Raw genomic sequence first — 144,179 nt, forward strand, 5'->3', positions numbered from 1 at the left:
CATCCTTCTCCCCTGTGATGACATTTTCATCTTGTGAACTCTAAGTGATTCTATTGTAGATGTGCTTAATGTAGGCCTGAATTCTGTCTGATTTTTCCTATCAAGACTGAAAACTGTCAGGAACACTTCATACTTGCTTTAGGTTTTATAGTGGAGAAGAGCAGAGTAGAACTCCTTCATTCACAACACTCACAAGTAGCAAAAAAATGAAGTGACGATGTACAGTTCCCAAATCACAAGCAATGAAACAAGAAGAGTTGAATAATGCTTGAAAGGATTGAAGATTATTCTTTCTTTTTTTTTGCGTAGAATGTTTTTTGTGATAATGTTGATTTTCAATGATAATTTCCTCTTTGCTGTAATCATGAGCTGAAATCTGTAATAATTATGGACACTTTGTAATAGTTGGCACCTCTGTTTACCTAGCTTTTTCTTAAACGTTTTCAAAGAACTTGGAAATGTATTGAACATTTCCCTTAACAATTTATTCCAGTTCCTTATTCCTCATCCTATAAATGAATATTTGCCCAAATTTGTCCTCTTGAATTCCAACTTTATCTTCATATTATGATCTTTCTACTTTTAAAATCTCCGCTCAAGCTTTTTGGTCTATATGGAAGGAAACTTTGTTATGATGCTCGATGTGTGTCAACGCTCCTACAGGACTCCAGAATCGTCACTCTCAACTGGCCAGCTTGTAGCCCTGACCACAATTCCATAGAGCATGTATGGGACAAGCTATGACGAGCTGTTTGTCGAATGCTGTATGAGCTTAGGGCAGTTCTTCATGCCAAATGGAATACAATCACACAAAATGACATCGACACCATAATCACCTTAATTACCAGAATGCCAAATAGATGCAAAAGCTCATAACACCCATTATTGAGCATCCTGGGTCCTGTTAAAGTGGTTCTGTGGTGAGGAGTTCCATCATAGCAGCCTGTAGGAGTGCTATTTGGATGGTGAAATGGACGGAGCCCGTGGATCAATGTGCAAGACTTCTGATTCCATTTTTTACTTGGTTTTTGTTCTTAAAATTGTATTTTATCATTGTTGAAGGTTATAATAAGAAGTGATTAAAAGATCATAACATTATATTGCACTTACAATGTAATTTTGGTTTATCAAATATACATTTCTCGAAAAAGATAATGTGTTACACTTTTTTTGCTTGGCAGTGTAATTGCAGAGATATTGAATATTTTCTGAAAAAATGTACATTCACCAGTATGTGAAACTCCTTAATGAATTGACTGCATAATGGCAGTCATGATTGTTGTCAAGAGGAGAAATGGGAATAATTATGACACTTCACACATTTAGTTTATCAGGTAAAAGAGAAAAGCCATGAAGGAAGAATCCCCTAGGACCTGCAAATATAATAACCAACAAGATCAGAGAACTACAAGTATTGACCAATGGAGGTCAGAAAGGAAGGATGAAAGAAGGAAGCTTGCACAAGTACCGGTAAGTGCCAGGCCTGGCCCAAACGAATTTCTTACATAGGGCTGCATATGATATTGGCACCCCTACCTAGTTTTTCAAGGGTTTTGTTCTCTTAAACACAGAAAATTATCCATTATAGCATATTACAAGACTTACCATACTTGATAAATTCCATCCAGCAATATCCATGGTCGAAGTGAATGTATTCCAGTTCACTCCATCTTACTGCATCAATCATGTTTTAGATATGGTGTTACTGTACTTTCAATACTTCACATTAACTTTTAATTTATGCTAAAATGTCTAGAGTAGGTGTTTTTAACAGATACTTCCACATGTTATACTACCCATTATCCTTACACAAATTTTCCGAACCGAGATCGATAGCTGCAGTCGCTTAAGTGCGGCCAGTATCCAATATTCGGGACAGAGTGGGTTTGAACACTACTGTCAGCAGCCCTGAAGATGGCTTTTCGTTGTTTCCCATTTTCACACCAGGCACGGTCACTTCCTTCCCACTCCTAGCCTATTTATATTCCATAGTCGCCATAAGACCTATATGTGTCAGTGCAACGTAAAGCCAATTGTAAAAAATATATATATATATATATATCTGTACCTGGCTTCCTGGACTTCCTTTCAGCAAAAGCATTTTTTTATTTGAGAGAGAACCAATTTTTTGGCAACATTCCCAATTGAGATGCTTGCTTAAGCTCGCAAACAGCTCCGGTTCATTGGAGAGTACAGATATGTTTCTACAATTTTAATTTATTGAAGCTACGCTCTCCACTTTCCACCAAGATAGGTAGGCAGTTCATGGTATAGTGGGAAGTATAGTGGAAAGTGTATGATATAATAAATTACTATATTTACACAAATCTAATGTGCCATCAAATGTAATGCGCAACCCAATTTTAAAAATTAAAATCATTTTAAAAAAGTTTGTTGGCGCATCACTGGTAGGGTAAGTATATATTACACAACAATGGATGTATACATGAACTATCAAAACAACAACAATTTTTAAGTGGCCATTGTTAAGTGACACAATCATTATTTTTAAAAAACACCTAACTTGATTACCCACATGACATGCAAACAAACATACTGTAAATTACATGCTTTACTCATAATTATTCACTAATGTCATCATTACTGGTATCTTTGGAGGAGTCTACATCAGAAACAGATTCATTTCCTCTTTCCCCATCATACTCGGTGTCATTCCACAGCACATCATCTTCACTGCCAACCAGAGTATTTGAAATGCAGCATTTCTTTAATTTTTTTTATGATCATTGGTGCATTGATGCTTTTCCAGGCAGCCGAAACCCAGTGTGCAATAATTTGGGGTGCAGCACACTTAATTTTTCCTGTCAGAGTCAGTTCATGGTTTGATTCACAAAACCATTTTTCATACTGTTCCTGAACATAACCTTTGAAAGGTTGATTTATACTAATGTTCAGGAGTTTAACACAGAAGTCATTCCTCCAGGAATATAATCTTTTTTTACATCGTCAGTGAGATGACCACGATGACAAAGCATTGTTTGCAGTTTGGAAATCCCACCAGGACGGAGTTCCCATATGTTTCAGAGCCAGTCAAGCATTAAAGTCATCAGGGAACAGATTTTCACTTTTAGGAGTCAGGGGGCTTGTTTTCCACTTGAAGATTTAGAAAGGGGGGAAGTTTGCACCCATTTGCAGTGATTGCCAGCGTAACAGTTATGCACTGTTTTTTACATCCTGATGTTCTGATGGTAACTTCTTTTGTCTCCTTTTCATCAATTGTGTAATTACATGGCATATCAAACCAAATTGGCGTTTCATCAGTGTTGCCTATTTGGCCCATCAAAAAATTTTTCTCTTTCCAAAGTGTGATTACACACCGCTGAAATTCTTGAAGTTTGTTCTCAAAATCCTGCGAAAACTTTTGACATATTGTTGTATAGCATCGTAGAGATAAGCCCACCTGTTTCATAAAGCAATCAACCCATCCATGGCTAGCCTTAAAATCTTGTCTTGGTATATTAAGAACTGCAGCAACCTCTTTTGCTTTGTTTCCCATGATGTCACTAGTCATAGGTTGCCCATTCTTCCTCCTTTCACAGACTGATTCTAAAACTTTTACTGCAACATCAGAATGTCTTCCTTTGCAAGGGCCAGTGAATTTCTATCTAGCTGTGGTAGTTGCAAATAATGCCAATTTCCATTTCTTCCATAAGCGAGCATTACTCTCAGCTACACTGAATTCTTGTCCTGCCCTCCTGTCACCATACTTTTCAGCATAAAGAATTACTTTACGCTTGAAAGTAGCAACATACGATGTTCTCTGCTTGTCTTCCATTTCGTGACTACCTAATACAAAAACACACTATGCACTAATATAATGAAGTTGAGAATATTACAACAATGCATTATGATGTAAGGAACAATAAATTTCAATGATGCTGCCAGTGAACGATGAATTCAAGTTTATGCTAGAACGTAATGCGCCATAGAATCTTATGTACACCCCAAATTTTAATACGGTACTGCATATGGTAAAAAAGTGTGCATTAGATTTGAGTAAATACAGTAATTATGATATTCAATTTGCTACTGTAAAATATCGTAAAAGAGTGACTCAACTGCTGAAAATAAGGTTTGTTATAAAAATATAAATTTTTCCATGAAATACAAATGTTATTTTTCATTATGTTGGCACACTCTAAGTCAACGCCCCTTTGGCTGGCTATGTAAGTGGAATCAATGCTCGGTTCCATGGTCTTTAGACTAGTGTCACAAGTTGTCGGTCACTGAGAATTGGAATTGATTGTCTTAACAGATATGTATCACAACTTGTCCAGGGGAACACAAATACAGTACTACTGTACTTCAAAATTATGCACATAACAAAAAACACCAAATTCCAAACAAATGAACCTCCTCACTGATGCAGCCTTGATTTAAACATGTTAGATATATGTCACGGAGAGCCATATTGTCACAAGGTTCACAAAATTCAATGACTCACCCTGTATTTCATTCCTTTAAACTTCTCTGCCTCATTAAGGGCATAAGTACAGGCAAGGACACTACAATTCAAACCATTTACTATGGCAAAAGTTACATTTTCATAAAACTCTACTATAAAATTTTAAAAATTCCAAAACTAGATACATAGACAAGTTGGACTGCAAATGTTGTAACCTATTTAACAAGAATAAATCAAAATTAATAATCTTAAATTAATAGTTTTAATTAATAAAAGATTGCCTATGAATATCAGCAGTGGTAGTCCTATATGCAAATTTGGAAAGTTGTATGTTCTGAAGATTCATCATATACTTGAAGTATGAATTAATATGTACAGATATGATAAAGAATGCTTCAAAACAAACAACCTAAGTTAGAATTAAGACAATAAACCCATTTCAAGATAGGATAAAAATGAATGATTTTGGTAGGCAAGCAGACAAAACGTACACACAGATTATGATACAAAATCATTGTGTCCTTACCAGTCAGAAAGAATGAAGAATTTTGGGTGAAGAAATAAGGTAAGAAAAGAGGTTATAAAAAAAAGGAAGGATGTGAAGACATTTCCAAAAAGAATAATAGAATTTATTTAGTTAATTATTTTACATGCAATAGACATACAGTAGAAAATAAAAGCATAAAGGTACTTACATAGACTCAGAATAATAAACTGCTGGAAAAAAAAAAACATGCAACATCCTCAACTAGTGTTCAATGGCACTATGGCATAATATGTGCATATTGAGAGGTTGTTACATTATTGGTTCAGTTGTCACAGACTTCGGCGATCAGATGGCGCTCAGGAAGCCTGTCTTGTATGCACCCTGTTTTTACTCTGGAGGCAGTAACTACGCTGAGGTTAGAGGTGAACAGTGTTTGAAACATTCATTCTAGGGTACAACCATGCCCTGCCAACAAGTACGTGCTTGCCCTGTTGAACAATTGCAGCCAGTTGAACAGAGTCACATTGTGGGCCAGTGGGGAACTGGATGGATGTATCGACAGATTGCTGTACATGTTGAGCACGATGTATCGGTGGTGTTTCGTTGCTTTCAGCAGTGGTTTGTGGAACATTACCATACCTGTAGACCAGGTTCTGGACATCTGCATAGTACACACACGTCAAGCTCAACGCACTGTGCAAGCAGCAGTGGCCAACCGAACATCATCCAGGAACGAAATCCGATCACGTTGCACCTGCTGACACCAAGGACCGTCTGCTTGCAGCAGGATTATGATCACGTGTGACTCTGGCCAGGCTAACAATGATACGACGAAGCACAGCTACTCCAGTGTCATGAGTCGACTGGAGAGGAGAATGGCACTCTGTTGTCTTCAGTGACGAGAGTAGGTTCTGTCTGTATGCCAGTGATGGATGTATACGTGTACTGCGTACACCTGGTGAGCGGCCTATTCCAGAGTGCATTCACCCATGACACCCAGGTCCCACCGCAGGCTTTAATGTGTGGGGGGGGCCATCAGTTACAACTCGTGGTCAAAGTTGGTGTTTCTGCAGGGTAACAAAAGCAGTGTCAACTACATTGCACAAGTTGTTATCCCCGTGCTACTGTCATTTCTTCGACAGGAAGGTGATGTGCTTTTTCAGCAGGACAATGCGCATCCACATACAACTGCTGTGACTTAACATGCTCTACGCAGTGTACAACAACTGCTCTGGCCAGCAAGATCACCAGATCTCTTGCCAATTGAACACGTATGGGACATGATGAAGCAGGAACTTCAGCGTTCTCAGAGCCTGCAAGAACCATTGCCGAATTACATCAAAAGGTGCGAGATGCTTGGGACAATCTGTCACATGATGACATTCGGCACCTTTATGTTCATTTGCATGCACGAATACACACCTGCTCAACACAGCAATACTTCGAAATGAATGAATTTGTTATGTACTGAAATTACATACACTGTTGATAATCTTAACCATAATGATTAAAATGATTGTTTGATCCATATTGACTAGTTTGAATGCAGTACAGAAATATTTAAAATAGTTATGTTTGAATCAGCCTTGTCAATAGACTTATTAATGAAAGAACATTATTTATTCAACCAAACATGTTTCAGGAATTTAACTATTCCCTTCATCAGTGGTCAGACTGGAAAGGGGCCCAAGGGACCCAAAGTCGGCAATGGAAATTTTACAGCAGAGCTGAATAAATGTGTCTGGAGTGCAAAAATTCGCATTTCTATGTGCAGACTTCTTGTGCTGCCTATGGGGCTTCTTAACAAACTAAGATACACAGCAGTTCAAGTCTATACCACTCGATGTCCTGAAAACTTTGTACAATTTGTAAGAAAATTAGTGAAAGTTCTAACTGCATTTTTCTCGAAATTCAGTGTTCTTAATAGGAACAGTCAATAATTAATTATAATATAATAATAATTAACCTAGAACCATGAACTCTTTTTTTTTTTTTTTTTTTTTAGATGCTCAGTAACTAATGCCAACTTTAGAACCACAATAACCGAGCAAGTGGCTGCACGGCTTGGGTCATGTAGCTATCAGCTTGCATTCAGAAGATAGCGAGTTTGAACCCCATTGTCGGCAGCCCTGAAGATGGTTTTCCGTGCTTTCCCATTTTCACACCAGGCAAATGCTGGGGCTGTACCTTAATTAAGGCCACAGCCACTTTCTTCCAGCTCCTAGGCCTTTCCTATCCCATCGTCTCCATAAGACCTGTCTGTGTCAGTGCGACGTAAAGCCACTAGCAAAAAAAATCTCAAAAATGAAAAATCCGACTTTAGGTCCCTTTCCGCACAGCAGGTCACAGATTATTTTGAAACCGGGCGAGTTGGCCATGCAGTTAGGGGCATGCGGCTGTGAGCTTGCATCTGGAAGATAGTGGGTTCGAACCCCACTGTCGGCAGCCCTAAAGATGGTTTTCCGTGGTTTCCTATTTTCACACCAGGCAAATGCTGGGGCTGTACGTTAATGAAGGCCACAGCCACTTCCTTCCTACTATCAGGCCTTTTCCCATCCCATCATTGCCATAAGACCTATCTGTGTTACATCGCCCTAACACATCAAAGGTTTTTGGTGATGCAAGGATTGGAAAGGGCTAGGATTGGGAAGGAAGCAGCGATGGTCTTAATTAAGATACAGCTCCAGCATTTGCCTAGTGTGATAATGGGAATCCATCTTCAGGGCTGCTGATGGTGCGATTTGAACCCACCATCTCCTGAATGTGACTCTAACCACACAGCCAACTTGCTCAGTCTCCAAATAGTCACCACCATTATTAAGACACTTTTTATAATAGGGCACCAATTTTTGTATGCTCTTGTCCTAGAACAATGACACCTGTGATGAAAGCCATGTCCGTAATCCTTCTCTGAGACCATCATCATCACCATCATCATCGAAATGTTTCTTCAGTGAAGGAAAAAATTGGAAGATGGAAATCATTTGGTGCCAAATCAGAACTGTAAGAGAGGGGGGGACTGTTGATTGGCATACTTGATCCTGACTCAGTCCAGTGGTATTCGAAGGTGCTCAGATATGTCAGCCTTGTGTCTGTAGATTTACTGGCCCATAAAGAAACTCCTGTGGGACAAAATTCTGTCAACTCAGCATCCCCAAAAACAATAAAATGTAGTTGGGAGGATGAAAAACCAATAACATTATTTACTATTTTTAGCACTCTATACAGCACAGTTCACTGGCATTTTGAAAATAAATACATAGAGAACAACAGAAGACACTTGCTGTCCAACACCATACCTATAATATTGTGAAATTCCTAGTCATCTCATCCTCTGCACCAACCATATTACGGAGTAATATGAGAACTTTCAGTCTTCCATGAACACTACTACCGAGGAAGTTGCCAATATGGTTTGAGGCATATAGCTCTTGCTTGCACTCGGGATATTATTATTATTATTATTATTATTATTATTATTATTATTATTATTATTATTATTATTATTATTATTATTATTATTATTATTATACACGGGGAGCGATCATCAATATATCATCTTTCGACTGCTCCAAGAATCTCCTCAAGAAAGAAACATCTTGCGCAGGCCAGCATGGTGGAACATAGCCCGTATTGACAAGGAAAAGTTCATTGATGTAATTCGGAATGGAATGGACAACATAACTGAAAAATGTTTTGCTCATAGAGGGAAAGAAGCAGCTGGTGTATGTGTTGAACTCACTATGCAGCTAATCCATCAAGCATGCAACGTCTCAATGTCCCGAAGGAGACCGCGAAACAGCAAGCGCCCAGCGTACTGGTGGACCGAAGAGATTGCTGAACTGAGAAAGAATTGTCTGCGACTTTGACGCAGGGCTCAGAGGATGAGAGGCAGTCAAGAGAATACCTCAGTCACAGCGGAGTACAAGTCAGCGAAGAAGGAACTCCGTAATGCAATTCAAAAAAGTAAAGCCGATAAATGGTGGGCACTGGCTAAAGAAGTAGAAGATGATCCATGGAGACAAGGTTATAAGATTGTCATGAAGAAACTCGGGACATTTTCAACCCCGAGTGTGGATCCGCAAACAATTAAACAAATTGTGGATACACTATTCCCAGACCATCCAGAGAGGATTGACTGTGGCGATGAGAAAGAACTGGATGATATACCCCTCTTTACTGTAGAAGAGCTGAACAGAGCTATTAGCTCTCTTAGAAACAAGAAAACTCCAGGACCAGATGGTATACCTGCAGAAGTGCTAAAGATAATAGCAGAACTATGCCCAGAACTGTTGCTGAATATGTACAATCATTGCCTGCAAACGGGTGTTTTTAGTCCCCGATGGAAAATGGCTCGTTTGGTTTTGATCAGCAAAGGAAAACTTGGTGGTTATAGACCTTTATGTATGCTGGACACAGCTGGAAAAGGCCTGGAGAAACTTCTGCAGCCCAGAATCCTCTCAGCAGTTCAACTAGCAGGGAATCTATCTGTTTGCCAACATGGATTTCGGAGAGGACACTCGACGCTAGATGCAGTGTGGGAGGTGGTGAATACAGCAGAAAGGGCACAAACGGGCAACCATCATTCCCGTAAATTGACACTTCTTGTGACCCTGGATGTGAAGAATGCCTTCAATTCGGCAAGATGGAGCGACATGTTGGTAGCTCTTGAAGAAACTTTCAAGCTACCACAATATCTTATGCTCATAATGAGAGATTACTTCAAAGATCGCACTCTGTTGTATGATACGGAAGATGGAGAAAAGACAAAGCGTCTGACGGCTGGTGCAGCGCAGGGATCGATCCTTGGTCCAGATCTCTGGAACATAATATATGATGGCTTGTTACGTTTGGAGATGCCAGAGGACACGAAGCTTGTGGGTTACGCTGATGATGTGGCCGCCTTGATAGTAGCTCGCAATGTTGAAATGGCTCAAATTAAACTGAACTGGGTGATGCGGCGCATTAGCCGAACACAAAACGGAGATAGTTCTTCTGACGAGGAAAAGGATCGAAACTCTTGTACCAATGACTGTTGGAGAGTTAGTGACAGAAACATCTGCGAGCACAAAATATCTAGGAGTGACACTTGACTGCAAGCTCACATTCTGGACTCATATTCAGAGAGTGACAGACAAGGCAGTAAAATACATGACTGCACTTAGCAGACTAATGGGAAATATTAAAGGTCCGAAATCCAGTAAACGACGTCTTCTCATGTCGACGGTTCAGTCAGTGCTTCTATATGGTTCTGAAATCTGGGCTGAATCCTTGAGATTTGCTTGGTATCGGAGAAGGATAGCTGCCATACAACGGAGAGCGGCTTTACGTATTGCATGTGCATATCGCACTGTTTCCGAACCGGCAATCCTCACGGTGGCAGCAATAGCCCCAATAGACCTACTCGCATTGGAGCGGCATGAAATCTGGCATACCAAAGGAGAGCTGGGAAAGAAATGTGCAAAGAAGCGCGCCTTCAGTCAACTGATGAGGCGATGGCAACTCAGATGGGAAAGTGACCCTCGAGGCAAATGGACCAAGCGACTGATACCACGCTTGGATATCTAGGTTGAAAGGGCCCATGGTGAAGTAAATTACTACCTCACGCAGCTTCTAACAGGACATGAATATTTCCGGAAATTCCTGCATAAAGTGGGCAGAGCGAGTGATGCAGCATGCATATACTGCGACGATATTGACGACGTATATCACACCTTTTTTGTATGCGGCCACTGGACGATTCAGAGAAGATGTGTGGAAACTGAACTAGGAGAATTGACAACAGATAATGTTATTTCGGTGATGCTGCGAAACCAGGAATCCTGGGATCGCGTGGCAGTACATGTGGAGGACATCCTTCGTCAGAAGAAGAAGGATTTGGAAGCATACGAACGTTCGTAAAGGAGAAATGAAGAAAGGTCTGAAAGACAAAGCACAATATCACCCTGAAGTAATGCGAGAGCGGTTCCGGGGTGATATCTCACATCGTGGGAAAAGGGTGTGTGGTTTTTAGTGGGTAAGAATCCCACACACTTGTGGAGTGCGGACCCTTCACAAGTGTCTTTTTGAAGATTTTCCACAATCCCTCGTAAAAAAATTATTATTATTATTATTATTATTATTATTATTATTATTATTATTATTATTATTATTATTATTATTATTATTATCATCATCATCATCAGGCTCCATGACAAACTGGTTAGCATGCTGGCCTTTTGCCAGCTTTGATTCCCAACCAGTTTGGAAATTTTAAAATCAATTGGTTAAACTTCTGGCTCGGAGACCAGGTGTTTGTTCCATCTTTAACAAATTGTATCATCGTATAAGTAGGGCTCTCTCCACACACATTGGCACAGGTTGCTCGAGGACTTCAACTTGTAAGAGCCGCACCAGGCCTCTCTGGAGGCCGTAAGTTGATGTTGTTATTCAAGGGATAAGAACAATTTCCACCATACTGCTGCATTGTATTATTAATATAACTGTAATTTAATTATGGGTTATTTCGATATGTTGTTTTTTATACAGTTCCAATTGAATGAATAATTTCTCCATTTTGTTCAAGGTTTTCTGTTCTATATTTTCATCCTCTGTAAGTAGGGCTAAATGTATTTAATGGTAATGTATTGTGATTTCTTTTGTAATTACTGGAAATGTGTTAATTTTCCTTCTTTATGCAATATGTACTGTATATATGGTATCTTATATTTTTAATGCCCTTTTAAAAAAACATTATGCAGCTTTGAGTGCTTTCCTGATAAAGAAAACTGTGAAATGGTCTTTATTCCTGAAGCCTGTACACTTGCTTCATCACCACATGCACTTGCTATGATCGCTTAAAATATGGCAGTTCACTATTATAAGGGTTGGATGTTACCACCTTATCAATACAGTACTATATACACTCATAAATATATATATTTGTATTTTAAATTACATTGCAGCACTATTTTCAGGAAAGCCTCCATGGCTCAGACGGCAGCACGTCGGCCTCTCACCGCTGGATACCGTGATTCAAATCCCGGTCACTCCATGTGACATTTGTGCTGGACAAAGCGGAGGAGGGACAGGTTTTTCTCTGCGTACTCCAGTTTTCTCTGTCATCTTTCATTCCAGGAACACTCTCCATTCTCATTTCATAGCATTTATCAGTCATTAATAATCACCTTGGCAGTGGTAACCCCATTGTAATAATAGCCTATATCTGGTTCATTCATTACATCCCTGACCCGGTCAAGGACTGGAAAACAGGTTGTAGGTTTTCATACTATTTTCAGGCTGATAGGCCATCTTCAGCTGGATATATTATAACACTTATCTCAAAAATAGCACAGTTCACTGCTGTCAAAATATCACTATTCTTATCTTAATTTTGTAGTTTAATATCACAGTTCAGTCTCACTGCTGTTTTCTCAAAGTATTCTCATAATAAAATAGGGTCATTAAAACTTGCTGTGCACCATTCGATTACATGTGAAATACAAGTATGCTGCCTTAATTAATGCGTAGGGTAATATTGTATTTACAGTAATAGCCCATTTGCTAGATGTTGTTGCATTGATGTTTAGTTCGACTAATAGGGAACATCCTTGGACCTCGAGTCCTTGTGGGCTTGGTTTTAACGACCCTATTTTATTGCAAGAATATTTAAAGACAACAGCAGTGAAATTGTACTGTGAACTACAAAAACATTTTAAGATAAGAATAATGATATTTAACATCAGTGAACCATGCTGTTTTAGAGATTAGTATTATAATATATCCAGCTGAAGATGGCCTATAAAGCCGAAACTAGTACTGCAGTGTAATTTAAGATACAAGTACATACATATGTAAATGTACAGGTATATAGTATTGATTAGGTGGTAACATCCAACCCTAGAACATCAAAATCGATGTACAGGCAGTTAGATGGCGTTGAATCAAAAGGCCTGTGCACAGTAGCTGACGTCAGGTCTGGAGGAACACCAGGCATGGCAAATGTGTGGACTAGTTTGTAAACAGTATGGTGTTAACTGAAAGTGATGGACTTTCATGAGGACATTAGGCGCGGTAAATATACCATTGTTTCAACCACTCCTCAGTACTTCTGGTGATGACAAAATGATAGCAGAATGGTAGAAACCCGTACTTTAATTAAAATTTTATATTAATTTAGTTTTTTCCCACTGGCATACCAATTTTCTAGCCCTACACATGCCCAGAATTAGTATTTCACTTACGAGTCACAGTTATTTGTAGGTTTTCATGCAGACTTTAATTTATAAAATCAAAGAATCATGATTCTTACCTTTGGAATATTTTTGCAGGGCATATCAGTAGGTTGTCATGATGCAAAAAATTTCTGAAGCAATCAGAGATGTGGTAAATCATGAGACATTTATCATATTCATCAAACCCTGCCATGCAACATTATATTCATCACTTTCTAAACCATCTGATTCACTGTTGCTTTTCAAGGATCTGTCACTGTCACAACTACTACTAAACAATTCTTAATAATATCCAGCTGAACTGAACTCTGTTCAGCATTTCAGAAATACTGTTATCATCTTTGAGTGACATGATTACAACTACTGGCCATGAATGGAGTGAGATGTAACAGGGATTCACATTCAATGTCTAATAGAACGTGACCCAGTTGAGATAACCAAACATAAATTTTCTTGTGAGAAAGACCTATTCTGCACTATCACATGGCTGAGAGCCATGACTATATGTTACTGAGAAGGCTAGGTGGTGGCACTGTAATCAACTTGCCCCTCTCTCAGATAGGGATGTTATTAAAGCTGGCAATAATGTGATCAATTTTTGGGTTGTCTTGCAATGAACACAGATAGCCAACTCAACCTGTAATCCCCCTCCATTTTTGTTGAAACTGTTCTCATATTCATTATTTCCAACAGCTTCACAGAAGAGATGAACATGGCACTGGTGGGTGGTAACCACAACCACGATTTAAATAAATATTATTTTGTAATGGATGAAAGAGAAGACATGTCCTATTACAGTAAATTTGCATGACTGTACGACATGACAATGACATTTATGTTCCTTCAGTCAGGTGTAAATATTCTGGTAAATTCTCTTGACGTAAACTTTCTATCACAGATATTTTCATGTATTTAAGAAATTGCGTTACGAGAAACTTCTATTACGCTCTCTCACAAGACTCTTACAGACACTTGAAGTGCGCCTGCGCTGTGAGTTGAGTGTATTGTTTCTACATTGGTTGTTCCCCCTCCTGTCCCTTCCCCTTCCCTTCTCAAACGTAGTCTTGGTGGCTGGTTGTATCCAGCGTTAGATTCTCACTAATTATTTGTCGCTCTCTTGAGCAACTACTGGGAGGTTCCTTTCGAACCCAAGGCTTCTGGGCTGCGAACATCGGAGTGTAAGTCGTGAGTGAATGTTGTATGTGTGTGTATTGAGTGAGAGGTTAATGTTTGTGGCCGCGAATGGGTGTGTAAGTGGATGTGAGTTGTGCTTTTGTGTGTGCTGTGCTGTTTGGATGGGCCGGGTTCGTAGTCCAGGGACCTATGGCCAGTTGAAGGCCGTATCTTTCTCTTTAATATTAACGTTTAATATTACTTTCTAGTACTACTTGTTTCCATTATATTTTCTGGGGAAAATGGATCTTCTGTTCTCTCTTGTATGTAAGAGGCCAATAGGAGTTTATTGGTTTACGTTTGAAAGAGTGCTTCAGTTATAATGTTGTACATATGTTGTTGTCAGTGAATAAAAGACGGGTGAATTTACAGATGGAAAGCTCCCTAACCTCGGTCCACCTAGCTTCCTCTCTGGGCATGTTCCTATTTTCCTAGGCCCTAATGCTAGCACCTTCTCAGGTGGTAGCAGAGTGTGGTTTCCATCAGTAAATTCAGTCTTGTCTATTATTCTTTCGTGTTTAAAAGAGCAATTATGACTGATACTAGTAAAGATGCTCTCGGCTCAATGGGACCCGTTAATGAAGATAAGATACGCGACTGTTTCGGTCTCGAATTGCTACGAATCGAGGAGCTGGGATATGAACTGTGTATTAGGGGCATTTCTCCTGCCGGTACATTAGACGATAATATTAGACTTCTTCGTTCCTCGTTACGTAACCCTGTTAGTTTATCGAGTTGTCAACCTTCCATTGTTCTTGAGAGTGCGTTAGGTCGTATCAGGGTTTCGCTGTCTCGAATAGAGTCCACATTGGACGAGTTTAGTCAAGGTCAAAGTGATGTCACACGAAAGCAGATTCGTCGTATTAAAGCTCGCCTGCTTCATTACAGGAACCGTGTCTCTGATCTTCAGGCATTATTTGGTGATAGTATGGGCGATGATGTGAAAACCTTATTAGTTTTGTGGTCGAATAAAATTGAGACTCTTTTGGGGATGGGGGATAACTTGTTTTCTGTCTCCGTTGAAAATAAGCTTGCTGATGTTGCTGAACTTACTGAACAGGGACTTTCGCAACCACCGCCTGGTCACCCCATTTCATCCGGCAATGATTCATGTGCGAGAACAAGTTATTGAGTTACTGCGCACTCTAATTGAATTTCTCGAGCATAGTGCTGAATATGGTGTTACAGATGATCTGATATTTCAAATAATTTATCCGCATGCTTCTGGAAACTTAGCCAGTCGCATAGCTGTGGCTATGTCTGAACGTGATTCTCTTGGGGATTTCCACGCGAAACTGTTACGTGAATGTATTCCGACCAGAGCACCATCATCTCTAGTGCAGCGACATTTCTTTCGAGTACAACGAAGTAATGAATCACTCTCAGAGTACGTTCGGGACATTAAAATGTTTTCGAGAGTTTTCCGCTTGAAATATTCGGAAGTTGAGATTGTGAGTTCTATTGTTGAAGGTCTGACGCCCGAGTATAGGTCTTATTTGTCATTTTCATCAAGGCCTAATTCTTTCCTTGAGCTAGAAAACGCTTGTGTTGCGGCAGAAGGAGTGAAATATGCGGACTCACTCCGTAATATCGATAGACCGTCATCTAGTAGCGCTTCTGTCCCTGTTTCGCCTTCTGTAGACAAAACACGACGTTGTTTTCTGTGTAAATCGGCTGATCATCTACGAAATGCTTGTCCTCGGCGGCAGTTTTCTAAACATAGCAGTAGTGACTCCAGTTCTCAGCCCGTAGAACGTAAGTGTTACGAGTGTGGCTCTAACACACTTGTACGTCCTAATTGTCCTGTACTTCAACGAAATCGTACCCAATCATCTACAGGTGATCGCGCCAACAGAAGTTGACTAGGAAAGCTATCATGTAACAGAGTAGCAGAAGGAGTGCCGGACGCACTCAACGGTCATTCGCCGATGTTCATTCCCGAAATTGAAGGTTGTTCTGATCTTTCAAGTTTGTTTGAAAGCCGTTTGTTTGGGTCTCCTAGTAATTTGCGAGAGTGGACTCGAGTAAAGGCCATTGATCGACCTCAACTGCCCTATTTGAATGTTAAACTAAACAAGGTACCCATGTCTGCCCTAGTTGATTCGGGGAGCGTAGTCTCCTTGATCGATAAGGAACTTTATGAACTGTCAAAGAGCTCCAATAAGTTTAATAAACTAGAACCTGTGCCTTCTACGTATGTGACGGCGAATGGCAGTAAGCTAGGTATTCTTGGCAGATTTAGGGTTTCTGTAAGAATAGTTTCCTTTTCTTGGAAATTCAGGTTCGTGGTTATCAACGAGTTATCCTGTGCAGTCATTCTGGGAGCCGATTTCATTGCACATTCTGGGCTCATTCTTATTTGTCTGCAGGATCTATTCATTTTCAGTTTCAGCCTAAGGTATTGATCCCTGTGTTTCATCAATATCCTTTGAACGGAAATGTCAAATCGAATGAGACTATGTTGTCGTCTGTTGATGTTGCCCTACCTGATGTGTCTCATCTGACGTCTGAGCAAGCAGGGTGTATTCAGAGTTTGTGTAAGGAATTTTCCGATGTCCTTGCGGATAAACTAGGGCTAACAAACGTCCTCGAGTACAAGATCGAACTTACCAATCACACCCCTGTTAAATCGCCACCGTATCGATTAGCACCGCCCAAAATGAAAGTCCTCAAGGAGCAAATCCAAGCAATGTTAGATCAAGGTATCATTCGGAGGTCTACGTCTGCCTACTCGTCACCGGTATTTCTGCTTCCTAAACCACAAGGTGGGTTTCGTCCTGTTATTGACTATAGGGTACTGAACAGGAATATTGCTATTGAATCTGTCCCATTGCCTGATTTACAATCGTGTTTTGCTTGGTTCAGTAAGGCTACGGTCTTCACTTCCTTAGAACTGAATCAGGCATATTTTCAAATTCCCCTGGCAGAGGAATCTAAGCATTTAACAGCTTTTGCTACAGACTGGAACCTTTTCGAATTCCAGAGAATCCCGTTCGGATTGGCCACGGGTGCTCCTGTTTTGTCTCGTTTGTTAGACACAGTTCTTTCTGACATCAAATTCAAGTTCGTTATAAATTATTTAGATGATCTGATTATTTTCAGTAAGGATTTTGATCAACATGTCCATCATCTGCGGGAAGTTTTAGCCGTCTTCAGAAGGCAGGTTTAACTGTCAAACCTACCAAGGTCTCGTTCGCCAGACCACAGATTTCGTTCTTGGGACATATTGTGTCATATAGTGGAGTAATTATTGATCCTGATCGCACCAAATCCATAAGTGAGTTCCCTCCGCCTCGTAACGTCAAAGCCGTTACCCGTTTCATTGGCATGTGTAATTTCTTTAGGAAGTTCGTGCCCAATTTTGCTTAGATGGCTATTGCATTGAACTATCTTCGGAAGAAAGGAGTAAAGTTTGTTTGGGGATCGGAACAGCAAGTTGCTTTTGAGGATTTAAAATATGCTATTGCTAACCCTCCTGTTTTAACTATCCCGGATTTCTCCAAGCGATTTATTGCGCTATTGCTGGAGTTCTTCTCCAAGACACTGAGTTAGGTCGCCGTCCGGTTGCTTATGCGTCCATAACGTTAACCTCTGCGGAAGTAAAATTATCTGTGTACGAGCTCGAAGTGCTCGCTGTCTTGTTCGCTTTGGAAAAATTCCGTTTTTACATTGAGCACTCTGAGTTCGACCTTGAGTTTTACGGAAGCCTCGTTCGACTGGTAGACTCGCTCGCTGGGCCGTCCGTATTTCCGCGCTTTTAAGTTCTCTGTGAAGCATATTAAGGGCTCCGAGAATGTTGTTGCTGACGCATTGAGTAGTATGTTTTACCCTGGTACTGATGATCTGGTAGAAGAAGAAAAGGTTGAGGTAGCTAATTCTGTTCTTCTAGAAATTCCCGAATTGTTTCAGGGATTGCGTGAGCATCAAGGAAAAGATGAAACTCTCGCTGGCATTATCCGGAGAATTTCTGAGGGAGAAGAAGTCAAGCCATACGTCATCAAGGATGGTGTGCTGCTTTCTGTTTCTCGTCATGATCGTAAGTTGAAAGTCGTTCTTCCATCTACCATGGTCCCTATGATTTTCAAATATTTCCACGTTTCTCCTTTAGGTGGTCATCTTGGGATCTTCAAAACTCGAGCAAAGATTAGAAACATCTTATATGGAAGGGTATGGATGGAGATATTCGTAAGTACATTCGATCTTGTACTGTCTGTTCCTTAAGTAAGCCAGCTCAGAATACCCGATTAGGTTTCCTTGCCTCTGAACAAGTTAATCGCCCTATGGAGAAGCTGTTTGTAGACCATTTAGGACCTTTCCCGCGTTCCCGGTCTGGCCGTAGATATGTGCTAGTTTGTGTTGATGCATTTTCCCGTTTCGTTTGGTTATTTCCCACGCGTGATGCCACAACCAAAAGTACTGTCTTATGTTTGAAACAGATTTTTGGAACGTTTGGTCCTTGCCAGTATCTAGTGTCGGACAATGCTTCAGTGTTCACTTCTCATGCATTTAAGAAGTTCTGTTTTGGGTTAGGGATAGACCATATTACTACTTCTCCCCACTACCCAAATCCTTCATATGCGGAACGTTTTAACCGCAACTTGAGATCATCCTTGATTGCCTATCACTCAAATGATCACTCTCGTTGGGGCTCTAATTTGGAATGGTTGTCTTTGGCTTTCAACTCGGCTAAGCATGAATCGCATGGGCAAACTCCTATCAAACTCATGTTTGCGTTCTCTCCTAATTCTCCATTAGCCAATCTCTGGTCGATTAATGACCTTTTGCCGGAGGTTATTGAACCCTCCTCCATCCGTGAGACTTGGACTAGAGCCCGTCGTAATCTCCTTGCTTCTCACGCTCGTGTGGAACGTTATTATAATAAGGGTCGCAAAGCTGGTAATTTCAAGGTTGGAGATTCTGTCTTCATTAGGAATTATCCTGTGAGTTCTAAGGCCAATCGTCAGGCTGCTAAGCTAGCTCAACGATATCGAGGTCCGTGGGAAATTGTGAAGTATTTGACGCCCGTCACTCTTTTGGTTCGGGATAATTCAAACGGGAAATTGACCCGTGTACATCTTTCTCAGATAAAGGCCACTTAATGCTTTATTGAGAGAATGTCTTGGTAACTGCTGTTTTCGCCAAGTTTCGGTAATATACTATTGGTCTCTTGGTAATGTCTAAATTATGAGGCGTTCTGCCTTTAAATATTGTAACTTATTCAGAAGCTGATGACCGAGATAGTAAATGTTTGGACCGCTGACATACAGGTCAATAATGGGATATGTATTATTCTATTTCCATAAATTTATGTCTGAAGCTATGATTTGTCAGGTCACATTTTGTATATTGTAAAGTATTTCCAGGTTACTTACTATTGTAAGTTCTGTATATATATATTTCTTAGTTTGACATGTCAATTCTTTGTTTTGAGGCCTCATATTAGATTAAGTATGTCTGTGTGTGTAATGTGCTGTCGTTCATTAGTTTACTGCGTTTGAGAAGTATTCCTTGTTCCCCAATCCTTTTACCTAATTTTGGTGCCGCCTTTCTGCTGTGCTTGATTTATGTCGCAGGAATTTCCCTGGGAGCCAGTGTGGTGTTAACAAGACTTTGGAGAATCCTAAAAGCCGATCCTAATGAGTAGAGATGGCCAGTCGATCCACTAGGAGAAGTTTGCAGCCTCCCGCTCTGGTGCTTGGTGCTGTGCTACATGATGTGGGGACAGCATTATTCTATTCCTGTAACCCGCTGCCTCATCGAGGATATGCTGTGTGGTGTCCTGATACACTGCTTGTTACCACTGCGATCTAGTCAGCCGTCCAACTATTGGAGATGTTAGTCTCCTCTGTGCAGTGTGTGCTGCTCGCTCTGTTTCCCTTCTATGAACGCGGATCGACGGTCGGCACACTTGGGAAGTGTGTGTGTCGCGTGCTGGAAAAACTGGTTGGATAAGTGACCTCGTCAGCTCCCTCCCAGAGGTCTCGCTACGTGTATATCGACAGCTACTGTGTGAAGTGTTTTCTTTGCTATGCACTGCTACGCCTATGTGTGTATTGCATCCCCAATGTGTGTTGTATGGGCTTGGCCCAGTTTCAGGCGGGGAGGATATAACAGATATTTTCATGTATTTACGAAATTGCGTTACGAGAAACTTCTATTACGCTCTCTCACAAGACTCTTACAGACACTTGAAGTGCGCCTGCGCTGTGAGTTGAGTGTATTGTTTCTACATTGGTTGTTCCCCCTCCTGTCCCTTCCCCTTCCCTTCTCAAACGTAGTCTTGGTGGCTGGTTGTATCCAGCGTTAGATTCTCACTAATTATTTGTCGCTCTCTTGAGCTACTACTGGGAGGTTCTTTTCGAACCCAAGGCTTCTGGGCTGCGAACCTCGGAGTGTAAGTCGTGAGCGAATGTTGTATGTGTGTGTATTGAGTGAGAGGTTAATGCTTGTGGCCGCGAATGGGTGTGTAAGTGGACTTGAGTTGTGCTTCTGTGTGTGCTGTGCTGTTTGGATGGGCCGGGTTCGTAGACCAGGGGCCTATGGCCAGTTGAAGGCCGTTTCTTTTTCTTTAATGTTAACGTTTAATATTACTTTCTAGTACTACTTGTTTCCATTATATTTTCTGGGGGAAATGGATCTTCTGTTCTCTCTTGTATGTAAGAGGCCAATAGGAGTTTATTGGTTTACGTTTGAAAGAGTGCTTCAGTTATAATGTTGTACATATGTTGTTGTCAGTGAATAAAAGACGGATGGATTCACAGATGGAAAGCTCCCTAATCTCAGTCCACCTAGCTTCCTCTCTGGGCATGTTCCTATTTTCCTAGGCCCTAATGCTAGCACCTTCTCATTTCCTACATAACGAAAATAATATTGTGCGGCTATTGCTAGCCTGCTACAACCCTTGTAAGGCAGACCCTCCAACAAGGGTGGGCATAAACTGTGTGTTAGTGTGGTAGAGGATAGCATTGTGTGTGATGTATAGGTTGTAGAAATTTTGGGGACGGCACAAATACTCTGTCCCTGAACCAAGGTAATTAGCCGTATAGAATTAAAATCGCTGAATCCGACTGGGTATCCAACCCAGGCCTCGGACGACTCAGCCATGGAGCTAGACTCTTTCCTGCATGAATAGGGAATATGGTCCATGACTGCACAGGAGATGCAGTCCTGACGGTCTTTAGTCAGGAGTAACTCGTGGTATATTTTTATTGTGGCAACAAAGGCACAATGCTATGATGATTGAAAACCTTGTGAATCCTATCATTCATTGTTGGAAGGTATGGAAGGAGTGCCTTTCTCATGTGTGTCTCTTACATTGATCTCATATCTCTCCTCATCAGCCCTCCCACCACCACCACCACCACCACCGCGCAATTTTCTGTGAAGATAAAGTTATCACACAAGACAGAATACTATGAATCCAACATATCAATCACCATCCAAGACATCATCACAAAAGAAAATAACTAGAAATATAATGTCAAGGTATACAGAATGGTTATTCTAAGTACTGGAAATGAACGAACAAATCTTTCAAGACATATATAAAGAGACAAGAATATGAAACAGAATACAGTACATAAAATTATCAGTCTTGGTGTGAGAAATGTAAGATAAGGAGAAAGCCAGATATACACAGGAAAACAGAAGAGACAAAAATATATAAGAGATGAATATAGGTGGTAAAAGATTAGGAACACAGAATAAATACAAAAAGGGAGAAAGGAATACCGACGGCCTACTCTGTCAAAATGCCACCCCCACCACCACCACCACCCCACCCCCAGTGAGTGGAGAAGCTATATCCAGCTCCTTGGGTTTCTTTATATCGTGTGGCTATTTCTAACCGAGTGCAGCACTTGTAAGGCACACCCTCCGATGAGGGTGGGCGGTATCTGCCATGTGTAGGTAAATGCGTGTTATTGTGGTGGAGGGTAGTGTTATGTGTGATTTGCAGGGATGTTGGGGACAGCACAAACACTCAACCCCCAGGCCACTGGAATTAACCAATGAAGGTTAAAATCCCCAACCCAGCCGGGAATCAAACCTGGGATCCTCTGAACTGAAGGCCAGCACGCTGACCGTTCAGCCAGCGAGTCGGACACTCCTTGAGTGAATGGTCAGCATTGAGGCCTTCGGTTCAGAGGGTCCCAGGTTCGATTCCTAGCCAAGTCTGGAATTTTAATCGCTTGTGATTAATTCTTCTGACTCGGGGACTGGTTGCATTTGTCCCAACACTGTCCTGTTCATATAAAGACAACATATCAGACTACCAACCACCACAGAAACACGCAACAGTGATTATATCTACCCAAATAGGACTGGCGTCAGGACCAAATTGACATGTGTGACGTAGTTCACACTCGCAACCCCACAGTGTGGGAAAAGTGGTAGAAGAAAAAGAATTAGTGTTGAAGACCGTCCTCCTGATAAAGCTGGCAAGCAGAAACAAGCTCATCGGGGGCTGAGAAGTAGTGATGGGCAGTCTGAGACGAGGTTTCGAGATTTCTCGGGATTTCTCGAGACTAGCGCAGGCACTATTTCTTGCGAGAAATTTCGAGACAGCTCGAAAGCGTTGTCCCCGCATTGTGCGGCGAGCAGCGTGTCGTAGGCCTACAGATAGTCGGAGCTGAATGTTGTTTGTGCCGAGTATGCGAATACCAACCACGGGCCTTCTCAATTTCGTAAATACGTGTCAACAAGCGACTAGGGGGTTCATTTCTACCGAGGTCTATTTTGACGCAGTATAACCTAATTATAAAAGATATGTATTCAGGCATTCTATGCACTGGGAGGTACACGAATGAGTGGTTTAAGTACAGAACCTGACGGTTACTGCAGGTGCACGTACCTGGATACTAGAGGCGTGCATTATTCGAACTCGAGACGAGGCAAGATGCGCCTTGCTGCATATGTAACCACTATTACGCATGAGTGCAATGTGTAATCTATAATGCTTCAGTTTGCTTCATTTCTTTCGACAGGTAGTTGTACATCGTTATCAGACCCCGCATTCAATAACATATGATCACTGCTTGTGTTTGCCGATATTTTGGTGACGAAGAAAATATTTAATTACAATGTTATAGAGTATTCGCGTCATAATCAGGTACTTCGATATATGACGGTGCAATGTGAAATTGTGTCGAGTTGTAAGCGACGACTTGAAGACGATATCCGAAACGCAACGTAAGTCGTATGTGTCGGTTATTTTGAAGAGATATCACATAGCACAGCCCACTGCGTTGCTTATTCAAAAGAAGTAAAATACATCGGCGGAAATACTTCTGGGAAGATCCAGCACTTACAAACGCATAATATCAATGATGAGGAATCGTCACAGAACACCTCCGGCCCGTCTGAATCACAAGAAGCTACCCTGCTGACAACGATTGTGAGCCATTCAGGTAGGTTTACATCCTAACAACAGTTATTAACAAATTATACGGGTTATTCAGCTAAGAAGTCCACCTGACATAACTCGTGAACAGTTTAAGATAACTTACTGGGATTCTGTATTCACTTTCGTGAATGGTAAGGAGCTCATAGTTCAACATGCAGTGCTTTCATAGGATTTTGACAACATTTATCGTCACACACGTTTCCATGTGAGAACTGCTGATGATAACTATCAAGCTTACAGTCGTGGTTACTCGGACGTCGCACAGCTCGCAGCACACTGAAATCGGTCTCGAGAGCGTTGTCCTTCACCCCTGCTGAAAGAGAGCAAAGTCGGGCATTTTAGATTACACGTTTCACTCATGTGTAATGGGGGTTGCATACGTATCAAAGCTCATCTTTCCCCGTCTTAGGTTCGAATAATGCACGCCTCTAGTATTCACGTAGGAGTCTCGAGCGAGAGCGTTGCCCATCACTTGTAAATCCTATCTACAGTTATTCACAATTTATGCATGGTTATTCGGCTAAGATGTCCACCTCAAATGAGCGGTGAACAGTTCAAGATACCAACACACTGTTTTCACTTTTGTTAATGGTATTAAGGGTTTCATAGTTGAACATGCAGTATTTTTCCAGGCTTTTGGCAAAACGTATTGGCTCACACGTTTTCATATGAGAACGTTGTTTCACGCAATAACTGCCAATGATATACTATCAATTTTAGAGTCGTATTTACTGGTACGTCGCACAGCTTGCATTACAGGAGGATCGGTCTCGAGATTCTCGCGAGAGTCTCGAGCGAGAGCGTTTCCCATCACTACTGAGAAGGTATGGATGTAAAAGAACTGGAATTGATGAGGAGAGAGCCTTTCTATTTGAAGATGGCAGTGTATGAAGATATGGTGATTGTCCTAGTCCTTATGTGTTTTCATGTTTGTCCTTGTCACCTCTTTCTATTGCTACCTCTTCTCACACTATCTTGTTCTTATGTTCGTCCTATTGCATGTTCTTTTTTCATGTTTCTCTCTATATATGCCTTGAGAATGACTATTATATCATCATTACCCTAGGCATTTTCTTGCTGGCAGTATAATGATGTATTCCAGTTAAATCAATGTTGCCAATTGAGAAGTTCAGTACCTGAGCTGCCTATCCCGCAAAATTTATACATTCCTGTACAATATAACTGAATGATCAGTTCTGTGTGTGCAAAAACTTATGTATTCCATATAAAAAGTTGTCAACACTGCCATTTAGTCAATAGTTAGGCAATTATGTGAAACAGGAATGTATTGAGTCTGGGCTACCTATACAACAAACAAAAATAGCAGATGAACAATTATATCACAAAGCAGTTCTTACTATTTTTTAAGATAACAGTGATGATGACATTACCAACCCAATGAATGATGATTCTTCAGGGTGTTATTTGTAATATGTACATTAAAAAAAAATGAAGTGGCGTATGGCGTTTAGTGCTGGGAGATCCCAGAACGGGTTTGGCTCGCCAGGTGCAGGAGACCTGCGCGTCGTGATGAGGATGAAATGATGATGAAGACAACACATACACCCAGCCATTTAGCCATGGAGCCGGAAAATATGTACACTAATGTTCATTTAAATCTCAGGCCGGAAATATTCATTTCAAGCAAGGAAATCTGCACAGCCCTCAAAACCGCACAGTACCAGCTTACTCTCTTTCTATCGTCACATTCATGCAGAAGCATAACACATGGCACACCTGAAGAGTGTGAGAAGGAAAGAGTGAATGACGGGAGATCTAACATGAATCAAACACCCACAGAAGGGAAGGTACTTGCTTCACTGCCTGCCAAGGTCCACCCTGTCTAAACCTTGAAAATACGGTAGAGGTGAATGAAGGGAGGAACCACATGGGCTCGTATGTCAATTCATCGAGGGTCAAATTCTTCTAGTTCTTTGTAATTCCTTTGCGTGAAGGCTGGCTGAAACGTTAGTGGTCTTGACCATGACCTTACTGTCAAATGGCATCACACCCGACCAATGTAAGAATGACCCTTATTTTATTTTCGTCACTATAGGACCTATTAAATTACTCTACATGAATAACTTTGAAAACACTGTCAAGTGAAGAACTGATACATTTTGCAGTAAAATATGTACGGATATCAAATTTGGACGCAAGAAATTAAGATGAAGGAAGGCAACCTTCACTAAGAACTTAGTAAGACAATTCAATGTTGTAAGAAAAAAGTAAATAAATAAAATTAATGTTTCCTGTACAAAAAGTAATTGTATTTGTATAAAATAAAAAACAGAGTATCATCTTAAACAATGCACTAGTTTCACACAAACATTATAATTTTCTGGCCATTCAAATGATTGGAGGAAATTAATCAGGGAAAAACAGAAACTAAATGGTTTTTCATTACTTTGTTAACAGGATAGGATTTTCATTTCTTACTTTTTTAAAAAGAGCTATCTTGCCCTCCAGTTGCCCCAATTTTCTGCAAGTTTTAAGGCCCTCCGTGCTCTTTTCGTGGCATCTTCTTATCTAAAACCAAACTGTGCGTTCAAGTAAGACGGTAGAGTAAAAGCACTGAAAACTTATAACAGTCGCAGACTACTGAAGCATTTTAACGTCTGTATGCAACTCCATTGTTTTAGCAGTTTGGAAACACTGAATTACATGGGATATCAAACTGCCGTGTGATGTAAAAATATTCCTTCTTATTATGATCATTTTTTCTACCTTTATAAAGCCGTTGAATTTTAAATAACTGCCAAGTTTATTTACCATACAGTGTATTATTATTCATAATAATAATATATTTTATCCTCAACAACCAAAGTAAAAATAACCTGGCTAATTATGATTATCAGAGACACAAGGGTGGTTAGAAAACCATTCCTATTGGGGTTATTATCAGCGCTGATCAAACACTTAAATGCCATACGCATTGGGGCGGGATTACATCGTGCACATTTCTTCACAATTAAATTACAGTTAATTAATTCTGTCCCTTGATTAGGAGAAGCTAGTATAGCCAGAATATTTAACCACAGAAACATCTCGATCAGTTCCCGAAAAAATGGTGTTGGGAGTGACCTCTGAGTGCATAACGTCACAGGCCACACCTCCTGGAAGAGGAACATATGTAACGTTGCCTCGCTTACTTCCCCTTCATCCTCAGGGTTGGCCACAATCTACACCCAAACATTATCCGTTTTCCTTTCCACCCGGAATTTTTGTGTGCAATATTATCACAAAACAAATATACTTAACCAGAATCCAACCAAAATGCCATACATGGCCTGACAAACTACGCAGTCTTCATGGACTCTATTAAAATTTACTTTCCCCCACCCCCACCTGCACCTTTATTGGAAAGTTGTACCTCGTTTTACCTATTCAGTACAATATAATTTCAACTCTAAAATTTAAATAGAATGTTAGTTCATATTTTCCTTATATAATTATTTATATGGACTCTGCTGTGCTATGCTGTAAGGTGAATACTGTATTTATATGATAATTAGCTAAGATAGGTACGTCTTGATGATGATTGGTGTCGTTTCATTTGAAGTAGCAGTTTGGTGGTACTTACCTGAAATGCTAGGCACAATTTAACCCATAATTGCTTTAGTTCTGATATTCCTTTCTGCCTCCCCATTCTTCTGATTCTTTTTTATCAACCTACAATGCAAATAATGTAAATTTAATTTTACTATTTTAATTACATAGAGTACAAGTCCCACATAAAAGAGACGCTGCATTGTTGTTTTCTTGTAAAAATGTATTCTTTTATACAGTTATTCATCCTATCTTTCAATATGTTTTACTTTTATGGGTTCATATATCTTTCTAGAGAAATTTCATTCCGAGAAATACTAGTCTTGTTGGAAAGTGATAAACTTCCTCAAGCAGAAGAGGTGTTCAGATGGTGCAGTTTTGCCAGGCGAAGAAAGCGGGGATGATGATGCAAGTGGTTTTGCAGTTAATTTATATGGAATTATACGTGAAACATTAACCAACTATGTAGTGGATCACGCTGATATCAGTTAAGGCCCAGAAACATATCTCGAATTCCTGCAAAATGTGGAAAACACAACCTCAGCACAAGTTCAGGAATATTTCCCAACAATGACTTCACCGATCTTTGAGATAAGTCATGCAATGAATAAATCAACAATGATCTGCATTTAGGGCTGACACCCAGGTGGCAGATTCCCTATCAGTTGTTTGCCTAGCCTTTTCTTAAATATTTTTACGATGTACTATCACCCCATTAACACAATAATTAAAACTGAGAGAACTTTTCCTCTTGATAAAACTTATAACCTGACTTTTCATCACATCGACCATCATACCATTGTCCGCTGTCAAACTCGCAATACTGTCTACGTCTTTTTGTAGTCTCTCACAATCCTGCAACTAATTTACTACTCTATACAGTATAACATCATTTGTAAATAAATGGGGGCATGTTACAACCCCCTCCTCCATGGAAGTTTACAAACAAAAAATTAACAGAAATTGACAATAAACAAGTGAAAGTAGACTCAATGGGTTGGCTCTTTTGAACATTCACACAGACATAATTGTAAAACCAACAGATCTCTTAGATCTATTTTCTAAGAAGTCTCAAAAGTTGGATTTTAGATTGTAATGTGAACATACGACTCTGTGTAAAACTGTTTACCTTGACCATATTGTTCTTGTTCTTTCTTTTAATATAAGATTTTTTAGTGTACTGTAATCTGAATGTCTGTCTGTTAGGTCATCAGCCCAGAGGCTGGTTGGATCCTCAAATAGCACCACCAAAGGTTATGCGGTTATAAAGAAACCGCAAAAACCAATGGCAGCACCAAAATGAGGCATACTAGGCAAGACGAGGAGTGAGGTAGTTTGCCATTGCTTTCCTCACTGGGTCAGAAAGTGCTATTGCAGCACGACTGACCCTATGAGCAACACCTTTCATAACACTCAGATGCACTAGTCGTGCTCTGAATGTCAACATAATTCACTTGCATATCTTTATAATAACACGCATGCGTGCACCACATCCGCACAAGCAACTTCATTATGTTCTGTCATCATACTGTAACACCCCCACCCCCCATTGGTCCTGGTTATGCTACTGACTCATATCATTTATGTATATATATTATACCCGTAACACGGTTCTCAATCAAAGTCCCGATGTATGCGGAGTTATGCTACCCGCCGAACACGCTCCCCTGCGACCATGTCAGCTGCGAGCAGCGGGGAAGTGAAACGTCACGACTGAGTAACATGACCAAGGTTGTGTTACGTCAGATGGAATGTTCCATTTTCTTCCATCGTTAATTTCTTTCAGACGGATTAATGATATAAAAAACGAACAACAGTCATAATCCCTAAATGTCATGGAGATCCGTTAAAATGTACAAAATACATTAGCAGTTACGGTTCCCAGGGAATACTGAATAAATAGGCAAGCATTTCACTTGTCAGATGAGTCTGCCTTGTGCCACAGTCGAGGCCGGTCGGTCGGCTGTTGGTGATGTTAGCCGCCAGTTCGTCAACAGTTCAGCTACAGTCTACACCTCGACGATGTTGCTTCACTGCATCGTATTTCCAAGACAGTACTCTGTTCGAGTGAAGCGTGAACTTTGGACATAGAATACTTACGTTGTTACGGAACTTGTACATTTGCAGTGAGTAGAACTTTATTAAAGAAACTTGTAAAGATCCGAGTTCAGCTCCAGGACTTGTAAATCATAGCATAACCAATACTTACGTATGTCACATATGTCAGAACAGTTTCAAAGTGAATTTAATTGAACTTTGACGTTTCGACTTGAGTGATAGAATATCCAGGTACTTTGTAATGGACTTTACGTATTGCAAGTGTTCAAGTAGTTCACTTCAGACATTGTGAAGAATGCAGTAGGCCTACTTATAAGTGACACGTTTTAGTGAAATGAACTCTGCTGACAGGAGATATTAATAATAATAATAATAATAATAATAATAATAATAATAATAATAATAATAATAATAATAATAATAAGTGCTTCGTGTGAATTATACTTTACGAACAGACATTCCATGACACGAATGCAATCTTAAATCGCTTTAGACATTCGTGTAGAATACAGTAATTACGAGTGATATTTCTATTTTGAACTGTGATGTGCTAATTGACACGTCATCTCACAAGTGCTTTTGGTCGGTCGCTGCAGACATTTAATTTCATTCTAGAATATTCAGGAATTATCTCAAAATGAAGTAATTCCATCGGACGCTATATTTTCTGATGTGATTAAGAATAAACTGTGTGTTAATTTCTAGTTTCTTGCGAAGACACCACGCAAGTGTAGGGATTCAAACTTGATTTTTCCTTTGTGTGTGAGCAAACAACCACAATCTTTTCACAGAAGTACATGCTAATTTTCTAAACTAACATTTTTGTTCTAAGTCAGAGCATAATCAATTATTAAATATTACGTCACGATTACGAAGTGCTGTGATTTACGCGAAACCATTCCATTACTCGGACTGTCAAATGTGGGCACTCGCGTAACATAATCGGTGAGTGGTTACCTCGAACCAGGACCTTCTAGAATCAACGACGACCGGCTTACAACGGATCGCGTTCCATGGTTCGGTTGCTGAACACGAAGGATCGTGTTTGCATGGTTTGATTGCTGCCTTTGAGGGATCATGTTCCCATGGTTGGGTCTCCGTTCCACAAGGAGTATGTATGGAGACAACTAGAAGTACTCATAACTACTACACTAAGGTGATGTGGGAATCTGACTGTATTTTCATGAATAAATTTTTTTTTTCAACAACCAGTGTTCCATTATACTTATCTGACTTCCCTCTCCTCTGTAACCATTCAGATAGTGACCGGTCACCACCTGGGCCGAGTCTTATGTTCGAGCTAGCCATCAAAATAAACTTTTACGGTTACAATATATATAAGAAAACAGAAAGGTCCAATAATACTGCTCTGAGAGATTCCCATCTATTTTCTAGAAATTTAGCCACCCACTCTTTTGTCTAGTCCAATAGCCCACATTTTCGTCAGTAATCTCCCTTGATGTACCCTATCGGAAGCCCTGGATAGGTCAAGAATGCTGTCTTGTACCTTAATACAGCGACTACCAAACAAGAATTAATGGCAAACTCAAACACTTTAAACATATCCAGCTGACGGGAAGGGCACGCTGTATTTCCTTAATCAAGGAGCAGCCCAGCAAGAGAAATCATCTTTGTCCCATCCTCTGTCCTGTAAGGTTTGGTTGTTAGTAGAGCACTGTGCTGTGCAAATGAGGCATTATTTATTTGGTGCACTCAGTGATTGTATCGATAAAGTGCACAGTAACAATTATCCTTCATATTCACATACACCATTCAGCTACGAGTGGCTTATTTTTTATTGAAGTATATATTTTTTTAAAGAAATGGTATGACAAGTTTGCACGGAAATATTGCAAATGATTTCTGGAAAGTTCTATACCAACAAAAAGTCCTTCCATCAGCTTGCCTTGCACACCTCACTAGAGTTTGCTGTGAACTTTCGTTTGTTTGTTTGCTGGAAAAGTAGCATGAAACTAGATCAATCTTAAACATAAGAAAGGCATACAGCAAAGACCCTGGAAAACAATATTAGGAGTGATAAGTAAAATAACAGAAGACAAATTATGATGTGTGTCACGGAATTTCGTTTGAAGATGCTAGGTGTAGGGAGTGGAAGTCTTCTACTCAAATGTCAACCTCACCTGCACATGGTGCACTCTGCTTTAAACTGACGAGGCTCTGGTGCCCGAGTAACTGCCGGGATAAGGACCCCCCTCCGTATCATGCCAACGGCTTCTTTGGAAGGCGGAGGAGGAGATGGAGGTTTAGGGCACTCTATTGCCCTTGAGGTGGGAAACTATCTCAAAAGGCGGATAAACCAATAACAGTCAATGGCAGAGATAGAAAAAAACAGAAATAATTCAGTAGCCAGCCCCTTTTCATCAGGAGCCAGCACTTTTTTGAAAATAAAGATAATGAATAACACAGGTTAGACTAGGATAATGCTACGTATTGCTTTTGAAATGTGTCCTTATGTAGTCTAGTCTATCAATTATAAGAATGGAATCGAAACAATTTATATTTCAAGATAAGCTAATGCAAATAGTCACCAGTCGTCTTGCATTAGCGTCTTTTGAAATTACACTTCATGTGCCTGTTTGATTTCTCACCAAAATACCAATGATCAATACATTTTATTGCATCAAAGTCCTTTATAAATGGTCCATTCTAAGATGTCATCAAGAGATCACTTAAGTTCTTCACGGCAAGCTTGGTTCGCAGTTTGTGTTTAATAATATTCATTGTGCTGCACCCTTGTTCACATGATGAGTTTGATACAGGAATTATTTCCAATATACTGAAGAGCTTTCTTAAAATCGGAAATTGTCCTTTCACAGTCCGCGATTTTTCAAGTAGATTGTTCAGTGGAAGACCTATCCCGACTAATTTGAACTCGTACCACTCGCTCAATATGTCTTGTATGTTTTTCACTTCAATTTGAGGGTATGTTGAAAAATAAGTGGCTAGAAGCTGTATCTCACTGTCGTCATAATTTTCCAATTTTTTTCATGATGGCCAGGAATGTATGTCAAAAACACCAGTGGCACTTTGAATATCCTCATTTTTAAGAACTGTGTCGTTCAGAAAGTTAATCCCACTTGCCAAAATATGTTCCTTCCCGCTCTGAAATTCTTATCCGACACACCTTCCTAGTTCGCGGACTTTGATGTCTAATGCAACGTTGCCAATTTTCTATAACCGCACAGGAATGAAAACGACTGTACTTCTAAAGTGCAGACCGTTCAATACCATGATGCTGTAATTAAATTAAAAGTGTGAATAATGTTAAGTGAAAAATAAAAGAATTGATAAACACATTATTCCGTATGTTTTAAATGCAAAGAATGAAATCCACGGGAATTTATCAGCACTGCTTTGGCGGCAATAGTTTAGGAACGAATAGTCACGGGAAGCAAGGCGGTAATGTAGTGTTTGTGAAATTATTTAACGTAGTAGCTCTCTGCATTTCTCCATAACTCTATTTATTATGATACGTCCACATGAAAGGCTAAATGTTTGACGGGTTGCAACGATGTCTCTCATGACCAATAGGCAGCTCTCGCACAGAACTAAAATGTCAAGTTCTAAGGTACGAAGCGTCAATTACAGAATTCATAGACTCTGCTAAAAGCAGTGAAAATGTTTATTGCAGATATCAGAATATGTGAGCTACAGAAAACACGCGAAACACCATACGACTTGTTACTTTATGATGTGGTGGGAATGTACATGTACGGGAACTTCGGATTTCGAAAAGTAAAGTATCAAAACCGAATTTGACAATTCAGGCGCGCGGTAAACATTTTCAGGCGCCATGGTGACTGGGCGCCCGGTCATTTTCGACCCCCGGTCAATGGCATAGAAGACGACCTCAACAGCAGACCAGGCGCATGCGCAACTAATGTAACTCCAACAGCTGGGAAGGCGGATGAAGACTACAGCAGTTCAGTCAGGACCTCCAGTCGTCGCAGTTGTTATGCCACTGGGCAAAAGCTCTGTAACTGTCAAGGATCGTGTGAATGTTGGTGTGCAACAGCATTCCCACAATAATAGGTCACGCACAGGCGTCTTCCGAAGAATTGTACCATCTCTCCATGCACAACCGCAAGCCCTGTGGCAATCGTGAGAGTTGTGACAAAAGCAGGATTGTGTTATCTGGGAGCTCCTAGCAACAAGCCGGCATGCAGGCAGCGAACGTGTGACCTTCGCTTTGCTCGAGAATGGACTGTAGAGCAATTTGTATGCTGCATTCGTGACTAAGCAGTAGTGATGGGCACTTCAGAGATGCCAACTTTCAAGAAAGGCAATTCGTAATGCAGCTGTTATGGCAAGGGGGGTGGGGGGGGCGGTGGCCGCAGAATATTTTCCCCGATATTTTACTAACTTATATATCACTGAAAAATCAACGAACAACATACAGTTCCACCAGATGTAACATGTTCAAAAACTGGCATATAAAGAGTGTATGATTCTTACCTGCTAAAATCAAAATCAAATCAAATCAAAATCTCTTTATTTGCAAATGAGATGTCTACCTCGGTGGCAAATGGTACACTAAAATACATTATTGTCAAGCAATAAATTTTAAATTAACAAGAGACAAAGAAAATTTTCCTAGAATACAATATTATACAATTTACGCTAATAATTTGTTCTATTAAACACATACATCATCCTTAATAAATTTATATTGTTTACAAAATTCTACTTATAATATCTTACAAACATAGTCAACTCATATACAGTATGTGAAATTACTTCTAATAATAATATACAACTGGTATAAGATTAAAATTAACATTGAATTTATTTACATATTTATATTTTACCCATTTTGGAACATAAGTAGCATAACGACCTGCTGCGTCTTAACCAGAGCCCCTTTTGCTACCACTTTTCAGAGTTCCTGAAGGGCCTTCACAGCTACCGTAGCGGTCCCAGGGTCCTCGAAGTCCCCACTGTACTTCACCCCTACAGGCAGTCCCCTACTTGGGCTGTCCAAACTCCATAGACCAGGGGATGGAATTAATTTAATCACACACATTTTTTATTTACAATATCCTGCACTGGTCGAATGCCCTCTAACATTTCATTTATTTTCTCTGTTGTTGTTTATTCTCTTCTTGAATATCTGTACAGATTTTGGAAAAGGATCAAACACTGCCCCTGGTAAACTGTTCCACTCCTTCACGCCCTTCCCAAAGAGTGAAAATTTACCCCAATCGCTTCTGCTAAAATTCCTTCTAATTTTGTACTTGTGGTCAGTTCTACCAATATAATTATTTTCCAACTGAAGCCTCTCACGGATATCTCTCCATGCTTCTTCTCCTGTATAGGCTCTATATAATCCTATAAGTCTAGTTTTCTCCCTTCTCTTACTTAAAGGTTCCCAACCAAGTTCCTTTAACATTTCTGATACACTACTCTTTCTCCTGAAATCCCCTGTTACAAACCTTGCTGCTTTCCTCTGTACACCATCTAGTTCTTTTATTAGGTATTCTTGGTGAGGATCCCAAACACTGTTTGCATATTCCAATAATGGACGAACCATACTTAAGTAACTTTTTTCTTTTAATTCTTTGTTGCATCCTTTAAGTAGCCTCATTATGACATGTAACGATCTGTATGCTTTCCCAACAACATCATCAACAGGTGATCTGCAGTACATATCTGAGTGGAGGTTGAAGGTTCATTTCTTTTGTTGAGTACTACAGTTGCTCTCTTAACAGCTTGTATTCCTGTTTGGTAAACGTACACTGGTGACATGCTTTTCGGAGTTCATATTAGCACGGAATTCAGTCTTATTCTTCCCCATCATGCGCATCTGAAAAATCGCGGCTACACACTACAAAACACGTGTGAATGAGATTTTGAGGAACGCAGTAAACAGGGCCATTCTTTCGAGTATTGCTCCCTAAATTTTGAACTATTTTTGGTTTATTAATAGCATCACTATTCACGGTAATGTCATCACACGTATTTTCCTGCACAAGAAATCGCTTCATTATATCAAACCTTTCGCATTTCTTAACACACGATTAGCATATATCCCAGAAGAGACGACGATGGCGACGATGGGATAGGAAAGGCCTAAGAGTTGGAATGAAGCAGCCGTGGCCTTAATTAAGGTACAGCAAAAATTACTTCTTCAACAGTCACGCACACAGTATTCACAATGAAATGGAGTTTGTCACCACTTTGCCGCCGAAACAAAGACAAAAGAACTTGCATACTTGCATGGAAGTCTGATCCTGTGACGAACGAAGACAACTCCGCAAGATATACCACTTCACAGGTGCCTATTTTTCCGGTACTGGAAGCACACACTGCGTTCGGCGTGTGAAAACTCGAAATATTCTTAAACGAGGGACAGGAAGGGGTATAAATGATTACTGATAAATCCAAAAATAATATTCTGATAATTCAAGCTGTAATGGCATTCCTTGTGTATCCTTTTGAACATTTCACACACTTAGATTTAAAAATCAACAAAACAATCTTAATTTGTGGTGTGTGATTCGTAAAGGCGTAATTATGATGGGTAATTCGTAATTATCTCTGCGTACTGTAGTGTAACCATTTAAGACGGGTATCTGTCGATAGACCAGACTAACGAATGGTTCATCGAAAGGGGGATAGCAGCCTTTTGGAAGCTGCAACGGCAGTCTAGATGATTTGACTGAAATGGCCTTCTAATAATATTTAACATGGCTTAGCTATGTTGATACTGTTACACAGCTAAAATCAACAGGAAACTACAGCCATAACTAACTCCCAAAGGACATGCAACTCTCTCTGTATGAATGAATGATGTACTGACGATGGTTTCCTCCCGGATAAAGTATTCAGGAGGTAAAACAGTCCTCCATTCGGATCTCCAGGTGGGGACTGATGAGGAGGGCAATCATAAGGAAGACAAATACAGACTTTTTTTAAGTCGGAGCGTGGAATGTTAGAAGTTTGAATCATTGCGGTAGGTTAGAGAATCTGACAAGATAAATTGATAGACTAAAATTAGATCAGTTCATGTAAGTGAACTACGTTGGCAGGAAGAGCAGGATTTTTGGTCAGGCGACTATAGAATTATCAACACAGACTCAAACATGGGAAATGCCGGAGTTTGTTTAATAATGAATAAGAAAATAAGGCAGTGGATAAGCTACTACGACCAATATAGTGAATGAACTATTGTTGCCAAGATAGACACCAAAACAATACCCACCACAATATTGCAGGCCTATATGCCTACTAGTTTATCAGATGATGACGATAAAATCGAAGGAATATAAGAGATAGAAGAATTAATACAATATGTAAAAGGAGACGAGAACCTAATTGTGATGGGAGAATGGAATGCAGTTGTAGGCCAAGGAAAAAGGTACTACTGTACGAGAATTCAAACTAGGACAAATGAATGAAAGAGGAACTCAGCTAGTAATTCTGCGCTTATTATAATTTAGTCCTTGCTTCAAACACCACAAATGATGACTGTATACATGGACGAGATCTGGAGATACATGAAGGTATCAAATAACTTCATTATGATTAGGCAGAGATTCATAAGCCAAGTGTTGGATTGCAAGATGTTCCCAGGAGTAGATGTGGACTCTGACCACAACTTGGTGGTCATGAAATATCATCTAAAATTGGAGACATTTAAGAAAGGAAGGAATGCAAGAAGATGGGATATAGATAAGTTGAAAGAAAAGAGAGTGAGGGATTGTTTCAAGGAACGTATTGCAGAAGGACTAAATGAAAAGGCTGAAAGAAACACAATAGATGAAAAGTGGACAGTTGTGAAGAAAGAGATTAGTAGGGCTGCTGAAGAAAGGCTAGAAAGAAAGGTAAGATCAAGTAAAAATAAGTCTGGAGATATCAGACCTGACTGAAGAGTGTCAAAAATACTGGAATGCAAAAAATGAGACGGGGGGAAGGAACATAGGCAATTAAAGAATGAAGTAGATAGAAAGTACAGATCAGCTAAGGAAGAATGGCTGAAAGAGACGGGCAAGGATGTTGATGGTTGTAGGAAAGGTAGATGTTGCATACAGGAAAATCAAGGAAACATTTGGAGAAAGGAAAACTAGGTGTATGAATATTAAAACCTCAGATGGAGGACCACTTCTAAGGAAGAAGACAAGGCAGAAAAATGGCAGGAACATATTGAAGATTTGTAAGGAAAAGTAGAATATAAGTTTCTAGAACAAGAAGAGGCTGTTGATGCTGATGAAATGGGAGACCCAATTTTAAGGTCAGAATTCTACATAACTTTGAGAGCCCTTAATAGGAACAGGCACCTGGAATTTATGAATTACTGACCACTTTAGTGTTTGAGTCCATTTTTAGTGATGACATTTTTGATCACCTAATTTCTGAATTTGACAGGTGTGCTAGGTTTTTAAACTGTCCTTCCCTAAATAGTACTCAGCAAAAACTGGTTTTCTATGCAATTTTGATTTTGTTTGGATATAATGATGTTCCTTCAAAGAGATCGTATTGGGAAGATGCAGGTGATTTGCACAATTCTATGATGGCAAATACTATGCACTGTAACAGTTTATTGAAATATGCTGTTTCATTCATTGTGCTAACAACGCAAACCCAAATTTGAACAACAAAATGTGAAAGTTGAAAACTTTGACTTCTCGGTGAACGTTTCAATACAAAACTTTTGAGCTGAGGAGCACTAGTCATGCGATGAGTATATTGTGCCACACTTCTGGAGGCATTACTGTAAACAGTAATCTTCCACTGCCATGAAGAAAAAATGTATACATGAGAACCTAAAGAGACTGGAGGAAGGTGTTTAGGTTTTCCGTTGGGTAGATAATTCAGTTATAACCAAAGTATCCACATGTTATGGAGTGCACCCTGGAAAACAAATTTCTCTTTATGTGTGTACCAAGTTTTGGCAAGTGTGATACAACAGTGTATCAAGTTTTAGGACACCATGTTCCACAGGTGAAACATTGTGTATTTCTATTGGCCCTCGGCCAAATCCGCCGACTCAGGGTTTCTGGCCTCGCACTACAAAGTTCTTGCCTGATGCATTGCTTTTTGAGGTGATCTCTCAACTTGGATCTTGAAGGAGGTGGAGGGGCTGCTTGAAGCTCCTGTTCCACTGGAGGACTTAACTGACTTTTGGGTTTCGTATCAATGTAATTATAATTTCTTGTGTCACTTTCCACGCCTTTTCTCTTTCATTTTTTTTTGATAAAATAAAAGTTTAGAGTTTCTTTCTAAATCATGATGTTCATCTAACTAGATAAGATAACTTTGTAAACTACACTGTTATTTGTAAATTTCTTCAACACCTTTTATAGCCTACAGGTAAAATAGGAATAGGCCACAACAAAATAAATGTTTTATTCCATAATACATTTTCAGGGCCTGTTGCCCAGACTGAACTACCGTAACTGTACAAGATTCAATATATCCGCCCCAATCCTACCTGCGATTACAACACTATGATGATAATAACAAGAAGCAAAAAGCAAAGTCACCATCAAGCATTGAATTACACAAACTAAAATAAAACATTAAAAACAAGAAAAGATGCATACGGCTAAACCAGAACACAGATTTTTAAAACATTAAAAAAAAACATGGAAGTGAACAGGACAGGGCATGAATACATTTTACATCTTGATGCTTTGAGTGAAATAATTTGATATTCCAGAAACCCAGTTTATTTAAAATAAGACAATGAACCTAACTGTTTTCATAAGTAAATTAAAAGGAATTTACACAAGTCAAATTAAAGGGAATCGCCATCAAATTGAAAGATACTGAAGTGCACATTCGCACTTAAATGTCTGCACTACTTTTACAAACCCAGAGATGCTAACTTTCAAGAAAAGCAATTAGTAATGCAACCGTTAAGGCACCGGAGGTGGTGTGTGTGTGTGTGTGTGTGTGTGTGTGTGTGTGTGTGTGTGTGTGTGTGTGTGTGTGTGTGAGCGGGGGGGTGCGACCGTATATATTTTTCGAGATCTCGCTAACTTGCACGTCATTGAAAAATCAATGAACATACAATTCAAGCAGATGTAACACATTCAAAAACTGGCATATAAACAGTGTATGATTCTTACCTGCTAGAGTAACAGGTGATCTGCAGTACATATCCGAGAGGAGGTTGAAGGATCCTTTCTTTCGTTAATTATTGTAGTTGCCCCCTTAGCAGCTTGTAGTTCCTGTTTCGTAAAGGTACACTGGTGACATACTTTTTCTTTTGATCCTCTGCACTATCAGAGCACTCGACAGTTCGGTGCTCATATTAACACGGAATTCAGTCTTGTTCTTCCTCACCAAGCTAAAAACTCTTTCCAGTGGAGCATTACTATGGGGTACTAGAAGAAAAGCCATCATTGGCTTACTCAGTGAAGAGTACTTCCTTATACCTAAAGCATCAGTGATCTTCGATATTTCGAACCAAAGTCTGTCGGCCCTTTCATTCTTGTCAAAAGGGAATCCATCAAATTGGGAACGACTAAACTCTGTTTCCCAAGAATCAATTTCTTCTGATGACAGAAGTTTAGGAAACCGGGCAATCATAAATTCTACTGATAAAAAACTCTTGGATTTCCTCTGAAAAACATCAGCAACTTCAGCATGCTCGAGAAACTTATCCCTAATTGGCCATTTGTTGACAATGTACTCGCATGTTGCCACAGTATCACGTCTATAATGTACTCACATGTTTTTGTACAGAACAGTCTAACATCGGAATAAAAGTTTTTCAATGTAGTTTCATCTACAGAAACTGCCCCTGTGTAAGCCCTTGTGTTTGCCCCAAAGACCAACTCACTGTCACTTTCCTGTAACTTAGTAGAACAAAATTTCACATCAAGCAAATTTGTATCGGACTCTGGAACAGAGAATGTCGTCACAAAGCGAACAATAAGGTCACTGAAAAATTCATTTAAATTTAAATGAAGTTTATGAATAAGTGGTGTCTCTTGTTGGAAGAATACATTTAAGGAGTTGAAAAGTGGAAGAACAGAGCTAAGGTAAAACTTAGTAGATGGATTTTCAAATTGGTCCTTAACTTGCAGAAATTTTGAGTCGGCCTTGTCAGAATCTGATTTGCAGAAGAGCATTTTTAAAGGGTTCCACTGTTCTAAGACCCTCGATTCACACTGTAGAAGAGATAACCACCTGGTAGAAACATACCTCAAAATGATGTGAAGCTTTTCACCAAAGACTTCCTGGCATACCTTTAAAGAATTTTGCCTCTTTGAACTCTTCAGCAAATAGTGATAAACATCAATTAAACACTGTTCAATATTAACATTTACAAGAGCACTGCACCCCTTTTGAGCAGCTAAGTGCACAAGATGATAATTTCAGCCTTGCACACGAATATTTAAAGGAGCTCACATCTTTGGAAACACCAGTCAAAGTACTTGCATTATCACATGCAAACCCTACGCAGTTATCCCACGAAATCCCTCTCGTCTTCAGTTCATCATCCAATATATTGAATATTCCTTTGCCTGTATTGTCGTTGGATTCCCGAATTGTAAGAATTAATGTTGAAATTTGCGTAGATTCCCTATCGAAAAGCATCACAACTAATGATTAGAGCTTTCTGTCATTCACATCGTTACTGTCGTCTGTTGCCAGGGCAAGGGGCTGGGACTTCATTAACTCTGTTACCTTTCCCTCAACTGTAGAAGCCAAAGTTTTAACTAGCACTCCCGTTTCTGTTCTCGCACAATCGTACTTCGAAGCTATTTTCGAATCGGGAAACATTTTCTTGAACAAACGTCCCGCATGGTCACTGCAGGCTAAAGGCAAGTTGTGTTCAACAAGAAAAGTTGTAAACAACAACTCCGTGTTTGTTACTGAGCTTTCATCTTCCGAGGATTTAGCAAAAATGGTTAAATTCTTGTTTGTGTCTTTCAGCTTAACTGTATTCGTATGAATTTTGCTAGCCACATGTTTACGACAGTCGTCTCGCCCACCATGCACAACAGAAAAATCGCGGCTATACAAACTACAAAACACGTGTGAAAAATTTCGAGGAATGCAGTAAATAGGGCCATTCTTTCGAGCATTCCTCCCTAAATTTTTGGTTTCTTACTAGTGTCACTAGTCACGGTAACGTCACCACACGTAATTTCCTCCACAAGAATTCACTTCATTGTTTATCTCAAACTGTTCGCATTTCGTTAACACGCGATTAGCATATATCCTAGAAGAGCAATATATGCAAATTTGGCAACCAAAATCGCAATAAATATTTCTTCAACAGTCACGCACACAGTATTCACAATGAAACTGAGTTTCCCACCACCGCCACCACTTTGCCACCAAAACAAAAACAAAAGAACTCAGATAAATTGCATGGAAGTCTTATCATGAGACGAACAAAGACAACTCAGCAAGATACACCACTTCACAGGTGCAGTTTCTCCAATACTGGAAGCACACACACTGCGTTTGGCGCCTGTAAACTCAAAATACAACCTGGTCTGAAGAGTTTGGTGAATGGTCTTATGAAATAAAGACAACGTTAAGTTACACACAAAACTCCTTTACTGCCCTTCAAAGTAATCTCCATTAGCTACAACACACTTTTAACATCGACTGTAAAGCTGCTGAAAGCTGGAAGCAAACGCTTCTTTTGGAATCTCCCGGAGAACCCTTATCACGCGTTGTTGGATACCTGCTTCACTGTCAAACCGGTGGCCTTTCAGGGCTAATTTAAGACGGGGGAACAAAAAAAATTTGCCAGCGCCAAATCCGGAGAATACGGAAGGTGTGGAAGAACAGTCACCTGGCGTTCAGTGAGAAACTGGGTTACGCCATACGTGGTGTGCGGACGGGCATTGTCATGCAGGAGCTTCCATTGTCACTCCGGTACAGTTCAAGCCGAACCAGTCTGATGCGTTGCCGTAGCCGTTTCAAAACTCCCTCATAGAATTCCACGCTGGCAGGTGTACCCTGGGGTATAAATTCATGATGAATGACACCATTGCTGTCGAAAAAAGTGACCAGCATTGTTTTAATCTTGGACTTTGTGCGCCGACTTTTCTTGGGAGGCGGAGAAGACGCTGAACACCACGCCACTGACTGTCCCTTGGTCTCCGGATCATACTGGTAGCACAACGTCTCATCTCCTGTAATCATGGTTTTCAACACTTCCGGATTTTGGTCACAAACATCAATGAAATCTCCTGACGTTTCCATCCGAGTTTGCTTCTCAGTTTGTGCGGTATAAACCGGGCACAAATCTTCCGCTTTTTCAAATGTTCGTGAACAATGGTCCTTACACTGTCGTTGCCTACACCCCCTTCATCTGCTATCATTCGTAAGGACAGTCATCGATCATTCGCAAGCATCTGTTGCACTTGTTCGATGTTGTCTGGAGATGTGCTTGTGGTTGGTCGACCCGAATGCGCCTCGTTCTCAACACCTTCCTTTTCATCTCCAAAGCGTTTAAACCAGTCAAAAACACACGTTTTACTCACTGCTTGAGCGTGATAAACTTGCAATAACATTGCGTGTTTCCGTTGCCGTTTTGCCTAGGTGGAAGCAAAACTTCATGTGAACGCGTTGCTCCGTTTTGCACTCCATTGTACGACGCGAGTCCTCACACTGACTCCGAGCGATGTGTTGCAGTGTTCAACTCAGTTTAACTGTGTTGAGTTGACTGATATGGGGCACTTGGTGTCATGTTTCGCAATGGGTATGTGCGAGCGCATCGGCCGAACTAGCAAGGTGTACAAACTAGGCGACCATTCACCGAACTTTTCAGACACAGGTTGTATTCTTAAACGAGGGACAGGAAAGGGCAGGGTATACTGTACATGATTACTCAGAAATCCTAAAATAATATTCTGAGAATTCAAGCTGAAATGGCATTCCTTCTGCATATTTTTTAACACTTCAAACACTTACATTGAAAAATCAACAAAAAATCGTATTTTGTGGTGTATCATTTGTAAAGGCATAATTATGATGGGTAATTCATAATTATTACGATTGAATCTTAATAGTTGGCATCTCTGCAAACCCCATGATTTCTAAAAACACAGGTTGAACAGGGAAGGCTAAATGAACAACATACCTTTAGTGAGGAGATTAAACCAAGTAAAATTTACATGAATCACAAAGAATATAATATTAGAAGACCGAAAACAACTTAAAGCTTGGGGAATTAGAAACACTTCCATCCATTTACATGGCTTTCTTTTCAGTTATGATGTGTCAGTTTATCACGTCTTTATCTTATACAACAAAAGAAGTTTGGACAACAAGCCCTGAAAATGTATTGTGGAATAAACAATTCCTTTTGTTGTGGCCTACTCCCATTTTACCAGTATAAATGGTATCAAAGAAATGTACTATCCGCGCACTTTTTAGTGATAGATTTTTGTACTCGTTGGAGAAGTAAGAAGGGTTCCGTTAATACTGCCAACTGAATGGAAATGAAATCTGAATTGAATCGATAATATGATCGATCGATATGAATTTTATAAACCTTTATTATTTTAAGCAAACAGCTGTGTCACACACACAATATTTAATACTATATAACATTTCCCGTTGCGAAACGTGTTCCTAGCATGAATTCTATAGTTTGGCTTTGCTGTGTAAACAACGACAGTACGAGTAGTTAAAGTGTACGCCAGATGGCGCACAGCGATGATAAGCGATTCTTAGTGTGTGCTTCAAAGGTTGCCAATACGAATCTCGAAAATAACCGAAGTCGACCGCTTCAGCACTAGGGTGTAAATCTATCACTAAAAAGTGCGCAGATAGTACAAATAACAGAGGAGTTTACAAAGTTAACTTATCTAGTCAGACGAACATCATGATTTAGAAACTCTCATTACACTTTCATTTTAACCAAAAATACATTGGAAGAGAGGCCTGGAAAGTGGTAAGAGAAATTAGAATTACTTTACATTATGAAACAAAACCTGAAAGTCATTACAATTTACCTAAAGTTCAGTTAAGACCCCCAGTAAAGCAGGAGTTTCACAGAGCACCTCTACCTCCTCCAAGATCCAAGTTACAAGTTCACCTCAAGAAGCAACACATCAGGCAAGAGCTTGCTAGCGCAAGGCCAGAAACCCTGAGTCAGCTGATTTGACTGAGAGTCAATAGAAATACACAGTTTAAACCAGGCTCTTTTCTCCACCAGTGTACTTAAAATCAACCTCCGCTGCTTAGTTCTAGCTTGTTCTGGAATATTCAAACACTTCACCTGCATTGTTGCCTTTCAGGAAATACACTAGGGAACATGGTGTCCCAAAATTGGATGCAATATTGTGCAATGTTGCACCATACTTGCCAACATGCAGTACAATGTGGAAGACAAACGACAGGCTAGAGGTGGAAAAGTTTGAGTGTGTCAGCCATACATGATTTCTCAGTTTAATGTCAGTATGGGAGGTACTGATCACATGGGTCATAACTTAACAGAAGGGAGAAGTCAGAATACGAGGGAAGAAGTGATGGTGGGCAAGTTTTATCTGGCTCATTGATATAAAAACCCACAATGTATGGCAACTAAAGACACGTTTGGAGAAGGAATTCTTAACCTTGATTTTCGATGCAACTTTTTCCAGACTTATCTCACTGTTGTGGTTGTGCAGACACTTCAGTACAATTGAATGCATCATTGTCTTCTACAATTCCAGAAGCGAAGAGAAGCTGACATGAATCAGAAACTTGCTCTGCTAGGCCTAGAACTCAGTGCATCAAGTGCAATGTAGGTTTATGTGTAGCCTGTTTCACTGATTATCATATGCAAAAATAATGAGTGGTGATGGGCAACGCTCTCGCTCAAGACTCTCACAAGAATCCTGAGACCGACTCTCCTGTGCTGTGAGCTGTGCGACGTCCCAGTAACTACGATTGTAAACTTGATAGTATATCAGCAGCAGCAGTTAATGCGTGAAATAACGTTCTCATATGGAACCGTGAGAGCCAATAAATGTTGTCAAAAGCATGGAAAAGAGCTGCATGTTCAACAAAGAACCCCTTAATACCTTTAAAGAAAATGAAAACAGAATGTCAGTATCTTAACCTTTTGACCGCCAGCCTCATACGCGGTGTCCATGTCCTATACCGCCAAGGCCTAAGGAGCACTTTTTACCTTGCAGTAAATTATTCGTAATAACTTCTGTTCAATTTATGTAAATTGGATGGACATTTTTTTGTTTCGGAGGTAATGCTTTGGACATTTTATTGATGTAAATTAATGCACCTTTATTTTAAGAATTTTTATGTTATGAAGTGATAATTCAAATGAATATTTCCTTTCTTTGAAAAAAAAAATAGTATTTCATGATCAAAAACCAGTAAGAAAAAATATTTTTACTATCAAAAGCTGCATTATTTTAGAGAGGTGGTGTTTCCTATGCTATATATAAAAAGGTACAGCCTTATGTACAATATTACAGTTACAATGTTTTTTATTATTATTATTATTACATTAACGTGAAATTTTCTAATCTTACATTTTATGCAAATGCTGCAGTTCCTGGTTCGTTTTAAGTAAAAAATCACTACTAATGTATATTTCACACATACTTAACGCTCAAAAATTCACTTCTTGTCTTAAAAATATGATACAAGAAATTATTTACTAATATTTACACATGTTTATGACGTGCTCTAGCAAATGTGCTTAGGGAGGCACAAAGAGTGTACACTCTTCTTATACTGTTTACAAAACAATGTATCTGGTCTTTATTCAATTTACCACCTTGACTAGTACTACTCTTTCTGAATACGGAACAGTTGCGTTCCTTCTTTTTCGGTAAAATAGTAAGGGGTTCGTTACCCGCCCGCGGGACCTGAATTGCCGCTTGGCCACCAAGCCACTCGGCAGCAAGTTCCTCAACTAAACTTGTTGTATATAGTCTTATTTGATCCAAAATTAGTCCAAAACATTATTAAAACGAATAAATAACTTGGAAAGTAATTTTTCCGGAACGTCCGATCAAGCGGACGTTGGCGTTTTTAGACTGAACCTCGAACGTCCGATCAATCGGACGTTGGCAGTTAAAGGGTTAAACTGTTCACAACTTATTTGGGGTGGACATCTTAGCTGAATAACCCTGCATCATTTGTGAATAACTGTAGATAGGTTGTACACCTACCTGGATACTAGAGGTGTGCATTATTCGAACTTCACGCAGGGAAAGATGTGCATTGCTGCATATGCAACCACCATTACACGAGTGAAACGTGTAATCTAAAATGCCCGAATTTGCTCCAATTCTTTCGAGAGGAGTTATGGGCAACACTCTCGAGACTAATTCTATTGTGCTGCAAGCGGTGCGACGTCCCAGTACCTACGAGTGCAAGCTTGACAGTATATCATCAGTAGTTCTCACATATGGAATCATGTGTGGTGACATATTTTGTCAAAAGCCTAGGAAAGCACTGCATCTTGAACTATGAGTTGCTTAATACCATTAACAAAAGTGAAAACAGAATGTCCACCTACAGTAACTCAGGAACAGTTTGACTTCTTAGCTGAATAACCCGTATAATTTGTAAATAACTAGATAAGATGTACACCTATCTGGATACCTCGCAATTGTTGTCGACAGGGTAGTTTTTTGTGATGCAGATTGGGGCGGAAGTTTTCTGTGACGATTCTCCTTCACTGATATTGTGTGTTTTTAAGTGCCGGATCATCCCAGAAGTATTTCTGCCGACATATTTTACTTCTTTTGAACAAACTCCACAGCGGACTGTGCTATGTGGCATCTCTTTAAAATAACCTACATCCACGACTTCAGTTACATTTCGGAAATAGTCTTCATGTTGTCGCGCACTAGACAATTATGCATTGCACCGTCATAACTAAGTACCTAATTATGACGGAATATAACATTGTAAAGAATTATTTCCTTCATCACCTAGATATCGGTGGTCATATGATATTGAATATGGGGTCTGATAACTATGTACACCTACTTGTCGGAAGAATTGGAGCAAACTCAAACATTTTAAATTACACATTCCACTCATGCGTAATGGTGGTTGCCTATGCAGCAAGGCGCATCTTGCCTCGTCTCAAGTTCGAATAATGCTGCCTCTAGTATCCAGGTGTGTGTACCTACAGTGGCCATCAGTTTCTGTACTTAGTCTATTCATTCATGAACTTACCGCTGCATAAAATGCCAGAATGCGTATCCTTTATAATTATGTTATACTGCGTCAAAATACAACTAGTCATTTGTTGACACGTATTTACGGAATGGAAAAGGCACGTGGTTTGCTATTCACAAACAACATTCAGCTCCATCTACCTGTTGGCCTACGACACGCTGCTCGCCACACAATGCGGGGACAACGCTCTCGAGATCTCTCGAAATTTCTCACGAGAAATAGTGCCTAGAAATCTTGAGACCTCATCTCAGACTGCCCATCACTAGTAATAAGTAGTATGTAGAGTGTGTACTTACCTTTCAGAACATCATCATTAGTGCAGTAATCATTTGAAGAGATGATATTTCTCTGCATATACTGCTGCTCATATCGACTGTCTGTCTCATGATATAGTAAATGATATGGGTAGCTTGAAAGATTTGGTATTATATAAAATATAAATTTATTTCCTCATAAAAGTAACAACTCAGGTCATTACAACCCTTACAAAATCATCCCTAGAACCAAATAATCAAACATCAATGTATTTTTAATAGTTCTGGAAAAACTTTTCTTTTTGTTGTAATATATGAACATATTGAAGAAAATCATGTATGCTAATGCTTCCCAAAGGAAAGTATTGGATGAAAGCACATTAATATGCCAAATGTGTTACATCAAATTTCTGTATATGAAACAAGACAGCACCACTCAGGGTACCATATATGGCACGGCCTTTTACTCGAAGTTACATGTCAAATCAAAAAATTGAAGGTTTTCCGGGCTCTCCTTAGGCACATTAACAAATGCTGAAAATTACAAGTTGATTCTCAAAAAGTAAAATCTTGGGAGGATAACCTGGATAATGTTTAGGCAAGAGTTGCTCAAATTAGTTAGGAATAAATTTTGTTGGTTAGGTAAAATCAATAAGATATGTTACCACAATCATTCATTTTTTGTCGTAACATTGATGATGGCAACATTCAGAATGGTAGGCCTACCCTACAGATTCAGCCACTGCTTGATGTTCTCCTAGGGAATGGGAGAGAGACTGAAGTCTCTCGTGTACAGGAAGAGACCAGTCAAGCAACCCAGGATACTTCAATGTTTGAGATACGTCAAGTAGCAAATAGCTGTTGACTCAGAAAAGACACACTCAATCCCGTTTTATCAACTGGAGAAGTCTACTATAAAAAACAGATGTGGACTTACAACTTGGGAATGCATGATGAAGTTAGCAAAGTCGGGCACATAGGGCACAGTAAATCTTGTCCTGCTTTCTCTCAATGATACAAATTATGTTCTTCCACCAACAACCTAAGTTTTCACCCTCTACAGCGACAGTTGTGGTGGGAAAAATTGTAACATTAAAGCGCGTTCTCTCCCCTGTAAACTGTTGACCTCAAATCCCTCCCAGCAATAAAAATTCTAGATACAGATATCCATTATAGTGACACCGTTAACAATCTAGGACTCATTTTCGACAGAACCCTATCCTGGTCTGATCATACGTTAAATGTTATCAGAAAAGTTGTCTCATCCATGCATATTTTGAAACGTAACGTGTCATGTACACCACCTTTTATGCGAAAACTACTTGTTCAAAGTCTTCTATTCCCCCGTAATTGACTATGGATCAGTCGTATACGACGACTTATCTGAAACTTTGAACATACAACTACGCATGTGTTTGTTACGTTACAAATGCAAGGCGTGATGAACACATAACACCCTATTACATACAGCTGCAATGGTTGAAACTCCATGAACGACAGGAAATCTCAGTAACCGTTGCTACGCACAAAATTCTCGAACTGAAAACCCTACCCTACCTTTATAATGCATTTAAATCTATGGAGTCAGTACATAACAGAGATAATAGGTTTACAAAACCTACCCTTCAGATTCCCCCTCATCGTACCACTAAATTTAACAAATCTTTTGTTTGCACTGTATCCCATATCTTCAATGTCCTTAATCTTCACCGTTCTGAAAATGACAGGAACTGTACCCAACTAAACAGTCCTTAACATCTATCTTCCTGGAGGAGTATGCAAGGGGCTGAGATCAGGCATTCTTGTGTCTTGCAATCAAAAATATGTATATTTCTAAGAAAACTGTTTCTGTTTTTTATATTCTTTAGACTCTTGTGATCTAAAATATTAAATAAGGTGAATGATATACTTTACTACTTCTTATATAATTAATGTTTTAATTTTATTGAAATTGGTATCTATTTTAATTTTTAAGTTTAATGTTTAATTTAATATTTTAGTTAGTATATTCATAAACCTGTATTGTGTTATAAGGAGATGCTACATAAAGGGGCTTTTCAGCCTCAGTGGCATGTAAATCATCATTACCAATAAATTCAAATTCAATTCTCTCTTTGTGTGTTATACTTTGCAAAACTACCCCAGCCTTAAGTGAGAAGTCACAAATTTTTCATTCCCGGTCACAGTTTCGATAACTGCAACAAGGACTTCAGAGCCAGAGAAGTCTTTATTTTTTTCCTTACAAATGGCTTTATGTCATACCAACACAGGTCATATGGCGACAGTAGGAAAGGGCTAGGAGTGGGAAGGAAGCAGCCATGGTCTTAATTAAAGGAAGAGATTTATGTTCCTGAGAAATGGGAAAATGTACTGTTCTTGGGTAAAAGTTAATCACTTCTCTCTTTATTAATCTTTCTGAGAATGGTACAAGGCCATACACAGTGCTTCTGCTGTCCCTTGTACTCGTCACTACACTATCTCACCAAAAGTATCAAGACACTCCTCTGTACATGTAAACTGGAGCACAGATGTCACTACAACCACCTATCTTGCTATAAAAGGCAGCTGAGGGCTTGATGTTGATCAATGCCAAGAGATACCTGCAGAATGGGTTGAGCAAGGGAACTTTGTGACTCTGAACATGGAATGGTTATTGGATGCCACATGAGTAAGTGATCAATAATAATGTTATTGGTTTTGTGTCCCATAAAGTACTTTTATGAGATGCCAAGATGCCAGAATTTTGTCTCGAAGGAGTTTATGTGCCAGTAAAGAACCTGCCAACTTGAGTTCAGACTTGTCAGGGCCATTTTCACCCTTCTCAAGCTGCCCAAACTGACTATTATGGACATGATTGAGAAGTCGAAATGGGAAGAGACAATCACAACTAGTCCGCGAGTGTTAACCAGTGGGGACCGTCAAGTACTGAAGGTGCTACGGGAAAATCACATATCATGCGATACTATCACCTGTGAATTCTGCAATATCACTAATATTATTGTGCAGTTAGCTCCATGACTGTATGCCAAGAGATATGAGAAATGGAGGTTCAAAGCTCAGTGACCCACCCATAAACCAAACATTGTGCCAGTGAATGCTAAGCACCAAATTCAGTGGTGTAAAGAGCTCTACCACGGGTCTGTCGACAACTGGATATACGTGGCTTGAAGTGATGAACACCACTATGTAATGTGGCAGTTGGATGCCAGGGTTTGGATTAGGCGAATGCCAGTCCAGTCCATATAGTGAAATTCAGTGGAGGTGGGTGGCAGGTTTTGAATGGTTTTCATGGAAGGGGCTTGATCCTCTCTTAATACTGCAGAACACAAAGTTGAAAGGACATTTTGAACAGTTGCATGTAGTCTATCTATGGCAGAAGACCAATTCAAAGAGATGATCACTGCTTCAGCATAATAATGCTTCCTGCCATAAAGCAGGGTTTGATCATGAGGGCAATAAGGTTCTAGAAATGGACGGGCCAGCCTAGAGCCCCGATTCAATCGTATCAAACACTTCTGGGATAAACCAGAACGGTGACTTCGGTCCAGACCCCAACAACCAACATCACTAACTACAAACGATAAAGAGCTGTAAGAAGAATGGTCTGCCATTCCCCAGGAGACATCCATGCCATATTAAATGTCCACTATTAGGTAATATATCCAAGAAACACTTAGAGGACACATTCAAGTAGGTGTCTGCACTGGCAGACACGTTAACAACTCCGGATCAGCAGGACGTACCTACATATTAAATAACAAGTAAGTCCCATTAAAATTTGGTCAGTTAAGAGAACTCACACGTATCTACAACTTACGTTTTCTCTTTTTTTTTTTTTTTTTCATTAAAGATCCCACAATCCGTTTAACTTAGTCGAAGGTCAACCACGAAGCTTTATACTTCGTAAACTGCATAACACAACATGTTATCTACATTGAAAATAAATTTGACAGCAACTTCAACTGGGTCCTACTTTTGGCTTCCGCACATATTCTGCGTTCTGCCTGTTGTGTCTTTTAAGGCAGTATGAATTCTAGTGTATTCACAATCCAACATGATTCCATGCTATTTTAATACACATATCTCAGGTACTCTATGTCATAAGTTTTGTATTCAGTTTCATTTCTGTAAGATTGGAGTTTACCTTGGAGCTGTTTGAGATTATAAAAAGCTTACTATTGTCTATAAGATGAAGATCTATTATTAGGTTCAGACACAAGGCTTTGGACTGACAATGTGATAATGTTAATCACTCAAGTTATCACGTAAAAAGTGTTCAGTGTTGTCTTTTAGATGCAATGTAAATTAGTTTTAGAGACTATGATGTAATTTTAATACCGACAACTGATTTTTTAGTATGTTCACTATTGTTCAAGGTCATCATTTTAAGATTAAGTTAAGGCTGAGGATGTTCATTAAGTGAGCGAAACATGTCCCATAAAGAGATATAATTATATGAAACTGTAACCACCTAGAGGTGGATAGTATCGAATAGGTGGACAAAAAATTTCCTATTATAATGGTTGTTAATAACAATATTCAATACGGATTAACCATGAGGATAATGACCTGTAATAGGTGTTAGGTGTCCAGATACTTTTGATCAGATAGTTTATCTGTTGCTGCTTATTGCCCTATAGTTTGCTCAGTGATTACTGCTGCTTTTGCACAATAATAAAATAAAATGAAATGAAAAATAAATTTCATTCATAAATGCTTTGCTTCTACTGTAAATAAGGTGACAGAAACATATGTTTGCAGGAGCCTACACACAAAATTTCCCAGCAATACATATATTTTCTTCCTAGTATCTTTGGTCTAATATTTCCCTCTCAAAAGAGAATTTTACTGCCATCTGGCAACACTGCTCATAAGCACAGCAAATTCAAAGCAAACATTTGCAATCCAAGCAGGAACCTCAGTAATCTCATCAGGACAACAGGATTTATCATTATGCAGATATCTTAAACTATTTTATTACATACAGATATAACAACACATCACTGCAACAATGATGCCAAAAATCTTTCCTGCAGGCAGTAAGAAATTATTCCATGGAATGTCTTTCCCAACCTCAAGAAACTCACCCAGTTAAATATTTTTTCCCATAGAACTGAGACTTTCTCTCAAATGCTGGGGATTTGATTGGAGTATTTAGTTTGTAGAATGGGTTCATAGAATACTGTAACAAAAGAAATTACAATATAAGTGACAAATTATAACACACACACACACACACACACACACACACACACACACACAGGGTGCAACATAATATGCAGGACCCAAGTCACCTGTGGACAGAAGATATCAAAACAAGAGGAAACACTGTACAAACATGCATCTCATAAAGAACAAGAGGTGACCAAAGGTGAGAAACTCACTGGACAAAATATTAGTCACCCTAGTGCATGCGCACAGATGGATCATTAAGCCTAGACAGATGGCGCAGCGAACGAGTGCCGTGCTCAACCGCATACACACTGCCTCTATGTGAGCATAAGGCAGTAGCGATCGGTGAGACATTGATGTTTCAAGTGGACAGTGTACATCAACACGGGTAAATGCAAGGATGGGCCTGAGTAACAAAAAGGGCCACTTGTGTTTGGCCGTGCCCATGGCCACACAGTTGTGAAGTTGCTGGATTTGATGGCATTTCACAGCAGACTGTTCAACATGTCTACAAGCAGTGGTGTACTACAAATGGCACAAAACACGTTAGAATTGTGGTTGGAAAAAGATCCTGACTGAAAGGGACCGGAGACGCATTTCATGGCTTGTGAATCAAAATATCTTCCACCTGACAAGAACTGCTGCAGTCAATGAATGAAGGTCCATCCCCACCTGTTAGCAAGAGAACACTGCAACAGGAACTGCATGCGATGAACATTTTTAGTTAGTCACTTCATAAGAGGCCACTGCTCACACAGGCACATAATGTTTCCCGTCTTCAATGGACTAGAAATCATTGAATGTGGACAGTACCTGACTAGCAGAACATAATTTGGCCTGACGAATCACGTTTTTGCCTGTATTCCAATGACACCCGTTGTCGGCCAATTGAAGCATTTCATCCTGGATGTGTGCAAGGTCAGGTTCAAGTCAGAGGTGGTCTGTGATGTTTTTGGGGTGTTCTTCGTATCATGGATTGGGCCTATTCACTGAGATGACCACTAACATGAACTAGCATGTTTATTTAAACATTCTGGATGATCAGGTGTTGCTTTTCAGTCAACATCTGCATGATGAGTATGCTACTGATACCTCGATTTTTCAAGATGACAACAGCAAAGTTCATCGGGCTGGACGCATAAGTGACTGGCTTTATGAACACTCCCCCACCCTATTACATCTCCACTGACCTGCAAAATCACATGACTTGAACCCCATTGAAAATCTGTGGGACATGTTGGTTGAAACAGCGGGTAAAACTCCAACATCAGCATCCCCGCAATTTGGCCGCGCAATTTGGTGGAACTACACAATCAAATCCTCAGCGAGTGGCTTAACCTGGATACGCTGTACCTGCACAATCTTGTGGACTCACTTCCTAACCAAATCCAGGCGGTTATCAAGTCCAGAGGTGGAATCATACAGTATTTTATCCTGGATGTGTGCAAGGTCAGGTTCAAGTCAGAGGTGGTCTGTGATGTTTTTGGGGTGTTCTTCGTATCATGGATTGGGCCTATTCACTGAGATGATGCAATGATGCTTGTAATGATTTCTCCAGGGATGACTAATTTTTTGTACGGTGAGCTTAGGAAAGCTTAAAGTAAGGAGACTGGCATATCTTCTAAGTAGAAATAATGCCAGGTTCAGCTCGAGCTGCGTGGTTGCCACACAGGTGATGGTGGTTATTGTTTTAAAAGGAAGTAAAACTAGGCAACCACCCTCTATATAACACTAATCTAAGAAAAAAATGGAAGAGGTCCGACACTTCGAAAAATTAATGTATCGGCCAAAGAAAGACAAGGGCTACAAAGGGTGTGAACATGATAGACTCCCTAAGCTTCCATACATAATACCATCGGGATCAGAAAAGAACAAGAGTTGACCAAGGGAGCTCGGATAGGATAAATTAAAGTGCACAAAGCAATGCCAGGACTCAGCTAAGAGCCCCGTGATCACCAACCCACACTCCCCAAGTTGAGAGTCGTATAGTTACCTATTATGACAGGCAGGGGATACTGTGGGTGCTACTCTACTTCCCCCACCCACAGGGGGAAGGTGGCCTCGCACATACACATGCTTCCAAGTTAAGAGGCCCCAAGGCCCCTTTTAGTCACCTCTTACAACAGGCAGGGGATACCGTGAATGTTATTCTACTGCCCCTTCCCACAGCAGGGTAAGGCAGAGATACACGAACAGATACTGTTTGGACTTTTACTGCAATGTGTTCTAGGCACATCCAGCTACATTGTACTCTATACCACATGAACTGTTGACTAAAACAAACATATTAGGTACAGTGTATGGGTCATTAGACTCATTAATAATAGCAACTGGTCGCCTACGGGGTTGTACGACAGATGTAACAAGATGGACTATTTAGATGAGGAAATAACAGATATGAATGTAAATTTATTTATTCCTTACAATTTGTTTTATATTGCACTGACACAGATAAGTCTTCTGGCGACGATGGGACAGGAAAGGGCTACGAGTGGGAAGTAGCCGTGGGCTTCGGTACAGCCCCAGCATTTGCCTCACATGGAAATAGGAAACCATGGAAATTCATCTTCAGGGCTGCCGACAGTGGAGTTCGAATCCACTATCACCCGAATGCAAGCTCACAGGCCAAACGTAAAGCAGAAGAGGCAAGACATCTGTCTTTTTCTAAACAGGCATCTTCCAGACAAGAACACAGTCCAGCGATTACATGAATGACTGCAAGATACAGGATTATATCAAAGACGAGTGAAAGATTGTGGCAGACAAGTTACAGTAGTATCCTAATAGTTGCCCTCGAAGAGCGTATTTGGAACACACAAGAAAATACAGAAATATGCAAGATGGCTGCCAGTGAATCTGACAGACACCTGGTACATTTAAAAGAATAGGATTCTACAAAACAACGACTGCATGTTTGCATTCAAGCCAGTGGTGGTCATATTGAGCATTTCCTGAAATGACAATATCTCTTCCTTTACTGCTGTGGAACTGGAACGATATCGATAACTCTGAAACCTGGTACAATGAGACACATATTCATACACAATTTTTCTTCATTTTGGTGTTACCTATCTACCAGTGGCATTAGGTCCCACATATAGTGGGACAGTATACATCCTGTATAATCAGTAAATTTTATTTCAAACTTTCACATTAGAAATTACCAACAATGTCATGCAATATCACAGCAGAGTTGGGCAGGAATGGATTAAAACACAAGTTAAGTACAGATTTCCATTAACAAGTAATGCTTTAACAGGTAATGTCGTAACATGTAACGCTTTACAAAGTAATTCCAATAATGGTTTTCACAAGATAATAAAAATGAACCTGTAATGAATGTATTACAATATAATGTAATTCAGTTATTTAATGACATCATTCAAACGTAACTTGCAAGAAAATATGGCCATGAAGCACAGCAAACATGACAAATGTGTTGTGTAGAATGTTTCTGAACTGTCTAGATTGTGCCAGAACATTCCAGATTCCTCTAGAATAATCTGTAATGATAATGAATATTCTGGTTTTCTTGTGTAAGAATGAAACATTTCATTTGATATAGAATATTCAAAGAGGGAGAGCTTCAAGTAAAGAACATTCTGGAAGGCTCAGGTCCTGTTTTTCAAGAAGAAAGGCCTTACTGAAATTAAAGAACAATTTTAAAAAATCAGAATCCACCAATGTAAGTAACAGAAAGGAACAAGCAAGTGTATCATCAAAATCTACAGGCTTTACTATTGCATTGAGATATTGAACTTTGACCATGTGAACACAGTAATTCACAAAATGTAAGGATGGGATGTTATCACCTAATCAACACTACACATATATTTAAAAAAATGAAAAACCATTTATATTTCAAATCACAGTACTAGTTTTGGCCTTCATATAGACCATCTTCAGCTGAATATACAGTAATTATAATTGTAAATTCTAAAATAGCATAGTTCACTTGTTGATTAATATCATTAATACTGTCTTAAAGTATATTCTTCATAGTAAAACTGAGCTGTTTAAAAGAGTTGCTGTGCACCAGTTATTTACATGTAAAATATAAGTATGTTATCTTGGATGATATATAATATAATGTCATATTTGATAACCCACTTGCTAGGTGTTAATGTGTACTGTAAAGTTTGATTACGAGGGAACATCCTTAGTCGTTATAATGATTGTTTGTGACTTGTAGAATTGTGAATTGTCAATGCCGTATCTATTGTGAATTGGGGTTTCAGTTGAAAGCGTTCATGTCTGAAAGAGGAAAAAATTATGTTGAAGAATGCAATGTGAAATATAAAAGTAAAATAAGAGATTGTGAGTGTTAATTTTTAAAACTTACTCCCTCAAATCCTTGTGGGCTTATTTCCAGCAGCCTGCTGTCTTTGTTTGTGTGACAAGCTATTGTTTGGAGTGCGGGATGGGAGAGAGCTGGGGAAAGGAGGAGGGGCTGTGGGCAGAAGAGGCTGGAGAGTGTGTTTGTGGTGTTGATGAACAATCTTATCAGAATAAAAGTTAGCAATTAAAGGGATAGCAGCGTTGTATAAGATTTTTTATTTTTTTCATTCAGGTTACAATTAGGATTGGTACACCAATTATTCCTCAATAATATTGAGCCGTGTACCTTTTGGTGTAATTTTTAGAATTTTTAGATCTTGTTCAATATCAGGTAAGTTGTGTTTCAAGTCAGCCATGTGCTGGCCCATTGCAGGAAAGCGAGTATGTTTTATAGCAGTTGTATGTTCAATATAACAGGTGCTAAAACTTCTGCCTGTTTGGCCCACATAACTAGTTACAAAGTCGATGCACTTCAATCTACAGATACCTGAATGGTTATATATGTTGGATTTGTTAACTGACTTAGAATTATGAAAAATAAAGGAGTTAGGATGTTCTAAATGCTATTTTGAGATTACGTTTTTTGAGTAAGTTGGTAATGTCGTGGGTATTGATATTATTGAAAGTGAAGGAGGCATATTTAATTTTGGATTTTTCCTCTTTAACCAGGCTAGACTTGGGTTTGTATTTTACTTTGGAAATAATATTTTTTTTTATAAATTCCTTGTTATAACTGCTATTCTTAGCTATTGTGTGAATGATATTTCTTTGTTGAGGATTTTGGGAGATAATGGGATGTTAAAAGCTCTACTAACCACGCTGTAGTATACGACTGTTTTTTGAGCATTGGGGTGTACAGCATATTGCTTTACAGTATTTGAAGTTCGGGAAGGTTTCCTGTAAAGGTTGTATGATATATGATCATCATGTCTAGGAACTGTTATATCCAGGTAATTTAATGTGCTGTTTGTCTCTGTTTCTGTGTGTTTTTTGTCTCTGTTTCTATCGTAAATTTTTAGTGTTGATCTAAATTATTCAGCTGTTCTAAGTGAAGTGTTCGTCTACTATGGTGAAGATATCTAAAAACCTAGACCAAGAAACTATAATGTTGATTTTATCGATTTTGGTGTGTTCTAAGTTTCCTAAGTAGATCTCTGCCAGGATCCCCAAGGCTGGCGATCCCATGGGAAGTCCATGTTGTTGATAGATACCGTTGAAACAAAAATAGTTGTAGTTGCAGGCAAATTTTAATATAGTTAGAAATTCTTCAATCCCTATAAGACTCAATTTGTCATGTTGCTTCAAAATGGTTTCTACTATTGTTTTTGTATGGGAATGCTGGGATACATATCGTAATGTAATATGAAATGAATGAATTGTAAGGTTGAATTTTTAAGTCTTTATTGATATTACAAAATTCTATGGTACTCGTTACTGTTCTTTTGGAAAGAAATACATAGTTTTTGCAAAAATCTTTGGATGAACTGTGAAATTTTGTAGGAGGGACTGGGTCTAAAACTTATTATGGGTCTCATGGGAACGTCGGCCTTGTGAATCTTGAGGTATGCTTTGACTGTTGGGAGTCTACAGTAGGATTCATTGCGATTAATTTAGAATTTTCCTGTTCTTTCTTTACATATTTTATGCCTACATTGGAGCACTTAAATCAATACATTTGAATTCATTTCTTCTTTTTTCTTCTCCCAGAACTTTCTCATCCTCTTCGACCTGGAAACCCTTTGTGTGTCCAATATAGTATATTGTTTCCGTTCAACTGTTTTTAGTTTGAGACTTATGCTTTTGTTCAAAATCTTCTCTTTTCTGTCTTTGATTTGTGGCCGAGTTATGCGCAATTCTTCCAAATCATCCTAAACTTCTTTGAACCAATTATTATTGATTTCATTTTTCAAAAAGTAATCAAATATATGTTTCAATATCCTGGTGTCTGGTAATCTTGATATGTGACAGAAAAAGGACATTCTTCTTTTACGCATTGTAGATATTATTGATTCACATTCACGATAGACAATGTTGTTAGGCAACAATCTCCACATGGTGTTTTTTATGAATAATTGTTCTAAGAATTTGTCTGTCAGTTTTCTGTAATTTGTCTGTTGTAGATTTGACATTTAATTTGAATAAAGTTTCACTAGCATACGTTGCCTCTGGTTTAACCATGGAATTATAGTGTTTCAGATTAGCGTTTATCAAAAGAGATTTTTTTTATATTTTTTTTATAGGTTGGCCAGGTAAGTCTTTGTGCTTGTTTAAATTTGGTTGTTCTGTGTTATATTGCTTCTTTTTCATTTGTGTTCCATGTTATTATTTCCCCAAGATATTTGAATTTCTGAACAATTTTAATCTCTTTATTACTGTTCAGTTGAATAACTGGTAAATGAACTTTAAAAGTTGGCATCATTTCTAATTTTTCAAATGAAATTTGCAATCCCATTTTTTTGGGCTATAATTTCTAGTTGTTCAATTTGAAATTTAGCCTCTTCTATTGTATATGCAAGTAATGCTAAATTGTCCGCAAAAACATAGCCATAGACATTATTATTATTATTATTATTATTATTATTATTATTATTATTATGTGGATATGGACTAGTTGACTATTTTATTAAGTATTTTAAATCACCAGTGTAATATCATACCAACATTATTCATTTCTTCACAAACATTTTAAACAAGCTTTAACTGTCAATTATCAATTAAGAACTCGTAACAATTTCACATTGTATAATACTCATTCTTAATGTTATATTTTGACCAAAACAATCAGGATCCTGATTTTTATCTTTTAGGTACGAGTGTAAAAAGGCTGATGATGCCCTTATAAAGGGCGAAACATGTCCCTTCAAATTTTAGTACAATAAGATGTAAATCCTAACTTTAGGAACCTAACTGTATAGAATAGGTTGATCCTAATAAATTTTAGTAAAATTTTTAAACTGATGTACATTTCAATATGGACCAGACATGAAATTTGTAACCTGTAATATTTCCCATTTGCGATGTATTTAATAATAATAATAATAATAATAATAATAATAATAATAATAATAATAATAATGTCATTCCTGGTGTGCATTCTGCAGAAGACGCCACATAGTGTTCATTTGTCAGTCACACTCTGGGTTGTTTTCTTTCTAAGATAATGCCCAATGTGTGAGGTGGTTTGTATGTGCAATCTGGAGGTAATGTGTTGTGCACAGAACTGATTGTGACTAGATGAAACTGTAGGCCAAGTGTTTATTACTTGTTCATACTTTGACTAACATGACATGGTTATCATTTATTAATTGCACAGTAGCCATTTTTGAAATAACTTACCTAGGGAGATGTTCAATAAATTTCCAATCTCATTGAAATCATTTAAGAAAAGGCTAGGAAAAAAACAGAATAGGGAATGTGCCACCTGGGCAACTGCCCTAAATGCAGATCAATATTGGATTGATTGCTTGGTCTGAGGAAAACTGTTAGCCTACTCCCGAAACACTCCACAAGCTGTTTTTGCATAGCAGAATTCTTACATTTCCTAGCAACTGACTCCTTATGTTTGGATGTGTTTATATGCTGCAATACTTGATACCGTTTTTCACTACCTACTTTCTTCTCGCATGTCTTACAATATAGTATTTTAGAATATGTAGAAAAAAGACTCATCTTGTTAGCCTTTAAGCATACTCAATTTAGTTTTTGGCATTATGTACACTATGGGAGTATTAAACAACAATGTATACACACCCTTAACACTTAAGTCACATTCCACAACTCTCACGTAACACACACAGCACTGTTAAGGTGACTGGGTTAAACAAAATATCCAGTCAGCAACTACCTAAGCTGCGGCACTAATATGTGGAGAGACTGAGTTGCTACTTGAAGCCCTCGCACTGTGATTCCCAACAGTGTCGTCAACTTCCATAAAGAGGAAGTTGTTGCTGTACCATTGAAAAATAGCTAAATCCCTATATCAACAATGATAAATCTCTTTTTTTTTTTTTGAAGCTAAAGGTCTTCAAAAATAGCTAATTGCCTATACAAGCAGTATTGAATTTTCATCTTCTTGTAGCTAAACAGTAACTCAAAACCGCTTGGTTTAGGGCGTAAAACCAAACTATGATGCATCTATTAGAGAAACTAAATATTCATTTTTATGCACAATAAAAGTGGTCATATTCTGTTCAGATATTAGTGATTTGTATAATTAATTTACCAGCATATATATACAATAGTGGGAAAAATATATGCAAATGCATGAACTTCCGATTCCTACTTATTTCTCTCCAGTTATTACAATCCAAGGCTGGGCTGAGTGGCTCAGATGGTTGAGGTGCTGTTCTTCTGACCCCAACTTGGCAGGTTCGATCCTGGCTCAGTCTGGTGGTATTTGAAGGTGCTCAGATACATCAGCCTCGTGTTGGTAGATTTACGGGCACGTAAAAGAACTTCTGGGGGACTAAATTCCAGCACCTCGGCATCTCTGAAAACCGTAAAAGCCGTTAGTGGGGCGTAAAGCAAATAACATTATTATTTACAATCTGAGACATTGACCTTCTTAGTTATCTTGATGAGGACTCCCATCTTCCATTCCTCAGTAAGGTGAGCTGTCGTATGTATCGTTAAGAGGTTACTGTTTGTATAATTGAGGCAGTCAAGTGGCAGAACACCTCAGCTAACAATAGTTGGTAAATGTAAAGTTATAATTGATGTTTTATGGACTTAGAACATTGCAGGCCATCACATTTTATTTTCATCGAGCTCTGTGATGTTAGAGCAATCACTTTCCATTATGATTCCCTTTTCCCTCATTCTACAAGTACCGAGCTCGATAGCTGCAGTCGCTTAAGTACGGCCAGTATCCAGTATCCGGGAGAGAGTGGGTTCGAACCGCACTGTCGGCAGCCCTGAAGGTTTTTCGTGGTTTCCCATTTTCACACTGGCCAAAGACTGCAGCTGTATCTTAATTAAGGCCACGGCCACACTTCCTTCCCATTCCTCGCCCTTTTCTGTCCTATCGTCGCCATAAGACCTATCTGTGTCGATGCGACGTAAAGCAACTTGAAAAAAAAATGCATTCTTCAAGTGGTTGCATATTCCTTCTCATTTCTATATTCATTATCTTCCTGATTGATGTAGCGTATGACCAAGCTGATTTGCAGCTTATTTAAACAATCACAACAGCAGTCATTATTATTATTATTAGCTAGTTGACTACCATGATGCCATAGCAATAGTGGTCATCCCCGTTGGCAATGCTTGCTGTTGATGGTCTTGCCGATAAAGTCTTCAATTTGCGAATATCTCCATTATTATAGTTCGTGAGGTAAAAATGTATGAGGCATAAAATATTATAAAATAGATCTATTATTGTCATTATATGCACTGTTTAGGTAGAATTAATAAATCCAGAAATATCTGAAAGGTTGTGAAAAATGTAATCAGATCAGCCTTTATTGATAGTTGAGGTAAATGGAGAAAATAAATCTTATTTGCAGCAAGAGTGAAAGTATGAATATAGGATGAACCAGTGTGCCATGTACCAGTAGTTATCAGAACATCTATGAACCAGACGAATGGCATCCAAAAAATAAAAAGATAGTTATCTAACTTCCCTAGCTACTTTCCTGCCAATATTCCAGCAGGCTGTTCTACTCGGGTAGATAACTTAACTTCCTTCGTTCATGCAGCACGCAACACTAATGCCATCTATCAGAAATGAATGGCAGCAAAAGCGACAGAGCACATAACAAACAGTAGTCAATGTAATGTTATTGTTGATCAATTTTATAAATTTTCGATATTGTAGACCTTCATATTTACTTTTTTTCCGTCTCTGTGATCTTAGGCATCCAATGTAAAGAGGGTCCTCCTTCCACCTTTCATGACTCCTTCATGTCTTATTCTTCAAGTGATTGTTCTTTCACGAGTTGTTTTTCTCATTTCGATAGTCATCTTCGCAAATTTCCAGACTATTTCCACGTTAGTTATGTACGACATTAGTATGGACTAAGCAACAAAAGTCTGTATTCATAGAATATCTCTGTTATAGCCAATATGGTAAAACTGTATAAGACATAATTGGAAATGATATTCTCTATAACTTCTGTTATGTAGTATTTATCGATAGGACCACTAATAACATAGGTATTTTAGAATTCAATTTTAGACCTACCCGTAAACTACCATTTCAGCCAGGGTAAATAAAATTATTTATATCCTAGTCGTGCCTTGTTCCCCGACTTTACATACTGATTTTCATTTTATTCTGTTCACCCATTCTTGCAGTTTGGCACTGATATGGACTAAGCAACATAAGTCTAAATTTAAGATTACAGTATCTCTGTTATCATAGCCAATAAGGTATAACTGTTCAAGACATAAATGATTGGAAATTCTATTCTCTATAACTTTTGTTATGTAGTAATTATCAATAGGACTACTAGTAACACAGTTATTTGAGTATTAAATTTTAGGCCTTCCTCTAAACCACTATTTCTCTCAGCGTGAATAAAATTATTTATAGCCTAAAGTGTAGTGCCTTATTTCCTGACTTCACATACCGATTTTCATTAAATTCTACTTAGCCATTTTCTCATGGTACGTCTGCATAGATACAGATAACGGAAAATTAAAACTTGCATTTCCTTCTTACTGTGGACACAACCAATACAGAAATGCTGTTCTATTTTAATTCCGAGTAATTTACAGACAGAACTCTTTATTTTATATATATAGAGATTAATGTTAAAAACGAGCCTCCATGGCTCAGGCGGCAGTGTGCCGGTCTCTCACCTCTGGGTTCCGTGGTTCAAATCCTGGTCACTCCATGGAGATTTGTGCTGGACAAAGTGGAGGCGGGACAGGTTTTTCTCTGGGTACTCCGGTTTTCCCTGTCATCTTTCATTCCAGTGACACTCTCCAATTTCATTTCATCTGTCAGTCATTAATCATTGCCCCAAAGGAGTGTGACAGGCTTCGGCAGCCGGCATAATTCCTATCATCGCCACTAAATGGGGGCTTCATTCCATTCCTGACCTGGTCGAATGATTGGAAACAGACTGTGGATTTTCAGATTAATATTAGAAATGGCTCCATGATTTCTGCTGTTAAATCTGGATGTCTTTAGAACTTCAATAATGTTATTTATACTGGGGGCTTTGCCACTCTTCATATGTGTCTCACTGCTTGTGCAATCTCCTGTCATGTTGGTGGCTCTACCAGGATATCTGGGGTCCTGCGAAGTGGTTTCACTTTGATACTTCTTGGCTAAATTCTAACACTAAATGGAGAATTTGTAACTTGAATATAACATAAATAATAAAATTGGTCACCACCTGCAAAAGATTTACAAGAATAATTGACTCTAGAGCATGAATGAACTCCAAAAGCAACGGAACATCCACAAACACCTACAATCTACAAAACATATGTAGTTCTGAAGGCCACGCTTCAGATTGATGGTTTCATATGAGTAAGACGACTGTCCATTCTTATCCTCATTTACACGGAAAAAAAAAAAAGTAGCATCATCACCGAGGAATCAATTTACCACGTGTTTTAACTGTAAAAATAAAAATAAAAAAAAACTATCACAGTCACCTCACTACACATTAATTAAGCCATACACCTTCACAGTGTAAAATGGCTACTGTGCAATTAATAAATGATAACCATGTCATGTTAGTCAAAGTATGAACAAGTAATAAACACTTGGCCTACAGTTTCATCTAGTCACAATCAGTTCTGTGCACAACACATTACCTCCAGATTACACATACAAACCACCTCACACATTGGGCATTATCTTGGAAAGAAAACAACCCAGAGTGTGACTGACAAATGAACACTATGTGGCGTCTTCTGCAGAATGCACACCAGGAATGACAGTATTATTATTATTATTATTATTATTAACAAATATTCTAGATTTTTCAATATCGGGGTCACAATAATGTGACAGGGCTATTTAAGAGCTCTTTCCACATTCGGTGGGCTGAATGGTTCCAACAGTTGAGGCGCTGGGGTGGCCTTCTGTCCCCAATTTGGCAGGTCCAATCCTGGCTCAGTCTGGTGGTATTTGGAAGGTGCTCAAATATGCCAGCCTTGTGTCGGCAGATTTACTGGTACCGGTACTTAAAAGAATTCATTCAGAACTAAATTCTGGCACCTTGGTGTCTCCGAAAACCGTCAAACGTAGTTAACGGGATCTAAAACCAGTAACATTATTATTTCCATATTCATTGGATTTAAAGTGCAGGCAATTACCTAATTTACAAAGGTAGTTGAGAATGATACTCATCACCACCATTATACTAGCATCACCTGCACTGAAAGTTAATATTTTTCATGATACTGCATTATTACAACATACAAGCAGAATCTTCCACTGCCAATCATAATGTTCACTCACAAATCGGGATGGGGTGGCTACAAGAGCTATGAATCTCTCTGCTATTGTGCCATGCATTCTGGGGTCCATAATCCATATGGACCGGGCTGAGTAGCTCAGACAGTTGAGACAATGGTCTTCTGACCCCAACTTGGCAGGTTCGATCCTGGTTCAGTCCGGTGGCATTTGCAGGTGCTCAAATACGTCAGCCTCGTGTTGGTAGATTTACTTCCACGTAAAAAAATCTCCTGCGGGACTAAATTTCGGCACCTTAGCGTCTCCAAAAAACGAAAAAGTAGTAAGTGGGACGTAAAATCAATAACATTTACATAATTCATCTGAGCGGAAAATAGGATAGCTACTGCTTGTAACATGTTCACAGAACAAGACTACATTCTGCTTAGCAGTAAACAGCTGAAATTACAGAGCTCCTTCAAGTTGGCCTTAGAGAGCATCATCAGAAAAACTTTGCTGTGAAAATAACACACTTTGTATTCTTGGAAGACCTTTTACAGAATGCTACGACAACATACAATCCAACACGGTAAGATATATTGGTAGTAACATCTGGTGGGGCCCTCACACAGAAGCTACAGCTGACTGCAACAACAGATATGTGATGAGTCTGGATGGTGGAAACACACGTAATGGGCGAGAACTGGGTACTGGGGATGGAGAACATTAGTATTTATGCAACTGATTGTAGTCACCTGTCACTCAGAGATAATCTAACTCTATCAATACCTGGTATCACAGACGCTGTAAGTAAATACCCTTTACATGGACCCAATTTTCGAAATGGAGGAAAATAACGCAATGGAGATGATGTTGTAGCAAGTAGAACCAAATGCAGCGGTGAAGTAAAAGGATCAAGAAAATGCATTCTAATCTTAAAAATCAACTGAAGAGAAAATCTGAAATCACTTGTTTAGAAAAGTACCATGAATATTTGAAAGATTTCTTAAAGTGAAAGCCATTTTCTTTTCAGTACCGGTATCAAATTAGATATTAATTATTTAGCCTAAGTCCTTCAGTCCTGGGAGTGTCCTAAGACATGTTTGGCTCACCAGGTGCAGTTCTTTCTAGCTGATTCCCATGGGCAACCTGCATATTTTGGAGAGAGACTATGGTAAATGAGGTAGGGAGAAGGTGAAACCTGGTGTCAGCTAGACATGTCAAATAACATCAGGGGTCTGCTCAAGGTTTTACGTCCCCATCCAATGGAAGAATCACCATCAACAGCTTCATATGACTACACTCCATATCAAGATGATTACCTAGTTCTACTTCCTCTTAAAACTAAAATCACTACATGATTATACTCCATATGAACACTGCGGAGAGGTTTGGAATAGAATCTAGCTTTTGGCATACAATCTAGTGATAAAGAATTGAAAACCACTACCTCTCCCACCCTGCCAGTCGACATTCTGACGGTGAAAATATTTTCCACCCTTGAGCCAGCTAACTACAGAGTTAAGACTTGACACCTTAATGATCATGGCAACCAGACGGGCTTTCGACTTAGTTAATATACAGTTACTCACAAAAGTATTCATACACATGAGATATTTATTATCCAATGTTAGAACAGTATTATGACCGTCAGATGTTTTAATATTGGTAAAATATGAATGCGAAATGTACAGTCAATAGTCCGTGTTGAGTACCTTGTGTACAGAAAACAGTTTTGTCCTGCAAAACGTGAAGTAATGTAACTGAAACAATAACGTCACCTCACAAAAGTATCCCTACGCACCACAAAAGTATTCGTATATAGCTCTGAAACATTGGTTTGATTTTGTCCTGAATGGAAACGAAGCCAAGGATGCACTCAAGATGGCAGTTGTGATACAGACACAGGCCACAACAGTTTAACGCTCCTACAAACAGTACAATGGCGCGTAAAAGTAAAAACACATCCGTTGAATTACATCAGCTGAAAGTTGATCATTTCAAGAAGGGTAAAACATACTGACAGATTAAAGAAATCATGGGAAAATCTGTTTCGACAATCCAGACAATCATTAAGAAATTCAAGAAAGGAAACGGGCTTCAAGATGAATCAAAATCAGGACGTCCTAGACTACTGACTCCATGAGGTGAGCGATTTATTATAAATAAAGTAATATTAAATCCAAAAATAAGTGCTCCCATGATTGCTTCTAGCTGTGAAAACAATATTGGTGCAAACGCAAGTGCAGAAACTGTAAGGCGAGTGTTAAGGAGGAACAATTATAATAGAGTAGCTAGGAAAAAACCATACATCAGTCAAATAAATCACAAAAAGAGATTGGTGTTTACTGTGGAACATGCAATGAAAACAGAGGACTTTTGGAAGGACATTATATTTACTGATGAAATAAATTAATCATTTTTGGGTCAGATGGTAGGCAAATACCATGGAGAAAGACAAATGAACTAAATATCAAAAATCTTCGTTCTACTGTTAAGTATGGGGGTGGTTCAGTACTAGTATGGAGTTTTATGTCTTCCACTGGTGTTGAAAATCTAGCCTTCATTGAAGGCACGATGGACCAATACAAGTACGTAGACATACTGAAGAATAACTTAAAAAACAGTGGTATAAAAATGGGCATAGAGAATAGTTTCAAATTCTACCAAGACAATGACCCAAGCACAAGCCATTACTTTCACATACTTGGTTATTATATAATTGTCCTAAAGTACTGAAAACACCTCCCCAATTGCCGGATATCAATCCTATAGAAAACTTGTGGTCTCACCTTGGAAAACAACTTCGAAAACATGACATTCGAAATGCTACAGATCTTAAAGAAAAACTTCAAGAAGAATGGCATGAAATTTCACCAACAATAACAAGCAAGTTGGTAAAATCAATGCCTAAACAGGTACAGAGTGTAATACAACAGAAAGGTTATCCTACCAAGTAGTAATTTGTAGAACATTTGTGTTGTATGCATACTTTTGTGCTGCGTACGAATACATTTGTGGCACTGTATTGTTATGATTTTGTGATATTCCCTACCACCATCCTATGTAAAGGTCAGAAGTGATTTAAGTTCATATATACAATCTGTATCCTTTTCATTTTCATATATAATATCACAATTCAAACATTATTAAATCTCTTTACGAATACTTTTGTGAGTAACTGTATAACCCTCAAGTTTTCCAGTCTGTCAAAACTAATGCAAGATCAATGAATACTAGAAAATACCAGAAAAATAAAACAATAACACAATACATCTGAAAAGAGAAAATATATCATTAATAACAAAATGACATGTCGTTCGTGAAAGAACATCAGATTCTAGCTGATAGAATCTGATGTTAGTTCAAGAACGAACCACATCATTCTGTTATTAATTACTCTTAAATTAATTCCTTTTCATGTATTTTCTAGTATTTATTAATGAAGAAAACATGAAGAATCATGTCATAAAATAAAAATTATTTTGTGAATTACACGATATCCCTCGGATGCACTGACAAAGTCTACTGTATATCCACAAGAGAATTTAAAAAGCTGAATGGTAACTTCAAACATCTGAAAATAATGAGCTTGGTCACTAGGCTGCAAATTTGTTTTGTTTTTTCATTAGGGTCTACTATAGACCACATTAAGCATTATTTTTGGTTCTTCTTTCGATCAGCCCAGTATTTCTTCATCCTTTCAGAATAGGCTTCTTTATGTTCTTGTGACCAGGTATTACCGGTCCGTTTCCTATTCATGTGATCTAGGTGCATCGTTTGATCTAAGAATCCCATAGATTTGTTGACGGTCATCCTATAATAATATCTATTACACAGGGTTATTCACCTAACATGTTACACAGAAATTTCTAAACCATTAAATATATCGGCATTCTATTTTCATATTCGTAAATGGTACCCAGGGCCTTGCAAAATAATGTGCTACTTAGTCTCATGGGATGATTAATAACCGAAATACTGATACTAACTCCATATTTTTAAATGGAACGGCACGAATTCATACAGCCGGCCTAAAAGATCAACTTTACAAGAAACAATATGTATATGAGTTTCCACCTTATCAATACAAATTTATTTTACATTAAGCAAGTAAATATAGTCAAGACTAGTTTCAACCCCTAGTCTTGACTATATTTACTTGCTTAATGTAAAATAAATTTGTATTGATAAGGTGGAAACTCATATACATATTGTTTCTTGTAAAGTAATATCTATCAATACGGAAATGAAACTTATAAACAACAGTAAAAGATCAACTGCGTACAAGTTCAAATAAGTAAGTATTTTCAAAATCGGACAATTACTTTTTGAGATATAAATAAGAACAGCATGCGCGGTTTTGCTGCCGCATCAGACGGCATGAAGTCAGGCAAGGACATATTGAGGCGCAAGCTACTTCCTGGCCTTGATTCCAGCCACAGAACGGATACCAGGCATATACTGTAAACATAATGTGATGTACCGTAACATACCCTGGGTGTGCAACGTTATTGTATGACTGGCGAACACACAACGGGGAAGGGAGATTAAAGTTGTATTGTTTTGTTTTGACATGTAATAGGTTGCGCTCAGTTTAGCGTTTTGTCTCACGGATGGGAATGGGAAGGATTTGGAAAGGAAGTTGGCCGTGGCCTATCACAAAGGTACCTATGCGGTATTTGCCTGGTGTTGAGGATGGGACACCATGAAAATCACTTTGAGGTTGGGCGAGGCAGGACTCGAACCTACGCTCTCCCAAATGCACGCTACTACAGTCGCACTCGAGCTTTGCGGAGATTAATGCGTGTAAAATAAAACATAAATAATAGTGTTGCTGCCATCTCACCATGATCAGCTCTGACCATTTACTTTTCTAGAAGGAGGTCTTCCGGTGTTTTGTGTTATGTTTATTTCTGAACTCATATGGCCAAGTGCACGAACCCCGTTTAGCGTAATCAGCGTTTAAGATTCTTCTTAAACCTTGTTTAAATGAAACTGCGGACATCATTCCTGATTAATACTTTAATCCCTGATTATTGTCGGTTAAAGTTAAACAGTCAAATTCGAGCGGTTACCAAACAAACAGTGATTAGCAGTGAAGGCAAAATGGCTGCCAGATTTGGAGATGATATTGAAGATGAACTTTTATATTTGGAATATCTGGAGCAGAATGGAAATGAGCGCGAAGGTATAATAATGGAGAGAGGTGATCCTTTTGAAGAACTTAGTGATAGGAAATTTTTGGAAAGGTTTCGCTTATCTAAACAAACAGTTTCATTTCTTCTGGAAACAATGCAAAATAACCTACAATTTCCAACACAGAGAAATAATCCTGTTTCTGCTATCAACAGACTGCTCACTGCATTGAGGTATTATGCTACTGGTTCCTTTAACATAATTGTAGGTGATACTACTAATATACACAGAACAACAGCAGCTCGGATTATACACGACGTGAGTAATATTATAGCTTCCTTCAGTCAACGTTATATTTATTTCCCAACATCGCAAGCAGAAAAGAGGGAGGTAATGGGAAGCTTTTTTAATATTGCTAGATTCCCTGGCGATTGGAACCATCGACTGCACCCACGTTCGCATCAGATCTCCAGGTGGAGAAAATGCCGAGATATTTCGGAATAGAAAAGGTTATTTTTCCATAAATTGTCAGACAATAAGTGACAGTAATTTACTCATGAGAGATATTGTAGCTAGGTGGCCTGGTTCTGTCCACGACAGTACAATATTTCAGAACTGCAGTAAGAGGGCACAATTCGAGAGAGGTGAAATACAACATGGTTACTTATTGGGAGATAGTGGATATCCGTGCAAGCCATTTCTCTTAACACCTCTGCTGAACCCGCAAACCAGAGAAGAGCATATGTACAATAGGGCACATATTAAGACAAGAAATACCGTAGAAAGACAGTATGGTGTATGGAAGCGGAGGTTTCCTGCTCTTTCTGATGGTTTGAGGTGTGAAGTCCATAAAGCTCTAAATATAATTGTTGCTACAGCAGTATTGAACAATATTGAAATTTCTACAAGAGAAGAAAACCCTCCGGATGATTTAATGGTTCAGCACATTATCGAAGAGCTGCAGCAAGCTCGAGGTCCTGATATCGAAGATGGCGAACAATTAAATCCAGTACACCAAATGTACAGAAATGATGACAATGCTGGCACAGCAGTGCGCCAGGCTTTAATAAATGGTCATTTCAGGTGAGTGAAATTTATTAACTTTTAAAAAACCACACACTTTAGCAAATTAGTATTCTATCGACCGGTCACTCCTCATCGTCCTAACCTACTAGCACAAATGAACTTGACTTTTATAGAAAATGAAAATAAAAGTATGCTAATCTTAACACTTGCTGCTTTACAAAACCCACTTAGTTTGGCCTATCTTCGTTCTTGTTCATATTTTGCCAGTATTTTAGTTTTTCTTTCATAATGTTTAGTTTTAACTCTTTTATTTCCATTTCTTTCTCATGTTCCTTTCTCATTACTTCTAACTGATAATCCAACACAAATTCTTCTTTCACAGGCATCTGTAATTTTGTCTCTGGGTGTTGACAGTCTACGCCGACGAGATTTAGCTCTATTTGATAATACAGTATCAGCTGACGTTGAAGGTTGTACTGCTGTATGTGAAGACGGTAGGCATGGTGGTTGAGTCAATGAATTTATGGGAGGTTTGATTAAGGGATTCAGTGCTTCCGCTTGACCTTGACTTTGAGTACAAGTTTCTGCCACGTCAGCAGATGGTGCTACTATAGCTGGCAGTGTTCCTGTTTCGTGTGCTTCAGTTTCGTTACATCTTTCTTCCAGTTCCACGTCATCAAATGGAAGGACTAAAACTGAAAAAAGAAGAAAACGTGTAATTAATATGTTCAGTTGGAGGTTAACTGTTAAATGCCTGATACAAATTGCATTAGTGTACTGTGTCCATACACTTACCTTCATTCACATGTCCTTGGTATAAAGCATCTGAATCATGAGTGTTCATAAGTGGTGTGATAGTCGGTTGTATTAGAGCCATAACCTTTTCAGTAGTTTTAGACAATATGGGCTTAAAGTTACCACCACCAGTTGCGTTCATCATCACTTTATTGTCTGCACATATTTTTCTTGTTTTCCTTTTCAAGTTCTCATAACAGGTCTTCAAATTTCTTGCACTCCTGCAAGACACACCTGAAAAAAACAAAAAACAAAAAAAAACAGAACTATAACATGCTAGAGTGACAACACTATTTTGCTTTCACTATTTATGAAATTAAGGAGCATCTACTTTTAATTATAGTTTTGAAGTATTGCTTTTGAAAATAATCTGAATTTAGAAGGCTTTAAATTGCAATAGCACAGATAAATAATAGAATTATAATATTCGGGTGTATTAATATTGTTTTTTCGTACAATTTTACGGGAATAAATAAATCGAAGTACTTTTAGTTGTAGTTTTGTAGTACCGGTACTCGTATTGTACAGGAAATAATCTGCCATACCATATATTCTGTTGACCGATTTTCATAACCTAACTCTAAATACTGTATTAATTCACAATAGTACAGAGAAATATAATGCTTACCTGCAATAGAATTGAATTCTTCTGCGATTTTCTCCCATGTTTCATGTTTCTGCTTTACTGTAACTCCATCTGTCTTTTTATTTTCTATGACATCTTTGTGTCTGATCACTAATTCAGCCACAATATCGGTTTCAAAATCCGAAAAATTGGACGACCTTTTCCTCTTTTGTTCATCCATGTTTCTAATAAGTACTTCCAGCTTCCAGCAAAGAATAAATTAATATTCCTCCTTCTTCTTCTTCTCCTTCCTGAGAGGTGTGGTTCTAACAAAAGAAACACGGAATCGTCGAAGCGTGTTCACTATTCTTCGCTACCAAGTTAAACATCAGGGTAGTGTTTAATTCTACTGCCAGCTAAACATGCTTAACTAAACATTGATTAAGAATGGTGCTCCACACTTCCCTCTAACCAGTCCTTAAATTTAAACCATGTTTACGTACACACTGGTTAGCTGAATCTTAAACGAGGTTGGTGCACTTGGCCAATAGAGTAGTATGAACTGTACACTAAAACCAGTGACAATTATAGCTTTCGTTATGTTCCTTTCAAGGCAAAGTACTTATTTTATTCCTTTTAAACACATCAACCCTTTCTGTCCTGTCATGTGCTCGTCTGTCATACACACTCTGCAAACCCATCACATGTGTACGAGGTGCTTATATGCCTGGTATCCATTCTGTGGCTGAACTCACTCCCAGGAAACTGCTTGCGCCTCAATATGTCCTTGCCCGACTTCACGCCGTCTAATGCGGCATGCAAAACAGCACATGCTGTTCTTACTTATATCTTAAAAAGTAATTGTCCGATTTTGAAAATACTTGCATATTTAAACTTGTACGCAGACAAACTTTTAAATCAGCTGTATGAATTTGTGCCGTTCCATTTAAAAATATGGAGTTAGTATCAATATCTCGGTTGTTAATCACCCCATGAGACTAAGTAGCACGTTATTTTACAAGACCCTGGGTACCATTTACGAATATGAAAACAGAATGCTGATATCTTTAATGGTTTAGAAGTTATTTCCGTGTAACATGTTAGGTGAATAACCCTGTATACTGCATCCTGTGTTGTAAGTCTGGCTGGATATTCCGCTACAGTAATGGAGTAAGTCAAATAGCCAACGACTCAACGCTGAGTGTTGGGCGGTGGAAAATAACTTGACTCCCTAAAGGGGCCAATGGCTTTGGACGGATGAGCCCCTCGTGTAGGAGATGACACTGAAACCTATCAAAAGTATTTGGCCCAATGGTAAAACGAACAGAGGAGGAATCTGTTACTCTCATGGTTCCCAACGGTTGTGGGGGCAGAAGAGGTCATGCCAGATGAACTGCCTTTGAAGGCGCATCTCAGTAGTACTTTACGCCTGCAGCAGTTCATTGCAGTCTCGGGTGTTTGACCCTTCATGTCTCATTCTGTATGTGCCGTAGGACATGGCTCCAAGATCACAGTGCATGGGTCACTTTCCGGCAAGCAGAGATCCAACCCCAAACAAACCCACACCAGTGGCACTTCTTCCAAATGTTACCCAGCGGTAAGAGGCTAGCGCACTGCCGCATATGCCACGGGAGCTCATTAAACGTTATTGTTTACGTCACACTTACTACTTTTACGGTTTTCAGAATTTTGTCCCGCAGGAGTTCTTTTACCTGGCAGTAAATCTACCGACACGAGGCTGATGTATGTGAGCACCTTCAAATATCACCAGACTGACCCAGGATCGAACCGAAGTCCAGTGGCGATGGGATATGGATGGTGGGGGCAGGTTATGGGTGAAACTGGAAGCCCTAGTTCGGACCTGCACGTTGGCAGCAGATGTGTGATGGTCGTCTCCGTGAGACCCTGTGACTACTCAGGAATTCGGTCCTGCATCTGCAGGCCGGCTTAGAATTACCGCTGCCCACCCCAAATGGGGAAGGCCCTAGAAAAGTTGAAGTAAACATTGGAAGTCACATCTTATGTCCGGCTGGGCGGCCACCCTCACCGGGTCATCCCTCATGTGGTCAGAAATCAAAAGCAGGAAAGAGTCACACTCTGAAATCAGAACATGGAATGTGAGAACTTTACTTGATGTGACAGATGACAAACCTGAGAGAACAGCTCTTGTTACCCATGAGCTCTCTAGACTCAACAATGATGCTGCTGCTTTGAGTGAAACCAGACTGTCCATGGAAGACAAAATTACTGAGTTTGGTTCAGGATATACCATCCATCTTCTGGAAGGGAAAGGAGGAGCAAGAACGTTACATCCATGGAGTGGGATTCATTGTGACTAAACTGGTTATTGATCACCAACTTACTCCCACTGCAATCTGCATTCTACTCTCAAGAAGTACTTTTATCTCTCATCTCTGCCTATGGTCCAACCTTAGATGCTGATGATGATGATGTAAAGGATGAGTTCTACAATCAGCTAAGCAAAACCATCTCCAAGGTACCATTGGCAGATAAGCTCTTACTCCTTGGCAATTTCAATGCCAGAGTTGGGAGAGATAATCTACTATGGAAAAATATGATGAGTAAACAAGGAGTTGACAACTGCAATGCGAATGAAATATTGCTTCTCGGTCTATGTGCAGAACATGAACTCCATCACCAACACTCAGTTTCGACTGCCTAACCGCTTCAAGACCATGTGGATGCATCCTCGATCCAAGCACTGGCACGTTCTTGATTACATCATTTCACAGCAATGTGATAAGGACATACTTACAAGAACACCAAGAAATATTAATGATTGTTGGACTGATCACAATCTCTTTATTTGTCAACTCAGGATCTCCATACACCCTAAAACCATCTCCAAATCTTGACCAGAAGAAAGTTCAACTTCAGGATGAATCCTTTGCCACAGAATTTCAGAATATGATCAATGTATAGTTGACTGTTAATCCACTGAGCACAAATGAGGTTCAACAAGAATCTGCCACTTTGAAGAAGATAATCACAAAGTCATCAAGGAAACCATTGGTTTTGTAATTTTGTTTCTCATCAATTCAAAAACAGAAGCCTATCTATCCCATCTTCAAGATCCATCTTCCAACATGAAGAAAGCACAAACATTTTTAGAACTCAAAAGAACATGTCAGACAAAGATAAGAGAAATTAAAAATACCTGGTGGAAACAGAAAATTCAGGAACTTCAGCAACTATCCGATGCTTGGCATCCAAGGAACTTTAACGCAAGAATAAAAGAGCTGCATGGTCCATCTCGCTCTTCAACGGGTACCCTGAAAACTGCAGACAACTCTTACAACTCTTTCTGACAGCCATAAAATGCTGGAGCATTGGAAGGAGCATTTCTCCACCCTTCTAAATCGTCCTTCCACTGTTGATGAAGACTTTCTTCATGATGTGCCTCAACAGCCCGAACAACCACGGATGGCTGTTCCACCAACTTACCAAAAAATTCAGTGCAGCTCTCAATCGTCAAACCCAGAAAGGCACCTGGCCCAGATAACAACCCTCTGGAGTTAATTCAAGCTGGTGGTCAATCCCTTAAAATGAGGATTTTCACTCTCATCCTCAAAAATGTGGGAAGTCAGAGAAGTACCTGGTGAACTAAACAATGCCACTATCATCACAATCTTCAAGAAAGGTGATTGCAGTATTTGTGGCAACTATCGCAGTATATCACTACTATCAATTGTAGGTAAAATTCTCGCAAGATCTCTGCTTAACTGTCTCCAGAGAGTCCTTCCAGGGTCCCAGTGTGGGTTTCAAACCTCCAGAAGCACAACTGATCTGATTTTCTGGGCAAGGCAACTTCAGGAAAAATGCAGAGAGCAACAGAATTCTCTCTTCTTAATCTTTTAAGAACTGGAAAATGCATCTGACTCTGTTCCAACAACTGATGTGTGGGCAGTACTGAAACACTTTGGCTATCCTCAGCGTTTTGTTGATATGATTCAGGCTCTCCGCGATTGCATGACCAGACAGGTTTACCATCAGAATAGGATCTCATATGAATTGCCTATTACTCAAGAATTGAAACAAGGCTGTATGCTTGCTCCAACACTATTTGCATTATATTTGACTGCAAAGCTACATGAAACTTCTATGAACAACCCAGGTGTGGAGGTTAGGATATCATTCTGATGAAGGGCTTTTCAACCTAGAAAGACTTCGCTCCAGGAGGCTCACCCATGTTACAAAGGAAACCAAAATGCTGTATGCAGATGATGCTGCATCACCTACACTCACATCAGAGGGATTGCAACAGTCAGTTAACTGCTTCAAGTGTGCATGTGATCATTTTGGTCTCACTACTAATGTTCAAAAGACCAAGATCCTGGCACAACCTTCACCAAGCACAACCCTTCTGCATTTCAACATCTCCATCTCAGATACTGCACTGAAGCAGGTAGACCACTTTTCGTACTTGGGTAGTATCCTAACTGTGCGCTTTAACTGTGAGTAAGATGTGAAGAGAATTGGTGCTGCCCACGAAGCATTTGGACGACTATCACACCAGTGTTCATGAATAAAGACCTGGCCGTGAAGATGAAACTCGTGGTGTACCATGATGTTGTCATTACAACATTGCTGTATGGTTGTGGAACTTGGACTCTTTACTGATGTGTCTTGATAAAGCTTGAGCGTTTCCACCAATGAAAACTTCGATCCATCCTTAGGATCAAAAGGCAAGATCATGTCACTAACATTGCTGTTCTTTATAAAGCACATGCCAACAGCATAGAATTGTTCATCACTGGTCATCAGCCTAGACGGATTGGCCATGTCCGTCGCATGAGTGATACCAGATTTCCATGCCAAATCCTGTATAGTGAACTGTGTTCCAGCACCAGACCACATGGAGCCCACCCCCCCCTCCGATGAGGCATCGAAACGGAAAACGAAATTTATAATCTGTAACGAAGATTCATCGCTCTGTACCCAACCCCGTAGAGAAATGTGACAAGGGTTGGACAACACAACAACACACATTGGCCAAATGATGCAAATCTTACCTCGTATTACTTGTAGGAGAGTATGTGTGTTCATTTTGAATGCCAGGGACCTGCCAACCCGCCCACAGGAATATAACCTAATATCATAAATCGTGCAACCATCCAGGGTGAAGAGCCACTGTCACTGGCTGAAATTACTGGAATAAGGCAACACTTCCAGAATTCAACACAGACAGATTTCATTATAAATGGGAAACCACAGAAAACCATCTTCAAGGCTGCAGGCGGTGATGGTCTTTTGGTTTCTGTGCTTCTGCGGCGATTGATAATGCAGTGTGTTGTGTGTATGTAAAGAGGTTTGTACTGAGACAAACACAACACTCAGTCTATAAGCTAGAAGGATGAACTAAAAGTGGCCAAAATCCCCAACCCAAATGGGAATCTAAACCAGTACCCTCTGAACCATAACCTGCAATGCTGACCATTCAGCCAAGGAGCTGGACTTTTGGTAGCACTTGACTAGTCATAGTGGGGATGGGGCATGTTTAGGAAGGAGAAAATACAAAATACAAAAATGATGTGAAATGACAGACAGGAGGATTCGTAACAATTCTTATCACCAGGCCCCATCCAGCGGTTAGCACTATTAGTGGGAACAATTATTCCGATTATTCTAATATCCCTTTAATATAGCGAGTAGCGTCACGTTTCCTAGCAAGCGCCGAATATCTGGGAATCACCGGACTACAATGCGCAGTGATCATTGCATGGAGGGCCCACTATCCCTATTACAGTTTATTCTTTTGTTAATAGCCAGGCTCCATCCAGCAGTTATCACTGCAGGAGAGAGCTATTATCTATACTATTATAGTAAACACCGGGCTCTACCGGGCAGCGATCACTGCGAGGAGGGCCGCTATACCTATCACAGCATGTTTATTACTTATAATTGTATATTAGATTGATTTTTCACTACTAACAGCACAGGGTCTAAGTTGGAGGTGACTCTTTGGAAATATATGATAAATGATACAAAGGAGAGGAGATATCCTTTCTTTATGGTTGCCAGGGACCCACTAACCTGCCCCTAGAAATATTCTTACTTATATATGAACTAAGACAAAACAGGCACTATGGCAGTTGCCTCAGCCAAACTTACGTCACGCACGACCACCCTGCTTTAAGCGTGTATACAATTTTATATGAAATCTTACCTTATAAAAGATGCTGGAAGTGTCATCCTTCCTGGGTTATTCAGGCACTGTATCTGGTAACCACATTCTGGCTGATGCGAGTGAGTTGTGCTAATTTTGTGAGTGATTTATTCACTGACTGTTCACGATTCGTACCAATGTCATCTAGCTTTTCCTCTGTTAAAACTGTTTGTGTGCATGCATGTTTTTTACTGAGCACTGAGCCCGTAATTTCAGATTTAAATATAATTACATGAATCTGTGCTCATGAAGGTGGCACTTCACCAGGAAATTGCTGAACAAATGCATCACGTACCCGTCCAGCCGACTCTTACTTAAAATAACTTTCACATACAAAAATATGGTGTTGTAATAATAACTGTCTCACCATGTTAAACATCTGAGATTCAGACTAGCTATTGATGTTAGGATGAACACATGCATGCTGCTTGTAAGGTCAAGAACTATGCGCGTGCCTCCAATACTGCAGCTTACATATCGGAGAGTAAAAACACCGCTTGGACGGTCTTAGTTTATATGGGAGACCCTGAATAGGAAAATTAAAACAGAGACCATGTCAACCTGTGAAATGCGACCATTTTCTATGTTTCTATTGGCTAGAGAGCAGTTTGCTATTGCCTCCAATAAAGCTTGCATCATGTGCATTCCATGCAAATAATAAAACCACAAAGTTCGAAAGTGCCATGCCATCGCATGTGCTGGATACAACTGCACTCTCCGAGACATTAAGTACACAAGTGAAATTCACAGACTTTTTCATTTAATCAGCCATGGAGGATACATTTTCGGAGTGGAACCTTCCATCTGTAAATGTTTCGTAGGCTACTGGTTACTGGGAAACAGGTCCTACTCTAATTTCTACTAGCAGCAAGCCCATTATATTATCCGCGCACTTTTTAGTGATAGATTTTTGTACTCCTTGGAGAAGTAAGAAGGGTTCCGTTAATACTGCCAACTGAATGGAAATAAAATCTGAATTGAATCGATAATATGATCGATCGATATGAATTTTATAAACCTTTATTATTTTAAGCAAACAACTGTGTCACACACACAATATTTAATACTATATAACATTTCCCGTTGCGAAAAGTGTTCCTAGCATGAATTCTATAGTTTAGCTTTGCTGTGTAAACAACAACAGTACGAGTACTTAAAGTGTACGCCAGATAGCGCACAGCGATGATAAGCGATTCTTAGTTTGTGTTTCAAAGGTTGCCAATACGAATCTCGAAGATAACCAAAATCGACCGCTTCAGCACTAGGGTGTAAATCTATCACTAAAAAGTGCGCAGATAATACACCCATCCATGTCCACCATGGTAGCGTAACCATCAGCACTACTAGCTGCCATCCTCAGTGGCCCTGGTTCGATTTGCGGTACTGCCAGAAATTTAAGAATGTCAGGAGGGCTTATATGTGGTAAAAATGGTACATGCAGCTTACCTTCACTGGGGGTATGTCTGAAAAGAGCTGCACCATTTCACGATGACGACACAAGTTTACTTTCCTTTCATCCCCTTCCATAGTGGATAAGCCGATGTTCGTTTATTATTTTGCCTACTGTCAAACTGATCGCATGTTCTTGTCACTAATGGCCTAACCTATCTAGACCAATGAACTTATCACTAACCAATACTGTTGCAGGATATACTAGAGGTCTGTGGGCTGTTTTGCGGCTCTTCACTTGCCTCCAGACTAATGGTCTAACCTATCCGGACCAATGGTCTAACAAATCCAGACCAATGCTCTTGTCACTAGCCAATAATCTAAACAAACCAGACTGATGGTCTTGTCACTAGCTGCTCCTAAGTTGGCAGCCATGTGCACTGTGTTCTGATGTCATGTGACCTGTGCCATGTTGGATTTCTAATCTCTCTTTTGCACTCTCATTGGTAAAGTTTTACCAAATGTTATAATAATAATTATCATCTTTCTAATGTCCCTTCAATTTCATAGCTCTTTCAAGACATTGGATTGTCAGAATTGCCAGTAAAACTGCTGGCATGGGTCTCTTACATTCATGTCCTCAAAAATGCAATCTAACTATGGCAGAATTCCAACCAATGACCCTAAGTACACCTTGAGTGCATGAGTTGAATGTTAAAACATAATGCTGTGCAACCAGTGAAACAAATTACCATAAATGATATTAAGCTTTATTGCTCAGCTGCTAGATGCTAACTCAGGAAATCAGATTAAAAGATATCAACTAACCTTTATGTAAGTTTCATACATTTCCATAAAAAAGTTTTTAATGCCCTCTTCATTCTTAATATCATGAACCATTACCAATCGCATGTGACTAGCAGTTACAAAAGCAGAGACAAACCATTGGTTGAATTTATCTACAGATTTCAGGTACATGTTGTTGGTTTTCCACATATGCTCATCAACCAAATCAAGCGCAGCATGGGCAATAAACTGATTTAAGTGGCGATGGGGGTCTTCTTTCTGTAACATTTAGAGATATATGAGACTACATTGCAAAAGATCGGCGTTGAAATCCAATACCACTTATAATAAAGAAACCATTTTCTGACATTACCTTTGCTTCCTTATTCGTAGGAGTGAATTCCATCTCAAAAATCGGGTTATCCGAATGTCCTACAATTACAAAGTAGTAACTTCCAGCCATAATAATAAGTTTAATAGTACGTTCAATGTTAGTAAATCACCTAAACCACTACATATCTCACAGCACAAACTCACTTATTTGCACACTTGAGCCAAAATCTCCAATTCTACTTTGATACGAAAGGAATGCTTGCAACAAAGTTAGGCAGCGTCCCGTACGTGGTATTGACACTTTCACATGATGAAACGTTCAGCCCAGAGTAGAGAGTAGTCCAGCCGTAGCCCATATGATCTGTTCTGTTCGTGAAGTTGATTTGGGCTCGTTAGCCCATATGATCTTTGACTGCTAACACATGCTGAGGGAAATCAAAGCATATCACGTGCGAAGAGAATCTTCTTCTTTCTTGAGGAGTTTTTTGGGATTGTAGTGCTCTTTCTCCCAGTCTCATGCCATACTTAGTATTTCATTCATTGATATTATTCAATGTGCTATGCACACGCATCACCATTAAAGTTTATTTGCACACGAATAACCAAGTGTGATGTTAAATATTAGGAATCATTGCAGGACTATCAATATGAGATAAGATACTAAGCACTTAAATGACCCTGTAGGAGTGTCATTTCCATGCGTAGTGAACAAACAAAAGAATGCAGTATAATGGGAGTGTTCTAGGCGAACTTCGTGTTGCCGCCACAAGAGCGCAGCAAGTACCGAAGGGGTCCTGGCGCATACGAATGGGCGGACATGCTTCATTCTTTCTAATGCAATCAGCTGTTCTGTCAGGCATCGAAATGAGTGATATAAAGAATTATGGGAACTGGAATTTATTTCAGTTGAAGGCGGAACTCAGAAGAAGAAATGCGAAAGTTCATGGAAGGAAGAGTGAACTTATAAAGAGGTATTGTTGTTTGGATTAAAGCTGCTGTATATTTTCATAACCTGACATGGGCCTAGGCCTAGTACAATGTCAATTTTATGGATGCTTTAATTGTCAATATCCGCGTAACATTTCGTATTTTATCCTTTGTAGGCTCGAAGATTATGATGCCGCATTTAATGTGGAAAATCGGCAGGATGATGAGGAGGAGGATATTTTCATGATGAAATTACCAAGTGCAGTAGTGTACAAGGACGTAAATGAAAGTACAGACCTTCCCACTGTGACTGCCCAGTGTTTTTCAAGATATTTAAAGAACTGTGAGCAACGTGATTCAGGTGTGGGTAGTAAAATGTACAAAGAGAGGTATTTGTTGTGCTTGTGTTGGGCACAGGAAGGTAAATTTACATTTTTAAAAGGCAGAGTTGCATCAGAGTATAGGAAAAGTGTGGTATACCATGTAGACTTGAAAATAGCAGACTTCTTAATTGAGGAGTGCCAGTGTGAATGTAGTGCTGGTATGGGGCCATTTGCCCACTGCAAACATGTATGTACTACATTACATGCTTTGTTAGATTTCAATACCAGCAAGACCTTCATCTGCCAGGAAACCTGTACCAGCCAGCTACAATCTTTCCACAAGTGCAAAAAATTTAAAGCCTCCCCAGTTAAGGCAAATGCATTAGTTTTAAAGACAGTCCAGGTCAAGTCATCTGTTCAAGATATAAGAAGTCATGATCCCAGGCCACACCAGTTCCGAAATACTTCTTCATACAATGAGTACTTCAGAAATTTATCCATAAACTTCACTGCAAATTACCCATCTCCAAATCCCATGCCAATCTTACAGTTGTATCCCTCTGCACATCTTAAAGCTGTTTATAATGATCATGATTATTTTGGATCTGGTAAGGAGAAATTTTTAACTTCTAGAAAGTTGAAAGATGTTTCTCCAGGGGATTGTACTGATGTGGAACTTAAAACTAGGGGACAGAGTTCAAATCCACTTTGGTTCACAGAACGCTCCATCAGAATACCTAGCTCATTGTTTAAACGTGTTTGTCACCTTACCGAGAGGACTGACACAAAACAATTCTTAGCTCAACTAACATCAAGTCATGAATTGTCTACACCTGCTATTGTTCATGGAAGAAAGTATGAAGCTGTGGCAGTAAAAGCTTTTGAGGAACTTTACTGTATGAAGGCACATGAGTGTGGATTATTCATAAGCACAGAACATCCATACTTATGTGCTTCACCTGACCGAGTTCTGGATGAGAATGAACTTCTTGAAATCAAGTGCCCATACTCATGCAAAGATGAAATGGTTTCCTGTGAAACTGTGGAATACTTGTATCTTTGTGATGTATCAGGAAACCTAGCTTTGAAAACTGATCATTCATACTACTATCAGATACAAGGGCAGCTGTACTGTGCTGACAGGAGTCTTTGTAGACTTGTAATATACACCTTCAGGGACATGAAAGTTATCCTTGTTCATAGGAATGAAGAATTTATTAAACATATGATTTCTTCACTAGAACTCTTTCACAATAACTATCACAAATCATATATCATAAATAAGTTCCTCTACTTAGGCAGTGAATAAGTGATGAGTTCATAAACATTGTATAACACAATGTAATCTTTGTAATGTTTTGTAATCTTAATGCTGCAACATCATTTACCTTAAATGAAATTACAATTTAATACATTTAATTTATTTTGTTACAAAATTTTTGTTCTTAAAACTTAATTCCTAAAATAATAAGCACCTGTGCTCATATCCTAAAAGGCTGTAAGCCTACAACTGATCAACAAGTATAATGGAAATTGCTACACATCACTAGAGGTTCTGTTTTTATGGGTATTTTATTTTAAAAGTTACTTAAAACTGACTTCACTGTAACTAATCAAGCATCCTTCCCAACAATATTTCTTCTAAAATTGCAGAGCATATAACAAATAAATATGATTTCTGGTGACAAGGAAGTATGTGAGGGACTCATTGGAGATTGCAGTATTTTATATGTTTTACCCAAGCCTATTAGTCTCTCAATATGTACCCTTTTACTGGCTATTTTCCTGTCTCTTCTTAAAGTTTCACTTGGAAGCCTATTCATTTTCTTAAAAAATCTTGGGATGTTAACAGTATCACCATGAGGAACAAGCATATCTTGTATATCAAATCCCTTATCAGCCATAATGGAATCACGAAAGTGAAATTTTTCCAGAATGTCACTTCTTTCCATCATCTGTCTATCACTAGTTGCACCTCCATAGCATTGTGAAATATATGAAATCAATCCACCTGGTGTTGAACCAACTAAAACTTTTATTGTGTTTCTATTTTTGTAAGAGGGGAATGTTGCTTGTTGAGCTGTTGGAAGAGATGGTTTTTTGATGGGGCATTCAGTTGAGTCTATGATCAAGCATGTGGCTGGATACTTAATTTTAAAATCAGTTGGCATATGAAACTTCACCAGCTGTTTTGAAGGCCATATATCTACCTCTTGCCACTGGAGATACATGAATCTTATCCAAGTGTTAAAAATGTTTGAGACTTGAGAGACAGAAGTAGAAAACATGAAACTCACCTCTTTGTAGGGTAAATTCCTTCTTAGAATGATCATAGTCAAAAAGAATAAATCTAGAACTTCTAAATGTGTAGGTGGTGGGCTATTTATATAGTTAAGATGGTATGATGCTGATCCTAGGGAAAAAAAAGCAAACATAAATTTCACATAATTTTCTAAACCAGTGTAATAGTGCAGCATGTTGTCATTTCCTTGAAAATTATTTATAGTGTATGGGACAAATTTGCTTTTAGTTTGGGTAAAGTGAGATTCTCTAGAAATTTCACTTTTTAACTGTAGGCCTATTTCTTCAGTCTGTGTTGCAGTACTTGTAGATTGTAGCCTTGCTGTATTTTGGTTATGGGGATGATCAGTAGTAGAAACCTCTAATTCTTCACCAAATGGAAAGGGGCAAATGTCATCAAAAACCTCAAAAGCATTCTGGCTACTCGCAGGAGGTACACAGACACTGCTATCTTTGCCTCCTGGGATTAACAGTAACTGTCTCTTGCCATGTCTCTCTTTTCGTTTCTTTGCTGTTTCACTGCCCTCCTTTACTTTTGTCCATGCAAATACAGAAGGCACAGCTGTCTTTTGCAAGGTCTTCTTAAGAGGTATATTGCCTCCTGAAAATGAACACATTGTGGTATGTTATGGAATTGCAGATCGAATTTTGGGATTAAGATTTAATGTTAAATAAAAGTAGCTATGAATTCTGCAGCTCTTTCTAGGACAATAACTGTAGGCCTACTACACATGCCTGTTATATGTACGGGATTAAAGGTTAGAATTAAATAGGAAATTCCTGAGGCGATTAATTAAGTACCAATCAGGCACATAAGGGACCTTTAGTTTCTAAACTATGTTACTGATGATTGAATTACATGTCCTACCTCGCCAAGTAGAGCTTATATAATCCTTGGGTGCGAAATGTTCGAAACAAACTACACTGCTGTCAGTTGGATTCCATTTAATCCGCCGAATTTGTTTTATCCATTGTTTTCTCAAACTGGGATCCTTTGGAAACCTATGCCCTCCTCTGTTTTTACACAGTGGTACACAGCAGCACGTACTTGGCATTATTTACGCTTGTAAATGTCATAAACTATAAAATTTACTTAACATTCGCCATTAGCCGCATTACGTATGGGACCTGTTGTGGTGATGCTGCACTCTGGTGACAACTTTTGACAGATACACGCCCATTACAACCGTATTTGAGCAGAATCAAGAAATGGGTTAATAAGAGTGATTATATTTGGTGATGGTTCTAACAATACTGAAACACGTGTTGGCAGAGGTACGTGGAGACTTATTAATTTCTAAATTAGTAATCGCTGTGCGAAGAGAATCCTCTACGGAGGATCTTCTACTAAAATAACCAAGGCCCTACAGCGCTGGCTGCGCAGTAGCGTGTGATTGGGGAAGAGCTGTCCATGCGAGTATCGCCATCTTGCGGGCACTCCACAGCCCGCCAAGGAGACCGTAGTATGGAATTCATGCATTAACTTACATTACGCACGAATAAATACACCTGTCAACAGGTTATTTTTATTGCCGCGATACAGGATAACATGGTAAGAACAGATGTTCGCCAGATACATCCAAAATAAAATGGTAAAAAGGCGCCGCGTTAGAAAACAGAAGATCCGTACGAAAATTCCCGTCAGTTCGCAAACCAAAACTAATGTACTAATTTTAAATCTAAAGCCTCGCAGAAGTTATACAGAGCAATAATCCTGAGTTCTGAATAGTACCAGTGGACCGTGAACTGTGAAAGCCTGTGTGTTCCTTCACATTAATCTCCGGTAAGCATCTAATACTGTAGCATTCCAAGCAGCGGGAAAACTTAGCCATTCCCAGGTCCTAATTCATTAATAATAAATAGCACAGCCTACATCGACTAACGCGAATACACGCAATAAACATACCGTACAAAAATCAAGACGTTAATAACACGAAAATGATACTTATGCACACAGACTGAACACATTTGCATCGTTATTGAACTAATATCCACAAATAGTTTGGATAGCTAGCCTATAAGTAACAGGCGTAATAAAACAACATTTAGAAAACTGGATAAGAAGACTTCAAAATACACTACTAATGATAGTAAATAGATACTTAGGTAGATAAACAAATATCTTAAATTTAGAGAACACTCTCCAGTAACAGAAAAACATTGTATACCGTCTTGAAAAAAGAATATGTAGCTAACATTAGGTCTACTATAATGATCATGTTTGTAACTGGTGCTATTCTACCTCATAATTCTATATATGTCCCTAACAATGAAAATAAAACCTCGCTTAGTTTAAGTTTCTATGAGTTAAATATATTTTCAGTTGTTGGTTAGGTTTGAGAGAGGAAAAATATATAATTTTTTTTGCTAGGGGCTTTACGTCGCACCGACACAGATAGGTCTTATGGCAACGATGGGATAGGAAAGGCCTAGGAGTTGGAAGGAAGCGGCCGTGGCCTTAATTAAGGTACAGCCCCAGCATTTGCCTGGTGTGAAAATGGGAAACCACGGAAAACCATCTTCAGGGCTGCCGATAGTGGGATTCGAACCTACTATCTCCCGGATGCAAGCTCACAGCCGCGCGCCTCTACGCGCACGGCCAACTCGCCCGGTAATATATAATTTTGGATGCAAAATTCCCTCTCATACTATTCTCATCTTAAATACCAATATTAGGCCTACTGATTTTATAAAACTGAACTGAAAGGAGATTTTCAGAGCACAAATTAAAATTGAAAATGTATCCTAACTTTTCTATTACAGGAGCATTATGATTCTAATAAGGAAGAAGATAAAGGAGCTTGAATATCAAGCATAGATGAATATAACAGTTAAACAGGTAATTTGATTAGTGTTTTCTTGTGCAAAGTAGGAGTCAGCCTAGTCAAACTTCTCTGGAACAGCATACTTAACAATTCTTTTATTATAAAGTAGATGTGAAAACACGGATAATGGTATTAATAAATCATTTTTCTGATAATTGTTAATAATTTGAAGCCATATTTTGCCCTAAAAATAGATGGCTTTATCAAGCTTTATCAATCATATTTTCCAGATTCTAAGGCCCGTGTTTATCGAAATTGTAATACGGGGACACAGTCTGTAAGAACAAAATGTGCTCTTTTTCAGAATAGATGTTTAGTTCTTAAGAACTTTCCCTAATGAAATGAAAAACGCTAGGAAGAAGCAGCCTAAATACTGAGAAAGCCACGTCCATACCCACTCTATAGTCCATTCTCGATTATGGTCATTTTATAAAATTTCAACTTCTACTCACTTGTGAAAAGAAATACCAGATACTTTCTGATAGCGATTTGTACCATTGAAAGCTGCACAATACTTCTCCACTCCGCACTTAGGCGTACGGCTTAACTTAGGCCTACTCTCCTTTAATATCGCCGATCAATGTAAGCTCGCACTTATCACTAAAAATAGTTGCCAATACTGTGAATTATCACATAACATAACCACAGATCCACTAACCGATATAAATCACCATAAAAAAACGCACAAGGAACTATAAACATCACCACGTGTTAACCATGCATTCGAAAATGAAGTGCCCGCAAGATGGCGATGCGCGAAGATATTCAATTCTCCCCATAGCACCAGCGCGCTCTGTGAGTCTGGATAAGTAATATTAAAGTCTTTGCTCTCAAATGATGACACACATCAATTAACGAGAGTACCGTCAACACGTATACGCACAGAAAGACATTCACCCTTCATTAGAAATCCGTCGCTATATTAAGTGGATTATCAGGCCAACGTACTGTTAGCAAATATTACATTTACTATAATATCTACGACTTTGGTAACAGTTCTGCAAATAATTGATTTTGATGTCCCATGCATTGCTGTTACACAGAACAGCTGGGCACCATTTACTAAAAAATGTAAACACAAGAATTTGTTCTTTTTTTGGAAAGGAATTTACTTCTTTATCTTTCAATAAATGACCGATCATTTCAAGAATATAGTCAGCCTCTTGGGATAATACGAAATCACTCGCGATATTACGTCGAAGTGAGGTTATGAAAATTAATCCTGTCTTTGTACGTTCCATTATTTGATTCTTCATCACTGTCCTCACTTGATGCTAACAAAAGCTCACGTCGTGACGTGTTTATATCACTAAACCAAATTCTACGCCGAGAAACTAATGTACATAAGTTACTTGTTAATTAACATATGAAAAGGGAATCATCTCTTTGCAAGATTTATGAAAACTTTTCACTTCATTTCTTTGCACTTTGCATTTCTGTACCAACAGAGGAACATAACAGGCTTGAAAAGTGAAAAGATTTCTAACTTTTCACTTTGCAAGCTAAATCTGAAAAGCGATGGTGGAACAAAATCTGAACTGAAAAGTGCAAAGTGCAAAGTTGCAAAGTTCGTTCGTGGAACAGGCCCCTGGGGCACTTTTCACTTTTCAATTCTTGCAAAGTGCAAAGTCTTTCTGTTCCACCATGAACTAGGCTGTACTTTTCAATTTCTTCGCAAAGTGAAAAGTCTTTGCGAATGAGTGATCCGATCGAGTTTATTCTATGAGCAAACTGTATAGGCCTAATACTCTATGATTTTAATGCTTTACTTTTCGCGGCGAACTTGGCGGTATAATTGTCGTACCGTTTAAGTTTTTATCGTGGGAAAGAAAGGTTATTACAAGAAGCTGTCTGTGCTGGAAGTTGTCAAGGAGAAACGTGACATCCTTTTTTGACAACTTTAAAGATAACCTCTCAAATGATGACACACATCAATGTTAACGAGAGTACCGTCAACACATCCACACACAGAAGGACATTCACCCTTCATTAGAAATCCCGTCGCTATATTAAGTGGATTATCAGGCCAACGTACTGTTAGCAAATATTACATTTACAATAACATCTACGACTTTGGTAACAGTTCTGCAAATAATTGATTTTGATGTCCCATGCATTGCTGTTACACAGTACAGCTGGGTACCATTTACTAAAAAATGTAAACATAAGAATTTGTTCTTTTTTGGAAAGGAATTTACTTCTTTATCTTTCAATAAATTACCGATCATTTCAAGAATATAGTCAGCCTCTTGGGATAATACGAAAACACTCGCGTTGTTATGTCGAAGTGAGGTTATGAAAATTAATCTTGTCTTTGTACGTTCCATTATTGGATTCTTCATCACTGTCCTCACTTGATGCTAACAAAAGCTCACGTCGTGACATGTTTATATCACTAAACCAAATTCTACGCCGAGAAACTAATGTACATACTTGTTAATTAACATATGAAAAGGGAATCATCTCTTTGCAAGATTTATGAAAACTTTTCACTTCATTTCTTTGCACTTTGCATTTCTGTACCAATAGAGGAACATAACAGGCTTGAAAAGTGAAAAGATTTCTAACTTTTCACTTTTCACTTTGCAAGCTAAATCTGAAAAGCGATAATGGAACAAAATCTGAACTGAAAAATGCAAAGTGAAAAGTTGCACTTTTCAGTTCAGATTTTGTTCCACCATCACTTTTCAGATTTAACTTGCAAAGTGAAAAGTGAAAAGTGAAAAGTTAGGAATCTTTTCACTTTTCAAGCCTGTTATGTTCCTCCATTGGTACAGAAATGCAAAGTGCAAAGAAATGAAGTGAAAAGTTTTCATAAATCTTGCAAAGAGATGATTCCCTTTTCATATGTTAATTAACAAGTATGTACACTTGTTTCTCGGCGTAGAATTTGGTTTAGTGATATAAACACGTTACGACGTGAGCTTTTATTAGCATCAAGTGAGGACAGTGATGAAGAATCCAATAAGAGAACGTACAAAGACGAGATTAATTTTCATAACCTCACTTCGACGGACTTTCGCGAGTGATTTCGTATTACCCCAACACAGGCTCATTATATTCTTGAAATGATCGGACATTTATTGAAACATGTAACAAAAAGAAGTCAATCCCTTTCCGGAAAAGAACAAATTCTTATATGCTTACATTGGTTAGTAAATGGTGCCCAGCTGCACGGTGTAACACCAATGTATGGGACATCAAAACAATTATTTGCGAACTGTTACCAAAGTCGTAGATGTTATAGGTAAATGTAATATTTCCTAACAGTACGTTGGCCTGATAATCCATTTCTAATGAAGGGTGAATTTCCTTCTGTGTGTGAATGTGTTGACGGCAGCCTACTCTCGTTAATATTCATGTGTCATAATTTGAGAGGTTATCTTTAAAGTTGTCGAAAAAGTATGTCACGTTTCTCCTTGACAACTTCCAGCACAGCCAGCTACTTGTAATAAACTTTTTTCCCATGATAAAAACGTAAACTGTACGACAATTATACCGTCAAATTCGCCGCGAAAAGTAAAGCATTAAAATCGTCGAGTATTAGGCCTATACAGTTTGCTCATGGAATAAACTCGATCGTATCACTCATTCGCAAAGACTTTTCACTTTGCGAAAAAATTGAAAAGTACAACCTAGACCATGGTGGAACAGAAAGACTTTGCACTTTGCAAAATTTGAAAAGTGAAAAGTGCAAAGTTGAAAAGTTGCAAAGTTCGTTCGTGGAACAGGCCCCAGGTCTTTATTAGAAGATCTTTGTTATGATCCGTATGATTTTGTCGGTCTGGCAGCAGCGTACGGTTCTACAGTTGGTATCGTGGTATTTACTACTTGCATTGTTTTCTTCTAGATCGACGGGTTTGACTTTGACGTCAGTGTGGAAATACCATGCGTGCTGTAAAAAATAATGTCTGTCTATCACGACGAAATTGAAATAGAAGATTTTGAGTACGATGAGGAGGAAGGGATATATTACTACCCTTGTCCATGCGGTGACAGATTCCAAATATCTAAGGTGCGTAATTATTGAGTTCTCCATATCATAACCTATAAATATTGGTTTTCGAAATGCCACAACCTATCTTTCCTGCTTTCGTTATTTGTTTCATACAAATGATATGTATTTTCCAGGAAGAACTTCAAGCTGGAGAGGAGATAGCAACATGCCCTAGCTGTTCCCTTATCGTAAAAGTGGTATATGATCCAGTAAGTACGCATGGATCCATACCGCGTGACTTTATGTATTAGTAGACTGTGCATAAAATGCATTAAGTTTTACATTATTCCAGCAGAGGTTTTTTCTCATGATACATTTGCTAAATTGTATGATTCACACGGGCTTTTATATATAAAAACACACACACAAACATTGCCCAGGCGGCTCGTGATAACTTGACCGGATGCATGCCATATTCTGCCACCTTGTTCAAGGCACTTCTAATGTCGTTATTTGGCCCATTCCAATGTCTATTGAGCATAGTATCTGTCGAGTAAAAGTCTAGGCCCATTTATGATCGTTCCCATTGTCTTATCTGAAAGAGTACCCTTTCCTGCCTTGTAGATGGGAGCTGCATTCTGGTTTTCAAATATTTCAGTAGAAATGTCTCTCAAACTAGTTCGTAAGCCATTTTAGAGAGTGACATCGTGGAGATCTCAAGTATTATTTTAAAGAATCTAGCCTTATAATTTTCAGTAGGTCATATGTCGGTTATCATTAAATATTTCCATATTAGTTCCAGCCCATATGTTAGCGCTGAGAGGACCTTAGCATAATGTAAAGTCATGACCGTTCTTAAAGACAGTCTTGTGGGTTCTCTGATATCATATATAAGTTACTTTTGATGGCCGCCAAAGATCTCTCCCTTTTGTGGCTTCCGAAAGAGGTAGCTGAAGGTTGAAGTGTGACGCCCAGATATTTTAACTAATTCACAACGTTGAAGGCCTCCCTGTCACATTATATTCTGGAAATCACTGTGATTCATCTCCCTTCTGGGAACACCATCTGAACTGTCTTAGGCAAAAATTCAGAATAACTTACATTTTCCAGTGCACACATCTAGGCGCGATTGCACTGTCATTTGTTTCTCTCTAGTTGATCGTGCAGTGGACAGAGCTGCCAACTGTTCATATAAAGAACTAGTCCGAATCTCGTGACAAAACCATTGGTCTGGATCAAGCAAAGGGGGTCTGGGGGCATAAGCCCCCAGGTTAGAAGCTGCGTAGCGGCCCTAGGCCTTTAGTATCCCGCGTGACACCTCCATTGGTCTGGTTTGGTTAGGGTAGGTTAGTGACAAAGCCATTGGTCTGGATTGGTTAGACCGTGCTGTACCCTCCCCTACATTTAGGTGAGCTTAATAGAGTTCTTTCTTTACAGATTGCATTCACTTGTGTTTTCTTGTGCACGGGCTGGTAACGGAATCATTTACTTCATCGCTAGGAGTGACGTCATATCCCATTGTGTCTCACCCAATGGAAATGCTGGCACGTAGTTAGGCGATGGACTATGGCGCGTGATAACTTGTATTAGGTTATAAAAGCAAAATTACTTCTGGGGGACGGCGGGTGGGTTCTTAACTGTCGCAGTGAACACATCTTTCTTCTTCAAGGTATTCCACTTAAGATTTCCAACATATTACATCATTATCATGCTATAAAATTAATGTAATCTTTACTGAATTTCTACCCTGTCTTATTTATATTAATAGCAAGGCTGTTGTTGATGGCATAGTTCTAAAGTTTATCCATTGCTTTTTGTAGGTCTTCCCTGTTGATCCCATGTATAAATGTGTTTTAACCAAAGTGTTGTGAATGATCTTTGTGATATCTGTGATTGCTATGTTAAACAGAAGGGGGCTTAGGGGGTCACCATGCGGGACTCCATTACCAGTAAGTTATAGCGTATGTCAGGGTTGGACAAATCCTGGGCGCCGATGGTGATAGAGAAAGAAATTGTAGGCGTCTAAAATGAATGAATGAAAGAATGAAAGATTTCCTTTTCTCAAGAAACTCATCAGCATTATTGCAGTACTGGTAACATCAGCAGCTCATGTGAAATCTGGTTTAGTACTATGAATCTATCCAAGTAGCATGGATCACCTGATGTTGATCAATATGAATAGCCAAGGCCTAAAAGATATTCAACCAACAAAATCAATAGTGCACTGGAATTTTCAAATAAAGGGATGTAGATATGTTAGGAGGAGTGAATAATAAGGAAACAGTGATGACTGCTGTAGGTGATTAGATCAAACTGGTTAATACTGCAGAATTTCATTTTTCTTCTTCTTCTTCTTCTTCTTCTTTTATGACCACATAGGATCACTTTAGTCAGTCCGTCGTTCAGGTCTCTTTGAAGGGATTGTTCGGGCTTTGCGGTCCTCCCAGTACTTCTTCAGACGCTCCGATCTTCGTGCCCTTTCCTCAGTTGAAAATGTGCGTGTTGTTGGTTTGTTTTGTGTAAGGGTAAAGCGGAGGTTTGTATTCTTGAGTTTTGTATTCAATTTTATCTTATTTTTGGTGTCTTCTGTTGTAAGGCCTATTTCCTTCAGATCCTCTCTTACTTCTCTGATCCATTTACATCCTGTTGTGGTATTTTTTGAGACGAGATTGTGTTGTACTAGTTGTTTCAGAAGTCTCGAGTCCTGCATCCTCATGATATGTCCAAAGAATCCCAGTCTCCTCTTACGCATAGTATCTGTAATGGGTTCTAGCTCTTTGTACACGACTTTGTTAGGTATTAACCGCCACTGTCCATCTTTCTGATATTTTTTGTTGATACAGGTTCTTCCAATCCTCCTTTCAATTTTCTGAAGTCTGTCAGTCTTTGATTGTTTATTCAGGTAAAAGAGTGTTTCTGCTGCATATGTAGCTTCCGGTTTTATAACTGTGTTGTAGTGTTTTATTTTTGTATTTATTGATAGACATTTCTTTTTGTAGATATCCCATGTTAATTTTTGTGCTTTAGCTAATCTATTTGTTCTTACTTGGATTGAGATTTTTTCATTTAAGTTATGTGTTATTACTTCTCCAAGATATTTAAACTGAGTTACTATTTTGATTTTATTACCATTTATGGTGACTTCTTTTAGCTGTGTTGGTTTTTGCTTTTTTTTTTTTTTTTTTTTGCCTGGCTCCTAAAAATTTTTGATAGTCCCTAGATTTTTTCTGATTTGTCCAACCCTGGCATATGTTGATGTCTTGCTATCTTAGACTATAACTTGGTTGTAAACCAGGATATTATTGATAGCTATGGTCATTGGGTTTCCTTGTCCAATTATGTCCGTCAGTTTCGTAAGGATTGTGATGAATTTCATGTTGGGTTCATATTGACGTTGAATGATCACTCTTTGAGATGCACAAATACACATTTTCAATACAAATTATGGTTTATCACATCACTAAAAATACACAATCATATTAACATGTTTTTGTAGGACATGTTTCATCCCTATTTTAGTACATCTTCAGCTACATTGAATTTGTTACATTACAAGATATTATAAACATTTCTTATTGACGGTTTTTCACTTTACAAAGGAAAAATTAAAAGTATCCTTCTAATTTAAAACAAATCATAATTCCATCATTAGATGGAGCAATAAAATTCAAACATGTTTCGACTCATTTGAGCCATCTTCACTGAAATAAAGGGGGTTGTGGGGGGGGAGGGGGGGGTTAGTAGTAATCTACATAATACAAGCTAAAAATGTGCTAAAAACATGAAGGAACAAAAGAAAAAACAAAAGAGACATGACAGAAATAAAAACAATAACAATACACAATATTTTCATCACTAGATGGAGCAATAAATGCTGAGACAAATTCATTGAAAAAAGGTTAATGTAAAACGTAATTGAATCCAAAAAGTGTGCTAAAACTAAGAAGATACAGACTGAAACAAAACAATAAGTGCTAAAACTAAGAAGAAAAGAAAATAAATGATACAGACAGAAACAAAACAATAAGTGCTCACCATTAATGCTGTAGTCTAAAACTCCTGAGTACCATCTTCCTCATCCTGCGAGATGACGAGGAGCCAGCAGACCTCGTCATCCGTATTATGTGGGGTAGTGGTTTGTTTTATCGCATACAAACCTAGTCTTTGTATTATTTTTCGATACGTTTTATTAATTTGACTCTGTTTTTGTTTTTGTGTATTTTCATGTGTTTTTAAAGATAGCAATTTGCATGATATATTATTGCATTTTTGGCAATGTCTTATTCTACCATAAAAATAAGTAAACTTGTGTCCTCATCCCGAGGTGGTGCAGCTCTTTTCAGGAACACCCCCAATGGAGGTGAGCTGCATGTACCATTTCAACCACATACCAGCCCTCCTGTCATTCTTAAATTTCTGGCAGTACCGGGAATCGATCCCGGGCCCCCGAGGACGGCACCTAATAACACTAACTGTTACGCTACGGAGTACTGCTCCCTCCAATGGCATCTCACCGCTACAATACGGGCAGCAATACACTTTCTTCTTTCTCCCCCACCGATAGTAGCTCCCTTCCAAGTACTACAAACAAGCCCATAGCCTTCACAAACAGATTCACCTCCAATTCAAACCTACAGCTATAACACACGCAGTAAGAGCCCAACAGTCGTCAATAACTTTTAGCTCATAACATAAGTTACCCTCACCACCGTCAAATGGTAAGTGCACACAATTTCCACCTAAAAATTCTATTACGATTTTTTTCATACAATTAACACCACGCTTTTGGTTTCCTTTTTACAGATTTTACTTCTGATCCAACATTCAACACGTTAGCTACATTCTACTGTCACGTTGCCTTTTCGACCAGCTTGTCAACAAACCCATATTCTCAACAATGTTATCATATCAAATGAGATGGTCCATAGAGGTCCAATATAAACATTGTATATTAACCTTCAACGGCAACCTCGTACTTCTGCATCAAAGTGAACCACATCATCACCATATACTATTGACTTTTGACTTTTAACTTACGTAAACAAATTATCACAGGTCACTTGACCATCTCTCAACTTTATTTTATTCAACATTATTTTTTAAAAATACGATTCTGATCGTCATTCTCATTATTATCTAGTTCCAACCGCTAGTTGATCAACATCATTTTATAGCAATTTTACTACTAGTCTATGTTCACAGAGGCTTGAAGATTGAATGCTCTATGACATAACAGTCTATAATGAAAATATATGTATTGTATGTAGTAGTTTTTTAGTCTTTTGTGTATTGAAAAGGTGGACCCAGAAATATAAATTATTTTTAATTAATATTCAATTATTTATAGACTGTTATGGAGGTCTGTATTAGCTGGAGACAAAGCCGAAGGAAATAACGAAATAAAAATGATCACAATAAGTCAAAAATAATCATCCAGTATTTAATGTTTTAGGTTTAGATTTTAACTTTTCTTTCCCTTTGGTTTATTTCTCTTGGTTTTCAACCAATATAACACTAAGTTCAATAGTGGGTGATCAATTGCTCTGAATAACAGTTCTATAAATACCGTAATTTGTAATGGTGACTAACATTCCTGAAACATAAGAATTTCTCGACAGGCAGAGTGCTCTCAGAGCTGAATTAATAATAAGGAACAATTTGGATTCCCATTTTTCAAAAGTGAAACAAGGCCTGGATGTCTTCAGGTACTGGATATGCACAGCCAAAACATTCGTCGCCCTTTTAGCAGTAAAAGAAAAACAACAACTACTCAATATTCAAAGGGAAGAGAATCCTGCAGTCAAACAGGAGCAAAGCTCATACTACTGACAGGCCATGACATATCTGAATTCTGAGAGGAGATAAGAATAATTTAGGAAAACGGCCAGCACAAAAATAGAAAAGGAATACCAAAACATATAATCCCCACACATATTTCAACAAAGTTTAATGAGGCACGACACCCAGAGAAGCAGAGGATAAGTATATGCTGCTTTGTGACTAGGAACAAGGGGGAAACTACAGCTGAAGAAAAGAAAATAGGTTAAATTTAGAAAAGTCCTAGTCACAAAATGAAAGATTGAAAGGGAAACAAGGGTCCACACTCGTCCTTCCTTTTAACCATTTTTGGCACCTACACCTGTTCAACAAGGAACCAGAAAATCCCTACATAATTCTAGAATAAATAAGTTAATGAAAACCCTACAAAATATGTGCAAGGTGACAGTACTGCCTTGAACTTAACATGGTAAGGTACCATCACCCACTCGATGTTTTAGAGTTACATGATGTTTAAGATGTATTAGCCTACCTTATAGTTGCCCCAATGGCTTTTTTAGCAAGGTTCATACCTCAGCAGGTGATCAGAAGAAGATGCCTCACAGGCAATTGTGAGCTCCTTTTATTACAGCTTGGTGATTGGGTGCAGAGAAAAGAGGTAGTGGCAACGTAAAGGAGAGAAAATGTTAAGGGATGCCGGCTCCTAACCAACACAATTCTCGCTACAGGGTTTCAACTCTGGCTCCTAGGTGACAATCCCAAATAGGAAAGCGATACCTACAGGTTGGCTTAAGTAATGGTAGAAGGTCCAGTGTCTTGCCACTAGATGACACAAATGCAATATGATTAAAGAGTTGTCTAACTCTAGTGGGGTGGGCTCATTTTCATATTACAGTTCAGTCTTTTGTTCTCAACATGGTTATGTCAGTAGGTAAGAAATCTAAGAGAATCAAATGTCAGATTGGGGATACAAAGCTGGAACAGGTAGATAATTTCAAGTATTTAGGATGTGTGTTCTCCCAGGATGGTAGTATTGAAATTGAATTAAGGTGCAGTAAAGCTAATGCAGTTAGCTTGCAGTTGCGATCAACAGTATTCTGTGAGGAAGTCAGCTCCCAGATGAAACTATTTTTACATCGGTCTGTTTTCATACCCACTCTGCTTTACGGGAGTAAAAGCTGGGTGGACTCAGAATATCTTATTCGTTAGAAATATCAGACAGGAAAGTAGCGAGAATGATTGCTGGTACAAAGGGGTGGGAACAGTGGCAGAAAGGTACTCGGAATGAGGAGATGAAGACGAAGTTAGGAATTAACTCGATGTATGAAGCTGTACCATAAACCGGCTTCGGTGGTTGAGTCATGTGAGGCGGATGGGAGGAGGAGAGGTTACGCAGAGAATAATGGACTCTGTTATGGAGGGTAAGAGAAGTAGAGGGAGATCAAGACAACGATTGTTAGACTCAGTTTCTAACTATTTAAAGATGTATAAAATTAAACGATGCTGCAGACTATACTAGACTTAACTAAAGTTGGCATTTGACAAGCAAGGTTGGAGGGAGGAGCATTGCACGAGCCATTTCACGATGTTGCCACATTCCAGCATTCCTTTCTACATTCTCTTACCCCTCACTTCTGGCTCACTTGTTCCCTCCTTCATTCTGACCGCTGTGACATGAACTGCTCTTTCTTCACATTCTTGTTTTCCACTGTAATGGGAGTGATCGCAAATGGGACAAATTTTGCTGTGACTGTGACTGATTTGGTCTCATGTTGCGTTATTTTTAACAGGGACCGGCCTGATAAGCTCAGACAGTAGAGCGCTGGCCTTCTGATCCCAACTTAGCAGGTTCGATCCTGGCTCAGTCCGGTGGTATTTGAAAGTGCTACAGAACGTAAAATCAATAACATTATTATTCTTTGATAGGGGTGGTACCTATAGCCTGACAAATCCTTCAACATGCTCTTTGTCCTATACTTTGTCTCTGTACACCTTATTGGCATAAGTACAGGACGTAAAACAAATCAGAAAAAGTGAGTTCAAGGGGACAAGGGTGCGCGGGGAGGACGGGAGTCATAAATCATGTGTACTCTTTTCCACACCACCCAGCGGTAGAGTACCTGGCGCGTTTCATCTTACTCGAAATATAAATTAAAATACAATGATTGTACGTACGTACGTAAATAGTATTTAAAATACAATTAGAAACTTACTATCGGCCACAAAACAGAAATAGAATACATCTCGCACTGAACTGCTTGCGATAATATCTAACTCACAAGTGAAGTGAGAGGTTTGGCAACTCCCAGCAAGACGAGTTGCCCAGAAGTTTTATCTCCATGGCAACCGCAGTCGCCCCACCCTCGTTTCCATGGCAACCATACCGCCACTCCCTTTATCCCGCCCCGGCAGGCAGTAAACGGACCTCCCTCTAAGAAATGCCAAACACCAACTTTCGTTATTAGAGGTATAGCTGCAAATAAAGGATTGTGGTAGCATTTAGTAAATTCACAGAGGCTTGTAGACTGAATGCTGAAAGGCATAACAGTCTATAATGAAGTTGTATGTATGTACCTACAGTATGTATGGTTTTACAGGAAATTAATTTTGACCACACCCCAACCCCTCTATCATTAAATTAAAGTTTTGGATCAATTCCCTAACTGCTGTTTCTGAGTCTGAACTATGCATCAAAATTGCAGGCATTTGTGAAAGAGGTCTGTAGATGACAGAATATTATACTGTACTTAAATGAGCAATAAACTTTTGTTAGAAAATGCTATGATCAACACTGCATTGAATTTTCAAAAGTCAAATCGAATCACTAATGACAATGTTGTTGGTTATGTTGGTTAGTCATGTGATGCAAAACAAAAAACTAAGGGAACTGCAATAAAGCATCAAATGACCAAGCTCCATTATCTCAAATTATGACAGTATATTTAAAATTTCGTAATTTTGATACATTAACAAGAAAAGTCATGTTTTTATCTCAACTTTGTTATATAATACTCTACATTCTCAGGAAAGATGAATTAATACAAAGGATTTTGTGCTTGTGTAAATACAGTATCTCAAAATCTATTTGTGGTGCTTGGTCAAGTGATGCATAACACGATCCCCACTATCATTATAGGAGTACGTATACTATGACTTCAGCCTAGCTTTTTGAGATGGTGCTTCGCATCATGATCTTAAGGTGCACTTGTTTATAGGTTTGGACTCCCATCTCGATCTCCTCATGCCAACCTGGCCTTAGTTATGCATGTCTCTACCAGTTGCTAACTGATATGCTGCATGATGTCAGGTGTTGCTTCAGGATGTCTTTGTAACACAGGTACTGACCACCAACCTTACGTTTACCAATATGAAGTTTTGAATAGAAGACTGATTTCGGTATCTCATCCTTCACACCCATCAAATGTTCACACCAACCTAGTGTGCCTTTCATCAGTAGGGACTCCATGCCGAACAAACTTGTTTGATCTGCGCAGAACCTCGGTGTTGGGTATATGATCTTGCCACTTCACTCGCAGAATTACGCTTAAGACATTTCATGTGGAAACTGTCTGAACATTAAATATCATGTTCATGTAGGCACCATGTCTCTGAGGCATTACAAAAGAATAGGCAAGGTCATTGGCTTGTAAACAGCCATCTATCTTGGTCTTTAGATGTAAATCATGTGATTTCCAAACTCATTGGTTGAGCTGGTTGAGCTTACCAAATGCAGTAGCTGCTTTGGTGATACATACAGCAATCTCGGTTTCCAGCTGGGTTATTACGTGAATCATACTTCCCATATATTGAAAAGACTTCACCTCTTCATGTTGTTTTCCTGCTAGTTGTAGGGGAGTGTTGTTTATAGACTCACCTCTTGCAGGTTGCTTCAGTACCTGGGTCTTAGAAACACTGTGTAAGCCAAATTTATGACATAAAATGTCTCTATCAAAAATTAAATTTACCGGGCTCGATAGCTGCAGTCGCTTAAATGTGGCCCGTATCCAGTATTCGGGAGATGTAGTGGGTTCGAGCCCCGCTGTCGGCAGCCCTGAAGATGGTTTTCCATGGTTTCCCATTTTCACACCAGGCAAATGCTGGGGCTGTACCTTAATTAAGGCCACGGCCGTTTCCTTCCTAGTCCTAGCCCTTTCCTGTCCCATCGTCGCCATAAGATCTATCTGTGTCGGTGCGACGCTAAGCCAACAGGAAAAAAAAATAGCAAAAATTAAATTCCAGAAGGAAACCATTTTTTAATTTCATCAATAAATTGCAGTTGTTAAAAACATTTAAGCTCTTTAGGTCTTTTCAGTTGTTAAATTTCCAGCGTATCGCCCCAGTGTAGCAGTGGGCTCATCAGTTGGAAAGAAATGAGCGTGTTGGTTATATGGTTTGGGACACGTTACTGTGAGCTTACATTCAGGAGACGGTGTGTTTGAACCCCACTGTCAGCAGCCCTTAAGATGGAATTTTGGAATTTTGTGGTTTTCCTTTTTCACATCTGACAAATGCTGGAGCTGTACCTTAAAACCATGGCTACTATCTTCCCAACCCTAGTCCTTTTCTTGCCAAAAACCTTCCCTGTGTTAGTGCGCTGTTAAACCACTGGGAAAAAAAATCTAAAACGCGACTCCAAATATTGTCTGCAACGTTCATGAACAGATATATGAATGGATGAAAACCATAATGGTATAAGTAGCATTTTGGTCATTCAGAGAAAAAGGCATTTAAACATCGTCACAACTCGTATAAAGCATGCTATTTGTAGTTATACCACCCATCACTAGAGCGCAGAATATTACCGCTATCACTTGTATTCACAATTAGAATTAAGGAAGGTTCAACCTTTTCAATACAAAACGTGTTGTATAAGATTTTCACAACATATTATTTATTATATTATTAGAACCGGTTTCGACGCTTATTGCGCCATCATCAGCTACAAAAATCACAAATGGGCAAAGTACATATCATAAAAATGCATAAATGACTCTTGCATGGCTGAATACAAATGATGGACTGCTTTTCTCCTTAAAGGCTAGAAGAAAATGAGTAAAATGTGATGTGACACATAAGAGCGTAGTAGTTTGATGGGTGAATATTGTGCATAAAATTGGTCTGATGCTTTGAACATAAAAGTCTGAATATGATAATAAAACGATGTAGTAAAAAAAAAATAGTAAAATTGTCCACTCTTCTGTTGTTGTTCAATTAAGACACATAAGTCCAGGTCCGATGTTATATGAGGTTGGCAAGACCAACAAAAAGATTTTGTCAAGGCCGGGACACCTGATGTTAAGCGATTGAATAAGGTTGATCTTCAAATTAGTCTCAGCTCAACAAGGGTGGTGAATCTTAAAAGAAAGGAAAGAAAAACTAAGTTAGTGAAATGGAAATCTAAATGGAGTCGCGGCCAAGGATGATAGGATATGAGACTCGCCTTGTTCAGCGTGCTGTGTGTGTAGTGTGAGAAGAGTTGTGGACAAGTGAGATGGGTGTGACTGAGTAACGAAGGTAGAGTGAGAGGGGCGGAAAGGGGAGGGGGAAGGGGACAGGAGAGGAGTAAGGAGGCGGAGTTTAAGGCGGGTCAGGAGGGCGGAGTGATAGTGGTGTGGGACGTAAAAGAGTGCTGTGGAGAGCGTGAAAGATTGATTTTCCTCCCGTGGTTTTTATACCTCTAAAGACTTTGATTAGGAAGTCGAAAAGGATGTTGGATTTTTCTGAAATTTCGTTAAGATTTAAGTTAGGGTTAAAAAATTGGTCTAGGTGAATGAAACAGTTCTCCGTAACGTCGAGTAAAGGGCCTTTATTTATGTTTTTGAGAATTTCTAGGTCTTGTTCTATGGTAGTAAAATTATGCTTTAAGTCATGTATGTGTTGGCCTATTGCAGAAAATCTATTATATCTGATGGCATTGACGTGTTCTAAGTATCTAACTTTGAAGCTATGCCCGGTCGGTCCGATGTATGAGGAAAAACAGTTATTGCATTGAAAACGGTAAACACCTGACTTTGCGTGAATGTCGGATCTGTTAATTGATTTGGAATTGTGAACTATATCTGTGTTTCTATTGCTGGTTCTGTACGAAATTTTAATATTATGTTTCTTGAGAACGTTTGTTACACTGTGTATGTTTTCGTTAAAGGTGAAGGTGGCGAATAGGGCAGAGTTAGGTCTTTCTTTGGTTAATGTTGTCTTTAGTCTATGTTTACATTTGTTAATGATGCATTCTATGAATGAGGTGTTATAACCGTTGAATTTAGCAATGGCACGAATGGTGTTCAATTCCTTCTTTAGGTTTTCCTTGGATATCGGTATTTTAAATGCACGGTCTACCATACTATAGTAAGTGGCGCATTTATGTGCGTGTGGATGTGTGGAGTCTTTTCTGATAGTAGTCCCTATGGGTTGGTTTTCTGTAGATATTGTATTCTAAAGAAGAAGGAAGTCTCTTAATTGTAAGATCTAAAAAGTTGATTGAGTTATTGGACTCGGATTCTAATGTGAATTTTATATTAGAATCTATCTTGTTTAAGTTATTAAGGGTGGTAGCTGCATTAACCGTTCTGTCATCTAGAATAACCAGAGTATCATCGACATATCTAAACCAGAAGTGTATATTTGAAAAAATGTTATTGGTATTAATTGCAGTGTCTTCTAGGAAATCTATGTAAATTTCAGCCAAAATTCCTGAGGCCGGCGACCCCATAGCCAGTCCATCTTGTTGGTAAATACATTTGTCAAATGCGAAATAGTTATGTATTAAGTAAACTAGAGATCCAAGACTTCATGCAGGTCCTAAAACTCGTGGGGTATGCGCTCCTCCCCTGAGTGCGACTGTGGTGAGAAGAAACAGACCATCCGTCATATTGGCATTGAATGTCATAGGAGGTCATACTCCGGTCAGCTGAAGGAGTTTGTGTGTGCTTCTAATGGGTTGTACAATGGTTGGACAGTTCAGATTTGAGTTTGTGAACTGTTTTTGAGATTGGTTGATTGTTTGAAGTGTTATATTTTTGTTATATTTTTGAATGTTCATATGTACTAGCCATAAGATAAATAAATAAACTGTATTAGTATACTTCTTATCTGCATTTTGGCATTGTATAGCCTTCATCAAAGAGCTAATTACTGTGTGTTAAGCCTTTGCTTGTTTAAATATTATCTTGTTATTTGTAGCTTCAGATGGTTGTTTCACTTATAAACTGATTTAAAACAGATAATTTGTTTCATTTTCAGGAAGATTTTCAAATTACTGAATCTGAAGAGGAGAAGGAAATTTCTGTAAAATTACAAGAGAAGTTAGTAATTTAAGAAACAATGGCTGGTCGTGGAAGAGGCGGAGCAGGTGGTCGCGGTAGAGGCCGAGGCTCCATGTCCTTCAATGTGGAGCAACTAGGCTTCAGTGCTGGCGAAGCTTTACCAGGACCTGTCCTGCAGCCGCCACCTGTGTATCCTCTTATGGAGAACAGACCAGCTCCACTCGAGTCTGCTCCAGAGGTCGAGTACTGGCTTGCTCTAAAGAGAGAGTACATAGAGTTCTTACATGACTCACCTGCCTATCTCCTTCCGGTTGCTGCTAAAGCTGATATTGAAAGATATTCTGATCGTTACCAAGCCCTGGAGTCACAAAGTGCCAAAGGTTATAACTATGTAAAGTATGATGTGAAACGGCTGCCACCAGAGCTGAGACCTATTAGTAAGAAGAATAAGACCAAACAAAAGAGGAAAGCTGGTGCTGCTAAAACAACATCAGCAAAGGTGCCAAAGAAATTGGAGGACATCGATAACAGGTAATAATATAATATTGTCTTAATTGGATGCCCAAGTTATACTATAAAATACAGTGAGTGCATTTGAACTAAGAACCAGCTGTGCTAGGTTTGTCTTACCAGCATGCATGACAATCATTGCTGTGTATTGGCAGAGTTCAGCAGTGGTGATGCAACCCTGTACAGTCTTTCTTCTTAGCCTTTTTTCCTAATTTATTAGGATTAGCACTAAGAGGTAGATTTGGCCCATATTTATGGCTGGGAGACCTTCCTGATGCCAACCTTTATGTGAAGGGATGTTTTCACTGCACTGCTTGTTTCTGTAGTGGTTGTGTTGAATGTAGATGAAGAGAAGTGTATTAAGACCGCAAACACCCAGTCCCCAAAGCAGAGGAATTAACCATACATAAGTAAAATCCTCGGGTTGGCTCTCTAAGAAGTTAGATATCACCTACGCTAATGGATATTTTCCAAACGAAGAATAATATCATTAAGTTTACCACAGTGAGAACTCTGTGTTGTCTGTTTTCTTAGGCAGAACACTTCCCATACCCTGAAATTTATCATAAAGAGCATGGACTGTACAACTTGGAAATTTTACACTTAGGAGACTTTCTTGAAATCATGTTTGAACTTGATAGGCTGACTAAGTTAATGCATGCAACTCATGACACACGTGCAGTAATAAGGATATACTGAGCATAATACATTTGGTATTTTAATATACTAAACAGAACAGCACACAACTCACAAATGTCTTTTGATAGACACTCACTGCTTGTCATTCAACTCTGTAGACAGCTGTTGTGTCACCGATATCCATTGCATTTAACACAATACTGAGTTTGGGTGTTTGAAATTTCAAGTCATCTTCACCGTCACTAGAATTGTTGTCATAACTGCTCCATCCTCTTGAGCAATGCCGTGTTGATAGGCATCAAAACTGACACCTCATTCTGTAAGTCTCCACATACAGCCAGATCATCATTAAAGTGTATCCTGCATCCAGGGCGGGTCGTAAAAGAAATCCAGGCCAGCATACTCCCAGGGTTCGATGATTATTACATTTTTAACATGAGTTCCGAAAAAGACAAGAAAGGCTTCTTGATAAACAAATTACTTGTCAGAAATAACGATGGACATCTCCATCCTACGAATCGTTGATTATCGCAGAATATGATTTATATTACGCCTTAACACTAAATCTATCTAGAATGGTTAACCAAGTTAATGAATAGTACTTCAAGTATACCTTAAACATAATCATTTATTCAAATTATAAAGTTGAGAAAAGAGAATGAAATCAAGAAAAATTATCTTACATTAAATTCAGTGAGTCTGCTTCGGTAGGGTCATTAAAATGTTAATTATGCATACTAAAAATGATTAAGGTTGGAAATGAACTTGTATATCACTTACATATCATCAATCAAATTAAGAAAATATACATAAATCAAAATTAAATTCTCGTTAAATAAATACAGATCCACTTGGGAAGTTAAGGATAACGATAAGTTGTTTTGTCTTTGTCGGAATCATCATTCGTTCTTTTTCTTCAGATAACTTAGGATGAGTATTATGCTTAATTCTTGTTTTTGGACTATCAAAATATTTATATGTGTCGGGAAAAAGATAAGTATACCGTGTTAGCAAAACCTGTGCTAATATTCGCCTTAACTTGTAACATCAATCACTATATCATTTACCAAATAAATCTTCGATTCAATTTAGCCATTAAAAAAATTAACTGATTAACCCTTTGGCACTCAGCCTATATGCAGGAGTTTGCTCGAAGACACTCAGACTAATTTCTGTCATTTTCCACACCAAATTACAAAAAATCAACACGTAAAGAGTTTAACACACATTAAAATAAATCACACTAATACAGGAAACTATGAGCATTTCAGAAATGAATATACCTAGGACATATTGTTATTGGTATAGCCAAAAAAAAATTATTAAATTTTGAAAATAAATTTAAAAAATTAATTTTTGATTTTCAATGACTGAAAAATCAGTTTTCCTGAGTCAGAGTAGGATTATATATGTGGATATGAGAATAAACCAAAGACATGTTGAGAATAGATACAGAGATATTAAATCAATGCAGTGAATGATTGAGAACGAAATTACTTTAAGCGTCAAGATGAGTTATACATGAGAATTATTGGAAAGAAATGGAAGAGAGATGATACGATATGTGAGATGAAACTGATGATGTAATGTTATCCGAGTATATCCAAGGATAGAAATATAGAATGTATGATGCTACGTTGATAAAAGAAGAAAATGATTGTTTTTGAAGAGAAAGGTGATGATAGTTGACGCATTCCAGGATCATTTATGTTCGTGATACCATGATGATATTTCATTGACAGAGAATCCATATCCTACAATAGTAACAATGTGTTATGATAGTTATAATGTGTTTTGGCATAATTAGATCATCATAATGAATCCTGTTTAGGAAGTGTTGATTATTAATTTGATACTTTTAACCTAGTATCTCTACCATAAGGTTATATTTTTCCTGAATGATAAGCATGGCGTACATCAAATCACATGGATAGGCATGTTGATTTTCTTATAAATAATTCCAGGAGGATAGTTAATTTCTAGGATCTTCATGAAAGATATCCCTTGCATCTTTAAATAAATGACACAAGGTAATATGTTAAAATTCAGACACTCTCCTTTAAAACATTAGTAATCATGTGAATTCCATTGACATAGGTAAAAGTGGAGAAAGAATAGTGTTTGGATGGTTCTTTTTTAAGCGTGGTCTTAGGTCGGAATTTGTGTTTACTAATGATATTTTCTATGAATTGATTATTAAAGCCATTGAATCCAGCAATGTGACTGATGGTATTCACTTCTGTGTGGAGACCTTTTTTATTCATGGGTACGTTGAATGCTCTATGTATAAGACTATTATAGGTTGCTGTTTTGTGGGGGGAAGGGATGAAATTAATCTTGTCGGATTGTGACGGCCGAATGGGTGGGTTTTCTGTATATCTTGTAGGTTAAGGATTCCTGTTGTCTAGTAATGGTAAGATCTAAAAAATTGATTTTTTGATCTACTTCTGACTCCAGAGTGAACGTAATGTGTGGATCGATGTTATTTAATGTTAGAAGTGTGGTATTAGCATCTTGCAGGTTCTCGTTAATAACTACAAGGACATCGTCGACGTATCTAGCCCACAAAAGGATGTTATCAAATTTATTGTTGATTTTTGTGTTCTCGAGAAAGTCAAAATAGATTTCTGCAAGAATCCCGGAAGCCGGTGAACCCATTACTAGACCGTTTTGTTGGTAAATAGTACCATTAAACATAAAAAAAGTTATTGTTAACTACCAATTTGAGCAATGTAATAAAATATTGGATTTCCAGTTTACTCCGGTGACCGTTTTTTTTTTTTAAAGATTATTTTTGATGATGGGAATTAGTTTAGAAATTGGTATACTGGGGTACATATTAACAATGTCAAAGGAATGAAGTGAATAGTCAGGAGGGGGGGGGGGGGGGGAGCAACTGTCCCTCCTCGCCGCACCTCCTAATCGAAGTTACTGTTTGTAGGCACGCCAAAGGCGTAGAAAAGGAAATCTAATAACTTATTTATACACGTGTAGACATTCCACTCTATGGAAGAGTTGCATGTATGAAACAAAAACTAATACTGTTCGGTGAAGTACGTATGTAGAAGGCATACGTCTGTTTGGAGCTTCTGTTGCATTCCGACCAGATTGTCCAGATTAAAATAATGTCTGTGTATTCACCGCTGCTGATCACACTAGCTACTGCCGATATGCAGACAGCAAATATAGTGCGGCTGTAGCATACACCAGCCTAGAACTGTGCGGTCGAAAACGATGTTTACTAATGCAAGGGGAGCATTCGACCGGCAGCGCTGAGTAACATATTGCGAGTGTGACTCTGTTTCTTATCTCTTCATATTCTGACGTAATTGCCCGCTGGCAGTAGTTCCCCTGTTAAAATCAGGGACATTTATAAGTAGAAAGTACGGCGTCCGTGAGCCACCTGGTATTTAATCTTGTTCATTACAATGAACGGATGTTCAAAGTTTACTCTTCCTATGCCAATCTTTAAGTCTGTCTGAACTTTACATTCAACTGATTTATCTGGTATGATGCCTCTGTTTTTAACTTTTGATACCGGAATTATTGGTAGTTTAACCTTTTGACCAATTTCATGAAATAATGCTTGAGATATTACGCTAATACTCTCTCCAGATCTATTAAGCAGTGTGTTCTCATCCCATTTATCCTTACTGTGATTATAGGTAGTTTATATTGATGCTTTTTCGGAGTTGCTGTAACATCCTCTATTAACTCATCCAATCCTACTTCCCAAGATTTGATTTGTGCAATTAACCAACTTAGAATTTTGCTGCCTTCCTTATCTCTAATATATTTTCTATCTTTCCATCTATCCGAAAATTGACATTTTTAAAAATTATTCTCCATTGTCTCTAATCTATAATCAAAGGATTGAGCATTTGGATTTAATCTTTGCTCCTCTCGTTCCTTTTTCTTGTATCTTTATACTTCGAGACTTTCCGCTCCTTCCATATCTCCGTTTTCATCCTGATCTTTAAGTGCACGTTCCCATTTCTCATTTTTTCGGGTCACTTCTCTCAGATCTTGAATGTACCTTCTATTCCTGTATTCCCTTTCCTTTAAATTTCCTTCTTCTCTTCCTTCGTATCTTTGTCTTCTTCTGAAATTAAATCTGTTCCAGTTTCCTCTAAATTTATTATTAGGCTGGTAATATGGTATAAATCTGTCATTTCCATTATACCTTTCGCAACCTAGATTGGCTCTCCTACAATGACATCTGTCTTCTCTCCTTCCGCCTCTTTCGATCCATTCCTTTCTTCCATAATTTCTTACATTTCCCCCTTGGCTCATTTGGTATGTTTCTCTCAGGATTCTCCTGTGTTAAAATATTTATTGTTTCTTCATTATTTGTATTACGCATTATCCTACTTGTGGGATGTACGGTGGTCCTGTCAAGCTGTCTCAAGATATTTTCCATCTCGATTGCTGACTCCATGTTTGCAGCTACCAGTAACCTTTGTACATCTAGCAGAAATTGCTTTTGAATGGTTTTAATCGCTTCCAACTCACTAGGAACTGCATCTAGATCTTGGAAACGATTAAATTGATACGCAAAATAATCACTAAATCTAGTTTGCCCATTAGATGCGTATCTCTTGGAATATAATTCCAGTCTTAGATTCTGCTGAACCTCTGAATTCCAGAACCTCTTCAAAAATGCTGTTTTAAAGTCGTCATACTCATGAAAACTGTATTTAAATGCCTGGTACCAAAGATTAGGGTTTGAATCTAAGTGTTTTTCTATTACCCTCAGCTTCTTATCTTCAGGAATTTTATTTTCCTTAAAGTATTCCTCCATTTCTTTGAGGAATCTTCGGAGATATGCTTGCTGTATTATTGAAGTGCTTTGGTCGGTCGTCATAAGTCTTGATAATGTTTATTATAGCTGGATTCCCATTACTATTCCCCATTATCTTTTCGTTGTTACTTTGATTGGTTTTAGCTAAGATTGTAGGCATTGCTTCTCTTTCATTTACGTGTAACTTCATGGCCCTTTGTCTCTTGTAGTTAGACATTACCAATTTAGTCGCCTGGGTTTTATTTCGTATCTCCTGTATTTCTTTCGGTATTTGCCTTAGTCCTTCCTATGTTCGGTCTATTCTTTCATTAGCCTCGTTTTTATTTCGCTTTATGTCCTCCTTCATGATGTCTAATTTGTCTCCAATTTGGTCTCGGGCTACTATGAAATTTACTTCCATTGTTTTATTCGTTACTTCAATTCCCTCATGTATCTCATTTATTCTTTCCTGGCATTTTCCCCATTTTTCTTGTGAGTCAGTGTTTAATGCCTCTATATTTTCAGTTAGTTTCTTAATTTCGTCTTCTTTTAAATTTTGAATATAATTTCTATTCTCCGATAGTTCCTCTCTAAGCCAACTGACTTCCTTATGTATCTCCTTATTTTTATTCTCCATGATTTCGATAATTTTACCTCGTAAATTTATTATATCATTCTTGATTTTAACTATTTCTGATCCAATCTTTCAAACTTCTGTTTTCATGCTCTCTTTCTGTCTCTCTTCCATATTTCTAATTTCTTCTATTTGTTTTTGCTGTAATTCTTCCTGTTTCTGTTGTCCTTGTATATTTCTGTCCATTTCTTCCATCTGTTTGTGTTGCTCTTCTCTCATTTCATTAATCATTTCTTGTTGTTTCTCTTCCTGTCTTCTATTCATTTCACCCCCTGTGGGTGGGGGATGCAGATGAAGAATACACTCACGCTATCCTCTGCCTGTTGTAAGAGGCAACTAAAAGGGGCCCAAGGGGCTCTAAACTTGGGAGCGTGGGGTGGCAACCACGGGGCCCTTAGCTTTGTCCTGGCATTGCTTCTACTTACTTGTGCCAGGCTCCTCACATTCATCTATCCTGTCCGACCTCCCTTGATCAACTCTTGTTCTTTTCCGACCCCGACGGTATTAGAGCATTCGAGGCCTGGGGAGTCTTCCATTTTCACGCCCTTCGTGGCCCTTGCCTTTCTTTGTCCGTTACTTCATTTTTCGAAGTGGCGGATCCTTTCTTTTTTCTCTCTCTACCCCCTGTGGGTGGGGGATGGAGATGAAGAATACACCCATGGTATCCCCTGCCAGTTGTGAGAGGCAACTAAAGGGGGCAACCAAGGGATGATTGTATTAGAACCATGAAACTACTTTTGATTAGTGCCATCACGCAGGGAACACCATGGGTCGCCTTTACTTGCGAGTAGTACCACTGTATTAGGGTTTGTGATTAGTAGCAGCAGAGAGTGGTTCACTGTGGGTTTCCAGTATCCATGATTAGTACCATTGTGAGAAAACACCACAGGTCTGGGCGTTGCCTGTGATTAGTACCACTATATGAGCGACACCGTGGGTCTGTGTTGCCTGTGGTTAGTACCCACTATGTGAGGAACACCTCGGGAATACCGGCACCCGTGATTAGTACACCTAGGTGAGGAACCCCATCGGTTTGCGTTGCCTATGAGTGGCGTCATTATGTGAGAAACACCATAGGTCTGCATTACCTGTACGACGTACAATACTTGTGAGTAGTGCCATCATGTGTGGAACACCGTTAGTCTACGCTACTTCTGATTAGTACCCCAACATGACAAATACCATGGTTCTACTTTACTAGCGACAAGTACCATTATGAGGGGCCGTTGACCTGGATTTTGGACCCTTTTAGACAACAAGCATCCACGATTCAGGATTGTGCTTTAGAAGCGGTCCCTTGGTCAGTAATACTATTTTTATGATAGTTTTTGAGTTGGATCCACTGATTGTTATAAATTTATATCCATCCATTCATTCTTCATGACATTTATTATTTTGGTCAGTGGACCTGTTGTCCTTCTTGTATATTTCTGTCCATTTCTTCCACCGGTTTTTGTTACTTTTTCTCTCATTTCCTTGATCATTTCTTTCAAGGTTATAAACTTCATAGTTGGTTCTGTATTGAATTAAGAGTACACATGAAATAAATACAAAATTTAATCCACCTTCTTAATACTTAACAATCATGTGATGTTTATAAAAACATTACAATATACTATTACAAGGTACTAGTTTCAGTCCTATAAGGGCCATCATCAGCCTAGCCAAGATACATATGTATATACCATAGTCCTAAAACAGAGTTGTGCTGTGAGATGAAAGAATGGACTGGGGATGTGGTGGAATGATATACATATAAAATGGTGAATATATGAACTGTTGTAGAAGTAGCAATGTTATATTGATCAGTGACGAATAAAATCTTTTGATATATGTCTCATAAAATTACAAATTAATCAACAGTTATCTCAAAATTGAATAAAATAAGCTCTATTTGACGATGAGTCTAAGGTTGCACATTTGCCGGATTTTAAACAATGTCCAATGTTTCTATTGAGTTCTAGAAGATATGAAGTTCAACATTGGTACAGAGGGAATTATTTTGCGTGATGTCCAATAAATCCACAACAGAGGTTAAGTGTTGATAAAACTGTTGGACATATCTTGTGATGTATTGAAATCTTGCTGTGTTACAAAAGAATATTACCAATTCAATAGGAACCAAATGAACCTTGAGCGCAATGTGAAACAAGCTTGCCGGTGAAGTGCAACTAACAGAGTGTTATAAATTGGACATTGTTTAAAATCTGGCATAACCCAAATTTTTAAATGTGCATCCTTAGACTATTCGTCTATTTGTAATTTTATGAGACATATATCAGAAGATTTTATTTGTCACTGATCAACATAACATTGCTACTTCTACAACAGTTCATATATTCACCGTTTTGTATGTATATCATTCCACCACATCCCCAGCCCATTCTTTTTCATCTTTCATCTCACCATACAGCTCTGTTTTAGAACTATGGTATATACATATGTATCTTGGCTAGGCTGATGATGGCCCTTATAGGACCAAAACTAGTACCTTGTAATGTTTTTATAAACATCGCATGATTGTTAAGTATTGAGAAGGTGGATTAAATTTTGTATTTATTTTATGTGTAGTCATTTCATTTCATACCATTAGGAGCCAATGACCTCGATGTTAGGTCCCTTTAAACAACAAGCATCATCATCATCTATTCATTTCTTTAATAATTTCTTGTTGCTTCTCTTGTTTTCTCATCATTTCTCCCATGATTTCTAACATTCATCTCTCTTCTTCCTTTGCTTTCTCTATCGCTTCTTGATTACTTCTTGCTGCTTCATTCATTTTCTGTAACTTCTCCGCCTGTTCCTTTTGATATTCTGCATATTGTGACCTCATCTGATTTAAATTAGACATTTTGATATTTTTTTTAGTTCTCTAATTGTTTATGGGTACTCTAAGATTCCTATCTTTGCTTCAAACAAAAATAAATCCTTATACTCACTTACAAAATAGACTCTGTTTATATATATCATATATGTCTTCAGCAATCGGTTTGATTGTCAGGAATCGACCTCACTGAGTGATATTCATCATCCCGGATTTTATGATAATCCTCATCCTAAGCATCTTATATAAGTTCAATTCAATGTGATCATTAAAATTTTACATTATCTCTTTCATAACTTTTATCCTATAACTTCATAATATTTTTATTTTATGTATATTTTTAATGAACTTATTTGAATTCTCCAACAATTATGTCTATTACTGCAGTAATAAATCTTTTTCCTCTTTTAAAAAGCTATTTCTTCTTATGTCTCCGCGTCATTTTTCTCTTCTTGCTTCCATGATTCTGGTTTGCGATAACATTTCAAATTTTTTTCATTCTACGTTGGAGGCCAGTTTTTCTTTTGCTTCTTGCCTTCTCTTTCTTGTTTCTCTATTTCTTGTCTCTTTTTCTTGCTTGCATGTTTGGAATTCAATTTTTCTTTTGTAAATCTTCCTCTTTATTCTCTCTTTTTCTTGCTTCGGCGTTGGGAATTCAGTTTTTCTTTTTATCTCTGTCTTCTTTTCTGTCCTGCGTTGTGAAACCAGTTTTTCTTTTGGCTATCTTGCCGTCTTTTTCTTGCTTCAGCGTTGGGCACCAATTTTTCTTTTGCGCCTTTCCTGCGTCCAGGGCGGGTCGTAAAATAAATCCAGACCAGCATACTCTCAGGGTTCGATGATTATTATATTTTTAATGTGAGTTGCGAAAAAGACAAGAACAGCTTCTTGATAAACGAATTACTTGCCAGAAATAACGATGGACATCTCCATCCTACGAATCGTTGGTTATCGCAGAATATGATTTATATTACGCCTTAACTCTAAATCTGTCTAGAATGCTTAACCAAGTTAATGAATAGTACTTCAAGTATGCCTTAAACATAATCATTTATTCAAATTATAAAGTTGAGAAAACAGAATGAAATCAAGAAAAATTATTATCTCACATTAAATTCATTGAATCAGCTGCGATAGGGTAAATATGAATGTTGAACATTAAAATGTTAATTATGCATACTAAAAATTACTAAGGTTGGAAATGAACTTATATATCGCCTACATATCATCAGTCAAATTAAGAAAATATATATAAATCAGAATTAAATTCTCTTTAAATAAATACAAATCCACTTGGGAAGTTAAGGATAACGATAAGTTGTTTTGTCTTTGTCAGAATCAGCATTCATTCTTTTTCTTCAGATAACTTAGGATGAGTATTATGCTTAATTCTTGTTTTTGGACTATCAAAATATTTATATGCATTGAGAAAAAGATAAGTATACCTTGTTACCTTATAGTGAACTGCATTGCCTGAAATACACTCTATTGAAATATATCAGGTTATCTGTTAGACATTAAGTTATGGTTTATATACAATGAACTAAATCAGTGTGCATCTCTTCAACAGGTTGAAAGAACTTGAGAAGAATGAGGAACAAGACGATGAGGAAGAAGGCGAAGCTGAAAATGACAAGGATGAAGAGAAAGAAGGAGAAGTTGAAGATGGAGAAGAAGAGGAAGAAGTTGATGAGGAGATGGATGAGGGTACTGATTATGCAAATAACTATTTTGACAATGGAGAATCCTACATTGATGAGGAAGATGATAATTTAGATGATGGACCTGTGTATTAAAAAATTATTTATATTGGTATTGCCTTGTATATAAGATATGTATAAAGTGTACATAATATAGAGAATAAGAGTGGCTGTTCAACCATTTATCAGGCTTTAGTCAGTTTTAACCATTTCATTCATTTTCACTGCTGGAAGTTAAATGGCAATACTTCTGTTTTTGGTCATTTCTCTCAAATAATGCTTTTGCTTTTTGTCTTTTCTCTCAAATAAATGGTCATTTTAAAATTATCTTTTAATGTCTGTGTTTGATTTTGAGAGGTGTGATTTTCCCTGTAGATTCTAGATTATTTCAGGGCAGATTAACTGTGCTGGCCTAGAAATTAATTTAAAAAAAAGATAATCAAAACAAGTTCTAAAGACTGTAACTTATTGCATTTGACTGTACATTGCAACAGTCGCCCACAGCCTCTTACCTTTCAATCCTTTAACCTACAGAGCTATGGTCTTGACCATGATGGAGTTCAGTTAATTTTAATAAGAGAGTGCTAACAGTACTTGGTACTATTTATTGGCTTCTGCTAGTGCGAAGCAATCATAAATGTGTAGTGTTAAAGACAGAGCAGAAGCTGAAAATGGTGCATAAACTTGAAGAAGGGAGTCCTACCCAGCACCTGTCTTTGACTTATGGTGTGGCTGAAACATTGATACCGGGTATCCGGAAAAACAAAATAAGTTTTGCAAGCAGCTCTAACTCGGGGATTTGCAAAGCAGAATATGATGGTCTATTTATGCAGAACTGGATTAAGCTATGTTCGAATGGTTTCAGCAGAAACAAGTTGAAGGCATGCAAGTACTGGCATAATATGCACCAAAGAGGTATAATTTGTTTTCAAATTTTGGCAAATTTAATGTGTATGGTTGGCTGATGAGATTTAAACAGCCATTAGATACTGTATTTTAGTTATTTAACTCCATTCTATTTTAATCAAGCAAATTGCTTCGTCAATATCTATTTCACTTCATTTACAGATTATCTGTGGTTTTCGAATATCTGCAAATTCTCTACCCCAATTACCTTGATTAATGGAGAGTTTACTGTACTAAATAGTTATATTTCATGCATGTTCCTTATAGACTGAAGCTTAGATGCAGAGGCGTAAAACATAACTAATTTGCTGTAATAAGCTAATCTCCCTAATTCTGAAGCTAAAGGCGGGCTTGAGTGGCTCAGACTATTAAGGCACTGGCTTTCTGAGTCCAAGTTGGCAAGTTCGATTCAGGGTCAGTCCGGTGGTATTTGAAGGTGCTTAAATATGTCAGCCCTATGTGTGTAAATAGGGTTGCATCCTGCACAAAACGTTTTAAGCAAGTCTCTGGCCTGTGGGAGTAACAGAGTCCCAGTTCCATTTGACAGGTGAGGGACTCCTTGGAGACAAATTGGCAAGCAAAATGGAATTCGACGGGGAGCTATTAATATTAATGGGGCTTATAGAAGGAAGAAAGAAAGAAAGAAAGAAAGTTTAAATGGCTGAGGGGAGATAATGAGGAAGAGAGAGGAGATTGTAACGTGTTAAAAAGGGAAGGGGTTGGACTGTTAATCAGAAATAATATTGCATGCAACATAATTTTTGTAAGACACGTAAATAAGCAAATGATTTGGGTAGATTTAGCAGTTGGAAGAATTAGGACGAGAATTGTCTCAGTCTATTCACCATGTGAGTGTGTAGAGGAGGATGAAGTTAACGAGTTTTATGGAGTTGGGGTCAAAAGCAAGGATAGGATAGTGCTAATGGGCGATTTCAATGCAAGAGTTGGAGATAGAACCAAAAGATATAACTGGGTGATGGGTGATGGATGAATATAAGGCTATTCACTGCTACTCATGGGAGGGTAGAAGCTCCAGATCGATAATAGACTACATCATAGCCGACTTTGAATTTTAAAAATCTGCTAGGAATGTGAGGTATTCCGGGGATTTTCAATGATAGAGACCACTACCTGACCTTCAGTAAACTATCTCGTAGGCCTAGCGTAGAGAAAATGCAATCTGTGTACAAACAAATATAGGTACAAAATCTCTGGACAAGGAAACTGGACAGGAAGTACATGGATATGATAGTGAAAAGTTCCAGACATTAGACAATAAGCAGGTTTGTGATATAGAAATAGAATGGATGGCATACAGGGATTATGTAATAGAAACAGCAAGGGGATGCCTAGGAACAACGGTGTGTAAAGATGGGAAAAAGCGAACATCTTGGAATGATGAAGTCAGGACAGCTTGTAAACGTAAATGAGAGGCATATAAGAAATGGCTCCAAACAAGGACTGATACAGACAGGGAATTGTACACAGACGAAAGAACCAAAGCAGAGCAAATAATTGCTGAATCCAAGAAGTCTTGGGAAGATTTTGGTAGTAAACTGGAAAGGCTAGGTCAAGCAACAGGGAAACCTTTTTGGATAATAATAATAATAATAATAAAAATAAAAAAGAAAGGGAAAGAAAAAGGAAATGAATAGTGTTTTGGGCATATAGTAGATCCCAGAGAATCACTAGAGAGGTAGAAAGAATGTTCTCAAAATCTTCTCAACGTAAAAGGAAATCTTTCTGTTGACATCCTGAACAATCAAGCTCATGGGGAGGAGGACAATGATGTTAATGAAATTGTGCTTGAGGAAATGGAAAGGATGGTAAATAAACTCCATTGTCATAAAGCAGCAGGATTAGATAAAATTAGACCTGAAATGGTGAAATAGTTGGAAGTGAGGAATGAAATGGCTTCATAGAGTAATAAGATTAGCATGGAATGTTAGTAAGGTACCTTCTGATTTAACAAAAGCAGTAATATGCACTTATCTATAAGTAAGGGAACAAGGAGGATTCCATGTTGTTTGCAGATGATACAGTGATATGGGTTGAAGATGAAACAGAAGTGCAAAAGCAAGTAGACGTATGGAATCAAGAGATAGACAAATTTGGGATGAAAGTAAGCACAGAGAAAAGCAAAACATTAGTGATGACAAGGGGAGAGAAGGAAGAGGAAAGATAAAACTGAATGGTAAAATTCTGGAAGTGGTTGAAAGTTCCAAGTTCTTGGGAAGTGTAATCACAGAAGATGGAAAGATAACCGAGGAAATTGGGAAAAGGAATACAAGCAAACAGCTTCTACCAGAGTGTAAGGGGTATTTTGTGGAACCAAGATGTCCCGAAGAAATGTAAGAAAGTATTATATTCAACCTATTATGAACCCATACTAACTTATGCAGCTGGACTGTGCACTACGACAAAACAATAGGAGAGTAGAATACAGGCAGCGGAGATGAAATTCCTAAGAGGTATCGAGGGCAAGACCAGAAAGGATAGAATTAGGAATGAAGAGATACGGAAAAGGACAGGAATCTTGAAATTTCAAAACGAGATAGAAACAACAAAGCTTAAGTGGTATGGGCATATGATGAGAATGGGAGAAGTGAGGGTGCCAAAAAAAAGTTTTTTCAGAGAAGTTAACAGGAAAGAGACTACGAGGACGACCCCGAAAGAAATGGACAGATTCAGTGTGGGAGTGCATAGAGAAGAGGGGAGGAAAACCAGAAGATGTATTTAAAAAAGGAGAAAAGTGGTGGAGAGACAGGCAGCGATGGAGGTCCTTGATTCACAACCTGACCCGGGAAGCTGGAAACAGGAAATGAAAATGATGATGATGAGGAGTTGGAAAATGATACGAGAGGAATAGACAGTTATGTTTGTTTTGTAGCTAGAGCAGGCATGTGACAAGAGTACCAAGGGAAATAGTGTTAGCTATATTATGGGAGTAAGGGTAGAGAAGTCCAGCAAACTATAAAACACATTGTGCTTGATCGTCTACTTCGTGCTTTTCCTGGAAGCATGGAAGACCTTCATTCAACAACGCCTGAAGTAGTGCAATGGATACAAAATCTAGGTCTCCTTCTATAGTCCAGTCCTACGTGATATAAATGCTGACAGTAATGGAGAAGTTATTCGTATCTTCTGTTGCTATGCATATATTAGCCATAATATAGTTAATCTAATAGTGTTATGCAGGGTGTGAAATCGCAGGGGGGAAGGGAGGGATTTTCCCCCCCACCAACGATTTTATCTCAAAGGTTCCCCCCACCACTAAAATTGCCCGGGGGGATTCTTTCATTATAAAATAAAAACCCCACACCTGTTTCACTCTGACAAGTCCATCTGAAACCCGGACGTAAAAGTAAATTATTTGAAACTCTCCTCTGTTGTCATTGCTCTAAGTAGGTGGAGCTTAAACTACTCCTGTACTTCTTGGAGAGAGTGTGTTTCCGATAGGTATCAATAAGACAATATTGATTTAAGCAGTGTACAAGCCGACAAATTTTTTCAGTCAACACTTAGCCCTGGTAGAGGAAGGTTTCACTAATAAAACAGTAAATCAGGACAAATCGCGCCTCGTCTGGCCTTTATTAAGAAAACAACAGTCTCATAAACTTCTCAGATGATTGGAATAACGCTCTAATGTTTATCATTCTCGTAATAACAAAATTCAAACAAAAGGATCTAAAATTTACATTTTTCTCTGGGAGGTGGTAGTTAAATTACAGGGGAATTTTATACCCCCTCCCTCGCCGGATACTGCTTGAAATAAACACTAGTAGTTAAGTCCTATGTTGCTTCTCCCCCCCACCACTTCTTTCTGATTTCTCACCCTGGTGTTATGATTTATATATATTTATTATTTTTTTACTTGTAGGTGTGATTCTTGTAACAATTTCCTAATTTTTCTTCATAATTAGTTACTTTCTATTACTTTGTTTAGTAAATTATAGTTTAATAGTATTAAAGTTTTTGTAATTTCTGAAGATTGTCATGCAAGCATCATACAATAAATAAATAACATTAAAAGTAATCAAAGGCATTTATGTTGACAATTGGGCTGCAGTGACAATTGATGGTAAATAAGTTCTTGGTGCAAGATACTTATAGGGGTTAGACAAGGCTGTAATCTTTCACCTTTGTTGTTCACAGTTTACGTGGATCATCGACTAAAATGTACCGTATTGGTCTGAAAATAAGCTGCACAATCAGTTTGAGGGGAAAAATGGAATATAGCAAAATAATAAAATTATTGAAATGACAGAAAGAAAGGAGAGAAAAACAGGGATAATATAGAGGCAAACTATCAATTTTATTTGATGGAATTTGCACAACAGTACTCAGCTACTATTTCACACATTCATCACTAATTATAGTATATGATCATAGTCTACAATATAAGCAAGGCATTCTTGAAGTAATGAGTATACCAGAAGTGTTACTGTACATATTGATAATGCATGTTTCATTGTGCTAATCACTATCGTCATTGCTAACTTAACTACAGTAGAGTCTCGATTATCCGACCTAAACGGGACCTGGAGTATGTTGGATCAGCGAAAATGTCGGATAATACAGAATTACTTTGAAAATTAACTAAAACAAACAGGAAGGCCGTACTGTATTACTAAAACAATAACATGTTTTACAGCACTCTATTTATTGAATTATCAGTTCAATTGTACAGTACATGCAGTACTGAACGAAAACATTCCAAGTATCTTATGAAAAGAAGGATGAAAGGAGTTTCCGCCGATATTTCCTCTTCAGTGTTTCCAGCACACCTTGGTCCACTGGCTGGCATAATGACGTCACGTTAGGAGGAAGGAACATGAATTTGATGACACCACTTCTAAGTTGCTGTTCATTTGGGTGTGATGGAGCGTTGTCTAGTTGAAGGAGAGGTTTTCTAGGGAGAGTGTTTGAAGCTAGAAATTTTTCTACATTTGGAACAAACTGTGTAACAAAACAGTCTTTAAAGATGTCAGCAGACATCCAGGCAGCCTTCTGATTCGTGTAATGGACTGGAAGAGCATTAACAGAAATATTTTTAAATGCCCTAGGCTTCTTTGCTTTACCAATCATAAGCAATTTTCCTTTTTAAGTACCCAGTAACACTACTACAGGCAAGAACAGTAAATCTTTCCTTACTACGCTTGTAGCCAGGTGCAGACGTCTCGGCTTGGGCTGCGAGAGTTTTTGATGGCAGCATCTTGAAATTTCGCCCAGTATCATCACAATTAAAAATCTGATAACCGGTTAATCGTTCAGCAAGTATTATTACTTGACATTCCTTTTTAAATTTCACAACCTCGTCGGATTTAGCTGACAGTTTTTCTCCACAGATATTAAGCTGCCTAATGCCGTACCGTTTTTTCCACCGATGAAGCCACCCAGCACTGGCAGTAAATTTAGGGTCCCCTTCATTAAACTCCTTCTGAAAATACATCGCCTTTTCTTGCAGAATGGGGCCAGATATTGGCAGGTCCTTTAGTCTCCACCAAAAGTTCAAAATTAAGTCTACCAGAGTCGGATAACACGGAATGTCGGATAAGCGAAGGTCGGTTGAGCGAGACTCTACTGTATTCACTTCATCACTCTCGATGTTTCTATCACTTGCCTCCCAGAGTACATCATCCTCGATGTTGTCTAGGGCATTTGACACACAACACTTTATGAACCCACTAATGATAGATTCTCATGCTATTTTTCACCACGAAACAAGAATTCACTCACACAGAAGGCTGGCTGATGGCTTCTTAAGCTTGCCGAATGGTGTGAGGGCATGTTCTCCTTCCTGCAGCCAATTTGAATAGCGTTTCTGGAGGTGGTCCTTGAATGGCTCGTTCATGATGATATCAAGCACCTGTAGTTTTGAAGTCATACCTTCAGGTATAACAATGAGGTCTGTCTTCTGTAAAGCAAGTTTATTCTTCACTTCAGGTGTGAGATGACCTTTAAAGCCATCCAAAACCATCATGATTTTCTTACTGAACAATGCACCAGGTCTCCAATTCAAAACTAGAGCCAATCATCATCAGCTCGGTTGTCATCCAACCTTTTTCCCTGACAGCAAATCTCTATGGCCTTGGGAAAGTTCTCTTTGGGTAAAGTTTCATGCTTCACAAGAACACTTTCCTCCATCAGCCGTAACAATTAACATCGCCGTTATTCTTGGTTTTTCATTCCCAGTTGTTCTTAATGTGGACACTTTACTCCCCTTTCTAGTCTACTGTCATATTGCTCTGGCTTCTGAAGTCAGATATACTGCTGGAAGATATGCAGGTTTTCAACAAAATGTTTTGGCAGTCTCTATGCTAATGAAGTTCCTCATTGGAGCGCAAGGCTATTTCTCCACATAAACCGACGGCACCAGCCTATATTTCCTTGGAATTTTGTCTGTGATATGTTCAGAGACTTAGCAATTTCCAGGGCCTTTAACTGGTTAATTTCTTGAGAGACAGCCATCCGTTTTTTATAATCTTTCATAAAGGAGAAAACTGTAGCTTCAAGTTCCAGAAATTTTCCACATTTTGGTCCCCTAAAAGCCTTTCTGTTCTGATGCTACCCAATGTTGCACATTCAATTAGATATTTTCTTTTTTTTTTTTTTTTTTTTTTTTTTGCTAGTTGTTTTACGTCGCACCGACACAGATAGGTCTTACGGCGACGATGGGACAGGAAAGGGCTAGGAGTGGGAAGGAAGCGGCTGTGGCCTTAATTAAGGTACAGCCTCAGCATTTGCCTGGTGTGAAAATGGGAAACCACGGAAAACCATTTTCAGGGCTGCCGACAGTGGGGTTCAAACCCACTATCTCCTGAATACTGGATATTGGTCGCACTGCCGCTATCGAGCTCGGTTAGATATTTTCTACCAGCCTCTCTGTTATTTGTGTTTTTAGCATAATGCACAACTGCTAGTTTGAAACTTGCATCATAACACACCGAATTCCTAAGCTTGTTGATGCTTTTTGCTCCAAGCAGTCATTCACTGTGGAAAAAAAAAAAACATTATTACTGTTGTATTAGTGTGCTAGAGTACCAAAGGAAGAAAAAGCACTCACAAGATTAACAACAGTCACAATAATGCTGAGTTCAAACATTACATTCTTATGCAAAAATGAAACCTAAAACTTCTTCCTGCTTCTCACTTGCAACCTGGAAAATCTGGAACAAGTAAAATCCATTACTTACAGATAGTCTTTTGTTGCAGTATTTCCACATGAGAAACAAGCACTTTGTTTGAATTGTATAATGTTGTAATATATTATATTTGTCAGAGCCTCCGTGGCTCAGCCGGCAGCGCGCCGGCCTCTCACCGCTGGATACTGTGGTTCAAATCCCGGTCACTCCACGTGAGATTTGTGCTGGACAAAGCGGAGGTGGGACAGGTTTTCCTCTAGGTACTCCGGTTTTCCCTGTCACCTTTCATTCCAGCAACACTCTCCAATATCATTTCATTTCATCTGTCAGTCATTAATCATTGCCCCAGAGGAGTGCGACAGGCCTCGGCAGTCAGCACAATTTCTATCCTCGCCGCAAGTTGGGGGCTTCATTCATCCCATCCCTGACCCGGTCATTGACTGGAAAACAGGTTGTAGGTTTTCATTTTCCTTTCATGTTATATTTGTCAAGTTGTGTGTATAAGCTGCACCTCAATTTTTCAGACTGAAATATGGATAAGGAGTGTGGCTTATTTTTGGACCAATACAGTATTAAGTGGCAGGGAGGGATTCATTTAGGTGGAAATGTAGTAAGTAGTCTGGCCAATGCTGATGATTTAGTCTTAATGGCAGACTATACTGAAAGCCTGCAATCTCATATCTTGGTATTTGAAAATAGGTGCTGTGAGTATGATGTGAAAATTAGCCTTTTCAACACTAAAATGATGTCAGAAAGGAAGAAACTTGAGAGAATTTAATGTTAGATTGGGAATACAAAACGGAGACAGATAGTTCATTTTAAATATTTAGAATGTGTATTCTCCCAGGATAGTAGTATAGTGAATGAGATTAAATCAAGGTGCATCAAAGCTAATCATCAGTGATCTGCATTTAGGACTGCCTAACACAATGACCTTGCAATTGCAATCAACAGTATTCTGTAAGAAAGAGGTCAGTTTCTGGATTAAACTTTGACACCGGTTTATTTTCAGACCGACTTCGCATTTTTTATGGGAGTGAAAGCTGGGTGAACTCAGGATATCTTATTCATAAATTAGAAGTAAAAGACATGCAGGTTGCGAGAATGATTGCTGGTACAAACAGAAGGGAACAATGGCAGGATTGTACTCTGAATGAGGAGGTAGAGACCAAGTTAGCAATGAATTTGATAGGTGAAGCTGTGCACATGAACTGCCTTCAGCGGTGGGATAATGTGAAGCAAATAGAAGAGGATAGTTACCTAAGAAGAATAATGGACTCGGTCATGGAGGGTAAGAGAAGTGGAGGGAGAACAAGACAGTAATGTTGGAGTCGGTTTCTAATGATTTAAAGATAAGAGGTACGGAACTGAATGAGGCCGGCCACAGAGCTAGTTACAAACAGAGGATTGTACAGGCATTTTGTTAATTCACAGAGGCCTACAGACTGAACACTAAAAGGCATTAAAAAAAAAAAAAAGAGATATATATATATATATATATATATATATAGAGAGAGAGAGAGAGAGAGAGAGAGTGTGTGTGTGTGTGTGTGTGTGTGTGAGGGGGGGGGGGGTACTAAGGCAAAACTGATATGTTAAAAATCAAATCAAATCAAATTTTCTCTTTTAAATGCCAGTATAATAGATTTGATTTGGCATTGAAGATCACAATGGCAAAACCCAGTATGATTCTGGTGCCACTAGAATGAGTGTTTCCCAAATAAGGATTCTGATATGTTCAATACTTTGAAATTGATCAGTAGCAGAACCCAATAAGTTGTACATATTGGGTTCTGGCATCTTTTCTCAGCAGCCAATCTAAGGGGAATTCTGTTATGTCTGAGTTATCAGGTTATGGAAGATAACCTAGCAGTCATAAACCATGACCGCAGGAAAGAGGCAAGGACTAGAGAGAACAAAATTGTTCCAGAGAAAGTATACGAGGTAGCTGTTGCTGTAAAAGCTACTTTGAAAAGCTAAATAAGGAACAGCAAAGGGCTTTCTATGAACATTTTCAAAACTACAAAAGTGGAGCAAAATCAAATTTTGGCCAGAGGAGTAACAATCTCAAAAAAGATGGTGAAAGGAATGGCCGTGGCATCAGTTATCAGTCATGACCGGCAAATCACTGCTGAATATTCTTTGAAATTAAATGGGAGTATCACAGTGATCTGTAAAAAAAAAAAAAAAAGTTCCAATCAGTTTATGGACTAATGAAACTCAAAGTAGATTATTTAGTGGAAAAGTTAAAACATTCTTCTCTGCCAGTTGCTTCACTTGAGGATCAAAGAGGTCGGTATGAACCCATAAACAAGATCAGAGACTATGTTGGAGCACATAGAGAAGTACCCCAACTATGAAAGTCACTATTTGCAAAGGGACTCGTAACAAACGTACCTAAGGAGTGCCGTATAATGAATATAAAAGGGAACGTCAAAATTCTGGCTCTTACAACTTATTTTGAGAGGTATTTAAATTGGCAGGTTACTCATTTAAACAACAGCATGTCAATACATACAAGACATGCAACTCTTATAGAAAATCAAGCAAAACAGTGAACTAAATTAAAAGAACCATTTGACCATGAAATATAATCAACAAAAGGAAAAGGCAGACTTAGCGTACAAATTAAAAGATACTGACAAAAATAGAGCAAAAGAAAACCAAGCCACGAGGGTCTTAATCTGTGATTTGCAGCAAGACTTGGACACCCCTTCACTGACACCCAATGTGTCTTTTTACAAACACCCTCTTTCAACGTACGACTTTACCATCGGGGACTGCACCCCAGACAGAGGCACAATTGGCTATTACATGTGGCAGGAAGCTCTCAGGCATAGAGGTTCAGAATAAACTGCATCCTTTATCTTTTTAATACTTGAAAGCCTACCAGAGAGTGTGACCCACGTTGTAACCTACTCAGATGCATGCAGGGACAAAACAGAAGTATTAACATGGCCTCCATGTTCTCATTATTTGTCGGCAAGTGCCACCACATTGATTGTGCAGATCACAAATTTCTGTTGCCCGGACATGCACATCTTGAATGTGATACAGATCCTGCTCGCATTGAAAGGGAAAAATAGACAGCTGAAACCCCAAACTTGGTATCCCAAAACTGGTTCCAATTCGTCCGAATTTTGAGGGGCAAACAGCCATTTCAAATCCATGAAATGAGTCGAGAAGACCTCAAATAGTTTTCAAAACTTGTCCAAGAACAACTGATACACAGAAGTACCAACATGGAGTGCGGAGAAATGAACTGGCTAGAAATTAAATGGATCAGGTATAAGAAAAGTTTTGAGACTACCTCTGCCAGGTTTGGACCCATGATTTTGGAATCCAGATGCCAACTGGTATGGTTATTTTAACAACAACAACAACAAAAAATACATTGACAGAATTTTTTTTTATCTAAACACCATGAAATAAGGAATTTAGAATACAGAAATTTTGGCAATATATTTGTTGAGGTAACATATTTAACTGATTAAATGTACAAGACTACAGGTTAATATCTGCGCGAGAAAAGCCATCGCAAATGTGCCATGCTGGTCCATTAATAACCGGTGTAATCACCTGACTGTTGAATGCAGGCATGCAGACGTGCATGCAATGTGTCGTACAGGCGCCGGATGTCAGCTTGTGGGATGGAGTTCCATGCCTGTTGCACTTTGTCGGTGAAAACGGGGACGGTTAATGCCGGCTGTGGATGACGCTGGAGTTGTCGTCCAATAATGTCCCATGCATGCTCGATTTGGGAGAGTTCAGGTGATCGAGCAGGCCAAGGCAACATGTGAACACTCTGTAGAGCAGCTTGTGTTACAACAGCAGCACGGAGGTGTGCATTATCCTGTTGGAAAACACCCCCGGAAATGCTGTTCATGAATGGCAGCACAATACGTCGAATTACCAGACGGACGTACACATCTGCATTCAGGGTGTGTGGGATAACCACGAGAGTGCTCTTACTGTCCTAGGAAATTGCTGCCCAGACCAGAACTCCCGGTTATAGGTCCAGTGTGTCGAAGCCACAGACAAGTGAATGCAGGCGCTCACCTGGCCTCCTCCTAACCGACACACGGCCATCACTGACATCAAAGCAGAACCGGCTTTCATCGGAAAACACGATGGACCTTCACTCCATCTTCCAATGAGCTCTCGCTTGATACCACTGAAGTTGCAGACGGCAATGGTTTGGGGTAAGTGGAATGCACGCTGCAGGGCGTCTGGCTTGGAGCTGTCCTTCAAGTAACTGATTTCAAATAGTTTGTTGTGTCACTACGGTGCCAACTGCCACTCAAACTGCTGCTGCAGGCGCAGTCCGCTGCACCTTAGCCATATGCCGAATACGGCGGTCTTCCCTCTCGGTGGTACCACGGGGACATCCGGAGCTCGGTCTTTTTGCAAGCGTATCTCCTCATGACCACTGCTGCCAGTCCGCATGCACAGTGGAGATATTCCTGCCAAGTCATTCTGCAATAGCGTGGAAGGAAAATCCACCTTCACATAGCCCTATTATACGGCCTCGTTCAACTGTTGTGAGCTGTTGATACTGGCCTCTTCGTCGTTGTAAAGGCATTCTTGATCCACTCACAGTCACTCCCTCCAATCTCAGAGGTAAATAACGCTCTCGCACAGTGCAGCCCATATTAAAAGCAAACCTGATATGCATGTCATAGGGCGCTACTAGCACCACACTAATGCGATTTGAGGGAAATTTGAATCAACATCATCTTTCAGATGTATAAACACACCTACCAAGGTTTGTTGATCTAGCACAACCCCTTCTTGGTGTTTGGATATTTTTTCCTACAGTGTACAAATAATAAAACAAAATGCAGAAGAAAACAGCTTTCCACCAAACACAGTGGACCATTTGTTAAGAAAACAACAAAAAAGCCTAAACAAACACCCACCCAAAAACAAGATGTTGTTGTTGTGATTCATCAGTCCATAGACTCATTTGATGCAGCTCTCCATGCCATCCTATCCTGTGCTAACCTTTTCATTTCTACATAACTGCTGCATCCTACATCTGCTCTAATATGCTTGTCATATTCATACTTTGGTCTACCCCTTCCGTTCTTACCACCTACACTTCCCTCAAAAACCAATTGCACAAGTTCTGGGTGTCTTAAGATGTGTCTTATTATTCTATTTCTTCTTTTGGTCAAATTTAGCCAAATCGATCTCCTCTCACCAATTCGATTCAGTATCTCTTCATTAGTGGTTCGATCTATCCACCTCACCTTCAGCATTATTCTGTAATAGCACATTTCAAAAGCTTCTATCCTCTTTCTTTCTGAGCTAGTTACCGTTTATGTTTCACTTCCATACAATGCCACGCTCCAGACAAAAGTCTTCAAAAACATCTTTCTAATTCCTATATCAATGTTCGAAGTGAACAAATTAATTTTTTTCAGAAAGGCCTTCTTTGCTTGTGCTAATCTGCATTTTATGCCCTCCTTACTTCTGCTATCATTAGTATTTTACTACCCAAGTAACAATATTCATCTACTTCCTTTAAGACTTCATTTCTTAATCTAATATTTCCTGCATCACCTGTCTTTGTTCGACTGCACTCCATTACTTTTGTTTTGAACTTATTTATTTTCATCTTGTACTCCTTACCCAAGACTCTGTCGATACCATTCAGCAATTTCTCCAGATTTTCTGCAGTCTCAGATGAAATAACATCATCATCAATAGATCTTAGGGCTTTGATTTCCTCTTCTTGGATTGTGATTCCCATTCCAAATTCCTCTTTGATTTCCTTTACTGCCTGTTCTATACAAACACTGAAAAGGAGAGTGGGGGCCAACTATAACCTTGATTTACTTCTTTCTGAATTGCTGCTTCTTTTTCAAAGCCCTTCATTCTTGTCACTGCAGACTGATTTTTATACAGATTGTAGATAATCCTTCATTCTCGGTATCTGATCCCGATCACCTTCAGAATCTCAAATAGCTTGTTCCAATCAACATTATCAAATGCCTTTTCAAGATCTATGAATGCCATGTATAAGTATACAGTGACAAAACTTCAGGCATTGGAAAAGCAGGAAGAAATGAGTAGGACCGGAGAGGGTGAGCATAATAGAAAGAGAGGAGCACCGAGTAACAGTGAGATCATAGAAGCGGTTTTAGAAGGAATCAGGGATGCAAGAAAAGAACTGAGGCAGGAGGCCAGTGAGGGATATGAAATGAGGATACAGGAAGTACCGGTGTAGAGAAAATCTCAAGAAATGGCAAGTGGACATACGCATAGTGAAAATAATGATTTGAGGGAGGAAGCAGAAGTAAGCGGAACTATGATTAAAGGGACAAGCTTAAGTTTAAAGGAACTATGGTGTAAGAAAGGTAAAAGTGAGGAAGGTATAGTGACAAGAAGTAAAAAGTCAAGTACTATTAGTAAGCAAGCTAGGTAAGGGTGTTAATGTATAATTAGGAAATGAATAGTGAATTTAATGTGGAATTTGATTGAGAGCGGAGTGGTGGTTGTTGTGATTATAATAATTGGGTGTTTGTTAATTGTAGTCGAAATAAGAGTGATTAAGCTATAGATAGTTAAGAGTGATTAAGGTATAGAGAGTTAAGTAAATATGAATTATAGCGAATGGAAGAATGATTACGATTAAAAGGTTGAGGTGATGGTCTGTAAAGACTGAGGGCAAATAAGTAAAGGTGTTAATGTGTAAATATTGGTATTGTGAAGATAGAGGTGATTATGGTCATTTTGATTGAAGGCTGTTAAGATTGATTATGATTAATGTGACGATAGCCAGTAATTTAAATGAGACTGAAGTGGTGGTGGTCAAGAAGGAGTAAATAATAAAAAGAGTGATTGAAGAGGTAGTGAAGTTTGGTTTGGTAAATATAATTTAAAGTGGAAAGGAGGATTGGTTGTGAAGTATGATTTTATGTTTTAGTGGTATATAAAAGATGATGGTATTGGTTATCTGTACTTGTAAGGAATAGTGAAGGTAAGAGTATGAATAAATGAGTGATTATAGAGTCAGGAAAAGGGATGCAGTGAAATATGTTAATTATATTTAAAATGACTAGTGAGTAAAGTGTAGTTAAGGTAATTTTGAGTGATGGTTGCTATGAGTGATTGAGTGAAGGTTGCTATGAGTGAGTAAAGAGTGACAAAAAAGGAAGGCAGTGCAGTATGGTTGGATAATGTCAATTGTATTTGAAATGATTAGTGAACTGAATGTAACTAAGGCAATTTGGAAGAGTGATTAGTTGATGAGATGGATGAGAATTTGAAATGAGGAGTGAATTTAATGTGAACGAGAAGTAAAAAGTCAAGTAGTATTAAGTAAGCTAGGTAATAGTATTAACATATAATTAGGAAATTAATGTGGAATTTGATTGAGAGCGGAGTGGTGGTTGTTGTGATTATAATTATTGGATGTGATTAAGTTATAGATAGTTAAGTAAATTTGAATTTTAGTGAATGGAAGAATGATTACGATTAAGAGGTTGAGGTGATTATAGAGTCAGGAAAAGGGAGGCAGTGAAATATGATGTTAATTATGATGACTGATGGTGTTAATGTGTAAATATTGGTATTGTGAAGATAGAGGTGAAATACTTGCTTTACGTTGCACCGACACAGATAGGTCTTATGACGATGATGGGATAGGAATGGGAAGGAAGCGGCCATGGCCTTAATTAAGGTACAGCCCCAGCATTTGCCTGGTGTGAAAATGGGAAACCATGGAAAACCATCTATAGGGCTGCCGACAGTAGGGTTCGAGAGCACTATCTCTCAGATGCAAGCTCACAGCTGCGTGCCCCTAACCACATGACCAGGTAAGAGGCGAAATAATAAAAAGAGTGAATGAAAGTGCGATGAAAAGGGAGGTAGTGAAGTTTGGTTTGGTAAATATAATTTAAAGTGGAAAGGAGAAGTGGTTGTGAAGTTACAAGGAGAAGAAAACTAAGAAAGCCTAAAATGAAAATGGACAAAATATCACTATGGAAAATCATATTCTTTATCCAGGAGTTGTACTTGACAAGAAGTTAACTTTCAGGGCCCATTTCAACAAACTACAACAGAAAGTAAGTTTATGCAAGGTTTAGCTATTGCCTACAGACCTTCTTGGGGGCTAAATTCAGAGGTACTATTTATGATACAGTGTTTGTACCTCTGATATTGTATTGTTTTTCCTCTTTTCGAATGACACTTGAGAAGAAATGGGCTCAGCATAAATTGATGCAAATTCAGGATATTTGCCCTTCGTATTTCCCGTGCTTACAGCACCACCTCTACTGATGCAGCTCCTCTTATTGCAGACATTGAGCCACTATTTCTGACGGTGATAGCAAAAGCTGAACTCACTTTTTTGAAGAAAAACAAAGTGCCATCTATGCCCATTCTGAATACCACTCTAGAGCAACCTTGTCATTTTCTACAGTCTGATCACCCAAGTCTCTTCAAAAACTTTATTTATGAAAATTGTTCAATTACCCATGACTGCTTTATTTACACAGATGGATCTCGCATACCAAGCACAGATGAACAGGACAGAGTTGGATGTGCCTTCAATGTTCATGAAAACGATTCTGAGGTGTTCTCATCCCAGTACAAACTCTCTTCCACATGCTCTATTTTCCAGGTTGAACTGTCGGCGATTAAGTCTGTGATCGAATGGTGCAAATCTAACAATAAGAAATCTCAGTTATTAAGTGATTCGCAAGCTGCGCTGAATGCGATAAATAATGAATATAATCTGAATCCAATAGCTGTAGCTATTAGAACCACAGCTCGACAAAGTCCGCACATCTGTTTTGACTGGATTCACGGCCATTGTGGAATATCTGGAAACGAGAAAGCTGATCTTCTGGCGAAAGCAGCGGCTACATCTAATTTGGAAACTTCTTATGACAAAATGTCACCTAGCTACGCTAAAAAAATCATAAAGAAGCACGTAATCCATCAATGGAACAACATTTGAACTTCTTCCACTAGAGGCCAAGTCACCAGAGAAATATTCTTCCCTGAGGTTTTCAACCGCCTGCAAAGTAACGTGTTGGTGCCAAGCTTTGAAATTACTCAATTTTTGACTGGTCATGGCAAATTTGGTTATTATTTTCATCGATTCAGAATCAATCGTCCTGATGGCTATGTGTGTTTGCGGATCCTCACAAACAGTGGACCACCTACTATTTGAATGTGAAAGAAGAAGGCATGACTTGAACTTTCATTTGAATTATTGCAACATTGCATTATCAAAACCCCTGTATCATTTGTTTAAGAAGCCGTGCTTTTACAAATATTTTATTGACTTCACCCACTTCATTTTCCGTCGATTAGATACATGAATTCATTTTTATTGTAAAAGTGAATATGTATTTTAACTACAACCCTAGTATGCTCAGGGTTCCAAACTGCTTTGGATATTCAATAATAATATGTTTTAGTGGTATATAAAAGGTGATGGTATTGGTTATTTGTAAGGAATGTGAATAGTGAAGGTAACAGAGAGTATGAGATGGATGAGAATTTGAAATGAGGAGTGAATTTAATGTGGAGTTTGTGTGGGTTTGTAATTTTTATGTTATTTGAACTTATGAAGGTAAGAGTGATTAGATGGTGGGATGTTTGAGAAGGGAGGCAGTATGATTAAGAGGTTGGTTGATGAGAAAGGGAAGTGTGAAGGTAATTTTGAGTGCTGGTTGCTATAAGGAATTATATGTTGGAACGAGAAGAGTTTATTATGGAGATGTAGCTAGGTAATGATGTTTAGTAACTAAGAAGTAGTCTATGTTGGAAAATGTAATGTGAGGAGAATGTGGCACACTAACGTGACAGATGATGTAATGCTAAGGCTGGGTTAGCAATCTGAGTAGGTCATCAGAGAGGACAGTGTACAGCATGGAATGTGCTAGGTTGCGAGTCCACCCAGAAGAGATATGAAGGTTTTTTAAACTTCATGCGCCGTCTGCCGATGTTTTTATTCTACCCTATTTTATTGTTTGTTGTTTATCCTGTTGCCGTATTGCCATGGCCATCGGATCTCCGACAAGGAGGGATCGTGAGCCACATGACAGTGCCTGTCGTTTATTTTATGTTAATATATTCTGGCTTATAGGTTGGGCAGTGTTATTTTTCTTATTTAGCAGATCAATTGGATAACTTACTGTAGATCTGGAGGAAAATAATAAAGATACGGATACAGTACACTTTAGACATACATGATGAAGTGACTGACACAGGATTCATGTTGCATGTAATGTCTGTAAATGAGTTACAGGATTGTCAGCAACTACAAAAAGACATAGTCATTTGTGAGATGGACAGTGGACAATGGTATTATTTTGTATTATTATTTCTTTTTGCTATTCGCTTTACATCGCACTGACACAGATAGGTCTTATGGCGATGACGGGATAGGGAAGGCCTAGGAGTGGGAAGGAAGCGGCCATGGCCTTGATTAAGGTACAGCCCCAATATTTGCCTGGTGTGAAAATGGGAAACCACGGAAAACCATCTTCAGGGCTGTCGACAGTGGGATTCGAACCCACTATCTCCCAGATGCAAGCTAACAGCTGCGCGACTCTAACCGCATGGCCAACTCGCCTGGTGACAATGGTATTATGGTGAATGGGATCAAAATTTAGGTTGTAAGTTTCACCAACAGAAAATGTCCTCTCATTCTTAATTACTGCATTGATGGGGTGATTGTACGTCATAGGCATCACTGTAAGTACCTAGGCGTTAATATAAGGAATGACCCTCATTGGGGTAATCACATTAACGAGATTGTAAAGAAAGGTTACAGATATTCTTCACATGGTTATGAGGGGTATTTATGAGTTATAGTAAGGATGTAAAGGACAAGTCTCTAGTAAGACCCCAATTAGAGCAGAGTATGGGACCCACACCAGGACTACTCGATACAAGAACTGGAAAAGATCCATAGGAAAGGAGCATGATTTGTTCTGGGTGATTTCCGGCAAAGGAGTAGTGTACCAATATAAATGGTCCGTTTCTGGACATTATACATTTTCCAGCTAACTCATTCCTGGTTGCCAGCGTTTCGCCTCCGTGTGCTAGGTTGGGCTCATCAGTTGGTACCTAGCACACCTACCAAGACGCATGGCTAGTGCATACCGTGGAGGCCACTGCGTAGGGTACTTGAAGCCACCGGCAGTGCCAATGCACTATGAGAGACTTTGTCTCACTACCAAAAATTGATGTCTGCTTGGCCATCAGATGATATAGATGTTGATTCCCATAGGGAATCCCTATGGGAATCAACATCTATATCAAAGGAGTAGTGTTACGAAAATGTTGCAAACTTTGGGCTGGGAAGACTTGGGAGTAAGAAGACGAGATGCTTGACTAATGCCCGGTTTCTGGGATGGTGAGATATCTTTCTGATAGCTATTGCTTTGTTACAGTTGTCTACTCAATAAATCTTCGCTGTGTTGCACAGCGGTACAGCAGCTAACTTATCGAACTGTCAACTATTGGCTCGTTGATCAAGTTTCATAAATACACACTAGATGCCACCCCTCGTACTGCTTTGTTTTTGTGCATTAGGTGTGTTCCCTAGATTGTCAGGTGCATGCGCACAAGTAATGCATCGCATTTGAGCTTTCTGTGTAGCTCCTATTACCCCTTCTTTGCCATGCAGCAAGAAATGTGTATTCGACTAGTTCTTGCAGACGTGGGTGTTAGTTCTGTGGTGTTTAAGGACTGTCAGAAGAGTTTGACATTGTTTGAGGATTTCTAATGAAATATGCACACGAGTGGCACATGTCAGTAGGCCTACTACGATAAATGTGTAATTATCTGTTATACTCAGTTACTGGTACCAGTGCTTTTATGGACAAGAATGCAATCACAGATACAAATATGATAAGACTCAGTAGTACTGAATCTTAAAGGGTATCGTAATTAATGATTAATCAACAGTGGACAATGGAAAATTATTTGTCACAGGACGCAAATTGTCGCCTGTAACCTCTACTAAACTTATGACAGTATATTTGTTTATCCTCAATCTATCTTTGAATTCATTTTCATTACTGTATACTTCATTAGAACATTAGGCTGACAATAATATAATCATGGTCGTTCTAGAATGTTGACCATTTCTACAATTTCTTCGTCGGAAGAAGATGAGAAAGCCATAGAAAATTTCAACAAACACAATGTCAGCTGCTGATACTGAAGTACTGCGCACGTGCCCACCAAGTTAACAAATAGATATCTCCTGCTGAGGGCCCTCTAAGTTAGCAAGCAATTTATTGAACCTGTAGATGTATCTTACGTTTGTGCAACGCCAAAACAAAAGTTAACCATTCAAGTTAGCAAGCAATTTATTGAACCTGTAGATGTATCTTATATTCGTGCAACGCCAAAACAAAATTTAACCATTCAATACCGCTATAGGTTCGATATCTCACGTTCCAGAAACCGGGCATAAGTGGTATGTTCTGAACTGTCAGTGGAGAGGTAGCGTGAAATGACATTAGTAGACGAATAAGTTTCAGTAGAGCTTTTAAAAGTAGGAGAGATCATAATATGAAGTTAAAGTTGGAATTCAAGAAGACAAATTGGGGCAAGAATTCATTTATAGGATGAGGAGTAAGAGATTGGAACAATTTATCAAGGGAAATGTTTCATAAATTTCCAAGTGCATTGAAAATATTTAAGATAAAGCTATTGAGATAACTAAATAAAATTCAGGTAATAAAACTGATGGGAAATCTGCCACCTATGCGACAACCCTAAATGCAGATCATTGATGATTGATTGATTGATTTTGATTGACCAACATATCGTCTGTGTAATACCATATAGGTTTTGCGTTCCCAGAAACCTGAACTTCGTGCAATTGTCATAGGAATTTTATTCTAGCTGCAACTCTTCTCTCCATTAAAAGTTTCTGACCATTGTTAGACTTCCTGTACTGAAATTCCATATCTTTTGATGTTCTTAACGTGGATAAGATATCTTTTTCCTCAGTGCTGCAGATATTAAATGAGCAGCTGGAAATTCTCGTCTATCATAAAATGGAAACACAGCCCTATGAACAATATCTTTGTCAAAATCACGTATCAGATTCTTTTTGAAAAATGAATGTGTTTCGTGAGTGTCAAAAATGATGGGAGTACCTAGCAAGTTTGACTTCTTGGCCTCCTGACATATAAATAATGATATGGTGGATTTATTTACACTGTATGCTTTTAGCAATCAGAATTTGACTCTTGGAAAAATCAAATTTTACTCCATATTTTTCATTGGAGCGTTCCTTAAACAAATTGTACACAGAAAATATTATGTTCCAAGACTGACTCCGTAACAAAAAATATGGCTTCTGATTGAGGTAACTAAATAAAATTCAGGAAACTCGTGCCGTACTAGGGCAAAACACTGGTAATCTTACGACTGAGTTTCCTGAATTTTATTTACTGACTTCATTAGATAATTTTCTCTCTTCCACCCATTACCAGTGCTTGTACTTGGTTTACTTAGCAACATGTTTCACAATAAACACACACACACAATGCAAGATACTGAAACATGTGAATGGCCAACATTTTAAGGTAAATTTTTACACCTATAACAGCAGTCCTGCAGTATCTTCCTACTACACAGATGTAGAAATAGACGGGAGTGAAATACCAGCACTCTGTTATCTTCATAATTATGTTAGAAGCGACAGGTGAGGAAGTATATACGATGAGTAATGCACACCCTACTTATAGATCTCATAATGCTAACTGGAGAAACATACCACAAGGGTCTTGCAGGGATCTTATCTTCACGACCAGTTATCTTTTGATTTAATATCCTGCAACTTGAAAACCACTATAGATAAAAATTTAAGGGTTTCTCCAGTCCCTTCCTAGAACTGTTCTCCATTTCGATAGCTCACTATCCTTCTTGTATTGTCAATATGTCTGAGTTGCGATGATATCCTAAATTATGCTTCACTGCGAGCGCAAGGAGTCTTTGTGAATGTCTGACTGGTCAGCGCTGGGAGAAGTGTCAAGAACAAAATGTTTAAGGCTTGAAGTCTACTACAGTTGCTCTGCTGACATTACTACACACTGGTAAAATGCTGTTTAATTCATAAATTCATGGAAACTTCATTACCTCCAATGCTTTCAACCCATTGTCTGCTATCATCCACCTTCGCATTTTTGTCTTTGGCTCTTCACTGTAGCATGGCCTCCATAATATCATGATCTAATTCTAATATATTTGGACCATTATCAGAAACTACACATTTTCCAGGCAACTCATTCTTGACTGCCAGTGCCCTGCTGGTGTGTGCCAACCTGGGCCCATTAGTTGGCTACTAGCACACCCATCAAGACGCATGGCCAGTGCATGCAGCAGAGGCCACCGTGAGCCCCAGGCAACCACGAGAGACTTGGTCTCTCTTACAAAAATTGATACCTGCCAGGCCATCAGATGATACAGATTTTGATTTCCATAGGAAACTTGAAATATTTGTTCTGAATGAGTAAATTCACAATTCCAATTACATCTGATGTTATCATAGAAACATGAATTCTCAAGTCAGAATGTGACCGAGATACAATTTAAGCTGTAAGTTACAAATTGTTTTGAGTGTTATTCCAGTTATTCTTAGTAATTATGTTATGCAACATTTTGGTAATTATTATTATTATTATTATTATTACCAGAATTAATTTTTTGAGTGATTAATTTTAAAGAAATTTTTCCTTCCCCTCTTGGAGGATTATTGTGATTAATATAAAATTAATTGTATATTCAAATTTATTATTTCCTTTTAACAGATGTGACAGTAATATTTAATACTAAATGAATCTTCCCTTTGGAGTGTGTGAAGTTTTGGTTATCCTCTCATCATCTTAGTTGTAATCTGGGTGAACCTTTGGTTGTTGGTTAGTTTTATCCAGCCTGTTTCATCCCGCTAATTTTAATTAATTAATCCCTCCGTATTTTTATTCCCAAACGTCATGCACGTGAAGTAAATTTATAAGAAAAATATACAGTTGGTACAACTGGTCCACCTTAATTAATACAAAAATCGACGGTGCATGAGCAATGCCTCATATCCCACAATGTTCTTTCGACCTATTATCCTCCTTAACTGGTTACGCCTCCCAGCCACACATGGATATGCAGTCCATCAGAACAATGTTCGTTGTGTTCATTTTCCTGAGCTAATGTGTAAAGGAAAATGAACCGTAAATGCATTACACTGTAGGAGTGCATAAATACTTCATGAAAATATACATATATACAGTACAGTACAATAAAGTTCATTTTCCTTTACATATGGGCATAGGAACCACCTACAACAGCTTTACTTACCATAGCTGCAGTACATCATGAAAAGACTGAACAGTAACAAAGTGTGGATTTTATCCATGGACCTCTGGGTTGGCACACTGGGCCAGAGCACTGGCAGTCAAGAATGAGTTGCCTGGAAAGTTTGTAGTTTCAGATAATGAACCAATTATATTGGAATTATGAATTTATTCATTCAGGACAAATATTTCAAGTATCCTATGGAAATCAAAATCTACCGAGTGTGTCAGCCGTGCATGCCGTTTTATGCTGTTAGGCATCCCACCGAACGTCAGTGGGGTGATGGTCGATTTTTTCCTTTGCCATATACCAAGCTACAGTCGCCTTTAAAGCATTTACTGTGTAATCGATTGGTTATGAAATTATCACTAAAAGCAATGGCATGCTGATAGAAAACGTGTGTGCGTTTGTGAAGCGGGACATAGTTTTACACCAAGTAAGCTTTCTGATATACTGGAGGCAACAGTCACCATGGTGTAGTGGACTAACCACAAACGTGTTGATGGATGTTGCGTTGGTAGGCGAGTTTGAATCCCACGAGCGATAAATATTTTAATTCACATTTTAAACTTTGAGGATCCAATAACAGGCCATTCATGCCACATTCGACCAAAAGCATGCATGTTGAATGTGTAGTGGCCTGACACTTGGTGTAGCCTAGCAGTCCTGGTCATTTTTTTCGCTATGTATTCAGCAGACGAGTATGTTGACATGCTCCTCATCTACAGTGGAGCAAGACAGAACGCACAGGAAGCACAGCGCCTGTACCAGGAAAGATTTCCACACAAACAACCAAATGCAAATATGTATAGGAGGGTGGAGCAACGTTTGCGTATAACTTAGTCACTTAGTCACAAAGAGCCCATATGGCAGTTCAATGGCATGCTGAAATGTGTATTACTGCAGAAGGCCATCTATTCAAACACTAACTGTGGTAACAAGCTGTTGCTTAGTCAAGCGAATTCAAACCCCCAACCATTCTATCCTCATCCAGCCCTGCTTATAAAACATCCACATAAGCAGCCTTAATGGCCTAGAATAGCACCAAAATAAATAACTAAATTAATGAATTAATTAACACACGACAGGAGGGCATTCGGATACATTTGCTCTGTGGATGATTCTTGAAGTACAAAATGCGATTAAAATTTACAGACTCAAGTGGGATTCAAACCCACCTACCAAACGCAGCTGTATTAACAGCACCGCACTTAACCTATGACACCACAGCGACTCTGTTTCCAGAAAGCCTACTAGATGGACTACTACTTCCGCTTCACAAATGCATACACGTTTTCTATCAGTATGCCATTGCTTTTAGCGTTCATTTCATACCCTACTGAAAGCTCATAACTGGCACATACTTTTTACATAATCATATGACAGTCTGATGCATTGTGTAAATGCCTGTTGCATACGGTACGTTTCTGCAACGGTAATGGTGCAGTGAGTGATTAAAGGCGATTGTTGCTTGGTAAACGGCAAAGAAGAATAGACCATAACAACACCAGTGTCATTTGGTGGGATGCCTAACAGCATAAAACGTCAGGCGCGGCTGACTCACACAGTATATCATGTCACGATCTGTTAGGTCAAGTTCTGCATCATCTGAATGCAGTCACTCGTCTAATCCACTTTCAATAATATCCTCGCGAACTGGAATTTTGTTGAACTGTATCTTGTACACTGTCATGATCATCTACATCTTCTTCAGTAGCGAGTCCACAATAAAGTTTGTTCCATGATTTTTGAAGAGGCTCGGGTATAAAATTTTCCTCAATATTTGTGCATACCAGTAGAATGTTTCGTGTTAATCTATTTTAATGATTTTAAGCTCTTACTTACATTCTTGGAATACAGACCTCAACAAAAATCCAAAGTAATGGCGTTCAAACACTTCAAGTATACCTTGATCCACAGGTTGAATTAAACTTGTCATATTTATGAGCATAATCTTAATGACAATGCTACCATCTTTGCAATTAACTAGGATGTGTTGGGACATGATCTATCAACAAAATAGCCATCCTTGGCAACTTCCTAGAATCCAGAAACTTTTCAAACTTGGTCTGTCTGTCTGTCTGTCTGTTAGGTCAACAGCCCAGAGGTTGGTTGGATCCTCAAATAGCACCACCACAGGTTATGCGGTTATAAGGAGACCCCAAAAACCAATGGCAGCACCAAAATGAAGCATACTAGGCAAGATGAGGAGTGAGGTAGTTTGCCATTGCTTTCCTCACTGGGTCAGAAAGTACTGTTGCAGCACAACTGACCCTGTGAGCAGCACCTTTCATAACATTCAGATGCACTAGTCGTGCTCTGAATGTCATTACTCAGCACTACCCATACCCCAGCAGCTTCCATGTTGTCACAGCCATGGATGTTGACTGGGACTTCAGTGGAAGCTACACTTTACTCTGGCCTGTGCCAAGAGATGGATGCAAAAGTACTGTACCCATCAAGAAACGACAGTAGGCAGTCAAACTTGGTATCAACTTTTAATCATACAGTTCTGAAGACAACTATGCACTTTTTTGAGTGATGTAATGCACTGGAAGTTGTGTTGTGAGTGATATTTTTAAAAGCCCTGGGACTTCTCCAATTTCTTATACACACAAAAGGAAGTCTGTCTGCATCGGAAGCATTGGCACACACTAAACAAGTTATCCTATCCTTATTCATTTTGTGTCCTGGTGCAGATGCTTCCTTTAAAAATAATGATTTTCTTGGCAACATTCAGTGCCATTTCATAAACACTGAATGTTTGATCCTCTGTTAATCTCTCAGTAAAGAACTGGAATTTGGATCCACTGATAACTTCTCTGTACTTAAAATAATAATAGTGTTATTTGCTTTACGTCCCACTGACTACCTCAACAGTTTTCAGACACACTGAGCTGCCAGGGTTTTGTCCCACAGGAATTCTTTTACATGCCAGTAGGCTGGTGTATTTGAGCACCTTCAAATACCACCGGACTGAGCCACGATCGAACCTGCCAAGTTGGGGTCAGAAGGCCAGTGCCTCAGCCTGGCTCTGAACTTAAACGTACCTGACATGTCATACCCATTTTTCAATCTATCTGACCATCGTAACTAGCACTGATTTTTTTTGGGCTATTTATCTCTGCAAATAGTTTTGTCTTCCCTTCTATTGTAGGTCCTGATAATGGTAGTCCTTTATCACGTTGTTGAGTAAACTAATTTTTTTTTTTTTTTGCGTTGCTAGACGTCACACCGACACAGATAGGTCTTATGGCGACGATGGGACAGGAAAGGGCTAGGAGTGGGAAGGAAGTGGCCGTGGCCTTAATTAAGGTACAGCCCCAGCATTTGCCTGGTGTGAAAATGGGAAACCACGGAAAACCATTTTCAGGGCTGCCGACAGTGGGGTTCGAACCTACTATCTCCCGAATACTGGATACTGGCCGCACTTAAGCGACTGCAGCTATCGAGCTCAGTAAACTAAATATATATGGGTTCATTAACTTTTTCAAACTGTGCTTGTTTCATAGTTCTGTGGTTTGATATTTTGTAGGAATGCTCAACAAATTTTGCCTTTGATTTTACGTAATCAGAAACTGTTGAAATTCCTACTTCATAACCAGCCACAATGGTTTGTAAACTAGCACCATTTTCAGCATTTTCTACTCACCTCATTGTTTCGAGCCTCTCTTTTATGGTTATAACCACACGTTTTTTCTTTTGTTAACACTGTACTGTATTTACAGGGGTCAAAGCAGTAGTATGTGGTCCTGTGGGTTCACTTCTTGCTGGTGGTAGTGTACTAATAAAACACAGGAAATGCCATTTATTCCTACCAAGTCCAATAACTACACATCCATGTCGTGGCCCCTGGGCAATGGGTACACTGCGTGTAGACGGCTAACTCATGTAAAGGCGAAAAAGCAAGTTCCTGACATTTCGAAATGGGGTCCTACCAGCTAAGGGAGACAATCCCGAAAGAAAACATTGGCCCTCCAGGATTACTAAGGGTTGGCGTTGGGCTGCCAACCTAATCTGTAAAAAACTCTTGTTACAAAATCTGAAGAAATAGCCAGCCTGACCTCTTTATAGCAACCTCGCAAACGTTTAAAGGACTTGAGAATTGGTTCGTGGAATGTTTTAACTCTTGACTGAGCTGGAAACCTAAGAAAATTGCTCGATGAGCTCTATGAGTATCGATTAGATATTACTGCTGTTCAAGAAGTGAGATGGATTTGTGAAGGAGTGATACAGAAAAAGATTCACATAGTATTCTATAGTTGCCACATGAAGGATCACATGTTTGGTACTGGTTTTATTGTCAATAAGCAGATAAAACAACTTATCATGGATTTTCAGGCAAAATCACATAAATTGTGCAGACTTAGAATTATAACAGAAGGAAGTTTGTCAATTATGGTCTTATCTGTGTACAGGCTCCAACAAAAGAAAAAAGCAACAAAGATAAAGACTCGTTTTACGATGAATTAGATTACATTTATAATAAGTGGCCAAGAGCAGACTGTAAAATAATCTTTGGGGATATGAATGCGAAGTTATGAAAGGAAGATGAATACAGACCTCGTACT

The 144,179-nt window shown here is 38.7% G+C and overlaps 2 protein-coding genes across 3 annotated transcripts; one reads left to right on the forward strand and one right to left on the reverse strand.

Annotated features, from left to right (window-relative positions):
* Nucleotides 1-50,085: 50,085 nt before the first annotated feature.
* On the reverse strand, nucleotides 50,086-82,144 carry Trs20 (TRAPP subunit 20). 2 transcript variants are annotated; one of them, XM_067143165.2, is made up of 3 exons: nucleotides 81,828-82,144; nucleotides 81,497-81,733; nucleotides 50,086-52,886 (listed from the first exon to the last, which is right to left on the reverse strand). In XM_067143165.2, exons 1-3 carry the CDS (start codon nucleotides 81,915-81,917, stop codon nucleotides 52,788-52,790), a joined length of 426 nt encoding a protein of 141 aa, XP_066999266.1. In that variant the 5' UTR covers nucleotides 81,918-82,144; the 3' UTR covers nucleotides 50,086-52,787. The 2 variants fall into 2 exon arrangements, with proteins under 2 accessions (XP_066999266.1, XP_068082794.1); XM_068226693.1 differs by lacking the exon at nucleotides 50,086-52,886 and adding an exon at nucleotides 73,299-73,418.
* Nucleotides 82,145-92,294: 10,150 nt separating this feature from the next.
* On the forward strand, nucleotides 92,295-116,551 carry Polr3G (RNA polymerase III subunit G). Its single transcript, XM_067144432.2, has 3 exons — nucleotides 92,295-92,369; nucleotides 105,118-105,671; nucleotides 116,095-116,551. The coding sequence occupies exons 2-3, from the start codon at nucleotides 105,199-105,201 to the stop codon at nucleotides 116,318-116,320; spliced, it is 699 nt and encodes a 232-aa protein (XP_067000533.1). The 5' UTR covers nucleotides 92,295-92,369; nucleotides 105,118-105,198; the 3' UTR covers nucleotides 116,321-116,551.
* Nucleotides 116,552-144,179: the final 27,628 nt, after the last annotated feature.

The sequence above is a fragment of the Anabrus simplex genome, chromosome 3 (genome assembly GCF_040414725.1).
Source record: "Anabrus simplex isolate iqAnaSimp1 chromosome 3, ASM4041472v1, whole genome shotgun sequence".
Classification (NCBI taxonomy): Eukaryota; Metazoa; Arthropoda; class Insecta; order Orthoptera; family Tettigoniidae; genus Anabrus; species Anabrus simplex.

Coding starts and splice junctions, on each gene's coding strand:
- Trs20 (XM_067143165.2), bottom strand. CDS start 81,917: ATGGCTGGAAGTTACTACTTTGTAATTGTAGGACATTCGGATAACCCG. Junction 81,734..81,827: donor CTACGAATAAGGAAGCAAAG/GTAATGTCAGAA, acceptor TAAATGTTACAG/AAAGAAGACCCCCATCGCCA. Junction 52,887..81,496: donor TGTATGAAACTTACATAAAG/GTTAGTTGATAT, acceptor CTTTTGTTACAG/TATTCTATGAACCCATTCTA.
- Polr3G (XM_067144432.2), top strand. CDS start 105,199: ATGGCTGGTCGTGGAAGAGGCGGAGCAGGTGGTCGCGGTAGAGGCCGA. Junction 105,672..116,094: donor TTGGAGGACATCGATAACAG/GTAATAATATAA, acceptor TCTCTTCAACAG/GTTGAAAGAACTTGAGAAGA.